The 106,306-nt window shown below is 40.0% G+C and overlaps 2 protein-coding genes, 1 non-coding gene and 1 pseudogene across 4 annotated transcripts; 2 read left to right on the top strand and 2 right to left on the bottom strand.

The window, feature by feature from the left end:
• The first annotated feature begins 5,026 nt into the window (after positions 1-5,026).
• HPS3 (HPS3 biogenesis of lysosomal organelles complex 2 subunit 1) lies at positions 5,027-45,965 on the top strand. 2 transcript variants are annotated; one of them, XR_008710716.1, is made up of 17 exons: positions 5,027-5,370; positions 13,822-14,313; positions 15,101-15,272; positions 15,374-15,459; positions 18,795-18,987; positions 22,103-22,184; positions 24,539-24,693; positions 26,346-26,454; positions 30,026-30,207; positions 31,264-31,444; positions 32,647-32,880; positions 33,863-34,048; positions 34,387-34,575; positions 35,939-36,046; positions 39,715-39,921; positions 40,471-40,565; positions 45,143-45,280. XR_008710716.1 is itself a non-coding variant. In XM_055569392.1 (17 exons), exons 1-17 carry the CDS (start codon positions 5,154-5,156, stop codon positions 45,268-45,270), a joined length of 3,012 nt encoding a protein of 1,003 aa, XP_055425367.1. In that variant the 5' UTR covers positions 5,030-5,153; the 3' UTR covers positions 45,271-45,965. The 2 variants fall into 2 exon arrangements, 1 of the variants encoding a protein (XP_055425367.1); XM_055569392.1 differs by having other exon boundaries at positions 5,030-5,370; positions 40,475-40,565; positions 45,143-45,965.
• LOC129642913 (40S ribosomal protein S6-like) lies at positions 26,913-28,238 on the bottom strand (annotated as a pseudogene).
• Positions 45,966-46,990: 1,025 nt separating the features above from the next.
• CP (ceruloplasmin) lies at positions 46,991-97,238 on the bottom strand. Its single transcript, XM_055570114.1, has 20 exons — positions 97,142-97,238; positions 94,386-94,482; positions 84,464-84,711; positions 82,094-82,306; positions 81,555-81,728; positions 79,275-79,529; positions 77,864-78,035; positions 74,104-74,243; positions 72,123-72,260; positions 70,642-70,856; positions 67,589-67,739; positions 65,009-65,221; positions 62,611-62,818; positions 60,899-61,038; positions 59,631-59,759; positions 56,144-56,250; positions 54,396-54,612; positions 53,599-53,738; positions 52,359-52,521; positions 46,991-47,511 (listed from the first exon to the last, which is right to left on the bottom strand). Exons 1-20 carry the CDS (start codon positions 97,236-97,238, stop codon positions 47,495-47,497), a joined length of 3,234 nt encoding a protein of 1,077 aa, XP_055426089.1. The 3' UTR covers positions 46,991-47,494.
• TRNAG-CCC (transfer RNA glycine (anticodon CCC)) lies at positions 92,799-92,870 on the top strand. The gene has a single exon. It is a non-coding gene; the product is annotated as a tRNA-Gly (tRNA).
• Positions 97,239-106,306: the final 9,068 nt, after the last annotated feature.

Raw genomic sequence — 106,306 nt, 5'->3', positions numbered from 1 at the left:
TGTTTAAGCTGGATTTAGAAAAGGGAGAGGAACCAGAGATCAAGTTGCCAACATCGTTGGATCATCAAAAAAAGCAAAAGAATTCCAGAAAAACATCTACTTCTGCTTCATTGACTATGCTAAAGCCTTTGTGTGGATCACAAAACTGGAAAATTCTTCAAGAGGTGGGAATACCAGACCACCTGACCTGACTCCTGAGAAATATGTATGCAGGTCAAGAAGCAACATTGAGAACTGGACATGGAACCACGGACTAGCTCCTTGTTGGGAAAGGAGTACATCAAGGCTACATATTGTCACCCTGCTTATTTAACTTATATGCGGAGTACATCATGCAAAATACTGGGCTGGATGAAGCACAAGCTGGAATCAAGATTGCTGGGAGAAATATCAATAACCTCAGTTATGCAGATGACACCATCCTTATGGCAGAAAGTGAAGAGGAACTAAAAAGCCTCTTGATGAAAGTAAAAGAGTACAGTGAAAAAGCTGGCTTAAAACTCAACGTTCAGAAAACTAAGATCATGGCATCTGGTCCCATCACTTCATGGCAAATAGATGGGGAAACAATGGAAACAGAACATGCTTTATTTTCTTGGCCTCCAAAATCACTGCAGATGGTGACTGCAGCCATGAAATTAAAAGATGCTTTTGCTCCTTGGAAGAAAAGTTATGACCAACCTAGACAGCATATTAAAAAGCAGAGACATTACTTTGCCGACAAAGGCCAATCTAGTCAAAGCTATGGTTTTTCCAGTAGTCATGTATGGATGTGAGAGTTGAACTATAAAGAAAGCTGAGCATTGAGGAATTGATGCTTTTGAACTGTGTTGTTGCAGAATACGATTGAGAGTCCCTTGGACAGCAAGGAAATCCAAGCAGTCCATCCTAAAGGAGATTAGTCTTGAATGTTCAGTAGGAGGACTGATGCTGACACTTAACTATGGCCACCTGATCCAATGAACTAACTCATTGGAAAAGCCTCTGATGCTGGGAAAGACTGAGGCAGGAGGAGAAGGGGACGACAGAGGATGAGACGATTGGATGGCATCATTTACTTGATGGACATGAGTTTGAACAAGCTTTAGGAGTTGGTGATGGACAGGGAAGCCTGGAGTGTTGCAGTGCATGGGGTCACAAAGAGTCAGACACGACTTAGCAACTGAAATGAACTGATTTATCTGAAGATGGATAATTGTTTTTTTTTCAGGTTTTTGCTATTACATATAATGTTAATATGTGTATGAAAATGTGTGTACAAGTGATTTTAAGGATATATGCCTTCAGTCCTTTTGGGTAAAAACCTAGGAGTAGAATGGTTGGATCATATGGTAGGTACACGTTTAGCTTTCTAAGAGACTGCCAAACTGTTTCAAAAGCTATTGTACCATTTGACACCCACACCAATTTTTCTATATCCTCATCAACGCTTATTGTGATGGATGTTTTTAGTCTATAGTAAATGTATCATGGTCTCTAATGGTGCTTTTGTTGTGTATTTCTCTAAAGATTAATGATGCTGAGCAACATACAGAAATCCTATTAGCTGTTAGTTGCTCAGTCTTGTCTGACTCTTTAGAACCCCACTGACTGTAGCCTGCCAGGCTCCTCTGTCCATGGAATTCTCCAGACAAGATTTATGGAGAGTGGGTTGCAGGTTCTGATTAGTGCTCTTACAAAAGAGATCCTACAGTGCTCCCTAGCCCTTTCCAGGTAGAGAGTACAGAGCAAGGAGTCAGCAGTCTGCAAACCAAAGAGGACTCTCACCCATTTATGCTGGTACCTTGATCTTGGACTTCAGGCCTCCAGAATTGTGAAAAAAATTTTTTGTTGTTTAAGCCATTCATTCTGTGGTTATTCTGTTATGACTGCCCTAGCAGACTAACCTAGCCATGATGGCATGCCCACTGTTATCTCTGCATTTGTTACAGGAGGGCAAATAGGCAGCTCTTGTTTAGAGCTATGGACAAATGTAGAACCCGGCACACTGCCACCTTCCCTTTGTTAGCATGTCTGATCTCTAAGAATCTTAGATGAACCAGACACAGGTGTAAGGGAGAAGTGGCTGTCTCTGGAAGGGACTGGAGTTCCAGACTTTGAGCAAATTACATTTATTTACCTCTAATAAACATTATTTAAATATTTATTTTTAACTGAAGGATAATTGCTTTACAATATCGTATTGGTTTCTGTCATACATCAGCATGAATTAGCCATAAGTATACATATGTCCCCTCCCCTAAGTAAACATTTTAATGTAGGTGAAATGACAATAAAATTGTAATTTTAGTCTCAAAATTTTAATTTAGCACTAAAATTATCATTTTCAGCCTTACAGGAGAAAATGAAAAGAGGATCATAAGACAAATATTTGTGAAGGAGTATGCATGAGTGTTGTATCTAAAAGAATGAGTTGTGGGCTGTGTTAGGCTGGTTATTTTCTAGAAGAGCCTTCCATGAGTTTTCAGCCCTAACTGGCTGACCAGAGCAAACCTCTTTGTTCACTTCCTGGTCTCACTGAGTTTGGTGAACTGTTATTTCACTGAGTTCCTAGTGGTTGGGTGAAGCAGAGTTTATTACTGAAGACAACTTTTTCATCAAGAGGGTTTAGAAAATGGAGGTAGGATTTAATTCATTTTAGTCCAATTGCCCCTAATTTGTAAATTCTTAGAAGAAAAAAGGTCATGAGGGTGACAAAAGGAAATTTTGCTTTTTCTTTTCAGTCCTGTACCTGCATGCCAAAAGTAAGACAACATCCCTCAATCCATACTTAGATTTTTTTTTCCCCCCGGATGAATTAGAAAGAGTAGCTCCAATACCTGCTTAATCTAAATCATGTTGTTTTTTTAATTTGCAACCACGAGCTCCACACTGAGATGTCAAGAATAGATACAGAATACGGATTAGATAGAATAAACAGAAGAACTATACAAAAAAGATCTTCACAACCCAGATAATCACAATGGTATGATCACTCACCTAGAGCCAGACATCTTGGAGTGCAAAGTCGAGTGGGCCTTAGGAAGCATCACAACAAACAAAGCTAGTGGAGGTGATGGAATTCCAGTTGAGCTATTTCAAATCCTAAAAGATGATGCTGTGAAAGTGCTGCACTCAATATGCCAACAAATTTGGAAAACTCAGTAGTGGCCACAGGACTGGAAAAGGTGAGTTTTCATTCCAATCCCAAAAAAAGGAAATGCCAAAGAATGTTCAAACTACCACACAATCGCACTCATCTCACATGCTAGTAAAGTAATGCTCAAAATTCTCCAAGCCAGGTTTCAACAGTTTGTGAACTGTGACCTTCCAGATGTTCAAGCTGGTTTTAGAAAAGGTAGAGAACCAGAGATCAAATTGCCAACATCTGTTGGATCATCGAAAAAGCAAGAGTTCCACAAAAACATCTACTTCTGCTTTATTGACTATGCCAAAGCCTTTGATTGCATGGATCACAACAAACTGTGGAAAATTCTTCAAAAGATGGGAATACCAGACCACCTGACCTGCCTCTTGAGAAATCTGTATGCAGGTCAGGAAACGACAGTTAGAACTGGACATGGAACAACAGACTGGTTCCAAATAGGGTAAGGAGTATATCAAGGCTGCATATTGTCACCCTGCTTATTTAACTTATATGCAGAGTACATCATGAGAAATGCTGGGCTGGATCAGCACAAGCCGGAATCAAGATTGCCAGGAGAAATATCAATAACCTCAGATATGCAGATGACACCACCCTTCTGGCAGAAAGCAAAGAACTAAAGAGCCTCTTGATGACAGTGAAAGAGGAGCGTGAAAAGGCTGGCTTAAAACCCAACATTTAGAAAATTAAGATTTGGCATCTGGTCCCATCAACTTCATGGCAAATAGATGGGGAAACAATGGAAACAGTGACACACTTTATTTTTGGGGGCTCCAAGATTACTGCAGATAGTGGCTGCAGCCATGAAATCAAAAGAAACTTTCTCCTTGGAAGAAAAGTTATGACCAACCTAGATAGCATATTGAAAAGCAGAGACATTACTTTGCCAACAAAGGTCCATCTAGTCAAAGCTATGGTTTTTCCAGTATTCATGTATGGATGTGAGAGTTGGACCATAAAGAAAGCTGAGCATTGAAGAATTGATGGTTTTGAACTGTGCTGTTGGAGAAGACTCTTGGACTGCAAAGAGATCCAACCAGTCCATCCTAAAGGAAATCAGTCCTGAATATTCATTGGAAGGACTGATGATGAAGCTGAAATGCCAATACTTCGGCCACCTGATGTGAAGAACTGATTCATTGGAAAAGACCCTGGTACTGGGAAGGATTGGAGGCGGGAGGAGAAGGGGACAACAGAGGATGAGATGGTTGTATGGCATCACCAACTCAATGGACATGAGTTTGAGTAAACTCCAGGACAGGGAGGCCTGGCATGGTGCAGTCCATGGGGTCGCAAAGGGTGAGACACGACTGAGTGACTGAACTGAACTGAGTCTTGGGCGCACTGGAGTGAGAACCAGTGGGTTCCATCCTTAGTCCTTCTATCCTTTGGGCTCAAACTAATCTTTTTCAAATATTTGGAGTTCATTAGATGATATCCACGCTTCTTCAGCAAATATTTATTTATTTTGCCAAGCACGTTCTAGGAATTCCTCTTTCCAACTAAACCATTCTGAAATGACCAGTGCTTCTGAGCAACTCTTCAGTTTAGCCCGAAGTTGAGCTGTGTGCCCTCCACTTCAGTTTTTGCAGCCCTGTTCTCCAGAAGCTCACAGGCTGCAGCAAGTAGAAAAGGGTAGAACAGATGATCAAGTGTTTAAACGGCTTCAAGGGCCTAAACATCTCGCCTGGCCCAAAGCAGTATCATGAAAACATGAAGGGAAAGACATACTGGTTCCCGTGCCCGCTAACTCTTGGGCGTGGAGGCGCGGTCCGAGGTCCAGCGAGCCGCGGCCGCGTCCTCACCTCCGACTCCACCCTCAAGGTGTAGCTGCCTCTTTAAAAATCGGCGCCGCAGGCTGGGCCGCCTGGTGCTCACGTGACTCGGCTCCGTGCAATCGCTCGCGGAAGTGGTTCAGTCTCCTCGGACCGCGCAGGGCCTCCCGGTGCCCGACGGGGCTGGTTGGCCGGAGCGGGCACCGCCGGGAGGCCCGCAGCCGGTCGCCAGGATGGTGCAGTTATACAACCTGCACCCGTTTGGCTCGCAGCAGGTGGTGCCGTGCAAGCTGGAGCCCGAGCGCTTCTGCGGCGGGGGACGCGATACGCTATTCGTGGCGGCTGGCTGCAAAGTGGAGGCGTTCACCGTGGTCGGCCAGGAGCTGTGCCAGCCGAGGTGCGTCTTCTCCACGCTGGGCAGGGTGCTGCGCCTGGCCTACAGTGAGGCCGGTAAGTAGTGGCGGGGGAAGGGGCGCCTCGGCCCCTCTTTGGGGCCTCTTTCTTAGAGGACCGAGTGACGCCAGCAGCTCTGGGTAGGGAAGGACTTCCTGCTTGTAGGATGGTCTCGCCCAATCCGGCGGCTAAAGGAAGGTGAGAGCTGTGCAGTTGTCCTGGCAACCACAGGTGAGAGCAGGCCTCTGGTGAGCCGGGGGAATGTTGGGTTTTTTTTGCTCTTCTGGTGTCCTCGCTGGAAAGGCCCTTGGTTGGGTGACTGGATTCCACTCAACTCAGACACTTGAAACCAAAACAAACCAAGTAAGATTCTTTTATTATAGAAAACAAGTACATACAAAAGTAGGGAGAATGGTATCCTGAACCCCCAGTTAATCCCATCTTCAACAATTATGCCAACTCATGGCCAGTCCTTTATCTGTTTCCTGTCGATTTTTGAAAGCGCGCATGACCTGCTGATTTTTAAATCTGTGTAAGTAGAACTCGGGTCTTAGGCCCCTTTCCCCCCAGAAAAGTAGCATCCACTACTCCTTTCCCACTAGAAATGTGAAGCAGTACCGAGGGGATACTTAGTGGGCATATCCCTATTTTAGAAATATCCAACATTTAAAAAGAGGTACTTTGGGACTTTCCTAGTGGTCCAGTGGTTAAGACTCTTCACTTCCACTGCAGGAGGCGTGGATTGATCCCTGGTGAGGAACTAAGATCCTGCATGCCAAGTGCAAGCCCCTCCACCCCCAGGAAAAGATGCAAATAGGTAGAAATAGGTACTTAAGTTTACAGAAGAATTCACCATAGGATTCTTTTAAATTCTGATAATACACTTAAAATTTGAATTCTGCTTTTCAATAGGGGTGTGAATTGCAGTATTTAAGATGGAAAAGCCTGTGACTGAGGTATTTACTAATAAAGTGAAGAGCATGAACCTGGAGGATAGTAGAGCTCTGTCTAAACTCTCTGTCCACAACTGACTATGTGTGAGTTTATAGAAACTTTCGGGTCTCCGTTTGTGTTTAAAAAAAAAAAAAAAAAAGAAAGTGGAAAACTAGATCAGTGGTTTCCAGACCTTGGAATTTTGTGGGTCAGCAATAAAACTGCGGGGCTACCATACGCGGTATCTGACTGTTCATTTTGTCGAGTAAAGCTACATGTTAGAAAAAATGAAAAGTCCTTTTATTTACTGTGATTATTTACATAAAAACAGCTAGCTCCAAAGTTTGGATGCCTTTGCTTTATGAGCAACTTATTATATTGTTACTAGTTTTTCTTTCTGAATAGTTTAGACATCAACAGGGGCCTTCGGGTCTACAGACCAGTTTGAAAAACACTTAATTAGATCTGTAAATTCTCTGTGAGCAGAAGGCTCTGATTTTGGTATTTTTAATGATATTGCTCTTCTAATCATTTCACAATATTAGTAGATTTCCCCACCTCCTTTTTAGACCTATGAATTCTTTACCTTCAGGAGCTCTATTGAGTGGCAAGCTCACGAGTTTCAACATTAGTATGTGTGTGTGTGTGTGCTCGTGGGGGACAGATAACCACTGTTTACATGATTGGCCCCATTCTTCCAAATGGACATTTAATGTAGAATTGTAAGTGACCAGCACTGTGTGAATCTCTAGCTTTCTTGCCTGTCAGTAGTGGTGATTCTGGGGAATCCTTTGATGCCTCTACTGGTGTTTAAGAATCACCTAGGGTAGCTTAAAAAGATTACTGGACCTCAGAGAAACGGTAATAATTTCCTGGGGTGTGGTTCAGCATTAGGTGAGTCTACTGTTTAGTCAGGATTGAGAATCACTGACATAGAGCCATATTGACTGCTGTAGGCAGTGAGTTGCATGGTGGTACTCATGCCTTGAAGTTAACAAAGATGTTTTTGTAATTCCGTTGACTGTCTTAAAAAAAATTTCGGGAGTCATGTGGTATGGTGTTAGCATAAGTCAGATAGCTCAAGGGTAACTTTCAGCTTGAACTTTATGCTTGGGTGCAGCTTCTTCCAAATCGTAGGTAGAGGGCTGCTAGATATGCTGATATCCAGATAACTCCTCTTACACATCTCAGCTTTTTCCTTTAGCTTGAACTTAATGCTTGGGTGCAGCTTCTTCCAAAATGTAGGTAGAGGACTGCTAGATATGCTGATATGCTGATAACTCCTCTTACACATCTCAGCTTTTTCCTTTTGACCTCTTTCCTCCCACTAACACTGGCTTGGACTTGGGGGTTCTTGCTCTAAGCCCAGTGTCTCCCCTACTCTCACCCCATCAAAAAGTAAGTGAATCTTAGATCAGCAATTTCTATTCACTATAAATGCTTTTCAGATTCTTGCACAAGAAGAAAACATTTTCAATTTCTTTTTGTCTCTAATTAGCAGGATGCCAGGCTCCGTTCATAAAGATTGGAGGTGGTAGAATGTAGGTTGAAATTTTGAAGGATGAGCCCCTAATATCATCATCAGTAATTGAAATTATTTTAGGTTTTGTGTGTGAAGGGAGAAAGAAGAGATTTGGGAAACTCATTGCTCTCAAGGAAAAAAGATCTCTGTGGCCAGAGTTGAGTGCTGTGTAGGGACTTCTGGTGCTGGACACTTGTTTATGGGATGTCTGGAGCTGTGGGGCAGAGAGAACAAGACCACATAGCACAAGTGCATGGAAGAGCCCCAAGAATGTCTATTATCTCCCCCTAGGCCCTACTATTGGAGAAGGAAATGGCAACCCACTCCAGTGTTCTTGCCTGGAGAATCCCAGGGACAGGGGAGCCTGGTGGGCTGCCGTCTGTGGGGTCACACAGAGTCGAACATGACTGAAGCGACTTAGCAGCAGCAGCAGCAGGCCCTACTGTGGATGGAGATAGTTAGATAGCATCACTGATTCCATGGACATGAGTTTGAGCAAACTCCGGAAGATACTGAAGGACAGGGAAGCTTGGCATGCTACAGTCCCTGGGATCGCAAAGGGTTGGACCAGACAGGACTTAGTGACTGAACAACAAAGCCCTACCCTCCCTCAACTTTTTAAGTCATAAAACATATTTTGATTCATCATATATTATTTCTGCCTTCTGATAATTGTTTTGTCATAAGAGTGCAGCCTTTTAGTTTACAGATTAGTGTTAACCAGGGTTATGATCTTGAAGCATAAAAGGAAAAGTTTACTTTTTTTTTTTTAATTATCACTCTCAGCTTGAGAATAAATAGAATACTGATTTTTAAATTTACTTAATAAAGACAGAAGCTGTCATAAAATAAGTAAAATAAAGCCCTGAGCACATAATGCTTTGAAAAGTTTAATTCCTTTCTCTTATGAAGGGCTAGAATCCTCTAGACTTATATCTCCTTTTTAACATTTTGAGAGATGCATGGAATGACCGTTGACTTTGGAACTAACCAGATCCAGATTTATGCCCAAGTGCCATCATTTGTTGGCTGTGTTGCCTAAGCAAGATACTTAGCTTATTTGAGGGCTTCCCCTGTGGCTCAGCTGGTAAAGAATCTGCCTGCAATGTAGGAGACCTGGGTTTCATCCCTGGGTTGGGAAGATCCCCTGGAGGAAGGGAAGGCTACCCATTCCAGTATTCTGGCCTGGAGAATTCCGTGGACTATATAGTCCATGGGGTCGCAAAGAGTCAGACACAACTGAGTGACTTTACTTCACTTAGCTTATTTGAGTCTCAGGTTCCTGATCTATAAAATGGAGAAGTGGATTTTGCCTTGAAGGATTGTGAGGATTAACTGAGAGAGCTCTAAAGGTCTGTTTATAAGGCTTATCAGGAAGACACACTTAGCAAGTTCTAGTTCATTGTTTATAAAACAAGTTATTAATTTGAAAACATAAGACAGCATAGGTACTATCTATAGTTTGCAAATTACATATAAACAGTTGATATATAGACTTTACCAGTAATTAGGCATATATTTGTAGATGTATGAAAAAACGCTTATATTTTTCTAAAATAAAATAAAATGTATAAAACCTTTTATTATAACTAAACAAGTATTTTAGTTTTAAAGTTCATTAAGTAACTAGTAACTTGAATATGACACCAAAGCACTGACAACAAAGAAAGAATGGAAAATTCAGCTGTCATCAAAATTAAAAAATTTTGTGCATCAAAGGACACTATCAACTGATTTGAAAAAGCAGTCAACAGAAAAGGGAGAAAATATTTTTAAAGCATATACCCAATAAGGGAGTAGTATTCAGAAGAACTCTCATAACTCAGCAAACAACAAACAACCCAATTTGAAAATTGGCAAAGAGTTTGAATAGATATTTATCTAAGTTGCCAACAAGCACGGGACAAGATGCTCAACATCACTCATCATCATGGAAACGCAAATCAAAACCACGAAGAGATACCATTTCATACCCATTACGATGGTCATTATCAAAACAAATAGAAATAGATAAGTGTTGATGAGCATGTGGAGAAATTGGAAACTTTGTGCATTCCTGATGGGAGAGTAAAGTGATAGAGCTGCTATAGAAAACAGTATGATGGTTCCTGAAAAAATTCATAGAATTTCCACACGTGAAAGTCGCTCAGTTGTGTCGGACTCTTGGCAACCGGACTATAGCCTGCCAGGCTCCTCGGTCCATGGAATTCTCAAGGCCAGAATACTGGTACTGTATACTTCTCCAGGAATTTCACTTTTGGGTATACACACAGATTAACTGAAAGCAGGGACTTGTGCACACATTTGTACACCAGTATACATACTATTTTTCAGAGCCAAGATGTGGAAGCAGCCCAAGTATTCATCGACAGATAAACAAAATGCAGTGTATCCATACAGCCTTAAAAAGGGATGAAATTCTGATATGTGTACAATACAAATGAACTTTGAAGACATTACACTAAGTGAAATAAACCTGACACAAAAGGACAAATATTGTATGATTCTACTTATGAGGTACCTTAGAATAGTCAAATTCATAGAGACAGAAGTGGAATGGTGGTTGCCCAAGTCTGTGTTCACCAGACACTACTTCTGATGTTCTGATGTTCAGTCCTGGTTTTCACTCTTACTCTACACACAATTAGTTTTGCTTTCAATTTTATGTACCTGAGTTCTGAGTTAGATCTGCAGATGTGTACAAATAGTTTATTTATGTATTTGCACATAATCCATGCTTTTCAGCATTGATGCTTTATTGTATTATGTAAATAGTAAAAGACATACATGTACAGAGGGTGGGAATGTAGAGTTATTGTTGGTGGATCAGAGTTTGGGAGAAGATGAAAAAGTTTTCAAGATGGTGGTAATGGCTGCATAACAATGTGAATGTATCTAATGCCATGAATTGTACACTTAAAAATAGTGAAAGTGGTAAATTTTATGTTATGTGTATTTTACCACAATAAAAAATTCTTTTGTTTAATGTATTTACTGGGAGAGTTTAAGGAAGATGGAGGCCACATGGTATCTTCTGCTCTCAACTCCATCAGACCTTCTCTGGAACAGAGTGAGCCAATGTATGGAACCCACAGGGTATAGTTAGGTATTCCACCTAGATTTCTTGACGAAGAAAATGGCAACCCACTCCAGTATTCTTGCCTGGAGAAATCCCATGGACAGAGGAGCGCAGTGGACTACCGTCCACGGGATCTTTGAAGGGTCAGACACGACTTAGTGACTAAACCACAACCAGGATCTCTGGGGAGAAAACAGATGCAGGATTCACGTCTGTGGCATCAAAGGAACCAGCATCAGGAGAAGGTTTGCCTGTCTTGAAGCCTGGCTCAGTCCAGAGGAGAGGGGCCTGGCCAGCCCACTGAGTGTCTTCAGAAAAGGGCTGCCCCCGCTTGCTTGCTGCATCTGTATGTGGGAAGCAATTGTGCTAACCACAGCATTTCAATGTCAGTTCATTGGAGAAGGGCTTGTTTACATAATAATGTCTAGCATTTAGTGAGTTCTCTATTTGAAAGAACCTTGACTTCTCCCCTCCAACCCAGAAAGTTCTAAAGATTAAAAATTTAATTTACCCACCCCCCAAATAGAATATGTAAGAGTGTGTTTATGTAATTTGACAGATGCAAGAGACTGTTTAAACAAGTCAGGAAACACAGAAGCCAAGATGGAAAAGATACATATCTGGTTCCATATGGTAAAAGATGTCAGACAGAGTCAAACCATAGCAGTCAAAAGTCAAACTACAGACTACCAAAAGTGATTTGCTTTTCATGGCCAGCAAAGGATTAATATCGTTTTTACCCAGAGAGCTGCTATTCCTTGATAAGAAAAACAATATAATTAAAAAAAAAAGTGGATAACTTGTAGAAGAGAAACTGTACATGGCTGTATAAACATATAACAGCTTTATGAGTGGTCCAGAAAATGTAAATGATATTTACATCCATGAGAGTCCCTGTTTCCTCCATCATATTGAGGCAGTGCTGGTGAGGATGTCGGGGAACAGGGCTGTTTAAGCAGCACTGGTGGAAATTTGAATCTGTAATACGTAATTGTGATTGTAATCTGGCAATATCTATTAAATTTTAAAATGTACTGACCCTTTGACTGATTGTCTTACTTTTGAAAATCTACACCATTGAAATTAACACTCCAGTATTCTTGGGCTTCCCTTGTGGCTCAGCTGGTAAAAAATCAGCCTGCAATGTGAGAGACCTGGATTTGATCCCTGGGTTGGGAAGATCCCCTGGAGAAGGGAAAGGCTACCCACGCCAGTATTCTGGCCTAGAGAATTCCATGGACTTTATAGTATAGTCCATGGGGTCACAAAGAGTCGGACATGACTGAGCAACTTTCACTTTTACTTTCAAGTAAATATGTAGGTATAGGCCTATTTATTACAGCATAAACTATAGTGGCAAAAACAAAAAAGCTGGAAATTTAGGGTTGGCCAAAAGGATCGTTCGGGTTTTCCTGTAAGACAATATAGAAAAACCCAAACAAAGTTTTTGGTCAACCCAGTACTTAAATGTAGGGGGACTGCTGAATAAATTATGACCCAGGTATATACAGGATATTTTGCAGATATTGAAAAGGATGTTAGGTATCCATGTATCTACCCTGGAGGGAAAAATACGGAAATCTTGGTAATAAATTTGTAATTAAAAAAAATCCTTTTATTATTTTTTATTTTATTTTAAAAATTTTTACAATGTTGTGTTGCTTTCTACCGTATAACAATGCGAATCAGCCATATTATACATGTATCCCCTCCCTCTTGAGGTAATTTTTTTAAGTTGCAGATTGTTAAATATGTTTAGTGTGATTCCATTTAGTTAAAAGCAAGAATGACAAACTACCACTCCGTGATCCTATGAAAGAAAGATTTAGAAGGACACATACCAAGCTGTGTGTATTAACACTGGCTCCTCATGGATTGGACTGCAGGGGAGAGATCATTCTGCTTTTCATTTTGTATCTCTTCATCACTTTGACTTCTCACAATAAACAACAATAACAAAATTACTCTGTAATTTAGAAAATCCAAGAAAATCAACAATTAAGGGAAAACTGGCTTGGATTGAAATTTTACTTGCTATGTGTGGCTTTATGCTATTTCTCAGAGTTGACATGAAAATATGACTTGTGGGGATGGAAATGGTAGCAGTATATATTCCACTGATTTATTCAGAGTTCCTTATACCTAATTTTAGCATCACTCTGATATCAAACTCTTCATGTCAGGAGAGCTTTGTTCGAGCTGTAAATTCAGAGCTACAATAACTTGTAGAGCTATCATAGAAATAAGTCATAGAATTTCTCTGTAAGCTACATGAATATTTAATAGGTCATCTTAAGATATTAACTGCTTCCCAGGTGGCTCAGTGGTAAAGAACCCCCTGCAATGCAGGAGACATAGATTCGATAGCTGGGTAGGGAAGATCCCCTGGAGAAGAAAATGGCAACCCACTCTAGTATTCTTGCCTGGGAAATCCCATGGACGGAGGAGCCTAGTGGGGTACAGTCTGTGGGGTTGCAAAGGAGTTGGGCACGACTTAGCAACTAAATAAGAAGACATTAAAATGGGGTGAGATTATATTTCAGAACCTAAATAAATGCATATTGTCAGTTAAAAATACACCCAAGATCCTGTTACTTAGAGTTCTGTTCTGTTGTTCAGTCACCAAGTTGTGTCTGACTCTGCAACTCCATGGCCTGCTGCACACCAGGCTTCCCTGTCCTTCACCATCTTCCGGAGTTTGCTTAAACTCATGTCCATTGAATTGATGATGCCATCCAACCATCTCATCCTCAGTCACCCCCTTCTCCTCCTGCCCTCAGTCTTTCCCAGCATCAGGGTCTTTTCCAGTGAGTCGGCTCTTCCCATCAAATGGGCAAAGTGTTGAGCTTTTTGTTCTGGTCAATCTTTAATTCAGCCATTCACATTAGGATTCTGTTTTAGTTCCTTTTCATGATGCAAGGTAAGTTGTGGTTTCTAATTAGAAATTCTAAGTGTAATCTTATTTCCTTCTCAGGAGATTATTTGGTAGCAATTGAAGAGAAGAACAAAGCTACATTCCTGCGTGCTTATGTGAACTGGAGAAATAAAAGGACTGAAAACTCCCGAGTGTGTATCCGGATGGTCGGACACGACATGGAGGCACCCTTCAGCGAAACCTTCAGAGACCAGATGTCTATTGTGGAAATGCCGCTTTCTGAGGCCCCCCTGTGCATTTCCTGCTGCCCTGTGAAAGGAGACCTTCTTGTTGGCTGCACCAATAATTTAGTCTTATTTAGTTTGAAGTATCAGATCATTAATGAAGAATTCTCAATTTTGGACTTTGAACGTTCTTTAGTTATCCACATAGATAACATCACCCCTGCTGAAATTTCTTTTTGTGTTGGATATGTCGCTGTCATGTCAGAGTTAGAAGTCTTAATCGTAAAACTGGAGTCAGACCCCAAAAACAGAAAGAGTGTTAACCACCATCCACATAAGACCACCAATCCCACGAAACAGGCAGAAGGTAAATAATGAATTTAGCTTACTTTCTTGTTTGGGGTATAGAGAAAAACCCTTATTTCTGGCAATCTCTGAAAGGCTCTAGTATGTATATTGACAAGCCACGTTATTTATGGTGTGGTTGCTTCCCTGATGGCTCAGATGGTTAAGAATCCACCTGCAATGCGGGTGACCTGGGTTCAATCCCTGGATTGGGAAGATCCCTGGAGAAGGAAATGGCAACCCAATCCAGTATTCTGGCCTGGAGAATTCCATGGACAGAGGAGCGTGGCAGGCTATATAGTCCATGGGGTCACAAAGAGTTGGACACGACTGAGCAACTTTCACACAAATTGATGTTCCTGATACATGGGACTTGGGTTTATGATCTGGCTGTCCGTATCTTCTCCTGTAGCATGTGATGTATTCTGTAACATGTGATGTATTCTGTAGCATATAAATGTATTTCAACATATATTTGTCATTAAAAATAATGAAACATCTATTGCTAGAGGAGCAGTTTCTAGTTCCAGTCCTGATATTTACTAGTCAAATGACCTTGGGTTAGGAATACCATCTCTGAGTTTCTGTTTCCTTATGTATAAAGTGGATATGATCATGTCCTGTTTTACTTGTCAGTTGTGAGGAAGGAATGAGCAAGTGCTAAGACATTTCAAAACCATAGCGCCTTATAAATACACGGGATGTGTGTGCATAAATACTATATTGGTGGGGGCATGTGGTGAAATCTAATTGGCATTCGAAAATTACTTGAAGTTACTACATAATTTTCTTCAATTTTATTTTTTAAGGCATCAGTAATGAAACTTCACAGCTTGAGTCAGATGATTTTGTTATCTGCCAAAAGCCCATGGAACTTCTTGGTGAAAAAAGCAAACAGTCAGGAATATCTGTTACACTGGAGTCAACGGGATTAGCTGATGAAAAAATAAAGTATTTCCACGTTCGGCACCTGCTCTATAGGTAGTAGATAGCTTTTTATTCACCAGAAGTTAATATATATTTACCTGCTTAATACAATGGAAATTAGATCTTCTCTCCTCTGTCTCTCTTTAAATTCACAGACGTTTTGCTCCTGATATTTCTTCCTGTCTCTTGTCTGATGACATCAGGTTGCATTCACTTCAGCTTCTACCCATTTACCAAACAGGTAAGTATGAGAGTGCTGCACTGCAGTGAGCTGGAAAGGCACTGGGCAGAGTGGGGAGTCTGATGTGAGTAATGGTTTTTCTGAGTTTCCCTGTGGCCTTAGATTCCTTAGCAAATAACAGTGAGTCCACAAAACGGAAATCATGTCTGCCAGGAGAAGCCATGGAGAGGAAATGACTGACAAAACCCATTTCTCTTTTTGAAATGGTCAGTAGGCCCCCAAAAGAAAATCAGGGCCCTGTTACAGCTGAGGTTCATCTGGGTTCCAGCTGGGTCATTTGGCAGAGCTGCTAATGATGGCTTTGTGAGCCAGATGGTAAAATGTGGGCTGGATGGAAATTCACTTAAGAGCAATGGTTTTCAGCCTCGCTGCACATTGGCCTTACTTGGATGCTTTTTAAAACACTGATGCCCAGTCTCAACATACTGGAGAGTCTTTTTTTTTAGACCATGCTTTGCAGCATATGGGAATCTTAGTTCCCCAATCAGAGATCAAACCCATGCCCCCTTCCCTAGGAGCACCGAGTCTTAACCACTGGATGGCCAGGGAACTCCCCATGCTGGAGATTCTGACTTAATTGGTCAACTGATGCCTGAGCATCAGTATATATATTTTTTTTTAACTTTTTAAAAGATAGTTTAATTTAAAATTAAAATTTAAATCCCACTGCATGGCATGTGGGATCCTAGTTCCCTGACTAGGGATGGAACCTGTGCCCCCTGCAGTGGAAGCACAGAGTCTTAACCATTGGACCACCAGGAAAGTCCCAGGGCATCAGTGTTTTTTAAAATCACCACAGAAATATAATGGGCAACCCAGATTAAGAATCATTATTGAATTCTGTACTTAGTGCTGGCCTGCTTCACATGTTTAGGTGATGGCTAGGGAAAGGTATAAATATTACTCTGATTAAACTTATACATTTATTTTTTTTTCTTTCTTGCAGTGAACATGTATTGAGTACCTACTATGTTGGGTCTTGTGCTGAATACTAGGGCTCCTGTAATGAGCAAAAGTAGGCAAAGTACTTGCACTCTTGGAGCTTATTGTCTTGTGGGGGGAAGCAGGCATGAATGGAATGAACATTAGAAGGAGTATACAATTACACACTGATGGGAGTGCTCTGTGAGAGAAGAATCCTGCCTTGAGCATGTATAACAAAGGATCCTGACCTCACTGGGGGTCAGGGAAGGCTTCCTGAGAAAGAGGATCTGTAGAATGAATGGGGCTGATTGGCGGACAGGTTTGGTTGTGGCCAATGGAGAGTCTTTGCTTGAGGAACTGAAAGAAGCCAGGGAGAGGGAGCTGTAACACAAGGCAGGAGACAAGGGCCCACAGCCACCATAGAGGGTTAGCTCTTATCCAGGGGTTTCCTGCAGCACCTGGAACAAAACCCCAAATCCTTTCCATGGGCTGCATTACCCTGACCCTGAGCTCTTTCTGTCCTGCTCACCCTCTTACATTTCTCCATCCATGTGGCTTTTGTCTGCTGCTAGGTTACACCAAGCTCACTCGTGTCTAAGATCTATGATTTACTCTTCCAGTGCTCAGAACATAGTACTTCCCTCATAGCTTGCAAGAGTAGTGTCTTCAGCTCACAGCTCAAGTATCACCTCGCCGCAGAGGACTTCCCACTTCTCAGTTTAAACTGTTCCCTCCCTGCACACTGCAGAGTTTATTCTCCACCCCAGACCCCTCACTAGAATGAATGCAGTTACTCTGTCTTACGCGCTGTGGTATCCCTGGAACCCAGAACAGTGGCATGTTGTAGGTGCCTATGGATGTTTACTTAGTGGACAGATGAGGGGTTGGGCAGTGCCCATGTCAGCTGGGCCCTGATGGATGAGTAAAACTTACAGAAGATAAAAAAAAAAATTTTTTTTTTAGAAGATGGAGATTCTGGTAAGATACTACCTCAGGGAAGCCAACATGTGCAAGGTGAAAGATCATGTATGTTTAGAGATAAGTGAGCAGCTCTCTGTATGATTAGAGCACAAATGTGTGTATGAAAGAAGAGGAAGTAGAAACTGGATCAGTTGTTTTAGGCCAATTGTGGAGAGTGTAGTAATTGGATTTTCTTCCTTTTTTTTTTTTTTGTAGATTCTCATTAGTTATCTCTTTTATACATTCTTCTATTATGAAAAGTTTCAGGCACACAGGTATAGAAAAACAGTACAGTGACCCCCAGGGTCCCCATCACACAGCTTCAACAGTGTTGCCTTGTACTCACCCCCTGCCCTGTGCCAGATTGTTTTGATGCAAATCCCAGAGTTTATACCTTTACATTTATAAACATTTTGGCATATGTTTCTAAAGGAAAGGAATTCTTTTATTTAAACAAAAACCCCAAATGTCATTTCACATTTTTAAGAAATGACTTGATATCATCCAATACCCATCAGTTACTCAAATTTCCCTGATTGTCTAAATATTTTTTTCTGCAGTTTATCAGATTCCAAGTAAGGTTCTATACCTGCAATTGGCTCCTATGTCTTTTATGTCTCTCTGCTATATAGGCTCTGCCTTTCTCTCTCATTTCTCTTTGCGAGTTAGTTATCAGGAAACTGGACTGTTAGTACAGAATTTCCCACAGTCTGAATTTTGCTGACTGACTCCCCACAGTGTCATTTAACATGCTCTTTGTATCTCCTATACTTCTCTGTGATCTAAAGCTGTACTGTTCAGTATGGTATCCATTTGTCAATGTTGCTGTTGAGCACCTTGAAGTGTGACTAGTCTAAATTAAGATATGCTTTAAGTGTAAAATTCACACTAGGTCTTAAAGACTTAGTACCACAAAAAAGAATGTAAACTTTCTTGTTAATTTTTTATTGATTATGCATCAAAATGATAATATTTTGGATATGTTGGATTAATCTGTTTTATAAATCTTGCCTGTTTTTATTTTTTAAAGAGCAATTACTAGAAAACTTTGCATCACATATATGGCTCACATTTTATTTCTATTGACAGTGCTGCTCTAAATCTTGATCAGATGATGGTGATGATCATTTTTTTTTTTTTTCTTGGTAATGCAAATAGTCTTGAGTTCTCTTGGACGTACGTTGTATCAGGCTGGCTCTTTTTTGTGATGTTAATGACTATCGATGATGATTACCTAGATCTGTTAATTTATTAGGGTTTTCAAAATGTTGATATTCTAATTATATCACTCTTTTTTCATTTTTTTATTGGCATTCTTATATAAGCACCTCAGCAACTCTTTGGTTATCTGTTTATAGATGTTTTTGCACAGAAAAGTAAAAATATTGATTCCTTTTATTTACTGGTTTCATGGTTTGTTTGTTTGTTTTGTTTTGTTTTTTTGCATGCAGGGTCTCTTACTTCTGATAGAAAAAATTCATCTCAGGAAAAAGTGTTGCTGAGCCTCTTTTGTTTTTTCTCATTACCTCATGTGGGCTACCTGTACATGATTGTCAAATCTGTTGAATTATTGTCGGTTTACCAATATCCCGAGAAATGTCAGCAAGCGGTGCTTACCCCGCAGTTTCTGCATGTCATCACAAGGTATGTTCCAGTCCCTTGCTGGCTTTTGAGTCACTTATTTCTCTGTGAATTCCTGAGGTGCTTTCTAAATCTTTAAATGAAAATTATGTGAACCAGTGGATAGCACTATAAATTAATGATATACACCTGGGGGTTATTTAATTTATTTATTTTTTAAATAATGGCTCATAACTGCCTTTTCAACATCAGAGATTTAAATTCTGGTTTTGCCTTTGTTTTGTTTTCTTAAACTGGATGGGGATCTTTCTAAGAATGGGTAAGGTTCTTCATGAGGGAAGATGTTCATAGGGAATTCTAATGAAAAGTCAGTGGGGGCTCTTGACAACAGTCAGGGCATCTCTTTAGTTTTAGATTTCCTAAATTTTTTTTTTCACTGCTGTCATATCTTTTCTATGTGAGTTGAGTTCATTGATATGGTTTAGGACTGTAAAGGGTCCAGAAAGCCTGCCTGATTCTACCCTCTGAGTAGTGTAGATGGGGAGAGAGTCCAGAGGTTGGGGTTGGTCAGGGTCATGTGGCTAATCAGTGGTGAGTGTCTTCTGAGTTGCCTTATCCTCCTAGTAAGCTGGCATGTAAACTGGGTTCCTAAATATAATCTCATTTCCTTTTATCTCAGCAGCTAGTAAGGCTTGTGGTTTGATTTCCTGTTTTTTTGAGTTCAGGTTCTAGGCAAGGCACTGCATTGAGCCCTGTGGCCAACCAACCATGAATAAGGCACAGCCTCTGCTTTATGCAAACAGCAACGTAAGAGAGGATGAAAGACACGTACAAGGGACACAAACACTAGGAGATTTGTGAAAAATGTCCTAAGACTACATGGAAGTGTTGTAGGCTATGGGAAGAGGGAAATTACTTCTGGCCAAGTCACACGGGCAAAGTTTCTGTGTTGAAAGTGAGGCCCGAAAGCTAGTTAGATTTGACAGATAGAGACTGAAAGTGAAGGGCATTCTAGATAGAGGGAAAGCTACAAGCAAAGCTATGTCCGGGTTTGTTGGAGTTTCTGATAAGTAATTGCATAGGACAGTGCTTTTTTTTGTTTTTCCCAATTGAGTGGTAATATCAGAATCTCCAGCAGGTGCTGTGGTGTATTTCACACAGCACAGGACCCAGCTGAAGATTCTGACACCCACTCCCCGTGGGCGTGCTCCCCTCTCTTCCTACTCTCTGGCATGGGGAACAGTGTAGAGGTCTCTGGTCTTTTCAGTTTCCAAAGGGTTGTGTAGTAATGTCCTATAAATGTAAAGTTGCTGAAACAAAGAAAAGTGGGGAAAATAGTGCCTAAGAGGGAACTTGGGGCTTTGGAAATTAAGGAATTTTTTTAGATTTTGATCAAAGAAAAGTATATGAATAGAGCATTACTTTAGGAAAATGGATGGTGGCCACAGTGGAGGATGGCTTGAACATACTAATGAGCTGTTGGGATAGTTCAGTGAGGATAGTGAGGGATTGTATTTGGGCAGAGCAGTAGCAGTGAAAAGAGAAGGAAGCACGGAGAGGAGAGAATTACAGGACTTGATGTCTGGTGGGATACTGGGGATGGAGGAGACATGAGAAAACCCATCTGTTTTGAACCTGCTTTCTTTTTTTTTTTTTTTTAGATTTTTTTTGCGGGGAGGGGGGATGTGTATCATTTTTAAAGTCTTTATTGAATTTGTTATAGTATTGCTTCTGTTTATGTTTTGGTTTTTTTTTTTGGCTATAAGGCTTGTGAGATCTTAGCTCCCTGACCAGAGATTGAACCTGCACCCCCTGCATTGAAAAGTGGAAGTCTTAATCATTGGCTTCCCAGGAGAGTCCCTAGCCTGCTTTTCTGAAAGAATGGAGGCTGGTGTGGTGTGGGGCAGAAGGAAAGTTTGGTTTAGATATTGGAGATCGAGGTGCTTAGGGAATATCAGAAGGAAACCTATCAAGGTTTTTGGACACAGGCACTTACTGTGAAGTGTCCAGGTTGCTTTGCTGTGCAGAATGTAGCCTGGAGTTGTGAAAAGAGGAGTATGAAGAATGAGGAGACCTGGGTCTGATTTGATTTCCATTCTCCAAAGAGGAATTGGACCAACCATGTACTTTGTAGGCTCTAGTCTTTAAAAACAAGCTTCTGGATTACATGATTCTGAAGATTGCTTCAGAGAGTTTGCATAATCTAAATGTGTTGCTCAGCACAACCCAAGCTCCATTTCATCCTGCTGCTGCTGCTGCTGCTAAGTCGCTTCAGTCGTGTCTGACTCTGTGTGACCCCATAGACGGCAGCCCACTAGGCTTCTCTGTCCCTGAGATTCTCCAGGCAAGAACACTGGAGTGGGTTGCCATTTCCTTCTCCAGTGCATGAAAGTGAAAAGTGAAAGTGAAGTCGCTCAGTCGTGCCCGACTCTTAGCAACCCCATGGACTGCAGCCTTCCAGGCTCCTCTGTCCATGGGATTTTCCAGGCAAGAGTACTGGAGTGGGTTGCCATTGCCTTCTCCAATTTCATCCTGATGTAATAATAAATCGGGAAACTTGGGTTCTAACCTTGGCTTTGATAGTCACCTGTCTGAACTTTGGGCAGGTTCCTGAGCCATCATTTTGTAAATAAAAAAGGGTATTGACCCAGATCCGTGGTTCTTAACTAGGAGTGTGTGTCACACCAGGAGCTTTGTAGAAATATACGTGTCTAGATTCAGCCCCCGTGGGCTTCCTTGGTGGCTCAGATGGAAAGGAATCTATTTACAGAGAGGGATACCCGGGTTGGAAAGATCCCTTGGAGGAGGGCATGGCAACCCACTCCAGTTTTCTTGGCTGGAGAATTCTATGGACAGAGAAGCCTAGTGGGCTACAGTCCATGGGGTCACAAAGAGTCTGTGTGACTGAGTGACTAAACACAACACAGATTCAACCCCCAGAGGTTGTGATTTGGTTAGGGGTGCAGTGGGGACCAGTTATGTGTTTAAAAAAAGCACTCCATAGGATTTCTGCGGTAATCTCCTTGTTCAGAAGCAGCCTAACTTGTCAGCGTTTGATGAGTACTGGGGTGTTCTGCCACCCCCCTCGTCACTCTGTGGTCCTGTGACATCCTCCCGCAGTGGGCGTGTTGGTCCCTGGCCTCCGCTTTGCTCAGTGGGCTTTCTCCTCTTTCCTCAGTAACAACCTGCAGTGTTACACAGTGCGGTGCAGCGCGGCGGTCGCGAGGGAGGAGGACCCGTATGTGGACACCACCCTGAAGGTCAGAGCTGGCTAATGACAGTGCAACCTAAAGATCAGACATGAGTGCTTGCAAATTTACGCTCTTTGCGTCTAAGCTGGGCGGACATTAAAGTCTTGTTTGTTCAGTTAGAGCTTTGGGATGTAAAATGGTAAGCATTTTGCAGTTTGTGGTTTAGATGGTAATTTTTAAGATTGCTTTGAAAACATCATTCAGAATTTAGATATAATGCATGTTTTTAAAATTTGGTAAAGAATATGTATAGTGTAACTTCAGAGAGGGCACATCACAACTATAGTATACTACAGTTTTATTCATTTTGATCAGAAGTATTGGTGGCAGTTGTATAGAGCTATTAAAACAGTTCAGAAATCTGTATATCTAAGAGCACAGAAGTGAATGCAGTGCATTCAGATGATTTATTTATACCATTATCGGATATACTGATCATTCTTTTGTCATTTTACAAAGCCTTCAACAAGTGTCCTGTATTTCCATAGTTTTGATCTAGTGTTAATTGATATTCTAGGTCAGTAACCTCGTTTTTAGTGAGAAGTAATCTGCTTAGTCTCTGAAAAGCTTTTGATCACCAAATAGACAATTTTATGATGAAATCCTCTATTTTCCGACCCTGAATTTCTGTTCTCAGAAATACACTGATGATTTGCACCATGTTCATCATGTGCAATTTCACCTCTGAGATGGGTATTTGTTGTGCATATCCATGCTTCAGGGAACCCCCAAATCATGATGGCCTCTGTTCACACATTATTGTCCATCTGGCACCCGGAACACCTTTTTCTGGAAAGATGAGTGTCCAGTGATGATGGCGTGTAGTGCTTAATGTGTCTGAGACACTTTCCCACTATCACTGTCACCCAAATTTTGTGCTGCCTTTTTCTGGAAATCACATCCAAGTTCTCTTTTCTTCTGTGGGCTGCCTGTCACTTTCTGCTGCTGACAGGCTTACTGCCTACCTTCAGCCTCTTGGGAAACCAGAATCACAGCTTTCCCATGCCCTTCTGTCTGTGTTTAAGAGACACACATAGCCTTTTCAAGAGATTATTTTAAAAATAATGGCTATGTCCCTAGTACCCATGGCAAGGTGACAGCCTCTTTGTCTCTTGCTTCCTCTCTCTCCACCCCATCTTGCCTTGTGTTTTGTTTTAAACGTCAGGAAGACCGAGGCTTGTGTAGGTAGTGATGGTGGATTGAGGGGTACATAACACATTGAGGCAGCATCAATCTGCATTTGAAAATAAATCTCAATTCCAGGCCTTCTCATAGTCTCATAAAACCAGAGGGAAGAAACACAGAGAAAGGGAGAAAAGAGGGGAGATGGGCAGCTAGTAGAAGACGCTGCCCCTGAGGCTAGTCCTTGAAGGTGACAGAGGGAAAGACAGGTCACACCTCCTGGCTCCCCCTTCCCTGCAGTTCCACCACCCTGAAATCCTAGATTCCCCTGAACGACCACGCCATCATTTTGCTCCCTTGCTGACTCGGGCTTTGGAAGCTGTGGTGTCTGAGAAAGGTTTCACAGCCTCAGAGAGAGGGCCATAAGGCATGCTATCTTTATTTCCCTTTCCCCTGGAGACTCTGGCTCAGCATCACCAAGGCCACCTTAACTATTCATGGGAATGACAAAAATAGATGGAAGGTTATCCCCGTGCACTTTGTACGAAAGGGACGAGGAAGATGACTTCGGAATCGAAACACCATTAAATGGAGGAGCCAGGGAGACCTGGCAGCCTCATTTTGTGAGTCCCAGAAAGAGCTCCTCAGTTAGCTTCTTATCCATTCTGCTTGGGTGAATGTTTCCTTACAAGGACAGGAGCCTGTCTGCTGGTCCAGGGTTTCCTTCAGTTGCCTGGCAAACCTCCAGCCTGTTAGCCATTCCAGGCAGTGTTCATACCTGCAGAGCTAACAGGGGCCATCTGAATGTGCCCGCATTTCTACACACACCCATCCACTAAGAAACCTTTTTATGTATTTTACGAGCAGTAGACTGCCCTTTTATAGTGTCTGATTTTGACTAAAAGCCCATTTGAAGGTACCACCTGAGCCAGCCCACTGTTAGTGGGGAATTCCCTGGGTGGCAGTAACCAGCTCAGGGCAGGGTTCCTGGAGGCTCTCTGCTTTCTTCAAGTCAGTGTCAACACATACTGTGGAGCTCTTTGGTGGACACATGAATGAGATAGTCAGTTATATGGTTTAGATAAGATAGCCTCTTGCTCTGATAAGAATAGGAATTTGGATTATTTGAGTAGCGGAGAGAGACAGGAAAGGAGAGATTGTATCCAATAGATTGATTTTAGAAGTTTTTGAAGTTCATGTACTTCATTCCTTGGCTAAATTTGTGAATTTTTCCTTATTAGGCTTGCCCACCTATCAGTATGAATGTCTGTGCTTTAAGAATACAGCTTTTCATAGGCTTGAAAGCCATCTGTCACTTTAAAAACCACGTTGTACTTCTGACCAAGGCAGACCCTGAAACCGTTCCGGAGAGAAGAGAGTCACCCAAGAGGCTTCTGTAAGCATGCCCTTCACCCCCAGACATCCTTGCCAAAATTTCTGGAATGAATTGTGTTACTGGTAAATTTTGTGTACATCTTCACTAATCTTTTTTTTAAATCAAAAATTTGAATGATCAGATGGGTTTTCTAGGTGTTCTTTTTCCAGAGTAAGAAGGTTTTAATGTTCTGTATAATATCCTTTGTAATTGACTGTGAGTTTTTAGAAGAAAATAAATTATAAAACTGTTTCAGTAAAAATCTGTGGTATTGTATAATAAGAATTTAAAGGACATGTTTTTCTGTGTAATTAATGAGCGAGATTGAGCCTCTTAGGCTAATCCAAACTACAAGGCTCTTTATTATTTTTCTTCCTTGACCTTTCAGTGGTGATATTTTTATCCAAAGTTTTTTTTTTTTTCTGGTATTTCAACTTGAAAAGAAATTAACTAATGCATTTCTTACCTGAAAGCACATTTGTGATGTATAAATTCTGTGTTAATCTACCTTAAAATTAAAGTGCATTCTTCTAATCTCAGGTTAATTCTAACTTCAGTTCTCTGCTTTCACATTGTTTGGGGTAAAATGGTTAACTCCAAAGTGGTTATGCTTCTAATCGGTGTTTCCTATACTGTGAACTTGGTGGTAGGAATGCAATCTAATTTGAACATTCCTCTATGGAAATTTTAAGTAGGAGAGAAATCTGTTGGGGGCAGGGGGCAAGGAACATAGAGTGTATTTCAAATCAAACACTGTAGTTTTTGCATTTTTGAATTATTTGTGTCTGTGCTTTGTTCCACCAGCAGAAATAACCAGGTTGCCATGGGTAACTGGTCACTTAGAGTGTGCGCAAAGTGGTCTAAAATTGACTGATCCTAAAAGCTTTCTGGCAAGAGGAAAAATAACTTGCAATCTTATACATTTGATGTCTTAAAAGTATTATATTTTTTTAAATGGTTTAAAAATTTTAATGTATTTGAAAATTCATTTGGCCAAAACTTTGCATTTTAAAAAAGACTGCATACTGCAGAAAATGCTTCATACAGTGAAAGCTGGAAATAAGATAGTGCTTTAAGTTGACTTACAGTTCTGTGTTTTACATTTTCCCAGCAGCCCTGGCTTCACGAAGGCCACGTGTTGGAGAGAGCCAGGTCGCAGGGATTTTCACAGCCAAGTCTGTGTTCTTTTTGAGAGGTCTTGCCTGTTCTTTGAGCTTATTGCCCATTTAAGAATACTTGTGGAATGAATTGGAAGCGGTTGGTTGACCAGTCCATGCGAATGTAGTACGTTAACTGCTGTTAGGCCTACATAGTGTTGTACACTAATGCTCTCTAAAAATCGACTGTGTAGTTAAATCACCAAAGTGAAAGTGAAGTCGCTTAGTCATGTCCAACTCTTTGCGACCCCATGGACTATATAGCCTACCAGGTTCCTCCGTCCGTGGGATTTTTCCAGGCAAGAATACTGGAGTGGGTTGCCATTTCTTTCTCCGGGAGATCTTCCCAAACCAGGGATTGAACCTGGGTCTCCCGCATAAATCACCAAAGAAAATACTAAATGAAAATGGTATCAGAGTTACAATATTTTAGGTATCTGGTATTTACCATTTTAAATTGCCTTTTATTAATAATATGTCTTGTCTTACAATTCTTGTCCTTTGTCTTGCTTTTAGTTCTAGAAAAAGGACCGGTGTTAATCCCAAGACACCTCCTGTAGCTGAAGCTGGGTGGAATTTGTATATTGTGAATACGGTCTCACCAGTGCAACTGTACAAAGAAATGGTATTCCTTTCAGACTTCTACTTTGTAGAAATTTAGAGTCTAATTGATCGTTAGAAATTGATTCTAAGTATCACACGTTCAGAATGCCACAACCAGCCAGCTTCAAGGCTCTTACAGAGGACTGTATATCTTCACCTTCTTGTTTTCACAGCTCATGACATTTGAGGATCTAAGAGAAATTCCCATCACTAAAATAAGACTCCCTTGTTCATACTCACTCTCCTATGGGAATTGATTAGCCAGTCTAAACATAAATAGCCTTCAACCTTTACTTTGAACCCTGGCAAGAGAATCATGCAATGGAGCGGCAAGAAATCTCAGATCATATGTCTGTGTCTCACACTTCTTTGAAATATTAACAGATGGCCCTAGCACACCACAGCACTTGTGGTATTGTCCTGTGGGTATCTTTATTCCTTTTCTAAGAGTGACAGCTGTCTACTTATCCCTGATGATTTTTATAAACTATTTTGAAATAATTTCAAATCTACAGAAAAGTTGCGAGAATAAGAATAGTACAAATAAAATCAGTATATTCCCCACATAGATTTACCCGTAGTCAACATAGTCAACATTATACCCCCTATGCTTCTGTCTCTCTCTCTCTCTTTTTTTGTTTTTGATGTCTGATCTTATTTATTTGTGACTCTTAGAACATCCCATTTTTGACTGGATTCAGACTCAGAAGTAAAAGTTCTCAGAGAGGACAGCCTCCATCTCTTTCTCTCTCTCTTTTCAAATATTTTTATTTATTTATTTTTGTTTTTGGCTGTGCTGGGTCTTTGAGCTGTGCGGGCTTTTCTGTAGTTGCGGCGAGCAGGGGCTGCTCTCTAGGTGGGGTGCAAGGGCTTCTCATTGCGGCAGCTTCTCTTGTTCTGGAGCGTGGGTTCTAGGGCATGCAGGCCTCAGTAGCTGGCGGCATGGAAGCTCAGTAGTTGCAGAACATGGGCTCAAGAGCACAGGCTCAGTAGTTGTGGTGCACAGGCTTGTCCTATAGCATGTGGGATCTTCCTGGATCAGGGATTGAACCCATGTCTCCTGTGCTGGCAAGTGGATTCTTTTCCACTGAGCCACCTGGGAAGCCCAGCCTCTGTCTCTTGACAGTCTGTTGCTGGTGTTTTTCTTTGGCTTTCTTCATTCTCTTGGCCAAAAGCTTAGGATATCTTGCAGCCTCTTCCTTATATTTCTTAGTACAGTTCCTTTGGAGCAGCACATCCACGTTTGTGCTGCAGAACACATGGAGTAACAGGACAATGAATCTTGAGTGCTCTGGTCCTAGGTTCCTTACCTTCTTTGTTCAGGGGCTTTCTTACAACATACTGGCGGACTTCATTTTCTTAGGAGAGATTGAAAAGTTTTCAAGTTCTAGCTCTTTTGGTCCCCAGGCGATGAGGCACAGTAGTATCAGGGAGTCCAAGACTATCCTTTCCCCCTTTTTTTTTTTAACAATGACCTAATTGAGAACACTCAGGTTAGCATCAACCATGCAACCCCATCAGACTTGCACTTTCTTTCTCCAGTCCTCCTTCGTCTGTAACAGAAATGCCCCTTACTCAGTAGCAGACAGACTCAGCCATGGGTCAAGACACCTTGCTTCATGGGGAAACCCTGTTTAACGTTCCCAGCACTGACTGGGACCACATAGCCCTTCCATTCTTCACCCAGAGCCTCAGCAGCAACTTCTGTGGCCATAAGCTTCTCATAGAAGGTACGAAATTTTTGTTCATCATCCGCTTCAATGAGCTTCTGGAAACCAGTGACAAGAAAGAGATGTTCAACTTCATTCTGAAGCCTCTCTCTCCCTTTTTGCACTCTTGTACTTTCTAAATGCACAGTCATGCCTGCATATTTTCTTCTGATCCATTGGAACGTATATTGCATACATCCTCTCCCAATGCCCCTAAATATTTCAATGCATGTTTCCTATGAATTTAGATACTTGCTTATACAGTTATAGCACACACATGTCTTTCAGTAAATTTAACAATGACACAACACTTTATCTAGTCTATGGTTCATATTTCATTTTTGTCAATTGATCCAATAATGGCCTAGTAGCATTTCCCCCATCCTCTGGTCCAGGATCCAGTCTAGGAATCAAGTAATGTATTTAACTGTCATGTCTCTTTAGCCTCCTTTCATCCAAAATATGTTCATAGCCTTTGTTTTATTAAGCAAAACTTTTCTTGTTTTCTTTTTGTTGTTGTTGAAGTATAGTTAATGTCCAATATTGTAAGTTACAGGTATAAACATAGTGAGTCACAATTTTAAAGGTTATAGCCTATTTATAATTATTATAAAATGTTGGCTATATTCCCTGTGTAGTCCAGAATATTCTTGTAGCTTATTTATTTTATATGTAGTAGTTTGTACCTCTTATTCTTACTCCTTTATCTTTTCCTTCCCCCACTGGTAACCACCAGTTTGTTCCCTGTATCTGTAAGACTGTTTCTTTTGTTTTTTCACTATATTGTTGCATTTTTAGATTTCACTCTTTGTTTTATAACAGATAGTTTTGAAAAATATTTCTCCTCCTCCACCTTTTAAACATTAATTTTTTCATTTCATTTCATTTTTTTTCTTTTCTCATGATTAGGTTGAGGTTATGTGTTCTTGGCCGGGTTCCCTGGTGACTCAGACAGTAAAGAATCTGCCTGCCATGCAGGAGACCCAAGTTTGATTCTTGGGTCGGGGGCATCCCTGGAGAAGGGAATGGTTACCTCCTCCAATATTCTTGCCTGGAGAATTCCACGGATAGAGGAGCCAGGCGGGCTGCAGTCCATGGGTCACAAAGATTTGGGCCAGAACTCTATGTAGATGATGTTGTATCTTTCTCAGAGTTTCACATGGGGAGGTGCAGAATATTCATTTGTCCTTCAGTGGTAATGTTCATTTTGGTCATCAGGTGAAGGCTTTGCCAGATTTGTCCCTGGCATTTTAATGCTGATAATTTTATCAGCTTTGTCCTGGGTTTTCAGTCTTATTTAATTGAAAGTCTTAGACATCATCCAGATGATTTGCCTGTTGGAGTCTAAAAATACTGATTGACTCAGATTAGCTAGTGAAAATTTTTATAAGCCCACTGAGTTATAGAATTAGATGCAGCAGAATCTAAATTCACCAACTGAAACTAAGATAAAGGAAGGATGCTCAATCTAAATTTGAGAAAGATTTAAATCATAGAACTTTAAAAATAGTTAAGTCTTTCAGATATGTTCATTAGTTGTATCAAATTGTGATCAAATTATTGCTGAGTTAACAGTATCATTAGTATTATAGTACTAATTGTGCTTTCTCTGATGGTTAGCATTGTGTAACAGAGTATTTACAATCATGTATGTGATAAACTGGCTCATACTGTTGTATGTTTATAAACTGGCTCATACCATAAACTGGTTGTGGGGGAAAAGAAACCACTTTAGCTAAGCCTTATCAGAATGATAAATAACCACTTTTTATTTCTTAAGATTTAATGTGTCCAGATAGTAACTTTATAAACAACTTATAGACCTGGGAAACTTTGGGGCGATGTCTTCAGAATCATGAACTGCTTGCCTTCTTTGTGTGTTAGGTAGACTACAGTAACGCCTACAAGACTGCAAAAACCCAGAGTTGCATCCACCTTCTCAGTGAGGCTCACCTATTAGTGAGAGCAGCCCTGATGGATGCCAGTCAGTTGGAACCTGGAGAAAAGGCAGAGCTTTTAGAAGCATTTAAAGAAAGCTGTGGGCACCTTGGCGACTGCTACAGCAGGTTGGTGATGCTGCTTGGAAGCTCGCTAAAGAAGCCACCTGAGCTTCAGGTGTAACTTACCAACTTTTCCACTTCCGGCAGTTACCTGACAAATGGGAGGACACATGAGGGGCTGTGATTTATTTATTCATTTATTCCTCAGCACTTGTTGAGCACATCCTGTGTGCCAGGTACTGTGCTAAGCTTAGAGAGGTAAACATGACCTGTTCCTACTCAAGGGCTTACAGTTTATTAGATGAGCAGTGTTTGTGTCTCCCATCAGTTAATTTAGAAATTTGAAGTTTCTTTTCAGGCCTTTGGAAGGTGGTAGGGCATGACCAGTTAAAATACCTGAGACAACTGTATTACTCATCTGTTGCCTATTAGCTTTGAGGGAGAGATCCTAGTTGGACAGTCTGTGGTTTTAATATTAGTAATCAATGGTTTTATAATGTCAGAAAAGGACACTAGGAAGAATAATGATTTCTATTTTTGAGAATGATCTTTACAATTTTTTTTTTAATATAATTGTTTTAAAGGCTTACTTGAACCACGGGAGTCATTATAAATTAATGAAAGGCTTTTCCTACTTATGGTCTTCCCCTGGTGGCTCAGATGGTAAAGAATCTGCCTATAGTGTAGGAGACCCAGGTTCAGTCCCTGGGTCAGGAAGATGCCCTGGAGAAGGGAATGGCTACCCACTCCAGTATTCTTGCCTGGAGAATTTCATGGACAGAGGAGCCTGGAGGGCTATAGTCCATGAGGTCACACAGAGTTGGACATGACTGAGCAACTAACACTTTCCTGCTTATAAACACCATTATTGTAGAGCCGCATTATGAATATTAAAATTCACTTGTTTCTCTGATTTTATTATGAGTAAGCAAAAAGAAGCTACATTAATTAGAATGACTTTGCAGAACAAAACTTAGGAATTTGTTCCAGCTCTTATTGGCCACAGAAAAGTATTTATGTCTTCTGGAAAGCATGGTCTGGTTTATTATCAAATGTGTTAGACATCCAAACTTAGAATTGACAAATCTGAGGGTTTTCTTTTTCCCACTTCCTTCCCTTTAGGCTTGAAACCCAGCATTCCCACCTTGCCTTGCCATACTATAAGATGTCTGGTTTGTCTATGGCGGAAGTTTTGAACCGAGTGGACTGGGCAGTAGAGGATGGATCACAGAAATACGAGCGGGGATTAATCTTCTACATTAATCATTCACTTTATGAAAACCTGGATGAAGAATTAAGTGAAGTGAATACAACTTCCTGCTTAGTTAGATCTAGTATTTTTAACTTTTCACTGTAGCTTTTTATGCAATTCTGTTTTAAAAAATTAAGTTCCAAGTATTTTCATTGGTAGTATAGTCTTTTTTTTCTAAAAAAGGTAACTAGGGTGCACTTTTTCTTCATTAATAATACTCATAGAATTACAGCTTGAAAAAGAACTTAGAATCATCTTCTCATACTTTCTCATTACATAGACAGGGAGATGCGGTCCACTGTGGTTGAGTGACCTGCCCATGTGACAGTGGCATGTCTTTAGAAGAATGGCAGAGAACCTGGGCCTTGCCTGCCCTCTTCTCATCCACAGCCCTTTTCAAAACCCTAGTTGCCCCTCTCTCCAAGTGTCTAAAACTTTTTTATAAATCCTGGCCCAGCAACCTTCAGACATTTTTAAGGATTGTTTTTAGCCCCTTATGTATTTTTTTATTTTTCGATTGTTCTGGATCTTCATTCCTGTGCAGGCTTTCTCTCGTTGCACTGTGCAGAGGCTACCCTTTGTTGTGGTACATGGCCTTCTCATTATGGTGATTTCTCTCGTGGAGCACAGGCTCTTGGGTGCCTGGGCTTCAGTCGCAGCTCTTGGTCTCCAGAGCATGGGCTTTAGTAGTTGTGGTTCATGAGCTTTTAGTTGCTCCACAGCATGTGGGATCTTCCCAGACCGGGGATTGAACCTGTATCCCCTGAGTTGGCAGGTGGATTCTTATCTGCTGTACCACCAGGGACGTCCTCCCTTTCGTGTATTTTTAAATAGTTGAATACAAATATGCAGAATTGGGTATTGTGATTCCAAATATTTTAAGGTTTTAAGAGAAATGAAATTTTCTTCTATAAATATTATTTTTGTATATTAAATATATTTTGTACTAAGTAGTAATTTTGTATAACGGACTTTTGAGTGGAATTTAATCCAGTATTTGTTTTCTTCTGAACACCTGTTAGTATTAGAAATACTGACCACAACTTGGTACAAAGAGATCATGTTAGGTCACCTCAGCTCTCCCATGCTATCATCATCAACTCTCTTTTTAAATCAAAACATAGTGCAAAATTTTATATTAATTGGAATGTTGTATCTTGCTTTTTTATCCCCCCGCTTTTTTTTTTTTTTTGCAGATTTTGTTGCTTTCTATTGGCTGACTGACCTTTTATTTCTCATTTTGCTCACCAAAGGAATTGTCAGCAAAAGTAGTTCAGATGTTTTATGCGGCTGAGCCAAAGCAACTGCCACATATTCTCTGTAGTCCTTCTATGAAGAATATTGATCCTTTAACTGCCATAAAGTATTTAAGGAAGCTGGATACTTCTGGATTTTCATCAGTTTTAGTGACATTGGCCAAGGCAGCAATGGCTTTGAAAATGGGAGATCTTGACATGCACAGGAATGAAATGAAAAGCCATTCAGAGGTATGGTGCCGTACCTAGTATTAATAGCCAGCTAACGTAGGACCCAGTGGTCCTGAGGTGTTTATCTTTTTTCTGGCTTCTGTGTAGCTCATTTTTCCTTAGTGGTAAAGAAAAATAGACTTAATATTATATTAAAAGGAAGTGACCCAAAGTGGGAGTGCTTGGGCTTTGGATTTGGAAATGAGAAAGAATAATAAATGATAAATGGTAGCTAGGGGTATCCAAAGACTTTTCATCTTAGTGTCAGATTTATTCAGAGTACAGTGCTTGGTACTGAAGAGCATATAGGCTCTGCCCTAAGCTGACAGTGTGACCTGGCTTGAGGAGGTGTGGGGTGTGTCCCTAAAACAGAACAGTGGTGTATATTCAAGTACAGCAAGTGGGATGTTAACCTTGAGCCTTAGGTGTCCAGCAGTTGCAGAAATAGCCTGCCCTTGGGAAGATCACAAATGACTGTGAAAGATTGGGCATTTGAATGGGGTATCAAAGAAAAGGTGGCTTCCCCCTGGAAGAGTGGCCATGTAGGGACATGAGCCAAAGAAGTTAATCAGTCGAGGAAGAAATGAAGAAGTGACATTAGTTGAATGCTTATCTCTCAGGTGTAACCAAGAAGAGCAGGAGTTCTTTATTACTGTACAAACGGCACATTTTGTTATGGTGAGGAGAGCAAGTCAACACGGAGATGTCCTCTACTTTGAAGAGTAGAATTCTAGGAAGATGAATTTTCATAATTTTGAAGAATCCTAGGTAGACCTAAATTTAAAGCTGTCTCTAATATTTGACACTTTGATGCTTAACTATGTAATAATAACTTCTAGGAAGACAGTTATTAATGATGTCTTTAGAATTGTCTTTGTAATCAAAAACAGATTACAATAAATTGTTAATGGCTTATTAGTGATTCTTGAATGCAGTAGCATGTATTTCCAAGATGAATGCAATATATATTCTGTTCCTAAATTTTGTTTTTTTTAATCTGAAGATGAAGTTGGTATGTGGCTTCGTTCTGGAACCTCGGCTATTGATTCAGCAGAGGAAAGGACAGATTGTTCCAACTGAGTTTGCTGTTCACTTGAAGGAGACTCAGCCTGGATTGCTTGTGGCTTCAGTCCTGGCCTTACAGAAGAACAACAAAATTGGAATTGAAGAAGCAGATTCCTTCTTTAAGGTTTGTCCCTTTGAACATGTTATTTTGGATGGCCTGATGAAGTTGGTGGGAAGTGAGGAGTAGAAGAAGACAAGCAGATTTTCATTTGTTTATTGAAATACCAGACTTACACATAACCACTTAAAAAAGTACAGGTTAAAAAAATGTTTCTTGAAAAATTCTGTTCATGCAACCTGGAGTATGTTGAAATGTTTAAATTGGCTTTTTCCATGTCACTAATGCTAGTGGATAAATTGTTGAACACATGGCCCGCGTGATGGAGTGCTTTTCAGACCAGCTGTAACTTGATCCGTGCTATATTTATCTGAGCCATAGGGGCTTGTTTCACTGTTCTCAAGGTGCTTTGTGGTAAAGATGGAGACACGATCCCTCAGCTCTTAGTGGACTTTTGGGAGGCTCAGCTGGTAGCCTGTCTCCCAGATGTGGTGCTTCAGGAACTATTTTTCAAGCTCACATCACAGTACATCTGGAGATTATCGAAGAGGCAGCCTCCAGACACCACACCATTGAGAACATCAGAGGACCTGGTAAGATAATGGAATACTACAGTGAATCAAACTTGATACACATTATGATAATGACACTTATTTTTAACAGTATAACATCAAACGTAATATTACCAGACTCTTAAATTTGGTTATTTATTTAATTCTATTTTTGGTCGCACTGGATCGTCATTGCTGTGTGCCTATTTGCTCTAATTGCGGAAAGCACGGGCTGCTCTCTTGTGGCACTATAGGGGATTCTCACTGCAGTGGCAGCTCTTGTTGTGGAGCACGTGCTCTAGAGCACAGGCTCGATAGTTGTGGTGCATGGACTTTGTTGCTCCATGATATGTGGAATCTTCCTGGACCAGAGATCAAACCCATGTCCGCTGCATTGCAGGCTGATCCGTATCCATTATAGCACCAGGGAAGTTCTACCAGATTCTTTCTTTAAGCAGGAGTTAAAAACACACCTATAATTTGCCTGTGAGTGGCATGCACATTTGAAATTTTATATTCTAAGGAGCACCTCCTACCACTCCTTTATTACTTCCTTGTAGTGGTGCCTCAGTAGCCAAAGTGTAGGGAATAGGGCTTTCCCCCAAACCCATCTGCACTCCCTTAGGTGATGGTCATGAAGCAGAACATGAGAGAAGAGACACCTGCCGACCTCCCTGCTGGGAGAGGAACTGCAGAAGGCCTGTGGGACAGACACTTCCTCCCTAGACTTCCACTTCCTGTCCGCTGCACAGTCTAGAGCTCTTTTGCAGTCTGAGCTACTCTGACAACTCTGCTCTTACGCTTCCTATTCTCCTCACCCCAGGGAGCCCTTTACCCCTTATGGATGCAAGGCTAATGTGGATTTTCTTGAAAAAGGGAGTCTTGATGGGAATTCTCTTCAAAACTTATGGACGAGGTTTTGCCTCCCAAGGAAAGTAGTAGAAATAAAAATCATTTTCAATGTTACTGTTAACTTTTTGGGTTTTTTTGGCCACACTGCATGGCCTGCAGAACTTGCCTGATCATGGATTGAACCCGTGCTCCCTGCAGTGGAAGCATGGAGTCTTAACCACTGGACCACCATGGCAGGCCCTTATTAACTTTTTTTTAATGTAATTAGCTTAAAAGAAGTATTACCATTTTTGTTAGAAACTGTCTCTTTGCACCCTTTTGAAAGTTAAAATGTTAGGAAATATTTAGTAAAGATTTGTTCAGTAAGAAGCAGCAAGGCTGAAACATTTCCCAGGGGAATACATTCTAAGACTTTCTTCCCAATTCCCAAGAAAATGTATAACTAATTTTGAGACACAGCAGAAAGTTGGAGAGTGCTTGCTTTTTGTGGGATAGATGAAGAAAACCTTGTTTTATTGTACTTTGTTTATAATAAATTTCTTTTACATTTTAGATAAACACCTGTAGTCATTATGGCTTAATCAATCCATGGGTTAATGTCTTAATCTCATCCGAATCCTTAGTCGACAAAAATTATATGGAAGACCTTTCAAAATTACAGGTAAATAAAGATGCCTCTTTTTCTTATCAATTTGTATATTATAATATAGTATAGGAGTTAAATTTGGTACGCCCCCAGTTGTCCTGTTAACTGAGAGGGTATAGTTTGGGCGACAGAATCTACAGTGAGGCATCCTCAGCAGCTCTGCAGGGAATTCCTGCTGCTTCTGCCTGAAACTGAAACTGCTGACAGGAAGGCTGGTTTTGTTGCTGGTGGGTGGGCGAGGAGCTTCACCGAGTCCTGTGACAGTCTTGCCTCAATTTCAGGATGTGCTTGAAAATGCTTTGTGAAATGAAAGTATGGCAAATGCTTCATGGTGTTTTCATTGTGATTCACTTTTTTTTTTGATTGAATTAATTTTTTAAATTTTAGCATTCACTCATACAGTTTAGGCCTCTAGCCCAAGCCAAGCACTCCTATCTATCTTATAGGAAATAGATTAAAGTGGCCAGCTTATCTGGTTCCTTAAAGGATTTTTTCCCCCAAATATTTATTAATTTACATATTGGGCTACATGGATCTTAGTTGCAGCACATGGTATCTTCAGTCTTCCTTGTGGCATGTGGGATCTAGTTCCCTAACCAGGGTTCGAACTCAGGCTCCTGCACTGGGAGCTTGGAGCTTAGCCACTGGACCACCAGGGAAGTCCCAGATTTTTTTTTTTAATTAATTAATTTATTTTAATTAGAGGACAGTCGCTTCACAACCCTGTGGCAGCCCCTGCCACACATTGACACAGATCAGCCATGGGCACACATGTGCCCCAGATTTTTTTTAAAGTAAGAAATGTGATCAAGAGAATGTAGCCCATGCTACAAGAATTCTTACCTTGACAGTGTTTTGACTGAAAGTGAGAAATGAAGTCCACATTTGACTTGGTGGGTGGGGCTGGGCTGCAAGTCTACGTGATCTTATTTGATGGAGTCAGTGGCCTGAGGACTGAATATAATGCTCACATCTGTTGTGTTTGGTCTGCCCAGTGTAACTGCTAACATGTCAAAGTTGAGATTTCAAATGAAGAAGTGTTGAGTTTCAAGTTTCTCTTTGAAAAACTCAGCAGCACTTTCATTCAGCTGTAATCCTGGGCCCTCACTGCCTGAGACCTGAGGGCTGGAGCCCCTAGTGGTTTCCCTCCTTACGCAGGGCTCACACAGTCCTGGCTGCCACGCTCGTCTCCAGTCTCCCTGGTCCAGAGGCAGAGTGTCTGGCGTCCATTTTCCTTATACCCAGCTGCCTCTGTACATTTTGGTCATCTGGTTTGGCCTCGTTAGGCTTTTTGCAACCCCTGATTTATGCTGGGAACTTGGTGTAAATGTAGTTACTGCTTTTAGAAACCAAAATGTCGAATTGGGAGTGGAGGTCAGGAAGGGAAACTCAAGAGACCATATTGCTTAGTCTTAGCCTCTAGACAGCCTATGATGTCTCCAGATAGAGAATTACTTACGCTTTTAAAAAAATTACCAAAGAAGATTCTTGCAGATTCTTATCTCTAGTACCCTTATGATACAGAGGCTACTGAGGGCTAAATCTCAGATGTGTTCATTCCACAAATATTCCTAGATCATAAACGTGATTGATGTATAGCATTGAATGAGGCAGGCAAGACCTTGCCCTCCTAGAATATATGTGTTAATTATATATTTAAAGTCATAATATGTGCTATTAAGTATCCCCTATAAAGCTTCAAAGCATACTTAAAAATCTCTACTTGAAAAAGTATAATTCATTGACCTTTAGAATCCATTTTAAAGTATTTAAAAGGGAGTCTTTACTGATACAGGATAGAAGGTTCAGTTAGCCTAAATTTTTCTAAATCCTTTTCCTAACTCTAACTCTTTTCTAAATTATCTGGGGTCAATCAATCAATCTTGTCATTTAGAAAAAAAGAACTATCAAGAAACAAAAAGATCTCGTCTCTTCTTACCTTGGAGTGAGGAGGTTCAGAATCACCTAAAGAGCTTTTTCAAAATTGTCTGACTTCCCTCTACCCACCAGCTCACCACCACCACGCAGATTTAATATGTCTCTGTCTCTTGTCCTCAAAAAACATTGTAATAGTATATTTGTGCAAAAATTAATATAAAAACAATCTATAAATCTATCAAAAAAAAAAAAAAAAGCACTACTGTGTTTAGAACACAGTAGCTAGTAAATGCCTGCCTTTTACCAGAATTGTCCTGGTCCCCTCCCCTCCCCTTTTTGCCATTTCCCTCCTCTTGGAGCCACAGGTGTGATTGTGTAGAGAATTCTGTAAATTCCAGTCCCAAGGAGATCAGAAAAGGGAATAAATAGTGCCTGTGTTGAGGGTGGAGAGTCCATTTCCAGTATTGGGGGGTGGGAAAGAAACACACTGGTGAGGAGCAGACATTGAGTAATTTAAAGAGTCGTAGTAACCTGTGGGCCATTTTTTATCCAGTGATGCATGTCTGGTTGTCTGGTGGTTTTTTGTTTTTTGGCCACATCTTGCAGTTGCAGGATCTTAATTCCCCAACCAGGAATCAAACCTGTGTCCCCTGCAGTGGATGCACCACTAGACCTCCAGGGAATTCTCTGTCTGGTGTTTCTTATTTTTAAACTTCTTGATAATATGGATTCAACTATCTTGACTCATTTCACTTTAATCATCTTATTTCATATTTGCTACGTTACTGTCAGAAAATTATTGAGATGAAAGTGAATATTGCAGGAAGGAAACAGACCAACCTTATTCTCCTAGCCATTCTTTGATAGATATTTGGAGTAAAATCATAATGCTGACTGTAAATGGATAGTTCATGTTCCACATTCTCCTGTGAGTCTGAGAAGATGCTGTAGTAAAAAGGATAAAGAAGGAGAAAATCAGGATATGACCATTTCATTTTTATCCAGAATAAAGGGGAAGCAGAGATTATTTTGGTGGTATAATCAAAAGTAGTATTAATATTAGTAGTTTAAATGCTTAAAAGTAAAATGTTGGTCACATTCTGAATACTGAAATAACAGCTGCTCTAAGTCATTTAGCTTGCAGCAAATGGTATTGATACAAATTATTAGTTCTTAGTTTGCTTAGGTTTCTTAAGTGTTAAATTTTATTTTTGGTTTTTATATGGTGCACGCGTATTATAGAAACCTTGGAAAGTGTGAAAAAGAAAGCAAAAGTGGGCTTTATCCTTCTATGCAGTGAACTGGTTTCTATTTCAAATTTTGATGCTCTTCCAAAGGCATGTACCTATGTAGATTTTACAAAATTGATCATCCTTTGAATATAATTTTGTATTTTTTTTAACTGATTTGATCATGAGCAGCATTTTGTCCTTAACTGCCTTTGAAAACAATTTTGATAGCTACAAAATATTCCATCATTTGAATGTACCATAATTTATTTACTCATCACTTCTTGATGAACATTTAGATTTCTTCTAGTTTTTCAGTATTATGGATATTCTTGAGTTAAACATCATTGGACATAAATCTTGACCACCATGTTGATTATGTCCTTGGGATAAAGTCTTAAAGCTTTCCCATTCGTTTAAGTACGCGGTCCATTCAAAGCAAGCATGTGCTCTAAAATTGCATGTTTTTTTCTTTTTTTGACTAGTGAGATTTTTTTTTTTAAATTGTGTTCTGGTATGTTGTGCTTTAGTTTTTTGGGTGCCTCATTCCATAACATTTCACTTTTCTGTTCATAGTCTCTTATATGTGGTCCTTCATTTGACATAGCTTCCATCGTTCCATTCTTGGAGCCACTCTCAGAAGATACTGTTGCTGGCCTCAGTGTCCATGTTCTGTGTCATACGCGTTTGAAAGAGTATGACCAGTGCATAGACAGGCTGTTAGAGAGATGCCCGGAGGCAGTCATCCCGTATGCTAATCACGAGCTGAAAGAAGAGAATCGGGTATGCTTTTCAGATTATGTTTTTTAGTCTTTATCTCTGATAATCAAATGATAATTTTGTTGCCTTCTCTGCAAAATGGGGACAGATTATGCCAGTCCAACCTCACAGGACTATGTGGGTCAAAAGAACATGTATGTTTAATAGGTTACATGTTTTGAGTACTATTAGAGGCTGTTAACATGTATTGTGCTGGTATGTTATCTTCACTAAAAATCTGTTGTTTGGAGACGAAGTCCGCTATTATCTGAAGATTTTGAAAACATAATGAATGATGAGAAAATCCTTTGTGGGTTATCTGGTCTTTAAGATTAGAAGAGTTTTTGATTTTATAGTGATGTACATGTATATGTACAGTGTACATATTGTTAAGATTTTCAAGGTAAAAATCTGACTTATGTTATAGTTTAAGCAGAAAACTTTGAACAAAGTCTTTGCCTTAACCAAGTTGATGTATTTTTGCCCTGTGCTTCCTTGCACAATCTTTTTCTTCCTGTTAGAAATCTGAGTATAAAATGCATCAAACTTTAAAAGTACTCATTTTTTCCCAAGATAGACTTTGTGGTGGAAAAAACTGCTGCCTGAACTTTGTCAGAGAATAAAATGTGGTGGAGAGAAATATCAACTTTACTTATCATCACTAAAAGGTAAAATAATCTTTTTTGCTTGATTATAAATTTGAGAGTCTTCATTTCCATAATTTGCTGAAACCTTGCTTTCTCGTGTATTATATGTGATTCTCAACTATGGTGAAGAGGGTCTGAGCTTGAGGGTCTGAGAATTACCTGGAGAGCTTACCTTTAACGTTCATATGCTCCCTCTCACCACATTTGATATTCATTTATCTTTTTTAGCTCTTCCCTGGGCTTCCCTAGTGGCTTAGACGGTAAGCGTCTGCCTGCAGTGCGTGAGACCCGGGTGTGATCCCTGGGTCGGGAAGATACCCTGGAGAAGGAAATAGCAACCCACTCCAGTACTCTTGCGTGGAAAATTTCCATGGACTAAGGAGCCTGGTAGGCTACAGTCCACGCGGTTCGCAAAGACTTGGACACGACTGAGAGACTTCACTTCACTTCACTTTTAGCTCTAGAGCTGATTCCTCTAAGTTAATTTTTTCAAACACTTAACAGTTTATCATAGAGAAACTCACAGCCTCAGTATTTTAAAAATTGGAATAGCCATTAAGACAAGTCCATTTTGTTTTAATGATCTGGGTGCTTAATTTACTTCATGTAGGAAATTAAGATTATTTATTATTATTAGTTGTAATTATAAGCAAGTACTGAGGAATGACAAGTTTCTCAAAGATTTAGAAGCTTAGTATCTCTAAATTACACAGTATTTTATAGCAAAGGTAGTTACTGTTTGAATTTTTATAATTTATAGTCATTTATAAATATTGATAGCTATATGGTCTTGTTTCTCTTCTCTTATGTGTTAATATCACTTGTTAATGGTTGGCTTGATGACAAAGGTATGGTTTTATTGATACCAATGTGCCTAAAATATTAGAAGTTGACAGTGTGGGAACTGTGTTTTCCAGCTGAGGTCACTGACTTTGAGTGTTAGGCAAAGCTAGTGGCCATTGGATGGTGGTTTCTGGAGATCCTCATTTAAGTAAAGGTGTATGTTTGTGACTGGGAAGATGAGGAATGTTTATACTACTTGTCCTACCCATCTGTCTGTATGATATTTTCATTTTTGGAAGGTAGCAGTGTCAGGTGTTTGATTGCCCAGTCCCATCTGCATCAGATTTATCACATAATTTTGAGCTGATTATTCTTGTTGGTGGATCTCTTTCTGGAGCAGATACCTCACATCTTCATCCCCCAGTAGTGTCATTATCTTAGGCAAGACTCTTCCTTCTTCCTTTTCTGATCCACATTCACAAACTCTCTAACCGTAACTTACCCATAATCATTCCTCCCCATGTTCATTTTTCTGTATCTTTAATATGTGTGTGTTCACACACATGTGCATATAGTGTGTGTGTGGCTCACAGAACTAACTGCTGTGTGCAATTTACCTTTATCAGATTGTAATACCTTCAGAGCTGGAATCATGTTTTAACATTTTTCATGTTACACTTTCCTTGCCAGCAATGTGCTTCTCCATAGGAAGAGTCTATAACTAGTTACTTATTTGAAGGGGAGACACCTGAATAACCTCAAGTCCATTTTTATTGGGGAGGGTGGGGTTGTCTTTATGTTGGCACCTGTGGTATATCTAGAAGAGACCAGGATTGGAGTTAGAATTGGAGGTGAGTTCCAAGCCTTCTACTTACTGAGTAAGCCTGAAGCAAACCAGTTTTTTAAGTGCCTGGGACTAATGAGAAGTTCAAGACTGACTATGGAGTAAAATGCTAGGCAAAAATTGCAAGATGGTATGGTTGAGATGGAGATCATAGATTTATATATTAATAATATACCATTATTAATATAATATAATAAACATTTAATATAAATATAATAATATAGGTATATAAAGTTTAGTATAATAAACCACCACCAATATACTTAGGAGCTTGGATTTCTTACTTTCTAATGCAGCATTTCTCAGCCTTGTCAGTACTGACATCTTGGACCAGATAATTTGTGTGTAGGTATCTCCTGTGCATTTTAGGATGTTACCAGCATCCCTGGCCTCTACCCACTAAATACCAGTAACACTTGCCCAGGTGAAATAGAAATGTCTCCAGCCATTACCAGATGTCCCTGGGGGTGGGCGTGGGGCAAAACTGTAGTTGTTGCGAACCATTGCACTAAAACAGAGCCACTAAAACTGGGGTTAGTGATTGGCTTAATTTGTTTCAAGGAAATACTTATTACTATTTTTGAGTCAGTGAACTGTACTTCTTAGTAAAAGTTCTAGCACTGTAGTAAACTATGAAGTTTAAAAAGTCATTTTAAATTCTACTAGCCAGAGATAACCATTTTCAACATTCAACACATATTTTCTAGACACACTGAAGGATTTAAAGTACTGTACGGATTTATGATATTGACCTTGTTCTTGCAACCTGTATAAGTGAAGTGAAAAGTGAAGTCGTTCAGTCGTGTCTGACTCTTTGTGACCCCATGGACTGTGTAGCCTACCAGGCTTATCAGTCCATGGGATTTTCCAGGCAAGAGTACTTGGAGTGGGTTGCCATTTCCTTCTACAGGGGATCTTCCCGACCCAGGGATCAAACCTGGGTCTCTCGCATTGTAGGCAGATGCTTTACCCTCTGAGCCACCAGCTGCTGCTACTGCTGCTAAGTCACTTTAGTCGTGTCCGACTCTGTGTGACCCCATAGACGGCAGCCCACCAGGCTCCCCCGTTCCTGGGATTCTCCAGGCAAAGAACCCTGGAGTGGGTTGCCATTGCCTTCTCCAGTGCATGAAAGTGAACAGTCAAAGTGAAGTCGCTCAGTCGTGTCCGACTCCTAGCGACCCCATGGACTGCAGCCTACCAGGCTCTTCTGTCCATGGGACAGGGAAGCCCCCCCAAAAATACTGGAGTAGGTTGCCATGCCATCCTCCAGGGGAATCTTCCCAACCGAGGGATCGAACCCAGGTCTCCCGTACTGCAGGCAGATTCTTTACCATCTGAGCCACCAGAGAAGTCCTAACCTGCATAAGCCCCTCACTAATTGGCAGAAGAGAATAGGGCAGTGCCAAGATTTTTGTTGGCTCTATAATTACAGTGGTTTCCAAATCAGTTTTTTTGTATGTAGGTTATTCTTACAGGTTCCACATTTAGACCAAATAAACTAGTTTAATAGGAAAGTGTTGATAATTCATGAGTTTTGCAAGTTAGTTAGTAGTTATTGTTTATTAAGATTCTGGTTTATGTCAGTATGTCAGATTGCATCATTGTCTTTTAAATAATTCTCCAAGGACTCTGGAAGCTAGTGGGTGGTACCACTGCATGATAGATGAGGAATCTGAGACTCAGGAGTTTGACCTCAAAGTCACCCAGGGCGTAAGTCGAAGAGTGATCCTTGCGCAAGTCTGTCTTGATTCCAGAGCCAGGGATCTTTTTCATATGTTCCTGTCATACCATTCACTAACTTTTTAGCAACAAGAGCATGTCATTCCTTTGTGTAAGGGGTGATTTAGCTTGTGTATATTGGACAGCTGGCTTTGGATGGACCCACACATACCTGAGCAGAAATTTTAATATTTCAGTTACTCTGCAAATAGGGTAAGTGGTAGGCATATAAGAATCAGAGAATGGCACTGCAGAAGGTTTAGAAACATTGTTCTTAAATGTCATTCCCTTTTCTTCCCAGCAGAGGGCGTGTATCAAGAAAAATAGAGTCATAAAATTAGTTATCTTTGTAAAAATGTTTACCAATTTCCTTAATATTTAATATTCATTATAACACATTTTGCAGTTTGAGAAAAAAGTAAATAGTCTTGAAAACAGATTTATGCTTATTAACATGAAAATTCCAATAGAGAGGAAAAGATTTAGGAAAATGGCATCTAACAGTTAGGGCTTCCCACGTAGTTCAGATGGTAAAGCGCCTACCCACAATGCGGGAGACCTGGGTTCGATCCCTGGTTGGGGACAATCCCCTGGAGAAGGAAATGGCAACCCACTCCAGTACTCTTGCCTGGAAAATCCCATGGACGGAGGAGCCTGGTAGGCTACAGTCCATGAGGTCACAAAGAGTGGGACACAACTGAGCAACTTGATTTTCACTTTCACTTTCATCTAACAGTTAATGCCCTCTGTGTATGTGTGTGTGTATGTGTGTGTGCATGCGCGTGCGCTTGTGTGCATGCATGCATGCTCAGTCATGTCTGACTCTTTGCGACCCCATGGACTGTAGCCTGCCAGGCTCCTCTGTCCATGGAATTTCCCAGGCAAGAATACTGTGGTGGGTTGCCATTTCCTACTCCAGCGGATCTTCCCAACCCAGGCATCGAACCCGTGTCTCTTGAGTCTCCTGCACTGGCGCCACGCAGACAGTCTATAAAGGAGCTGCAATATAGTCTTAACATTAAAAACAGTGTTCAGTTGATTGTATTTTCCTACAAATGATTCTAGAGAGAATAAATAAGTTGTTAGAACTGTAAAGCATTTTTAGATTTAAAAGACTGTTTTTTTTCCCTCTCTCTTAACCATAGTTATAATGTTTTGTCACCTGAATTAGCTTCTCACTGGTTGAGTGATAAGAGAATTGGGTGAAAGGCAGAATCTCAGTTCTAACTCAGATATTCTTTCTTACAAACAGAAACACTGTCAGTTGTTGCTGTGGAACTAGAACTAAGGGATTTCTTAAACGTCCTCCCAGAAGATGGCACTGCAGCGTTTTTCTTGCCGTATCTTCTTTACTGCAGTCGAAAGAAATCATTGACTTGAAAGTATCATTTGAAATGTACCACAATGGCACGTGACACTGAATCTTGAAAAGCTGAATGCCATATAAACTATATATATAAAGGATTTTTATATTGAATATGTACATATACTGCAAATGCTTTCAGTCTACTTACCTCAGTGTTATTACTAATTTCATAATTTATGACCTGAGTCCATTTAATTGTCCAGAATGTAAAAAAAGCTACAAGACATTGGAATTCCCTCAAGGAAAGCATATATTTTTAAAGGTAGAGGCTGACTTTTATACCAAGAAACATCAGTTTACTGTTGTTGGAGCCACGGCAGTCTTTTTCGTCCCAGGAACACAAAACAGTTTGTAAGTGTATTCAAAAGAATGTCATTCCAAGTAGTCCAGAACTCAACCTTCTTGATTTTTCCAGATTTTTCTACTGTGTCACTTTTAAAAAACAATAATTTTCCTTGAGAAAGATTTTATTGTTTTCCCACGGTAAAAGATATCAAACTTTTATTTTCTTGTTACTTTCAAAGCTCATGCTGAGTTTCTCTGAATCAAATGAAATAAAAGTTTACAAAGCTGACTTTCTTCTTGTCTGGCTACTTATGTAATTTGTTGAATGCATGTCTTTCAGTCAAAGTTTTGTTTCCATTTTTTGTTGATGTGTACTCTTGCTCTTTTAGCTAGAGTGTATGTGAAAAATAAAGAAATATAAAGACCTGTGTCTTCTTTTTTTAGCTTCTTATTAGACAATTTTGAGTCCAAGTTCAGCTCACTGATTGTGTGCTTGACTTTAGTTAAGACTGGGGGAAAATGCTACTCACTTGGTGTTTCTACAACTGTATTATAAAAACTTTTCTCATAATGGCAGTGTTTGTTTTTACCAGAATTTAATTTATAGATTATTTTTCAACTCTGTCTTTTTCCAGTTCCAGATTAACATCCTTTTGACTTCAGGGGTTCACAAAATTCAGATAGGGAACATTTTATTTTTAAATGTTTAAATAAATATTTTATTTTTAAGATATTTTAAATCTTGTTTTATTTTATTTAAAAAAATTTTTAACTAAAAAAAATAAAAAATTTTAACAGCTTTGAAAGTGTTAGTTGTTCATTTGTGTCCAACTTTTGCGACTCCGTGGACTGTAACCCCCCAGGTTCCTCTGTCCATGGAATTCTCCAGTCCAGAATACTGCAGTGGGTAGCCATTCCCTTCTCCAGGGGATCTTCCTGACTCAGGGATCTACCCCAACTCTTCTATATTGCAGGCATATTCTTTAACTTCTGAGCCACCAGGGAAACTCCTTTAACAGCTTTATTTAGGTATAATTGATACATAATAGCTTCCCAGATGGCACTAGTGGTAAAGAACCCACTTGCCAATGCAAGAGACCTAAGAGATGCTGGTTCAATCCCTGGGTTGAGAAGATCCTCTGGAGAAGGAAATGGCAATCCACTCCAGTATTCTTGCCTGGGGAAACCCCATGGACAGAGCAGCCTGATGGGCTACGGTCCACAGGGTCACAAAGAGTTCGACACAACTAAAGCAATTTAGCATGCATGACCTAAAATAAATGGCACATCTTAGAAGAGTATCCTATCGATTTTTTATGGCTGCTGTAACAAATCATCACAAGCTTAGTGGCTTAAAACAACACAAAATTATCTTACAGTTCTATAGATTAGAAGTTCAATGTTGGTCTCACTGTTTTGAAATTTTATTATTATTTTATTTTGTCTTGTTTGATTTTTTATTTTACTTCCTTTACCTCTATGCCCCTTTGTCCACTGGTCCATTAGGAATGAAGTCAACAGTACATTAGAAGGATTGATGAGAAGCCAAATTTTGGAAACATTTCATTGAATCTTACTTATTTATTTTTATTGAAATCATTGAGTCTTTAATAGTGATCCTTTAAGAACTGTCCAGGACAACATCTAGTCATAGATTTTTTTTGTAATACAGTTTTGTAAAGCCCTACCTAATGGTGGTGATATGAATCACCTATATTAATCAGTTATATTACTAGATGTATTTGAGTCAGTTGTGTCAAAATACAGTCTATGGATCTTTAGATATGAAACAATGTGACAGTTTTCTGCACAAATGTACAACGTGTATTTTCAGTCTTTTTTTTTTTATGCTTATAGCCATTCCAAAGTAAGCCTTCTATTCAACACTTTCACATACATTGTTACAAATCATTGTTTTTTCTTTTTTTTCCACTTATCACCAATTTATTTCTTTCATCCAGACTTGATCTCTATAGAAAAAGAAATTTTAAGACCATTATTAAGAATAGCGTATATCATGCAGTTAAAAAGATTAGCATATGGTGCTTTAAATGTATTCTAATTTTTAAAGGTTATGTTGTTTAATTATTCTTGATTCATTTATATTTTTCTGCTCTTTATATGTTTAAAACACACCTCATTCTGCTGCTGCTGCTGCTGCTGCTGCTGCTAAGTCACTTCAGTCATGTCCGACTGTGCGACCCCATAGACAGAAGCCCACCAGGCTCCCCCGTCCCTGGGATTCTCCAGGCAAGAATACTGGAGTGGGTTGCCATTTCCTTCTCCAATGCGTGAAAGTGAAATCGCTCAGTCGTGTCTGACTCCTAGCAACCCCATGGACTGCAGCCCACCAGGCTCCTCCTTCCATGGGATTTTCCAGGCAAGAGTACTGGAGTGGGGTGCCGTTGCCTTTTCTGCCTCTCATTCTAGTGCTGCTTTATTGAAAAATCAACTTTCCTTCCCATAAGAACCTTATTAATTATAAAGGGAAAAATAGTCACTTTATAGTAGAGAAACCTGGCAGACATGTCCTTAATCAAATGCTCAAAATGAACACAACCAGTAACTGAGCAAATCAGCATCTTATGTCTCATGACGTGCTGAGAAAAACACAATGAATAACCTGAATCTGATCATGAGAAAACCTTGTTTAGTTGCTGAGTCTTGCCTGACCCTTTGCGACCCCATGGACTGTAGCCCGCCAACCTCCTCTGTCCATGGGATTCTCCAGGCAGGAATACTGGAGTGGGTTGCCATGTCCTTCTCTAGGGGATCTTCCCAATGCAGGGATTGAACCTGCATCTCCTGCATGGCAGGTGTATTCTTTACCACCGAGCCACATGGGAAGTCTGAGAAAACCTTAGACAAACCAAAACTGAAGGACATTCTACAAAGTGACTGCCCTGTATTCTTTAAAAATGTCAAAGTGGTAAAAGACAAAGACCAAGGAACTGCTCTAGACCAAGGAAACAAGAAGACATGTCAGCCAAACACAGCGTATGAATAGGAGTTTCTTTTTCTATGAGGAACATGAGTAGAATAATTGAGAAAATGCGAAAAGGGTCCTGATTTTGGTAGGCATACTGTGTTGATAAGAACAGTCTTGTTTTCAGCAAATAGGAGTATATGTATGTATAGTATCTGTAGTCTTTGTGGTTAGGGAGATAGGAGAAAGGATGAGAAAATAGATGATGCTGAGCAAACTTAACATTTGGGGAATCTGGGTTAAAAATATACAGGGATTTTTTTTGTACTGCCCTTGCAGCTTTTCTGTAAGTCTGACATGGTGTCCAAAAAAGTTAAAAATTCCTTTTTATTGAGTTAGTATGTGGTTAGATATTTGCCAAGCAGAGCACTGAACTGGATTTGGGCATCTCCTAGAAGTACAGAATATACATTCCCTGTGTATCAGGAACTTAAAACCAAATAAGCTTTTCTCAGACAGCTTCGAGAGGTTATCTGGCTGTTGGGGCAGTGTCAGTTTAAACAAAGTACTGTTTGTATTTATTAGGGGAGGTCTTTGTTATGTTTCTTTGGGTAGAGGAAATGAGGCATTACTTTAAGCATGACAGGATATCCACAGTTCTTTTCCAGTGATATTTTTTCCTTGTGGAGGAAACTGTCTCCCTGTGCCTATTACTGAAAATTTTCACTCTAACTTGATTTTCTCCCTTGTCTGTGTCATGGGAGGCTGAAATTCTAAGATTTAGAATCAAGGTAGACTTGGCCAAAGCTTTACCAGACTTTCATTTAAAGATAATTCAGACTGACAAATGTGGCTCCCCATTTTTCTGTGAATAATTCAAACTATCTTTTTTGTTCATAATTGCTTCTTTCAGTCTGTGAAAAGCCAAATTTCTCTTTAATCTTTTTTTCCAACTTGTGTTTTGCCTTCACATTTGCTGTTTGTTCCACAGTTTTTAGCAGGACTTTTTAAAACAGTTTCCCTTTTCCTAACCAAGCAAAGTCACCTCCCTCGTCTCCTGGGCTTATCCTACAAGAGGACTCTCTTCCTTGTCTCTGTTGTGTAGACTTAGCCTATAGCAGCTTTCTCTGTGTATCAGGCATTTGCATACTTGAATTTCCAGAATGCCTGCCTCGGTATTCCTTCACTCTGGATTATTTCCCTAAGCAGGGTCATCCTTTCCTGTGGTTTCCATGTGTGCTAATTTTCTTTAAACCGTCTAAAGAAAGGTTTTCTTTCTCATCTCTGACTCTGCCCTGTTCAGCAGTTACTGGCATTACATGCAGTGTTTGTCTGGATCTTTGGTGTTCTGATGCTCTCAGTACCACACTTTGTAATAAAGGGTTTTAATGGAAATAGTTTTTCATATAATGAGGTCTTTGTATAGGAACAGGAACAGAAACCTTCATTTGTACCAGTGAGTAATCTTTCAGTGATTTTTAGTATTTGAAATATATTTACTTCTATATTTTCTTTCATTTATGTGTTCACTTTTATGCCAGTTTGATGGGGAAGTACAAGGAGTTGTTTTCTCTACATCATTTCCCCTCATTGGATTTGCTGTTGCCAATTCCAACAGTTCTGAACTCAGAAGACTCAGGAAACACCAAAGCCTGCAACCATAAAGCAGGAATTTTCTTTTTTTCTAATCTCAACTTTTAAAATGGAAAAATATTTAATTTACAATGTTGTGTTAATTTTAGGTGAGTAGCAAAGTGATTCAGATATATATATATATATATACATTTTTTTTTCAGATTCTTTTCCATGATAGGTTTTTATATTAAGTACAGTATAGGACCTCTGCTATATAATAGGTCCTTGTTTACATATTTTGTATATAGTATTGTGTATATGTTAATCCCAAACTCCTAATTTATCTCCTGCCCCCTCACTTCCCCTTTGGTATCCATAAATTTGTTTTCTATGTCTATGGGTCTGTTTCTGTTTTTTAAGTTCATTTGTATCATTTTTTTTTTATATTCCACACATAAGTGATATCATGATATTTGTCTTTCTCTGACTTAATATGATTATCTCTAGGTCCATCCATGTTGCTTTAAATGAGATTATTTCTTTTTCATGGCTGAGTAATATTCCTCTGTGTGTGTGTGTGTGTGTGTGTGTGTGTGTGTGTGTGTGGATGTACATCTTCTTTATCCATTCCTCTGTCAATGGGCATTTAGGTTGCTTCCATATTGTAAACAGTGCTACAGTGAACACTGGGTGCATGTAACCTTCTGGATCATGGTTTTCTATGGATATATGCCCAGGAGTGGAATTACAGGGTCATGCAGTAGCTCTATTTTTAGTTTTTCAAGGAATCTCCATACTGTTCTCCATAGCACCTGCACCAATTTACATTCCCATAAAAAATGTAGGATAGTTCCTTGTTATCCACACCCTCTCCAGCATTTATTATTTGTGGATTTTTTTGATGATGGCCATTCTGACTGGTATGAGGTGATGTCTCATTATAGTTTTGTTTTGCATTTCTCTAATAATTAGTGATATCGAGCATCTTTTCATGTGCTTGTTAGCTATATGTATATCTTCTTTGGAGAAATGTCTATTTAGATCTTCTGCCCATTTTTTGGATTGGGTTGTTTGGTTTTTGATATTAAGCTGTATGAACTATTTATATATTTTGGACATTGATCCCTTGTCGGTAGCAGGAATTTACTCTTTATGTAACACATTTCTTTGGTATTTAGTGTTTATCCGTCAAAGGGCTATTTGTTTTTCTGTGATTTTATTGTATGCATGTGCTTACACAGGAGGGAGTGTTCTTGCTGGGATGGGCAGAGCAGGGAATTTAGATTTTTTTTTTTCCTGGATCATTGCTATGGTCTAATATTTGTGTATCCTCCCCCCACCCATTCATATGTTGAGAGCCTAATGCCCAAGGTGATAAAGTCTTTGGGAAGTGGTTAGGTCATGAGGTTGGAGCCCTGGTGAATGGGAATAGTGCCCTTATAAAAGATGCCCTTAGAGAGCTAGCTTGTCCCTTCTGCCATTGGAAGATGTAGTGAATCTTTAACCCAGAAAAGGACCCTCACACAACTGTGTTGACACCCTGATCTCAGGTTAACAGACTCCAGAATGGTGAAAATAAATTTTTGTAACATGAACTTGGGCAAACTTGGGCAAACTCTGGGAGATGCTGAGGGACAGGGAGGTTTGGCGTGCTGCAGTCCATGGGATTGCAGAGTCGGACACAACTGGGCGACTGAACAACAATGTATAAGCTACCCAGTCTGGTATTTTGTTACAACAAAATGGACTAGTTTTATTAACCAGTTTTTGTTACAACAAAACTTAGCCTGAATGGACTAATACAGTCATTGTCAAACAATAATCAGTAATGCCTCCCCTCCCCACAGAAGCACAGAAAGACTCTGTTCTGCCTGATTGACTATTTGAAACTATATTTGTTATATGAGGTTGGTGGGGGCCTTTTTCCTGTACCAGTTACTACCTAGAAAAAAATGTGAACGTTTTCTATTTAAAAAGACATTAAATTTTAAATGTGCCTTTTGTTAAATCACAACTACTCTCTTACACATGTCAGTTTTAGGACTATGGATTACACTGCATCAAATTGGTGTCAATTTGTATTACTAAAAAAACTATTGGTGCTGTATCAGTACTGGCTATCAGAAGATAAGCAGTGTCCCACAGCATTTAACAGTAAAAAAAAAAAAAAAAGAATCCTGCTTGGAAGTAGAGAAAGAAGAAATCAGGGTAGCAAATTCACAAATGCTTCATTTGGGAGCAAGTATATAGACAAAATTGTGCATCTTAATTATATTCATGATATATGCCTTCTAGAATCACTAAGTGAATATTCACCTTTGTTTGGTAGAACGGTGTAAGTAGTTTCCATTCCGGCATGAATGTGGTCAGTCACATGGCAGTGGAGTAACCAGATTCCAGGTGTTTTTGGAGTCATTTCTAAGGTTTGGTATGTCCCAGGGAAGAGGTCAAATACATCAGAAGTATAAACGCCCCTGTGCTTAATTAGAAAAACAACCAATATTGTATATAATCTTTATTATACGAGAAAGTTCATTCAAATAATCTTTCATTGGCCATCTCAGGGATATTAGAAAAATGACTAAGTTCATTAAAAAAAGAAAGAGACCCTGCGTATTTCTGTGTGTAATATAAAGATATGTGATCTTTGCTAAATCCTTGGCACAATGGACCAATAAATAGATGTGAAGGAAAAGATGAGATAAAAGTGAATTCAGCAGTCAGTAACACCTGACTGTTCTGTCTTTTTATCAGAGCACTGGAGTTACACAAGGGAATCTAGCCATGACCTCATTTCAGTCTTAATATCACTCTTGCTAAACCTATCCTAGATGAGCTGACTGTCTGTGAAACTTTAAGACTGGTGGGTAGTGAGGGAGTAGGAAAGGAGGCCAGTGGAGAAGCCAAGACTGGGAGCAGTTCAGGTAGAGTCTTGACAGAGTACTTGGGATTTCTACAGGGATGGAACTGAAAGTCTGCTAAGGAATAATACAAAAAGTGGTAATAAAATGTTTCTGTACTGTGCTTTGTGGTAGCTTCTGAATTTTCTACATTAACTCAAAGGTAAGACAAAAGCATTTCCAAAAGGATTGTATATTCCTGCTGAAACCAGCACTGGGTGAGAAGTCAAAGTGGGATTGAGACCTGGGAACCAATCAATTGTTGGACACCAAACTGCTGATCTTGTTCATTTCAGGCTATTTACAATCCAGAACTTAGAACAGGCAAAGGTTATAATAAAGTCTGTTGTTTCTACTCTCTAAACCATCATTACGTGAACATTCCTACCCGCTCTGCTAATGATTCTATTCAAATACCTTGTCCATAGATATGTGAGCAGAACTCTAAGAAAAGCCAGTAAAAACTAAATCCAAGGGAAAGCCCAAGGTGTAACAAAGGTTGGGAATGCCAGTTGAAATAGCTATGTGCTACACTCTTTGAAAATAATTTGTCTGTTGAAACCTTAAACTTTTCTTAAGTCTGAGGAAATATTTCCTTCATTTGCATTAAAGCATTTTCAAATAGAGCAGGAATAATGACTGTGGTTGGCCCTTACCTGGTATTGGAAGCTGTGGCCATGGAAATGTACCGAGTGCAAGTCTACTTCATTGCCCATTCCCATCAGATACCAGTTGACTTCATCTCCCACATGCATCGTGAGGCCTTGCAGGTTCCCAAACATTCTTCCATTAATAGCTGGGGGAAAATACACATTTTTATTGCCTTCCAGGATATTTTAAACCAACAGCTATTTCACAGAAAAGGGGTTTTTGAGGTTAATGTGCTGTGCTGTGCTAAGTTGCTTCAGTCATGTCCAATTCTTTACAACCCTATGGACCATAGCCTGCCAGGTTCCTCTGTCCATAGGATTCTCCAGGCGGGAATACTGAAGTGGGTTGCCATGCCCTCCTCCAGGGGATCTTCATGACCCAGGGATCAAACCCAAGTCTCTTATGTCTTCTACATTGGCAGGTGGATTATTTACCGCTAGTGCCACTTGGGAAACCCCATTAGGTTAATATATGGGATCTTTTTTTAGGTAATAGAACTTATTTCACTACAGATAAGGGAAATGGGTACTTTAAGATCAATAACACCACACTGCTTTTCTAGTCACTTAGCACCAAAAGTCTTCTTAGGTTTGAGTTTAAGAAGGAATGAGACTTTGGAGTTGCGAGAGAAGTTGATTGATGATTTTGAATATAGCCCCCTTTTTGCTTTGAATAGAATTCTTTCACATGCAAGTGTGGCAGAAGTAGTTTATTATAAAACAAAACAAATGAATAGTTTCCCAAGTAATTTTATTTGAAAGAAGAAAAGCGAAAAAGTAGGTTTTAGAGTAATGTACCATACCATGCATTTTATTGCTTTCCATGAATTCCTCATTGGCTTTGTCTACTTTCTCAGGGTGATCAGAGTATGTTTTGATATTGTCATCTAAGTACCAAGATTCATTCTCATCAAAAACAAGAAACAGAAGGGAAAATTCCAGTTTCTTTATGGGATTGAATACTTTCAAATAGTGCTTCCGACAAACAATCAGTGGGCCAATTAATCCACTAAAGAGATCCTGAAACCAAGCAAAAACTTAGTTGTCTTTGTGATACAGGTTGGGATTTCAGAGAACTGGGACCTTATCCCCCATGACCTCAGGATTTTAAGTAGCACTTAAAGTAAGTACTACTTGAAGTAGTAAATCTACTGTTTAAGTCAGAGACTGATATAACTAGTAGACTTTGCCTAATGTGGTTCAGTCAAGTCAGTAACTTTCCACTTGGAGTAAATTGGAACAAGGGTGAGTCATAGGTAGGTTGTGTGGTTGATGGTGCAAGTAACAGAAATGTGTTGCAAAGGCCAAATATTGGCTCAAGTAATGAGCAGCAGTTGAATACAACCCCAAATGAACAGTGCTGGCTTGCCTATTCCATAACCTAGGCACTATGCCAGTCATTAAAAACCAGACAGGAAACAAATCCCCTGCCTTCAGGAACTCAATCTAGTAGGGAAAATAGATGAATAGAAGAAATGACCCACTTTCTGCCATGGAGGTACATAAAATGATAATGAACATGGGGAAGATTGTAATGGACTTAAACTACAAGAAGTTTGGTTTGACTGGGCTTCGGTAATGCAGATTTGATCTTAAATGGCCTTTGAGCTGTACTATGTTAGGCATTTTAGATTTTGTCTTGTGGGTCATAAGTAGCCATTGAAAACTTGAACATGGAGTGGCAGTATATTTACATTTTAAACCAGTGATCCTAGTGGTAGAGTGAAGGAAGGCTTGGATGGGGAAAAGACCGGAGACCAGGAGGCCACTGCAGTAGTTGAGGAAAATTAATAGCACCTGATCTGTGCAGACAAGAAGGAATGGACAGAGCTCTGTGTTGGTGAGCAAATTGCTCAGGTGAGCCAAGGGTAAGAGGTGGATATTCTATATCCAGGTTTCTAGCTTGAACAAATGACTAGGTTTGTTTCTTGTGCTATTTATCACAACTGGGAATACAGGAAGAAAGAGCTAGATGAAGACCTCAGGTTCTGTTGTAGAGTTGCCGAGTTTCTGTGCCTGTGGAACATGCTGGTAGAGGTGTTCAATAGGCAGGTATATAGACAGGTCTGGAACTCAGAAGAGAGATTTGGACTAGAGGCTTAATTCAACAAAAGAGTCTTGGTACATGTTCTGATTTTTAGTTGTTGAGGGCTTTTGGCTGTGAAATATTTAATCAAACAGCAGCTTTAGCTGTGCTGTGATTGAATGTTGACATCAGCACTTTTATTACCATGTAATAATAGAACTCTGAAATCATATACCTCAGTTCTTTGAGTTTAATATATTTTCATATCAAAAGGGAAATAAGATACTGTATTAATATTTAATTCTGTGATATCCTTAATCAGCAGTTATAAGGTTAATACATTTATAACTGTAAATGTATAACCTTAAACCATAAAAAAGAAAAGCCAAAATGAATTGCAGAGCAGCTTACTTTCCTGTGATTTTTAACATAGAATTGGACCACAGGAAAACCCTAACCTCATCTTCCTTCAATTGTGTGTCTATTTTGGGAGTCTGCACAAAACACAAATGATTTAAAGTTTACCTTAACCCGATCCACAGTTGAATAGTAAACCCATGGAATACAAGGAGAATCATCCCTTCCAGCTCCAGATCTTTCTGGGATTTTCCATATGTAAGTGCGAGTTTCACCTAAATTAATCAAGAGTTAACATATCTGGTTACATTTGATATGTGCTTGATATATGTATTTCAAATTGTTATCAAAGCCTTGAAAAACAGTGACCCAGAAACTGGGAATGTCACAAAGTAATTCATTTAAAAAAGTAGAAGTATTCAAAGTTGTTTACAAGAATTTAGTTTTACTAGAAGGAAACATAATAACCTTCGTTATCTCAAAGATGATGAAAGTCAGGAGCACACAAGATATTTGCTCTAAGATATAGAGCTAATAAATAACAAAAAGTACAACTTAGATCACAGGCATCCCGATGCCAAGACCTGTGACTCTCTGTTACTATTTTCTCAGAAAATAGGCAGAAGTTTCAATGTCTCCAATGATGAGAAGAATATTAAAAAGGAAATTGTTACACCTCTGACCTAAAGGATAATGAAACTAACAATTAAAAAATAATTTTTCTAAATAAATTCTGTTTGAATTTGAAAAATAAAGAATTTAGTTTTAAAAACACCTGTAAGACACACTTTAATATCATCTTTGTTGGTTGTGAATTAACTAGCCTTGACACAGAAGCCACATCACAAAACTAGGAGATGAGAATTTCAATTTCAAAATTTGCAAAAACTGCAACAGAACTTTCCTTAATTTGGAATCTGTTTTTTAAATTTATTTATTTTCTTATTGAAGGATAATTGCTTTACAGAATTCTGCTGCTTTCTGTCAAACCTCAACATGAATCAGCCATAGGTATACATATATCCCCTCCCTTTTGAAAATCCCTCCCATCTCCCTCCCCATCCCACCCCTCTAGGTTGATGTAGAGCCCCTGTTTCAGTTTCCTGAGCCATACAGCAAATTCCCGTTGGCTATCTATTTTACATATGGTAATGTAAGTTTCCACGTTACTGTGTTTTTCTAATACACTTTTTTCTTTTCAGCTCTCAATTAAGAGTGCTAACCTCTTCCCTACCATCTTCTCTGTGTCTGTGTTTCTGGACTGCCCTTGTGTAATTCCTTCAGTTTCACCACCACCTGCCTTTTCTCTTTTATCACCATTATCTTAAGTGATTTCAGTTTCTGGCAAGTCATCAGACCTCTTGATCTCATGAGTCACTGACCTGGCAGTGACCTCTCTTGTATGCCCCCTTCTGTCATACCATACACTGTTCCGTTCCAACTGTGCCACACACAGGACATGACCACACCCTGGACCTTCACACTTGGAAGACAGCCAGTTGCTCCAGCCTCCTGTCTTACCAACATCTTTACCATCTTCCATTTGCTCTGGGCCCCTCTCCAACCTGATCTTTGCTGCCAGTCACTGTAGGGCTTCCTGCACAACTGCTCACAAGACCCTGACTTGCAGCCATGGCCACTTACTGTCCACTCTATTTATGTAGATCTCACCATTATATATTCCTGCTGTCAGAGTTTAATTAACTGGAATCTGACAAACCTTTACTAGGGAATCAAGCAGGACATGAGGGACAATGTCAGAGGATATGGCAGACTTTTTTTTTCCTTTTTACTCAAGTCCTCCATTTTACCCGCTCTTGTGTCCTCACCCTTTTGTAAGCAGAACATTTCACTGAGAATATAAAGCATAGATTCATTACCTGAACATACTGTCTTTTCATTAAACTCCTATTCTCATAAGCCAGAAAAGAGCATTTTGTTCTCTTCTTCCTTCCCTGCCCCAACCTGCTCTGCCATAAATGGTCAATGCTCAAACCTTGGGCTTTCCTGGACTCCACCTTTCCTAACATTCCCTAATGACCACTCTTTCAGCAGGTCCTTTTAACACCACCTTTAAAATATTGGGTTAGCCAGGCATTCTGTAAGATATTACAGAAAAACCTGAATGAAATTTTTGGCCAACCGGATAGACCCAGAATACAACTAACCACTTCAACAGCTTCTACCTGGGTCCAACTAATTTTTTACCCAAATTATTGGGATGGTCCCCTGTTCCTACTGCTAAGTCACTTCAGTCGTGTCTGACTCTGTGTGACCCCATAGACGGCAGCCCACCAGGCTCCCCCGTCCCTGGGATTCTCCAGGCAAGAACACTGGAGTGGGTTGCCATTTCCTTCTCCAATGCATGAAAGTGAAAAGTGCAAGTGAATTCGCTCAGTCGTGTCCGACTCTTAGCAACCCCATGGACTGCAGCCTATCAGGCTCCTCCGTCCATAGGATTTTCCAGGCAAGAGTACTGGAGTGGGGTGCCATTGCCTTCTCTGGGATGGTCCCCTAACCAACCCTTGATTTCTACCCTTATCCCCTACAGTCACTTATTCACATACCAGCCAGACCAGTCCTTTAAAAACTATTCATCAGATCATCACTCTTCAACCTAAACCCTCACATGGGATTTCAGAATGAAATACAACATTGTAACCATGGCCTCTGAGGTCCCCCTCCCTCCTCCTACACCTGGCTCCCTGCCCTGTCTGGATCCCATCTCCTCACATTCTGCCCCTGTTTACTCTGCCCTGGCCTCTGGCCTCCGGCCTCCACGCTGTTCCTCAGACACACCAAGTCTACTTCCATCTCAGGACCTAGAATGCTCTCCATCTCCAACTCCCTGTGACTCATTACTTCTCATCATTTAGGTGTCTTACCAGTGGCATCTCCTCAAAGACCTCTTGACCAACCCCCCTGTCCCCCCCCACCTAAAATAGCACCCTTGTTATTTACTGTCTCTCATCCATCTTAATCTTTTTCATAGCACTTTCTACGACTTGATATTATATTTATTTGCTGTTTATCTTGGAAGAATATGAGGATCATGTGGGCAGAGCTTTTTATTTCCATTTCCTTGTATTGACAAGACCAACTCTAGAGAGTATTTTTTCTCACTTGATAAATTTGAGAACTGCTAAGTTACTGAGAAATGATCCTTTCCTTGAAGCCAACTTTCCAATGAATAGAAGAAAGTTATAGTTCTTATTAAAGAAAATGCATATTTATATATTTAATCAATTACAGTTGTCAACTCTGAATTAAAGAGACATTTAGTAAGCCAGATATTGGACTAGGATTTAAAGTTCCAAATGGCAGCCTCTGCCCTTAGGACCCTGTCTTTGGATAGAGGCATGGAAATAGTCAGCCACGTGGTAGGTGCTGTCCAGGATGTATTCTAGCTGAGCCTGCGGAGATCATCTCTGCTGATACAACCTTGACTATGTGTTCAGAACCATCAGATTCTTTTCCTTACAATTCTGTGGATTTTTAAACGTTTGGTATGTGTATACATTCACACAGATGCAACTGCCTTTGTGCCCTCTTAGCCACCTCCTTCACTCCCTCAAGACGCACTCATCTGGATAGCAGTTGTTTGTGGAAAGCTGTAAAGTCTACTAAAACATATCCCTCCCCCTACCATGAATACCTGGTGCAGTGGGAGTCACTGTAGAACTTTCTGTTTTCACCCCATGGGCATGTATTGAATAGGGCCTTGTGGCCATGTTTTTAAAGATAATATTAACTTTGTCTCCAACATCCGCATGAAGTTGTGGACCTGGGAAAAGTGAAAAGGAAGACTGGCTTATATACCCATCAGATTGGAAGCTCTAACTCAGGTAACTTTTTTTAAATCATTAAGGATGTTGTTTTTGTTTTTCCCCTCTGGCTTCATGCGGTAGTAGCTCTGGTCCTGGACGATTCAGGATAAAAACACTAGTTATGGCTGTCTCTAAAGATAGAGACTAAGGGTATATCTCTAATCAAGAGTCCTAGGGGAGGTTTTAGCCTGAAATTTCCTGCAGGATAGTGGCCTAATCATAGCCATCAGCCATGACCCTACCCTGGCCCGGAGTCATTTCTCATCATCAGAACTTCTAGACCTTCCTATGACTTAAGGACAGTACTGCCTTTGAAAGGATGGGTGGGGTACCCATCCCATTCCTGCCTTCTAGCCAATTTTAGCTTCTCTCCTGACAAAAAATTTCTGTGACCCAACAACAGTGCCACTCTTCCTTGGGTGTCTTACTCCTGGGACTGAGGATAAGAAAGCCCAGGGGATTCTGTTAGTGTAAAAACACAGTGGGTTTCGGAGTAGCTTCCCCTGCAGTTGACAGTTTTCAAGAATATTCCCAAGACCAGTGTTGGAAAGTTCTTAGACATTCGGTCTTAAAGTGATTCCTGAAAACTTGAAGGCAACTTTCCCCTGGCTGTGTGCACCATAACACTCTTTTCCTTTTCCTTATTTGCTTGTTTATATGTATATTTCTTCTTGAGGTTAATCATTTACTTCTTAAAAGTAAATAGCTATGATTTATTTTTTGTGGACTAGAAAAATGGAGAATTTGGTTAAGAATCTCGGTAGAAAGGGATCTCTAGCAATTTCATCAAAACTACAGGCATCAATTTGATAAACACCAAATATATATAATTTTATTAGTAAATGGGATATAATACCATTGTTTCTGACAGAAATAAGTAATATTTTCTTATGCAATATTTTTAGTAAATATAGGCTTCTCATTGTACTAAGTAGCTTCTGTTTTTTATTTTTATAAATGAATGAATAAAAAATTCATTTTATGAATGACATTAATATATGAACTAAGAACATTAAGCCCATAGACATGGACTGACTCACCACACAGAGCACCATATCACCAACCCACACCTGATAAACTGGAGCTGGGACAGTACCTAGAATTCCCAGGTGTTCTTCTTCACCTTTTCTCTCCACAGGAACTTGAAATGTGCTGTCAGTGAATTGCCGATACACAACTTTCTTGTACTTGGAGCCTATGTAAAATTCTTCCTTATCTAAAAATGCATTTGAAAGACTAAACACACACACACACAATTAAGATTAGTATTTGTCTTAAGAAAAGTGAAAGTTGAGTTCTAAATTTTGAATACAAATAGTTTTCATTATGCTAGTTTTTAATATCACTGTTCCATTTGAACAAGAAAGAAGAAGACTAACAATAAACAAGTGTCTCCAATAAAAAACAATAGTAAAATAAAAAACAAAATAGCCCCACAATAAACAGGTGTGGTAGAAAGTCTAGCTAGTCTTTACACCTAGCTAGCAGTGGAGCCCTAGGAGTCCTGGCCCCGACTGTCACAGCTAAAATGACCTCCAGCTACTCATTGCCTGTTGGAGCCTCCATTTCTTCACCTCTAAAATGAGGTATTCAGTGAGATTGTCTCTAAGGTGTCTCTTATGGCTCTGAAATGTTATGAGTCCAGATTTCATCAGTGAAGTGTTCTCTGGTTACTGTAGTATTTTTAGACTATAGGAACTGAGTGGCCCTTTTATCCAGCCATTCCCTTTATCTAAAGCTTTCACTGACTCTGTATATTTTGACAGTTCTACCTTAATCACTGAAATAGCTATCTACTCCCTTACATCACAAATCATACTCATAGGACTTCCCTGGTGGTCCAGTGGCTAAGGCTCCATGCTTCCAATGTAGGGAGCCCAGGTTCAATCCCTGTCCAGGGAACTAGATCCCATATGCCACAACTGAAAGATCTTACATGCCGCAGCTAAGACCCAGGGCAGACAAATAAAAACAAACAACAAAAATCCCCCAAGAAATCATACTTCTCATGGCAGTCAAACTAACCAGCTAGGCATCATTTAGCTACAGGTTACCGGTCATGTTGTACACCTCAGCTCTGAACACGTTCCACCCCAATCTCTCAAATCATATCCCCCAAGGGTTAGTGCCTGATGAGAGATGGTAAAGGGGAGAGTATTTGGCAAAGTATAGAAGAGCTATACGTAGAAGTGTCAGGTGATGTGTCTCTAAATGTATTGTTTCTGAAGCTCCAATAACTACCCTTTATTTACACTTATTCACTGAACTCACTTTTACATTTCCATAGTGTACATGGTATTGGTAGTTTTGAACCATATTTTCCTGTAAGTTCGGGTAGGGCAAAGACCATATCTGCTCTAGTGCCCTCAAAAATTTAAAATATGCTTCCATATATAATACTTTCAAAAATATGAAGTAACTGATTACTAGACTCATAATGAAATCTTTGGAAGAAACATAAGCAACAAATGGTTAGTAAAGAAAATTATTTTAGCTCTGAATGTAGGCATTTATTTTGGTTTAAGTTTGAAAACAATGACAGGAGTATGCAGGTATGAGAAGACAGTCTAACAGAAAAGAGAGTAAGATGAGTGACTACAAAGCATCAAAGGAGATCAATGGAAATTTTTCTGAGAGATAGTTGAGAGAAGCAGAAATGAAGGAGGAAGGGCCCCTGGAAAGCATTTTGTTGCTGTTTTGTTGTTATTGTGTAATGCAATTGTTCATTGCTTCTTAACTTAGCATAATTCTTACTTCTCTGAAAGAAAAAGCTAAAAAATAATTGGGAGTCAGAGTCTAGAGAATTACTTTTGTTCCTGTAAATGATGCAGCTCCTTTTCCCATTTCCTACTTGGGGAATAGTCCCATTCCACCTCCACCGCTGCGATGTAGTAGGTCCTTTCTCCCAGGTAGAGATATAAATCTTCAGACCTCTGGCTGCACTGGTTCACAGTGTACTTTTGTTTCATGCCACCTGTGTAGTGATCAGTTGTGAGGCATTCCACATCAAAAGTCCCTGGAATGGTAAATAAAAAGGCAGGTCACCTCCTGTGAGGATTTGACCACTTTCCCTCATCTGTCATCAGCTCCTTCCCCTGCCCTATTTTTCTTCTTAGTACTTATAACCGCTTGATATATATGTGTGTGTGTGTGTGTGTGTGTGTTAATATACTTGATTATTGTCTGTCTCCCTGCATTAGAATTTCAGCTCAATGAAAGCAGACACCATTATCTCTTTTGTTAAATGTTGTATTTACATTTGTCTAATAAAGGAAAAGGTGACATAGGACCTGTCTTGCCTTTTAGTGGCATTTGATGAACCAAATAAAGCCTGAGGCAAGTTGGCATATTTTCATGTTTGGGTAAAATTCTCTTTTGTTTTAGTTTTTTATTTTATTCATTCAGAGACACTTCTATCCGTATCTCTGAATTTGCATATCTATAGTTCTAATATAGGATATTCCATTGTAGACGACTAATAAGCCAACAAGGCTGATCATACAACGTTCTTAGTAGAAGAGTCTTCTACTAAGATTAATGGGCTTTCTGCAACCTGTTTGCTACTAACAATACCCCATCTTTTCACAAACACACCTAAATCTGCTCTCAGTAGGCTGAGGGCGAGGGCCTAATGACTGACTCCAGGATATCAGTGCTTCGAGTAACATTTTTCAATAATTCCAAGGAGAAATTTTCCAGAAATATTTAAAATAGAAAATTTGTTATAAGCTGTATCATCTTGCAGCACAAGTTTGAGGAGACTTTGTCATTTTAAGATAGAAATGGGAAGGGACATAACACAAACCCATGAGTCAAGAAAGCAAAAATCCAACTTCACATCCCAATTTCCTTGCATATTTTGATATTTGGCCAAAAGAGGGATGAAGGAATAGAACATCTGGTCTTTCAAATCCAGTTGTCTTGAATGAATGGCCTCACCAAGACTCGCTCAACCTGCCCTCTACGTTTAAGACCCATTGCCGCATCAACAAGAATTAGGAATTAGTCACATTTCAGGACATAGACTACATATGCCAGATTGTATGGAAAGGAGCATACCTAATTTCCTTTCTATACTTTTCCTTCTTGAGGCTTATCCTTTCAGTTTCTTAGTTATCCCCCCTAACCCCATAAAAACAAAACACTCCCAGCTTCTCTCTGACTCCATAGTCTCCAACTTCTTATTTGAAAGAATAACATTTCTTATGAATCTGACCCTTCACCCCTGTGTTTTCCTTTTGGCTCTCCCTAGAGCAACTTCACTTTCACTTTTCACTTTCATGCATTGGAGAAGGAAATGGCAACCCACTCCCGTGTTCTTGCCTGGAGAATCCCAGGGACAGGGGAGCCTGGTGGGCTGCCGTCTATGGGGTCATACAGAATCAGACATGACTGAAGCGACTTAGCAGCAGCAGCAGCAGCAGCAATAAGCCAACACAACATCTAGGATGGCCTTTCCTCTCCAATGCAGAAGAGGCAGGTTTGATCCTGGGCTGGGAAGATTCCCTGAAGAAGGAAATGGTGACCCACTCCAATATTCTTGCCTGTGAAATCCCATGGACAGAGGAGCCTTACACGCTACAGTCCATGGGGTTTCAAAGAGCTGGACACGACTGAGCACACACACACGTAGGATACAGAAACATGACACAAAGTTTGGTTGCAGAGCCTTTATGGGAGACATTTCTTTTCTAGTCTGATTTGCCAGCTACCTTTAAAGGCACATAATTGAAAAGGAGACCATCTTGAGGGTTTGACTAGGTGGAAATAGGCTTCCCAGGTGTTGCTAGTGGTAAAGAACCTGCCTGCCAATGCAGGTTAGACACAAGATACACCGGTTCGACCCCTGGGTGGGGAAGATCCCCTGGAGAAGTGAATGTCTGTCCACTCCCGCATTCTTACTTGGAGACTCCCATGGACAGAGGAGCCTGATGGGCTCCAGCTCATGGGGTCACAGAGTCAGATACGACTGAGTGACTGAGCACCAATGGGAGAAACCTCAGTCCACTTTTGTCACCCCTTCTCTCCCCACCACAAAAACAGAAAATGGACCTACCTGGCAAATACTTAGTTGACAGTAACCAAGGAAAGAAAGGGTAGTTAGGAGGCTTGGGGAAAGGATGAGCTAACATCCAACACAGCATTTTGAACCAAAACCACACAAGTAGACCCAACAGAAATTTGCCTTGACATTAACAGAATTCACCTGCAATATCTGGCTTCATGAAGAGACTCAAACTTGTTTGAGGGAAGAGGTTTGCTGTGTCTCTCCTTTCTCCTCTTGACAGGAAAGTGTTTCCTGAGAAGTATATCCCATGTATATCGACCTCATTTCCAGCACTGAATAAGTACCACATGACCGAATCTCCTTGGCACATACTGAGACCAGGCTGATTCCCGTACATGAATCCATTCATGGCTATAAAAGTTGGAAAATGATATTTTGAAACTGGTTTAATCATATGTCCTACTTCATGACAACCTCTCAGACTTTCCAGAGCCAACTGGGTTTATCTAATTTTTAAAAGACCCATTTGGGCCTGCCTACCCCTTTACATGTCAGTAATGTCTCTAGAACTTCCTGCTGAACTCAACACTTCCAGGCAAGCCCTGGGTGGAAGACATAGAGCTGAATGCATGGTTCTTCTTCTTTTCTTAAATATTTATTTGGCTGTGTAGGGTCTTAGTTACAGACTGTTCATTGTGTCATGCAGGATTTTTCGATGCAGCCCACAGACTCTCTAGCTGTGGCACATGGGCTGTCTAGCTGAGGTGCATGGGCTCAGCAATTGTACTGCGAGAGTTTAGTTGCTCTGCAGCATGTGGGATCTTAGTTTTGCAATCAGGCTTAGAACCCATGTCCTCTGCATTGCAAGGAGGATTCTTAACCACTGGACTACCAGGGAAGTCTCATGAATGCTGGGTTCTTAAAGTTCTGGGCCCTGGGAATCTCACTGTTCTCAGTGAGTCATTTTTCAGTTTTCCCAAGGGCCATATTTGTGAGCACCCAAATGGATGAGTAATAACAGTTCTTCCTAGGTGCTGTAGACTGCGAATGTGTTTGTTGCCCTGGATGGAAAATTCTCTGATTCATCTTGAATAACAGGGAAGAGTATGTGCAGGAAGTTTCCTCTCATTGCTCTTTTTAATAGATAATATTCTTGACTCCTCCAAAATGCAAAATAAAGATTGTTATGGGTAGTGTGACTATTATCAATCCAATTTGGAAAACAACATCAGTTTGTATTGGGCTTCCCAGGTGGCAGAGTGGCAAAGAATCCACCTCCCAGTGCAGATGTAGGAGACACAGATTCGATCCCTGGGTTAGGAAGATCTCCTGGAGGAGGAAATGGCAACCCACACCAGTATTCTTGCCTGGGAAATCCCAGGGATAGAGGAGCCTGGCTGGCTACAGTCCATGGGGTCCCAAAGAGTTGGACATGACTTACCATAAAAAGGAGTTCAAAGAGGAGGAGTTCAATTTGTAATACAAATTTACTTTTTTTTCCTTCTAGTTACAATGATTTTCACATGTTGTGCATTAGTGGTGTGGACATTTTAAACAATAGAGATAGAGTTCACTATCTCTAAACTTTAACTGCATTTTAGAATTACACTGGGAGCTAAAAAGTAAATCTGATGCTGTTTCAGTGAAATAAAAATATCTGTAGATTGTGCTGAGCATTTAAAAAACAGTTTTAATAGTTTCTGGGTTTGTTTTTTTTTTAAACTCTCAGGGGATTTTTATGGGTAGTCAAAGATGAGAATCATTTAAGTTTATTCAGAGTAGAAACCATAAAAGAAGCCTGTCTTTATTAAGCCACAGGTAAGAAAAGTATCTAATCCAGTAACTCTCAAATTTAAGCATACATCAGAATAACAGAGAGGATTTGTTAAACACAGGTTTCAAGCCCTACACCTAAAGTTTCTGATTCAGTAGGTTGGGGTTGGAGTCCAAGAATCTGGATTTCTAACAAGTCCTGGGTGATGCTGAAACATCTGACCTAGGGACTACATTTTAAGGACTATGAATCTTATTGGAAGAAAAGTTATGACCAACCTAGACAGCACTTTAAAAAGCAGAGACATTACTTTGCCAACAAAGGTCCATCTAGTCAAAGCTGTGGTTTTTCCAGTAGTCAGGTATGGATGTGAGAGTTGGACTGTAAACAAAGCTGAGCGCCAAAGAATTGATGCTTTTGAACTGTGGTATTGGAGAAGACTCTTGAGAGTCCCTTGGACTGCAAGGAGATCCAACCAGTCCATCCTAAAGGAAATCAGTCCTGGGTGTTCATTGGAAGGACTGATGCTGAAGCTGAAACTCCAATACTTTGGCCCTCTGATGCAAAGAGCGGACTCATTTGAGAAAACCCTGATGCTGGGAAAGATTGAAGGCAGGAGGAGAAGGGGACGACAGAGGATGAGACGGTTGCATAGCATCACCGACTCAATGGACATGAGTTTGGGTAAACTCTGGGAGTTGGTGATGGACAGGGAGGCCTCACATGGTGCAGTCCATGGGGTTGCAAAGAGTCGGACACAACTGAGCGACTGAACTGAACTGATGTAATTGGCATATATTATGTTTTATTATTCTGAGTTTAGTGAAACTAAGATTCAGTTGACCGATATATCAAATAATTAACAGTATTACCCTTAGAGCACTATGGTATTTAATCATTTATTAAAGCAGTCAGTGGGCAAAGCTATTAGTATCAGCTTAATTAAAAGCATTACATGTGCAGTGCTGAAATAGCCTGATATTGGTGGATAATGCAGTACTTACAGTGCATCTTATTAGATTCCTGAAAATCTTCATTTTCCTTGTCCACCTGATCAGGTGCTGTTGTAAACATTTTAATATTATCATCCAGGAGTAAACTCTCATTCTCATCAAACACTGTAGGAAACAAATAGAACTCCTTGTCTACATCTTTCTGAAAATCAAAATAAAGAACAATGAGGTGAAGACAGAATGAGTAAAGCAGAAACACTTCCACATACACAATACTATTTATGGATAAACCTGCTAAAAGAAGGACCAGAACTGAAGTTTCCATTCCACTTTGTAAATGGAACTCACAAAATACTCCTGTTGACCACCAGAGTTTTTTTATTTGTATTGGAGTATAGTTGCTTTACAGTGTTGTGTTACTTTCTGCTGAACAGCAAAGTAAACAAGCCATACAGATACATATATCACCCCCTTTTTGTGAGTTCCTTCCCGTTTAAGTCACCACAGAGCATTGAATAGAGTTCCCTGTGCTATATAGTCATTGGTTATCTATTTTATACATAGTAACGTATATATGTCAATCCCTGTCTCCCAGTTCATCCCATCTCCCTTCCCCGCTTTAATGTCCGTACATCTGTGTCTTTCTTTCTCCTTTTCAAATAGTTCATCTGTACCATTTTTCTAGGTTACACATATATGCTTAATATATGATATTTGTTTTTCTCTTTCTGACTTGCATCACTCTGTATGACAGTCTCTATTTAGGTCCATCCACATTGCTGACTGATACCTGTGTAGTGGATTTTTAGTTCAACACAATAATCTAAGCCTCTTTCTGCACCTAGAAGTTCTGACACTCTTCATTCACTTGAACTTGCCTCTCAAAATTGTTAAAAAGGGGAGGGGTGATATGTACTTGTGCTATAAATTAGAGAAAGTGTTATCCATAGTCATGAAAACTTGAAAAATTCCTGTAAGACAAAGCAGGTGGAAGCAGATACATCTTAAGAGAAGAAGTAGCCTGCAAGTGATTTGGAGCAAGAATTCACACATTCTAGACATTCTACCCTCCCCTCCCTGTCCCTGGTGAAAAATAAGGAAGTGGAAATGCTATCTGTAATAATTCAGTAGTTGATCAGAAGGCAATTGGACTGGGGAATCAAAGCATATGAGTCCCCAAGAACAAGTACTCCCTTAAAGAAGAGAAAACTTGAGGGATTATGGCATATCTTTTCCCTGAGATCATTTTTGCAGATGAAAAAAACATGATTATTAAACTTTAAAAATCTAAGAAGATTAGACCCTGTAAAAAAACTGAATTATTAATAGTGATGCAGATGGTCTTAAGAAAGCTCCCGTAAGTCAGAAGAAAAGATTTAAAGATGAAAAATATGCACATAGTAATTATTTGAGAGAAGTTATTACCTAATAGTAATAAATAATAGTGGAAATGTTTACCCCTATAAAAGGGAAAGACTACTCAGATTCAAAAACTTCACTGAAAGCAAGACAAAATTAGTAATATAGACCTATACCTAAAAATATCCTGCTAAATTTTTTGGATTTCAGAGATAGACAAATTTCTAGAATAATCCATTTTAAAAGTTATGAACATCAGACTTCTCTAGAACAATAAATGTCAGAGTAAGATGGAGTAGCAAGTACTGTTTTGAGGGGAAAAGATTATGACAGAAAAACTTAGATAGACACCAAGCAAAGCACAACAAAGTGACATTTTCAGATGTGTCAGGATTCCAGAAGGGAGCTGCTATAATCTTACATGCTGACCTACAGAGAAAACTTCTCTGTAGTTTCTTCAGAGAAGAAAACTTCTCTGAAAACAGAGAAAAGTTTACAAGTCATATTTCCTAATTATAAGGCAATAAAACTGAAAATTACTCATAAAAGGACAAAAAGTTTAAAAAGTAAAAGATCATATTTGGTTCAAGTAACTCTTAGATCAAAGAAGAAACAAAAATGAATTTCTAAGAATTTAATAAGTAATGTCTATGAGAATACTATAAGTCATAATGTATGGAATATAATTAAACATAAACTGAGAGTCTGAAATGTTTTATTTTAAGCAAAACCAAATAAAAATGTATGTTTTTTGATGCTTTAAGGTGTGGTAATTGTATTGAATTCATTTTCAAAGGAATCTTTCTCTTTCAAAGATTTATATTGCCATATTTATTTTAGAGATAAAAACAATGGTTAGATTAAGTATTTCTATTTCTAGATCAGAGGGTCATTTTCCCATTTCTAAAAAATATTTATGGATGTGTGAGCAGTGTTATTTCTTACATGTTATACAAATAATTGAAGGTTAATTAGCAGTATAACTAAATAGTAATATGCCAGTCTCCTTCAGACAAATATAAAAAATATTTAAAGCAATATTTTCCTCAGTGAATCTTAACTGACTTATTATCATTAGTCTTAGTGAAGTCGCTCAGTCATGTCCGACTCTTTGCGACCCCATGGACTGTAGCCAACCAGGCTCCTCTGTACATGGGATTTTCCAGGCAATAGTCCTGGAGGGGATTGCCATTTCCTTCTCCAGGGGATCTTCCCAACCCAGGAATCAAACCCAGGTCTCCCTCATTGTAGACAGACGCTTAGGTGATTTTTTAAAATGTGTGTGTTTAATTGTATCATAAAAGACTTTGGATTCCAAGGAAAATCTTGTTTCCAACTCATTTTGAAGCAATCCTGTTAGTCAGAGAGTATCCACACAATACAGATAAAAGCCTAAGAAAAAATTGTAACAAGTATTATGTGTGGAACCCTTGGGCTTCCCTGGAGGCTCAGTGGTAAAGAATCTGCTGCCAATGCAGGAGATGTGGGTTTGATCCCTGGGTAGGGAAGAACCCCTGGAGAGTATGGCAACCCACTCCAGTATTCTTGCCTGGAGAATCCCATGGACAGAGGAGCCTGGTGAGCTACAGTCCTTGGGGTCACAAAAAGCTGGACACGACTAAAGCTACTGAGCATGCATGCATGCACGTGGAGCCCTCACTGCCTCAAACCGCAGAATCTTCCTTATAATAATGATAATTCAAAGGGATTTGAAAATCATTTTCATTTTCCCTCATTGGACTTACCAGTCTCCCATTTGCAAGTAAAGTTCCATTCCGGCATATTTTCATTGGCCCGATAAGCCCAGTAAATATATCTTTGGTGGGATCCACAGCAGAATAATACATCTTAGCTAGACAGACAGGATCCTTGTAGGTGGGTCCCACTTCCCTGGGGACAGTCCACTTATAGGTGAATGTTCCTTTGGGTGCCACCTGGGAGCCTGAAGGAGGAGGCCCACCTGTAAGAAATGTCACATGGGGGAGGTTAAGTTTGCTTTCTGATGTGGTCATTTGAGCCATGGAGTAGACTGGGTTTAGTCTAGGACAACCCACTTTTGTGCTCCTTTATAAATTAGACTAGAATCCTACTTGTTCACTGGTGTCAGGTCACAAATAAGTATGATTTCCCCCAGGAAGTCTTCTCTACACCTCTGTCTGAGATTGGTGCTTGCTATGGTCTGAATGTTTATGTTTCTCCAAAATTCATATATGGGAATCCTAATGTCCAATATGATAGTATTTGAGGTGAGAGGTGATTAGGTTATGAGAGTAGAGCCTTTCTGAATGGGGTTATTGCCCTTACAAAAGAGATCCCACAAAACTCCCTAGCCCCTTCCTACATGTGAGGATACAAGAAATCAAAGACCCAGAAGAGTGTCTTCATTGGCTAGCCTTGACCTACAAAAATACCTAAATGCTTCCATATAGTGGAATATTTTGTATCATTAAAATTATACCCATAAAATATTTATAATGTTAAGAAACCAAACTCTGGGTACAAAATTATAGCCATAAATATATTTATATACTAGGGCTTCCCTGCTGGCTCAGACTATAGACACTCCACCTGCAAAGCAGGAGACATGGGTTTAATCCCTGGGACAGGAAGACCCCCTGGAGAAGGGAATGGCTTCCCACTCCATTATTCTTGCCTTGAAAACCCCATGGACAGAGGAGCTTGGGTCAGGGAGGGCTACAGTCCATGGGGTCACAGAGTCAGACATGACTGAGTGACTAACACTTTCACTTTTTCATATTTAAATACTATGATATCAAAATATTATGTGCACAGATGGAAGAGTGAAGGACTTATACAAAAATATAATAGTGGTTGGCTATAGAACTATGGATATTATGTTTGGCTACAAATTTTATATTTTTAAAACATTCTAAAATGTACATCTAATCTTATAACTACAAGAATATTTTTTCAAATTTAGCAGTTACCCAAATAGAACTCTGGAAATGTGTAATTGATACAATCCAAGTAAGTTACTTTCAGTATTGTCAATAATCACCCAATTAAGATAGGACAGAATTCCACAAACCAACTGCAAAGGGTAGGAGAAGAGATTGACTTGCTTCCTGGCATGATGCCTGAGGATGGTATATGAGAAGATTCCTCAGAAGTTCCTGCCTTTGGTTTTTTTCAGGGCCGTTTTCCTGGGGTGACCAGCACAGTGGGTTATAAACATTATAGCTTGATTACCAAATGTTGTACTCACTTCCACTTGGTGAATAGTATGTGCCCTCGTTTTTCTTATCGACTCTCACTCCAATGGGCTCAATACTGAGGGGATGTGCTGCTTTGTTATGGAAGGTGACTCTGATGGTGTCTCCCACCTCTGCAGAAATGACGGGACCTGGGGATAAAGAGAGAATTATTATCCTCCCTGATATCTAACCTACAGAATACATAAGACAGTTGATTTCTCTGTCTTGTACTCTAAAAAGAACCTCTGGAAGCAACATGCTTATTGTGGCAAATGGAAAGCTTGGTTTTTTTAAAGTCCATTATCAATTTGACATGGGGAGTCTGGAAAGAGATGAGAAGGGTTTTTTGAGTTAACTTCAAGTAATGAAATGTGTTACCATGTTTAACCAAGTCAGTTCACAAGCTTCACACATCTATAAAACTACTCAGTACCTGCATCTCCTCATCCTAGTTTACTGTGGACCAGACGTGTGCTATTTGGTCCCAAGAGCCAAGTTCAGTTCAGTTCAGTTCAGTCGCTCAGTCGTGTCCAACTCTTGGAGACCCCATAAACTGCAGCATGCCAGGCCTCCCTTCCATCAACCAACTCCCGGAGTTCACTCAAACTCATGTCCATAGAATCAGTGATGCCATCCAGCCATCTCATCCTCTGTCGTTCCCTTCTCCTCCTGCCCCCAATCCCTCCCAGCATCAGAGTCTTTTCCAATGAGTCAACTCTTTGCATCAGGTGGCCAAAGTACTGGAGTTTCAGCTTTAGCATCAGTCCTTCCAAAGAACACCCAGGACTAATCTCCTTCAGAATGGACTGGTTGGATCTCCTTGCAGTCCAAGGGACTCTAAAAAGTCTTCTCCAACACCACAGTTCAAAAGCATCAATTCTTTGGCACTCAGCTTTCTTCACAGTCTAACTTTCACACCCATACATGACCACTGGAAAAACCATAGCCTTGACTAGACGGACCTCTAAGAGAATGCCATAAACATTGACCACCCAAAGGGGGTAAGTTAAATTTGTCTTGGCTGCGAAAAGCAACACTGTTGTGTATTTTCCATCACCAAAATTAATATTATTACTAAATAAAGAATAAAAACAGATACATAGTACTCAAGTATTTTATGTAATATATAAAATGATATTTATTGAGAGTTTCCTATATGTTCTCCTGAGTATTTATGTGAATTAACTCATTTAATCCTTATGACTGCTTTATGAGGTAGGGATTATTGTTGTTACTATCATTCTCGTTTTATAGAAAGGGGGCAGGCACAGAGAGTTGAGTATTTCAAAGGTCACATGGCTAATAGGTGAGGACAGACAGTGAGAACAGACTGAATCCACGCGCTTGCTATTCTGCCCATGTGCCTTCACAAGAAAAGATCTCTGGGTTCTGCCTGGGGAGAAGGAGGTTCTAAAACAAACCCACCTGTCTCATTAGTAGCAGCTGGATTTTATTTCTAAGGGAATGTACCTTTAACTAAAAGCAGAAGCTAATAGCTTCACTGTCTATTAAAACAAAGTCACCCCTTACCTCTTTGAAGAAAGAAAAAAGACACTCAATTGAAGTCAGCCTGGCTTTTCATGTTGAAGATTTACTGTGGGTAAATTTACATTGGGAAAATAATTGGCTACTGCATTTTATTGATGTTTGCTCCTCCATGAATAGTTTGTATGTAGAAATCATGCTTCAGGTTCTGAAGCTTCTGTTCTTAAGTTGGTTGTAGTTTAGAGGACAAGTACATTGTTGTCATTTAGTTGCTAAGTTGTGTCTGACTCTTTTGTGGCCCCATGCACTGTAGCCCCCCAGGCTCCCCTGTTCATGGGATTCCCCAAGCAAGAATACTGGAGTGGGTTGCCACTTCCTTCACCAGAGGGTCTTCCCAACCCAGAGATAGAACCTGCATCTCCTGCATTGGCAGGCAGATTCTTTACCGCTGAGCCACCGGGAAAGCCCAAGGGAACGCTAGTATTTATGTATTCTGTGCAGACTTACCCAGGATGCCAAGATGTTCCTCTTCAGGGCCTCTCTCTTTTTGATTAGAGAAGGAGGCATCTGTGTACTCACGATAAACCAGCTTTTTATATGACCCTCCAATTCTTGTAGGACCCTGTTCAAAAAATGCCTCTGAAGCACTGCCAAAAGAGAAAGGGTTTAATTCTGGAGCTGAGAGCAGAACAGAGCCCAGTAGTCACACGGGATACTAACTGAAAAGTTCTGACCAAGGCTTAGAATTATTACCCATGATTTGCCAAATACTCAAACAAGCAGATAGTACTAGGCATTCTGTAGAAAGATGTTAAGACTGCAGGTAGAGATTCATGGCACAGAGATTTAATTTTTTTTTCAAGTGAAGTGAAAAAAATTTCAAGAGGACCCATGTCGACCCCTAACAGATAATAACTTGTCCTACAATAGAATCTTTTAAATAAATTATGAACTGTCTAAAAATAGAGTAACTACTGTTTATTGCATGTTAGCACTCAGAAACGTTCATTTATTGTCTGAAACTCACATGACGATGCAACAAAATTGGTATTATTCTCCCCATATTACAGTACTCTGCATTTCTGTTGATAGTCTTTCTTAATTTCTTCAGTATTTTCATGATATCCTTTCTTTTTTTTTAATCTATTTTTGATTAGAGGATAATTGCTTTACAATGTGGTGTTTCTTTCTGCCATACATCAACATGGATCAGCCATAAGTATACATGTGTTCCCTTCCTCATGAATCTCCCTCCCACTTCCCATCCCATCCCACCCCTCTAGGTTGTCGCAGACCACCAGGTTGAGCTCCTCGTGTCATACAGCAACTTTCCATTAGCTATCCATTTTACATATGGCAATGCACATATTTCGATGCTACTCTCTCAATTCATCCCACCCTCTCCTTCCCCTGCTGTGTCCAGAAGTCTGTTCTCTATATCTGAGTCTCTATTCCTGCCCTGCAAATAGGTTAATCAGTACCATTTTTTCTAGATTCCATAAGTATGTGTTAATATACAATATTTGTCTGACTTACAGGCCGTACGTTCATCCTCACTAGAACTGACTCAAATCCGTTCCTTTTCATGGCTGCATGACCACGTTTTTGAACTTGGTGTCTGTTACACTGAAGTGGTCTGTTTTATTCCTTCAGGTGATTTCTCTTGGTCTTTTAATTGGAAGTGGTTCCTCTACTTCTTCATTGTACTTACGTTTCCCTCACTCTGAGTTTAGGAGAAACAGTCATCTACCGTAGTCATGGAAGGCTGTACACATGTGGAAGTGCTCCTGCATAGCTTGTGTGGGTTTAATATTTTTTGGCCCAAGGGCTGCTTTGAGTTTGGATGCCTTCCACCTCTTTCCTCAGGGCGTGCCCCCATTATCCCCTTGAGGAAGGTGTGCAGATGCAGTGGCCTGCCAGCACTCCTGGGATCCTGTGATGTGTCCCATTGCCTGATAGCATGCAAGGAAAGATGCTCCTCTGGGGGTCCCACCCCTCCCCTCTCACAGCCCCCAACAATGGCGCTCTACACTCTCAGTCACTCACACTCCAGCCCCTTCAGGCTGTCTCCGGCGCATCCCCACCTAGTTCTCTCCCTGAGTCTGACCTCTGAAGCCTGAGCTTCAGCACCCAGCCCCCGTCTGCATCAGGCATCTCAGGCTGGGGAGCTCAGGGTCTTGGTATTGACTCTCTGTGCAGGCAGGCCTCTCTCCATTTTTCCTTCTGCAAACTGGTTGTTGTGCTCTCCTCTGAGGTGAAGCTCCCCCTCTATCCCGCCAGTGAGGGGATTTCCAGGGTGCAGGAACCTTTCTTCTCTCACAGCTCCCTCTAAGGGCACAGATCCTGCCCCAATTCCTTTCTCTCACTCTCTCTTTTCTTCATTTGTCCTACCCAGTCATGTGGAGATTTTCTTGCCATTTCAGAAGTCTGAGGTCCTCTGCCAACATTCAGTAGATGTTCTGTGAGAATCGTTCCACATCTTGACATAGTTTGGATGTATTTGTGGGAGGAGGTGAGCTCCAGGTCCTACTCTTCTGCCATCTTAATCACTCCCTCCCCAGTCTCTTCATTTTACAGATGAAGAAATTAAATCTCAGAAAGGCATTTGACCTGACAAAGCTGCCCTGTTTATCTCTTCTCCTGTACAGACAAATGTACTGAACACCTGCTCTTTGCCAGGAACCCCGCCATATGATGACGACATACCCATAAGCAAATGGACCCATCGTTGTCCACATGGACTTTGCATCTGTCCCAGAAGATAGACTACAGACCGTTCAATATAACAACATGTAACAAGCACTGGGTGTTATGAAACATTTCTCCTGGAGTTAAGTAGAGCGGGAAGAGGCCTCAAAGGCTTTCCAAAGGAAGAGATTTTAAGAACTAGCTAGAGGAGAAGTGGCATTAAAAAGATGGAATACGTGTGGTGGGGAGAATGGGGCAGGTGTTTACAAAGAGGGAACAGCCTGCGGGAAGGCTCAGAGAAGAGTGAGCATAGCATGTCTTATAAAATAGGGCAGGACCATAGCATGCAGGGTAAGACAGAGGATTGGAGACGGAGGCTTAGAGAAATGGGGGATGGGTGGGAGGACCTAGTTAAAGTTTCAGTACATCTCAAGGCTTTGAAACATGTAAGCATTAAGGATTAGTGTTTTACAGGATGTCCCTGGTGGTCCATTGCTTAAGACTCTGTGCTTCCAATGCAGGGTGTGTGGGTTTGATCCCTGGTAAGGAAACTATAAGATCTCATGTGCCACACGGCATGGCTAATATATATATATATATATATATATATATATATATATATGTATATATGTATATATATATATATATATATATATATGTAATATATATGTGTAAATTTTTTTAAAGGATTAGTGTTTTAGGAGGATTCCTTAAGTGGTTGGAAGACCGTGGTAGGGAGCCAAGTCAGTAGGCTTCTCTTAAATCTCAATGAGGGTAATGATGACTTCAGAGGTACTAGCAAAGAGGTTAGAGAGATGCAAACAAATTTCCCGAAATATTTAGGATATAATGAGGCAGCATTTGATGAGAGAAGGAGGGATTGGTGAAGGAGGGAAGGAGTCAAGGATAATGCTCAGGCATTGGGATTTGAGTGATGGATGAATGGCAGTACCATTTGTGTAGAGGAGAAAGCTCAGAATTGTGGGGAAGACAGAGGGTTCAGGCTTGGACATGTTGATTTGGAGAGGGCCTCATCCAAGTGAGGCGTCCACTAAGAAGTTCAGAATGAAAAGCTGCCATTTATAAGAGCCTTCTGGGCTGGAGATACCGTTTAGGGAGTCATTATATCTGGCTGTCAGTGTAGCAGGGACTTAAACCTCTGCTTCAGAAGTCACAAGCTTGGGTAGAGCTCAGCTATTGACCTGTTGAACATAATTTCTACTTGAAATGATGAAAAAGCTCTGGGAGTCACAGTGCTGATAATTATACAGCCTTGTGAATATACCCAATGCTGCTAGATTATACAAGGCTGGTTTCAGGAATGGAAAGCTAATGAATCAATCTTGTTTTCAACATTTTCTGAGGATTTTCTTGAGCATCTGACAACATTTCTATTCTTTTTGATGGACTCAGAAGTCCTATTTCTCCAACTTGGACTCACTACCAAACACCTCAATAATTACTTAGAAGTCTAGTTAATTTCAAGTATCAGTTAAAATTTTAATTGCTGAATAGCCTTTTATGATTTTTTGAGGAGGAGTCATATTTTGAAAAAATATCATTTTTTTTTCTGAATTACCTTCCCGGTGTTCTTAAATTTTCTTTGGTGAAGGCATCTATACCGGAGGGTGCATAGTTCCAGACGACTTCTTCAGCAGCGATGTAGTAGTGTCTAACATTTTTGCCATGGATATTGTCCTCAGATGAAGACTTCTTACAGTCTTGTACCCGGAAAAAGGCCTGCAAACCAGCTGAAAACCACACAGAGGCGCCACTGTTTAATGAAGCCATTGTTCTCTCTCCTATTGCCTTATCAATGCTGCCGGTGACAGCTAGAAACAATACTATGAACGAGTAAACAGCTGCAAATGAATCAGTCATGGAAAATTCAAGCAGTGGAAAAAAGCCTATATGCCACAGAGAAGTGGTATTACTTGTGTTTTCAAAAATGTGGAATGAACTTCGGTAGGATTTCACTATGATCGTCTTTTGATGAAAAAAAAAAATAGGACACATTAATAGATAAGTGGTGTGGGGAGAAATGCACTTTCACTATTTTATTTCACTGGGGTTTCTTTGGCTATGTCATGTAGCTTGTGGGATCTTAATTCCCTGGCCAGGGATTGCAGCCTTGCCCTCTGTTGTGAAACGGCAGAGTCCTAATCACTGGGCTGCCAGGAATCCCTCCCTCTTTTATGTTATCAGTGAGTCAGCATTGAAATAGACAGTGCTTTAATGAGAAAAAGTAAGTGGTGAAGAGAAGCTTTGCCATATTTTAAGGGATGTGATGAAATAGAGGAGGAGGAATAGAGTGATCATGTATTGTATCACTCCCTTGGATAAAATGGTTATGCACCTGCTGTGCTGGGCCTGCTGCAGCCAAGGTCACCTTTGATGAATGAGATTATATTTGAAGTTCAAAGTAACCTACTCAAAGACCCACATTAGACCTAGTTTCTTCAGGAAACCAATATTACAAACTAATATTTTCCAAGAACTGGGGATATTTCTTTTCCTTATATTAAAGAGATGGAAAAGAGATTTAGCATGTAAAAACAAGGAATAGCTGGACTCATAAAGAACAAAGTTGGTTGTATTTAACAGAATCAAGTCAAAACACAAGTTACTTTTCAGCACCAATATACACATCTTCTGGTGTTTAAAATATTGTATATTTTACAAATCTGAGTAGCTATAAGCAGTATTATACTTTTACGGTAAGACTATACTTCAGGACCAATTTTTGTTTTCCAAAAATTAACATATTTTCAGCTTTAATTACTTTATAATTGCTCCAGTCTTTGTCTTTTTAAAAAAATTACATTATGATCCATACTTTCAGAGGAATAAAATTAACAGTTCAAAGTTCAGATCATTCCAAAGATATTTAGCTTTTAGATTCTAATTTCCAATAGTCACCCCATTAATATTGTAACTGAGACATGTCTCTTTTCTCAACTGACAGTTAATTTCAGGTATAGATGCCTTACCTTTCAGATGGTTTAGATTCTGACAGCTAAGCATCCATTGTCCAGGGTTCTGAGCCACCATAAGAGCATCAAAGAGGGTAGCGGGAAAGAGATTGATTGTATCAACACGGTAGTTCTTGCTAGTCAACACTTGACCATGGAAGAAAGCTGCATGCACATCAATTTCATTACCCATACCAAAAAGATACCATTTCACTCGGTCCTTAGCACACATGGAGAGTCCTGGGAGACTTCCAAAAGCATATCCATTCACAGCTGTAAGTCAAGAGGAGAGACTGTGACTAACATATATTGGTGCCTGGAATATTGATAGTTACAGCTACAAAAATAAAATCAATTTGAGATGGAAAATACCTGGCACACATGTCACTATTCTTCCCTTCTGTACCCACATCAGACATTATTAACCAATCACAGCACTCTTCATTTTGGACCTGAATTCAGCCTCAGGTTTTTTGTCAACACAGTATTAGCACATGAACACTGAAGATGAAACCTATTCGCTGTCCTTGTTATAAACTATACACCTTGGTATGTTCAAGTGTATATTTGCAAATACAAATGTGTGCACTCATACATACATATAAATGCACACACATATATAGTAAATAGAAAAAAGACATGCTTAAAAAGAATACATTTGAATCAGTTCTAATGAGGTGGATGAAACTGGAGCCTATTATACAGAGTGAAGTAAGTCAGAAAGAAAAACACCAATACAGTATACTAACGCATATATATGGAATTTAGAAAGATGGCAACAATAACCCTGTGTACGAGACAGCAAAAGAGACACTGATGTATAGAACAGTCTTATGGACTCTGTGAGAGAGGGAGAGGGTGGGAAGATTTGGGAGAATGGCATTGAAACATGTAAAATATCATGTATGAAACGAGTTGCCAGTCCAGGTTCGATGCACGATACTGGATGCTTGGGGCTGGTGCACTGGGACGACCCAGAGGGATGGAATGGGCAGGGAGGAGGGAGGAGGGTTCAGGATGGGGAACACATGTATACCTGTGGTGGATTCATTTTGATATTTGGCAAAACTAATACAGTTATGTAAAGTTTAAAAATAAAATTAAATTAAAAAAAAAAAAGACATGCTTATTTATGAATCAACCATATGCATCATGTTGGTAGTGGCAGTATGGATGATGTCAAAGTTTTCTTGCTTATTTATCAGAACTTTTCCAATTTTCTACAGTGATGTGAATTGCTCTTTCAATAAGAGCACAAAGGAAGCTTTTTTTTTTTTTTAACTTGAAAGACAAAATTGGAAGAAATGTGAAGGAGGAAAAGATCTAAAAGGTCAAAAGCAGGATGGCCCAAGATTCTTCTAAAAAACTGAGAGTCACTGTTCAAACTGGGAGGTCTTAGAGTTTAAGCAGAAATCAGTTCTGGGAAGTACTGTGAGTGAACCAAATGCAACAGGGATACCAAACCAGGCTTAGCCAGGCTGGATGTTTGAGTCTCTAACATCTACTTTGCTTAGCACAGAACAGAGGCTGGATTAAAGTATGGAAAGAGGATCTTCTAGCCAGAAATAAGCAGAAGTTGGAAACAAAAATCTGTCCTGTGTTTAATTTGTTTATTTTTCTGCTTTGATAGTACAGTTATTATTGCATTCTCAGTTTCTGCCTAAGAGCTATTTTTGAGAAGCTAAACACAAACAAAAATCTACACTTATTGGTCTAGTAGGTATTAAGGGATTTGAAATTTTATGCAAATTCTAAGTGATAGATTATCTTACTAAACCCATTATTTTCTGTCTGAGAATTAAGGAGAAGCCTAGGCAATAAAGAAAGCATTTTTAGAAGAAATAAAGTGAGCTAAAATGTAGGGGAAAATGATGCAAAGTTGGGGGTGGTAGTGAAGGATAATATGTATGTAAAAGAAATCTTTTAGAATTAGTGGTTTGAACTATTTTCTTAACTATAGTGCAATGCTTTAAAATATAATTTAATAATTTTAGGCTGCTTTAATTTTTAGGAGTCGGGAGAATAAAAAATATGTAGATATAACACACATATATATTTAACCATAACTGATATTGATTTATCCTTATTAGTTTTGAAATGGTTTGATGTATCTGGCTTTACCTGGCTTAGAGTTCTGATTGGACCTGTTTAGCTGAATATCTATTTGCATACCCAATATGCTTTGTTACCAAGGGCATAGATTAGAATACACTACTTATTCATATAAGGGAATAAGGTTAGCATAATTCATGGACTGAGAAAAATAAGATAAAGTTAACAGATCCTGTGTAATCTTACAATACATTCTGTTACTCTCCTGGAAGTCTTCATTATCTTTTTCAACCTTCTCTGGTTCAGAGCAGTAGGTTTTAATGTTTTCTTCTAGGTACCAGCTGAGATTTTCATCCACCACAGAAAACATTACCACAAATTCTTTGTCAATATTTTTTTCTTTTTCTTCATCCAGAGAATCTGAAGTGAAAATTACTATTTCAGTAGAACTTAATTTTTAGCATGAATTTTAGCATGTGATTCATATAGCTTTAAACAATTTTAGTATTTATTTTCCGAACAGACCAGAAATCTGGACTAGTCATTCCTGTTTTATAGACTTGGAAATATTTAGGGAATTTATGTTCAGTAACCTAAATGTTGCTTCATGCACCCTTTTTTCTCCTTACCCTTGCCTACCCTTCCCTTCCTTTTTTTCTAGACTCACCACCCCTCTACCTTCCCTACTCAGTCATAACACAGAAGACTTAATGTATATTTAAAGAATAAACCTCCCTGTGTACTGTCTTTGGTAATTTATTGAGACTAATAATGAGGAAACGTACCTTTTTTGCAGTGTATTAAAGGCCCAATGAGTCCTGAGGCGATGTCTTTTGGAGCATCAATGTGGGAATGGTAAATCCGGGTCACACAGTTGCTGTCTTCCTGACCAGGACCTTGTTCTGGGTTGGCATGCAGTATGTACATACACTGTTCACCGGGCTGCACTTTGTCATCTGCCTTTTGAAAACCTGTGGTGTTATCAGGATAAATGGCCCCTAGGAAACGACATGCAATGAAATGACAGGTTGAATTCGAATGTGTTTGAACTTAAAAGAAAAAAATAGATGGTCTGTTAATTCATTCAGCAAACATTTATTCAATATCTAGTATGTATCCCCTTGGGAATGCAGTGATGTTCTACTTGAGCACAGAAGAATAAGAAGCTAATGGCAACAAGGTCTGGAAGTTTCATAGAAAATGTCATTTTTTTATACTTGACTGAGTGGAGAAGACTCTTGAGAGTCCCTTGGACTGTAAGGAGATCCAACCAGTCCATTCTGAAGGAGATCAGTCCTGGGTGTTCTTTGGAAGAAATGATGCTAAAGCTGAAACTCCAATACCTTGGCCACCTCATGCAAAGAGTTGACTCATTGGAAAAGACTCTGATGCTGGGAGGGATTGGGGGCAGGAGTAGAAGGGGACGACAGAGGATGAGATGGCTGGATGGCATCACCGACTCAATGGACGTGAGTCTGAGTAAACTCCGGGAGTTGGTGATGGACAGGGAGGCTGGCGTGCTGCAGTCCATGGGGTCGCAAAGAGTCGGACACGACTGAGCGACTGAACTGAACTGAACTGAGTCTTCAAGAAGCAGTAATAGATGAATTAGGAGCGTTGTGACTTTGGGTGCTCAGTCATGTCTGACTCTTTGAGACCCCATGGACTGTATAGCCTGCCTGCCAGGCTCCTCTGTCCATGGAATTCTCCAGGCAAGAATACTGGAGCGGGTTGCCATTACCTTCTCCAGAGAATCTTCTCATCTCCTTCATTGGCAAGTAGCTTCTTTACCACTGCGCCTCCTGGGAAGCCCCATAGTGACTATGGGTTTGCAATTAAAAAAAAAACACTTTTTCTTAGAGTTCAGAATTAGGGTCATGTTAAAATGCCATACAACTGTATTTAAAAAACAAAAACAAAAAAATGTTTTTGCCCTGGGGTTATGGTATGGAAGTAAGAGCAAAATGGCTACCCTCTGCTATAATTTGAAGTTTCTTGTATGATATCAGATTTTTGCCTATGAAATAACCATGCAATTGTTTTAATTTTTACTTTAATTTTGTATTTTTCCAAACATATGCAAAAATTAAGAGAATAATATACTAAAGTTCCATGTGCCCAAAATCTCAGCTTTACCAGTGATCAACTCAAGGCCAATCTTGTTTCATCTATACTCTCACCCACTCTAATCCCCATCATCAGTAAATTATTCTAAAGTGAGCCCCTGACTCATGTCATTTCATTTATAAATAACTGAGTATGTGTCTCTGAAAGATAAGTACTCTTTTTTCTTCTAACATGCCACAATACAATGATCATCTGTAAAAATTATTTATATCCTAATATAACATGATATTGTAAAAAATAAGATGGCAGTAAACTTTTATGCTATGAATATAATTATTTTGTTTACAAAAACACATAAATATATAAAAGATCAAAACATTCACCTTGTAAAGCAATCCCTCTTTTAAATACAAAGCCAATAATTAGTTAAGGTGAATTTTAGCCTAATTTCCAAGCTTGATCCTTATAATTCCCATGAACTGTAGCATGGCCTCAGCATTTTTTTTTATAACGGACATTTATGGAATTCTTATTATATACTCTCACTGTTCCTATTTTATAGATGAGAAAACTGAAGCATAGAGAATTTAAGTAACTTGTCCAAGGTCATTCAGCCAAGTAAAAGCCAATCTGCACTCAAACACGGGTCCGTTAATTTTGAGGCGATAATTGTTACAGTAAGTTCACATGTAGGAACTTTAGAGAGAAGACAATCCCCGTATCTTGAGTCCTGTTTCTTCCTTCAGGATTTTTGTCTTTTCCAGGCTTTAATGCTCACTATTTCTCTTCGTTTGACTATTTATCTGGAAAGGTGTAGGGCACTGGGAAGGAAGTCCAGCTCTCTTTGACTCTCACTATGTGAGTTCACCCAGAAATCCTATCACATTCACACTCCACGTAAGCAAGCATAACCAAGAGAAGCACAGCATTATTAGGATGAACCAAAACACTTATTCATAAATTAGTTCAGAGCTAAAGAACATTGTTACAGGTCTTATCCAGGAGGAAAGTCCATAATCTTGGAAGTTAAAAAATGCCGCTCCTGAAAAGGAAGAGAGGATACCAGCAAGATTTTGAGTTGAACTGACCTTCATGCTCCTTATAGTAAGTCATTCCATGTGCATGAAATGTATAAGGCCTAGAAGCAAAGTTTTTCAGATGTACATAAACTTTATCTCCAGTTTCAGCTTTGATAATAGGGCCTAAAAACCCTAACCAGACAGGTTTTTCTATAACAGTCCTGAAGTTTTCATCTGTGTACTGAAGATACACAGCCTTCTTGTAAACGCTTCCAATTCTATTGGGGCCATTTTGAAGATAGATATTGGAATGTTCCCTGCAAAGGAAAAGAAGACAACCTTAGTAGAAGCCATCATTTCCAGGGATAACATTATAATGAAAGAGAAATGAATAACCATATGATATTAAATGTTTGCTGTTGTTGTAAGGATGCTTCCAAAAAATGAAGAGAAGAGCTGGCATTTAGCCATGTTATTTTAATAATGTGAGGTGTCCTACATTAGCTGTATGGCAGACAACCATGTGTGAATGCTCCATAAAAATATAATACATCTTACCAGAGTATTTCTTACAAGATTTTAATGTTAAAGCACAGAGACCTTATGAATATATATAAATATATAAATTTATTAAAATAGAGCTAAGACATTTCTCACTTCTTGTGCACCTCTTTCAGTCATGAAGAAAACTTGAGTTTACAAGCAATCAATCTGGATGTGTGAGATGTCAAATTGTGTGTATATATTTGTTTTCCTAAAGCAAAACTAATAATGCTAAGGTAATGCTATTGTTTTAATTTCTTTTAGCAAAACTAAATCAAAGTTGGAATTGATACATATAATGTATATGGGTTTTTTAATTACCTTTGATTTCAAATTACCCCTGTGGTTTTTTTAATCCCTTGCTAGCACAAGTACTTGAACATTGAAAGTTTATATTCTGGTTAGTGGCTGATTAATAGTTGCTTAAAACTTTCCTGAAAATATCAGCAAAGTGAATAGTAGCCAGGAAAAAAAAAAAAAAGAGAAGAAAAGAAAGGAAAAGAAAGAAATTGAGCTTGATATTCAAACTTTTGAACTGATTCTTAAGTTATTATCTTTGACGGAAGCCGGGATAGGTCAGTGGAATCTACCTGTGGGCAGTGGCTTCTAGTCGTTCAGGAGAACCCACTTAAAACCTGGACTTTGGCAGCCCTTCCACCCTTGAGGTCTCCTCCACTAGAATAAAAAATGCTAACATCTGGCTAATGATCTAGGGTTTATGTGTGTGTGTGTGTGTGTGTGTGTGTTGCCTACTTTGATCTCAGTGACTTTTGGTGCCTTACTATTTTCCACTCAACCCTTGTGAGGCTGTATAACCTGACTAAGGAATAAATTTAGGCTTGTTTTCTCAGGGGTAAGCTCATCGGAAAGAGTGAAGAATATTTTTCCTTTTTATTTTTTTTTCAAGATGAGAGCAGAGCTTGTGTGGGAATGCTGATCTTTGTCTGTTGCAGAGTTTAAAGGCCTGTTTTTATTTTTTAAATCTAAGGCTCTGGCCCAATGTTTCTTAATTTTCACATGCATAGGAATCTACTGAGGACCTTGATAAATGCAAGTTCCTAGGCTCCAGCCCCATTGATTCTGCTTCTGTGCTGCTGGGGTGGAGTTTAGGCATCTGCATTTACTAACAAATAACCCCCGTGTGTTCTGATGCCTCTCTGTGCTCATGGGCAACCCGAGTAGGGGAGGCTCCAGATGCAGGGGGAGAAAGCTGCCCAATCCCAGAGACAGTGGGATTCCTGGATGCCTTGAGACAGAAAGGTGGCTGGTTCCGGTCGTGGCCAAATCTCTCCTGGCACGGTGGCATGGAGATACCAGATTGAGCTTGAGTGAGGGGACCAGTAAGAAGGGTCTCTGAGCTGCATTTGGGCAGCAGGAACAGATGTTGAAAATAGCAGAGTCCCGTGCTCTGGATTGACCAGAGAGCTTTCACAATGAGCACCTTAAGTTGTCATGCTGGATTGTTTAAGCCCTGGGATTCTCAACTTGTTCACTGAAAAAATGAGTGAGATGGGAGTCTCTTTCCCCTATCGTGGTGGGAGAAGGGCCAAACTGGAAGTTAGAAAAATAAAGTTACATCTTTTATAACCAATACAGCAAATCCATGCTTAAGCCGTTATTCGTCATATTTGTTTTCATTTTCTAATTGTTGCAATTTCCATTTTGTTAAAACAAACCAAAAAAAAAAAAAAATTGAGAAAAGCTCTGAGAGACTTTAAGCACATTAAAATACATGAAAAAACAATGAGAAGGGGTGTGACTTCTTCCCCCTAAACTGCCACATTAGTACAGACAGGAGTAATCTTAATGAATAGATGTTGTAACAGCAGCAAAATTCCAAAGCACTGAAGGCCACTGAGATTAAAGACAGATTCATCCAGTCCACTTTGCTGAGAGGAGGTCAGGAAGAGGGCAGTTCAGTCAAGCACACAATGGCAGCTGGAAAGCTTATAGCTCAAAGATGGAATTCCTCTCGGGTCACATCAGAACCTGGGCCACTCAGTCTCACACAGACCTGTCTAAGCCTAGCGGAAAGTTTTCACCAGTGTCTATGAATCTAAGAGATTCACCTTCAGTGATATTTAAATAGAGATTCTAATCTGTGTTTCACCATGCGCTGTTGATTCCCATCTTGCTGTTTTATTTACCAAGTCATGTCCAACTCTTCTGTGATCCCACAGACTGTAGCCTGCCAGGCTCCTCTGTCCATGGGTTTCTCCAGGCAAGAATACTGGAGTGGGTTGCCATTTCCTTCTTCAAGGGATCTTCCTGACCAAGGGATCGAACCTTCATCTCCAGGATTGGCATGTGGATTCTTGACCACTGAGCCACCAGGGAAGCCTGATTCACATTTTAAATAAAGCCAAAGTTTAAAAATAGCCCTCAAATTCTTGAGGCTTCCTTTAGATACAATGTGTATTTATATTTCCTGAATGTGTGTCTGAAACTAATTAAGGAATATGTCACATTTCATTGCAATAAACTGCAGCAGACTTTGTCAAAATGCTTTCATTGCACTGAAATTCTCCTGTATTCATTATTTCCTGAAATAGGGGGAGTATTGCCTAAGCTTTGGGATTCTTTTTGTGTATACAAAGATTTTTTTGGAGGTGGGGGGAGGTGGTGAAAAATACTTTAAAAATAACTGATCTGAATTTATAATCTATTCAGAAATTTTAACATTTGGATTTCTTGTATACACATAGCAATGTGCAAAATGTGTTTCCCATCTTGTCTTTTTTTCTGAAACAAAATTAAGTCTTAAGCAAATTGGTAAATATTTCACATAATGCGATAACTTAGGGGAGGTCTGTTTGTTTATGCTGTGTCTCCAAAGACACATCAAAGGGTCATTAGGGACTGTCTATTTAACATCAAGAGCACAGCTTTGGGGACAAAGGGTCAGTTACTGGAAGCTTGCAGGAAGTTTGCCAGTCAGACATCCAGTCAAAGGAATCTATTAAGGTTGTTCTTTGACGGGAACAAATGATTCACATTAATTGTTGTTCTTTCTGTTGGAAATTGTGATATGTTGTTTTACTTCTTTTCAATAGATATGTCTCCCTCTCAGTAATCACATTCTACTTTTTTAGCTTCCCCAGTTCTTACAATTCTACAGTGAAAGTGAAAGTGTTAGTCGCTCATTCATGTCTGACTCTTTGTGACCCCGTGGACTATAGACTTCCAGGCTCCTCTGACCGTGGGATTTCCCAGGAAAAGAATACTGGAATGGGTAGCCATTTCCTTCTCCAGGGGACCGAACTTGGGTCTCCTGCATTGCAGGCAAATTCTTTACCATCTGAGCCAGCAGGGAAGCCCTATAATCCTATAGCAATTCCTCTAATTTCTGGTAAGCTCAGACCCAGAAGTGAGTTTTTAATGGTAGGGTAATTAAAACAATTTTTACACTGCCTTAGTAAAACAGAAATAATGCTATTCCCTCCCATAAATTCAGAATGCACTCAAGGAGGTCTTGGTTTATGTTTAGACATGATTACTAAAGTGTGGGTAATGTATGTGAAAAGTCTCTGGATTCTTGGCTTCACTAATTGAGACATAGTATATTAGTTTTCTATTGCTGCATAACAAATGATCACAAAGCAGCTTTAAACAGCACCTATTTATTAATTTCACGGTTCCATGGATCAGCAGTCTGGCATGGCATGACTGGATTCTTTCCTCAGGTTATCACAGCTGACATCAAGGTGTTGGCTTGTACGAGTACTTGTCTGGAGGCTCTGTGGAGAAGTCCACTGCCAAGCTCACTCAGGTTATTGGCAGAATTCAGTTCATTGTGGTTATAGGACTGAAATTCCTGCTTCTTTGCTAGCTCACAGCTGAAGACTTCTCCCAGTTCTTTAAGGCCACTTGTATTCCTTCCAAAATGACTTCTTCCATCTCCAAGTCAGCAACAGTTTGTTGAATCCCCCCAAACCTCTTTGAATCTCTCTGACTTCCTCCTCTTCTGCTAGAGAATTCTCTGCTTTAGACTAGGCCCACCCAGATCATGTCTCTAAAGTCAACTGTATCCTTGAATATAACATAAACCATGGGAGTGATAGATCATCATATTCACTGGTTCTAGAATTTTAGGTTTAGGATGTCTTTGGGGGCAATTAAAAAAAACTCTGCCTACTACACACTGGAATCACAAAGAAAAGTCCAAAAGTAGGCAAAGACTACTTTGGTAGGCAAAGACTCAACCTGGGTTTATACAACACACACCTGAGTGAGCTATAGGTTCTAACTAGCCTGGCTTCACTAGCACAGCATGAAAATTCTATCTAGGTATTAGCCCTCTTTTGGATATGTTCTTGGGGAAAAATAGCAACTGTGATAATAAATTGTAGAGCTTAAAAAGTGTGAAATGGTATAGTTACTTCATTAGCTTCTGCACATGGACGGTCTTATGTGAAATGTTTATACCACACCAGATTTTGCTTACTATTTTTTATTTGGCAGCCTCAGAGTATAAGGCATCATAAATGACTTCCAGATGACTTTAGCTCATAATTTTACCTCTTTAAGAATCATTTAAAATTTAAGACCATTTTGGAAGGGGTAAAATGAATGCCTTTGTGCAAGTTTTTTTTCTTTAAAATGTTTTCTTTGCATCCTTGTTTTTTTAAACATCATGTACTGGGAAAAATTCAACTTCTGTTATGATGATAATAGGAAATATAAACATTTACTGAAAGGTTATGGTACCCCAATCACTCAATATCATAATACTTATGATTATATCATAGAGTGCAAGTTGTTAGTTTGTTCTCTATTTGGTCAAAATTTGGGCTTTCATTTTTTTATTGGTCATTGAGTTTGCTTATGTATACTACTTCACTGTAGTATTTCTTATTTATTTCTCAAACCTACAATGGGCTGGAAAACTAGGTTTAACAATGTTTGCAAGAACTGTATTTAAAATCACCAAGCCTGAGTAAGAGCCAATGAAGTTAGTATAAAAGGGTTTTGTGATAGTTCTTCTGTTTAAGGAAATTTTCACTTACTTCTAGCTTCCTGTAGGTCACCAGGAGAAAGAAGCAACCTGAAGAAAACTGGACCATTGTTACTTATTGCTACTATGTAGCTAACAAAATCAATACACATTTAATTAATGTCTACCATGGGCCCAGATCACAGTATTGCATTTGCTAATTGTTTTTGTATGTATGTCTTTTATTCTTGGTGGTGGTGGTAGTTTAGTCGCTAAGCTGTGTCTCACTCTTAGGACCCCATGGACTGTAGCCCGCCAGGCTCCTCTGTCCATGAGATTTCCCAGGCAAGAATACTGGAGTGGGTTGCCATTTCCTTCCTCAGGGGATCTTTCTGACCCAGAAATTGAACCTGGGTCTCCTGCACTGCAGTCTCCTGCATTGCAAGCAGATTCCTTACCAACTGAGCCACCAGGGAAGCCCTTTTTATTCTTGTGCTTAGTTGCTTAGTCATGTCTGGCTCTTTGTGACCCCATGGACCATAGCCTGCCAGGCTCCTCTGCCCACGGGGATTCTTCAGGCAAGAATATTGGAGTGGCTTGCCATGCCCCAACCCGGAAATCGAACCCAGGTCTCCCCCATTGCAGGTGGATTCTTTACTGTCTTAGCCACCAGAGAAGCCCTTAAATACAAATAACTTATTCTGTGGACAGAGGAGGCTGGCAGGCTATAATAGTCCATAGGGTCACAGAGTCGGGCACTACTAAAGCAATTAACACTTTAACTTTCACTTCAACTTAGGAGCAGAAAATATATTTCACAGATCTTTAACAGTTTATTGGTGTGTTAAAGTGACAGATAAGACACTGATAAATATAAGGAAATTACTTTCTACCTTACCCCATAGAAAAGCTATGACCAACCTAGATAGTGTATTAAAAAGCAGAGACATTATTTTGCCAACAAAGGTCCATCTAGTCAAAGCTATGGTTTTTCCAGTAGTTATGTATGGATGTGAGAGTTGGACTATAAAGAAAGCTGAGTGCCAAAGAATTGATGCTTTTGAACTGTGGTATTGGAGAAGACTGTTGAGAGTCCCTTGGATTTCAAGGAGATCCAGCCAGTCTATCCCAAACGGAATCAATCCTGAACATTCACTAGAAGGACTGATGCTGAAGCTGAAACTCCAATCCTTTGGCCACCTGAGGCAAAGAGCTGACTCATTTGAAAAGACTCTGATGCTAGGAAAGATTGAAGGCAGGAGGAGAAGGGGATGACAGAGGATGAGATGGTTGGATGGTGGATGGCATCACGGACTTGATGGACATGAGTTTGAGTAAACTCCAGGAGTGGTGATGTATAGAGAAACCTAGAATGCTGCAGTCCATGGGGTTGCAAAGAGTCAGACACAACTGAGCGATCGAACTGAACTTACCCCACTAGAAAGAAATACTTCTGATGGAATAAAAAGAAGTGAACTCTTATTTTCCTAGTTAAAAGAATCTACACATTTTTTCCTTTCTATCTGCCAATGTTTCCTGTTCTACTAGTTGATGTATAACTCCATAAACTGACTTTTCTTATTTCATTCTATTTTCTGATTTATTCTATGGTGTATATCTCTCTACATTAGAAGCAAGGGGAAATTTTGACAACACAGCCTATAATTTTGTCTAGCTTCCTACACACCTTTTATTCATTCATTTTCATTAATTAAAAAATATTTTAGTGTTTCCAAATTCTAGGTACTAGTGATCACCAGTGAATTTAGCAGATGGAGTTTCTACCATCTCCATATATACTTTCCGCTTCCTTGTTCCGGAGCTTCAAGGTCAACAGCAGCTTAAACCTAATTCTCTGCCTAACAACCATCTTGACCTCTTTCAACCTGTTTCTCAGCCTATTTATCTGCACTCCTTTTTAGCCTTCACACGATGAGTGTCAATAATTGTATCTGGTTATATTACATCATCCTTTGGCATATTTATGTCCTATCCCCCACTATATGTTGAAATCCTAATCCCTAATGTGATGGTATTAGGAGATGAGGTCTTTAGAGGTGGTTAGGTCATGAGGGTGAGGCTCTCATAAATGGAGTAAGAGGCTCCAAAGACATTCTTAGTCTCTTTCACCAAGTGAGGACACAGTGAAAAGGCTATGAACCCAGAAGAGAGATCTTACTAGAACATGACCATGTTGGCACCTTGAACTTCCTGGCCTCTTGAGCTGTGAGAAAGGGATTTCTGTTGTTGCTAAGCTATCCTGTCTGGTGTATTTTGTTATAGAAGGCTGAATGTATTAGCAGCTGGACATTCTGCAAATCTGATGCAAACGGTAGCATAGTATTGGCAAAATTGCTGAAGGTCTAGTCAATATTTGCTGTTCAGATATATTAAAAAATATCACAGACAGAGTGAGCAGTGCCATCTATAGTTAGCACAACTGTAGGCTGTTGTTGAAGCAGGAGATGTTTGAGCCAATGTTGTATAACCTCCCCAGCATACGCAGGACGCTAGGCTGTTTAAAAATAAAAAAAATTCTCTTCCCTCCCTGAAAAAAAATTCTTACCAAAGCCCTTTTCTTTTCTAAATGTCTAGAATTAGAGACTTTGTTGAAGTATGGTCAGGGCAATGTCTAGCACTTGGTTGATGCACAATAAAACTGATTGGATTTTTGACCATGAATAATGGCAGCAGGATGGGTGAGGGCATGGAGTAGGACTGTATGACAGTATTTTTTTTCCTAATGTATCTGACCTTTTCAAAAAATGTATCTAGATTTCCTATTAAAAAAACGTGTATAATTGTTTAGTTAGGGAAAATGCTGAAGTCATACAAAATAATGGTTCTTGTGAAGCCTAAGAATATGTCATCTCCAAAAGAAGAGAACACTAGCTCAAAACCAAGCTTAAAAAAATAATTGCAGGGACCTCCCTGGTGGTCCAGTGGTTAAGACTCTGTGATCCCAATGCAGGGTCCCAGGTTCGATCCCTGGTTAGGGAACTAGATCCCACATGCTGCAACTAAGACCCAGCAAAGTCAAATAAATGAATATTTTAAAAATATAATTGCAAAATATACTAGTTTTATTTACAAACAGTTATTTTTAGGTCAGAAACATTCCTCACTGATTATTACTAAATTAATAACTTAACAATTAGGTATTATCATCTATGCATTTATTTTTTTTTTACTTTGAAAAACTTTAAACATACATAAAATTAATAATGTATACCCATCAACAGAGTCAACATTATGAAATTTGGCATACCTTTTAAGCTATTTTTTAGACACAGTGTTAGCAGCAAATGGTCATTGGGTTCATTTGTCACCATTAACATGCATTTTTAAGTATCAGTATTAAAACACATTTATCACCATTAAAATACACTTTCACCATTAAAATACATCTTTGCTGCTGCTGCTGCTAAGTCGCTTCAGTCGTGTCCGACTCTGTGCGACCCCATAGACGGCAGTCCACCAGGCCCCGCTGTCCCTGGGATTCCCAGGCAAGAACACTGGAGTGGGTTGCCATTTCCTCCTCCAATGCATGAAAGTGAAAAGTGAAAGTGAAGTCGCTCAGTCGTGTCCGACTCTTAGCGACCCCGTGGACTGCAGCCTACCAGGCTCCTCCGTCCATGGGATTTTCCAGGCAAGAGTACTGGAGTGGGGTGCCATTGCCTTCTCCGAAAATACATCTTTAAATATAATGAATATGGGTTTGAGTAACAAATTTTAATTTGGTGTTAAATGTTTAATTAACATTATTAAAAGTGATGACCTTCATATAGATAATCTTTCATTACAAAAATCTTCAAGGAGAACCTGTTTTTTTGTGTGATGAACTTTGCTTGAAATAAGGGGCTTTTCAACTGAAACAAAGAAAACCTTTAAGAAAGAAAACCGTAAGTTACATAGAGCTTTTTTGCACATGAATGATGTGCCAAGCACTGTAAGAGCTTTCCAGGCACCCACTCGTTAAACAGCCCTATGAAGTATTCTTATTGTCTTTGTCAACAGATTAGGATGCTGAGTCTGAGAAAGATGAATGTAATTATCTGTCCAGAGTCATCCAACAAGTATTAGGTGGAGTCATATTAAGATTGTATTTGATATATAAAATAAATGTGTTTTTGAAGGATTAAAAAAGCCTTTAATTTTTACCTCTAGTAATCAGAAATGGAATAGTAAACAGAAAATTTTATGCAGTCATTCTTTGGATGAAAGAACTTCTGCATAAACAGACAAAAAGACTGAACCATGATGGGAGATGTAATGACCAGAAGGGGTTAAAAGAAACCCACACAGTTCCTCAGGACCAAGTGGGAAGGAATAAGGCAGCATCCCAAAAAACAAACAAAATCCCAGGAATTAGAGATTTATTAGTGTCCAGAGTTTCAAGTCCATATTTTCCAGTTTTTGTATATAACAAATTAAAGAAATATTTCATCTTATTGGCTTTATTTTTTAATTGATAATTTAGGTTTGGTCTACAAAGAAGAAAAAGCAATGACTTACGTGTCAACCGAAATAAGTTTCTTTTCCCCGTGGCCAGAGGCATAGTTCCAAGCTGTTTCAATAATTCCAATGTAATAATGCTTATCTTTCGCCCAGGCTGAGGTACCACATAAAATTAGAAAAATACAGAGCAAGAAAATCTTCATTTTTTTTTCCCCTCTTGGAGCCCAAGAAGCAATGGAATGAAATCAGAAGCAGGCAACTTTATAAATAAGGCTTTCTTTCTTTATTTGCTTGATTGACAGAATGTTATGTTGCATAAGACGGAATTATTTCGTTAAAGCAAATAACATTTTCCACTTTGGTTCAGTTCTCGTAAACCCAGGAAAAACCTAGTTTTCCACTGCCTGGGTTCTCTAATTACAAATAAAAAGTCAACAGTTATTGTTGGAGGCACTGGAGTGTGCATAAGTCTGTGTTTCTACAATTCATTGTGTAAATTCCAGGAAGGCAGAGATCATGTCTTAATGTTCCCTTTGTTCTTCTAACAATATGCTACAATACAATGCCCTGCACACAGTGAACTTTTAATACATCAGGATGAAAATTATGCAAAATGAATCAAAATAAGCAGCTCTTTACTTTGGAAAAGTCTAACAATAACCTAGTTACATATTCAAGATACAAAACATGATATTTAGCATGCCAAATTTAAGTACTCCCAAATAAGAATTTATTTTGAAAGTTTTACTTATTTTATAAGCTCTAAACACATCTGCATAGAGAGTTAATCAGATTATTGTGTATCACTATGTAAAAATAATTAGCAGAGGATAATGGGAGTCGAAGACACTGTTTTGGTTATTGAAAAATCAGAAACAAATAAACCTGTCTTTATTTTTTTTTAATTTTTTTTATTTTATTTTATTTTTAAACTTTACAATATTGTATTAGTTTTGCCAAATATCAAAATGAATCCGCCACAGGTATATCTGTGTTCCCCATCCCGAACCCTCCTCCCTCCTCCCTCCCCATACCCTCCCTCTGGGTCGTCCCAGTGCACCAGCCTCAAGCATCCAGTATCGTGCATCGAACCTGGACTGGCGACTCGTTTCATACATGATATTAAAGAAAAACACCAATACAGTATACTAACGCATATATATGGAATTTAGAAAGATGGTAACAATAACCCTGTGTACCAGACAGCAAAAATAAATAAATAAATAAACCTGTCCTTAAAGGCAAAAGTTGGCCTTAGTAAATGGACAGAGCCCTCGTTTATTTTATTTATTTATATATTTTTGGCTGTGCTTGGTCTTCGTTGCTGCATGGGCTTTTCTCTAGTTGCGGTGAGCAGGGGCTACTCTAGTTATGGTGTGTGGGCGTCTCATTGCAGTGGCTTTTCTCCTTGTGGAGCAGAGGCTTTAGGGCGGGTGGGCTTCAGTAGTTGCGGCTCCCAGGCTCTAGAACTTAGGCTCAGTAGTTCTGGCACATGGACTTAGTTGCTCCACAGTATGTGGGATCTTCCCAGACCAGAGATGGAGCCCATGCCTCCTGCATTGGTAGGTGGATTCTTTACCCCTGAGCCAACAGGGAAGCCCAAGACCTAGTTTATTAACCTGGAATTTCCCTCTTTGATGTGGACATGAATTTTGGCGTGAAAGACTTTTTGTTTTTTAGGTGAAGAAAATCCTGATGACAGTGAACATTTTATGTTGATGGGAGCTTTTTCTCTAGAATACTTCAATGCATTACATAAGTATTTACTGAATGGGGTTTATAGAAATAGTTGGTACAGGAGGAAGCACCCCAATGTTCAAACAATGCATTCATTTAGTAAGTATTGCTGAATGAACCCCCTGTGTGCCAGACACTGTTCTAAGCACTGTGGGGATATAGCAGGGAATAAAACAGACACAAATCCCTATGCTTGTCAACTTATATTCTACTGGGGAGAGACCAACGATATACAAATGAAGGGTGAAATATCTAGTACATATTAGCAGCAATGAATGAGGCTAATAAATGCCGAGGAAAATAGCAGTATGAAGATAAAAATCTGATTTCACCATGTGACCCCAGGCAAGATACGTACTTGACCTCAGCCTCATTTTCCTCATCTTTAAATCAGTCTCAGAGGGCTGTTGTTCATATTACTTGAAATGACCCATGTTAGGTCATGGAGTGGAGATGTTCCTTTCACCTAGCAATAATGTTCTAGCAATAATCTTAACTAATTGTCCTGATTCAGAAAATTGGGTCACCATGCCCAGAATGTCCTAAGACCTCCTTCTAGAGCCACCTTAAACAATTGTGCCCTCATGCCTGCTGAGGGGACCTGAATGGGGCTAACATCTTGCCCAGACTCCACTGGCCAAACCCTGTGTCTTGCAAGATGCTGTTCTTTTTAAAATTTGGTGCCCAGAAATGCTCCTTTTTTCCAATGGTCCACACAGAGGGAACTTCTTTTAGCAGTTCATTCTCCTAGAGAGGGTGCTTTTTAATTGGTATGAAGCCCCTGTATGAGCCAGTGTATGGCTGATGGTGTAAATGATGCCCTTTGGGAACTGTACAGTTCCTGTTATCCATCCACTGACCCTATTCAGGACTGTACTATGTGGGAAATCACATATCTGTCATCACAGGCTTTGTAGTTAATAGGTGTTTAATGATTATTAGGTCCAGGTGGCATCTATGCTCTATTAGCTTCCAAACAGTGATGAAGACCATGATGTATTCCCAGTGTCCATGAGACTAGTTACACGTTCATAACTCTTGACTTAGGACGGTGCCTTCTGTCTCCAAGCACTTACCCTGATGCCCTAGGTTAACTGTAGAATTGTCCCAATAGTCCCTGGGTGGTGCAGAAAGCAGCTGTGAATTCTGGATCTCTCTATCTTTGTCCTCCATCCTACCCTCTGAGTAAGTTACCCTATAATAAATGAATCCAGTGATTATGTGGAGCTGCCTGCCTCATTTTCTGGTGTCAAGATACCTTCTCAGTTCATGGGCACTTTTTGTCCCCTCCATGCCCCAACAATTGGTGAGCCAGCCAGGAGACTGAAAATGAGACAGGAATGGGCCATGCTGGGGGAAAGCCAGGTGCAGTGGGGTAAACCCAGGCTGGCCATCTCTTCTGTGTGGGGTGACCTAGCTACGTTCATGGGACCCTTTGGGCTACTGTGTGAGTTCAGGACACCTGGAAAATGTCAAAGCGCTTCCTAGATATATTAACTGAAATGGTGGGAAAGGGAAAGTGGATAAAAAAAGAAAGTGAGCAAACTATTTTAGCTATTGCATGGCCTTTGTTATATCCTATAAGGATTAGCACAGAAAAGGAATTACAGTTCAGCAGGAAACTAGAGAAAACTAAAGAGATTTTGGTGTTAGAGGGGGATGACTAGAGGGCATGTTCTGCCACTTCTTTTTTTAAAAAATAATTTTATTGATTTATTTGTTTTTGACTGTGCTGAGTCTCTGTGTGCTGCATGTGGACTCTCTCTAGTTGTGGCAAGCAGGGGCTACCCTCTTGTTGTGGAGTGCAGGCTCTAGGGCATGTGGGCTTTACTGGTTGCAGTGCATGGGCTCAGAAGTTGCAGCTCCTGGGCTCTAGAGCACAGGCTCAACAGTTGTGGCATCCAGCTTAGCTGCTTCATGGCATAAGGTCTCTTCCCAGACCAGGAATCAAACCCATGTCTCCTGCATCAGCGGGCAGATTCTTTACCACTGAGCCACCAGGGAAACCCATGTTCTGCCACTTCTGACTTCATATCAAAGAAAATACAACAGGAAGAGCATACTGAAGTGATAGCAGGTAAGATAGCTAAAATGCAGGGCAGTAGGCTCAAAGGTGGGGACTCTTATTTCACAGCGAACTGGGACCTAGAGGTGTGATCTTTGGGATAAAGACTTGTCAGAAGATGAGGACATAATTATAGAGGAGGAAGAAGAAGCACGGCCTCTGATGCAAGCTGAAACACAGGCCACTAGGGAACCAGGAGACAATTGAAAGGAGACCCTCACAAACTCCAAAACAACAGTACCAGAATATTCCTCTCCTGAGTTAAAAGAATTACTGTCAGGTTTAACCAAAATAGTAGAGAAGGAGTGGCAGCCTGGGGGCTCCATTTTGGGATACTTGGGGAGATGGCCTCATGTTAAATGGGTCAGAAATGTCTGAGATGTCTAAAATTACCACAGTTATAGCGTAGCCTCTGGCAATGTTTGTATGTGGCCAAGGTGGCCTAGCTAACTTGATTGAATTGGTACATGCAAGCATTTGTCTGTCTTAGCCAAATGAGTGAAGCATGCTGTCCCCACCCTTAGGATGGCATCTTTGCAAGATTTACAAGAAACAGTGAGGGAATCAGCAATGAAGCATGCTGTCTATGCTCCTAATTTCCAAGACCTGTTGAGGAGTTATTTGTAGCAGGTATGAAGAATAATATCCTGCAGTCCACTCCAGGAGCTTGGTTGCTGACCTGAGATAGGGACCTTAGTTTCAGTTTTGACTGGGATGGTTAATCAACCCATTCAGACTATGGTGGCTTATGACAGCTGAATTAAGTGAGACTGAAAAGATCTGGCACAAGGGGAATAAACAGGTGCCATGCTTAGTCGCTTCAGTCATGTTCAACTCTTTGTGACGCCATGGACCTCAGCCCACCAGGCTCCTCTGTCCAGGGGATTCTCCAGGCAAGAATACTGGAGTGGGTTGCATGCCCTCCTCCAGGGGATCTTCTTAACCCAGGGATTGAGTCCCCATCTCCTGCATTGCAGGTGGATTCTTTACTGTTGAGCCACCAGGGAAGCCCAAATAAACAGGTAGATAAAGCCAAAGAGAAAAAAAAAAAAAAAAAGTGAGGAAATTAAAGGGGGCTCGACTAGAATTTCCTATGAACAGTTATGACAAGACCTTGTATTAATCAGGACCCCTGAAGAGAATATAAACAACCTTATTGGGTCCTTTTAACCTTATGGAAAGTATTATCCAAAGAAAAACAGTTTATTCTACTGACAGCAAGAGGAAGAGGCACAAGCCTGCACTCTGTCACTTTGGGAAGATGAAGAATAGGGGTTGATACTCCCGATTCTGGGGATCAGGGCTGGGGTAAAAGCTGCTCCTTGGTGTGGGCCATAGGGCCACAGATACATTTACTGTGAAGGCCCCATGTTGAACTATTTATCAGTCTCGCACCACTAGGAAGACCACTCTGGCTTTAGAGATATCTGTGCCCAGTGCACCCAGATTTATGGGAATCCATCCAAGTTCCAAGGGGCAATATGACCCACTGATGGATATGTGGCCGAACGGTATGGATGAAACATATGAACTTGTATTTACAAATTGGAAGATTGCCTCCCCCTCCCTTTCTGGTTTATATTTCACTCATCAGTTCAGTTCAGTTGCTCAGTCATGTCCAACTCTTTGTGACCCCATGGACTGCAGCATGCCAAGCTTCCCTGTCCATCACCAACTCTTGGAGCTTGCTCAAACTTATGTTCATTGAGTCAGTGATGCCATCCAACCATCTCATCCTCTGTTGTCCCCTTCTCCTCATGCCTTCAATCTTTCCCAGCATCAGGGTCTTTTCCAATGAGTCAGTTCTTTGCATCAAGTGGCCAAAGTATTGGAGCTTCAGCTTCAGCATCAGTCCTTCCAATGAATATTCAGGGCTGATTTCCTTTAGGATTGACTGGTTTGATGTCCTTGCAGTCCAAGGTACTCTCAAGAGTCCTCTCCAACACCACAGTTCAAAAGCATCAATTCTTTGGTGCTCAGCTTTCTTTATGGTCCAACTCTCACATCTGTAATACCCATACCTGGATATATTATTGGGTATAGATGTCCTATAAGACCTGGACTTCACAATCCCCACCAGCAAGTTCTGCTTATGAATCCATGCTGTCAAGTGTGTAGTGGTGGATAACACTAAATGGAACCCTGTAGAGTTGTCCATCCCTAGGAGAGTGGTAACAATAAAATAGTATCACCTACCAGGGGGACAGGATGGAATATGGGCTACCATCATAGTATTAGAGAAGGTAAGGGTTATAAGACTGCACAAAGCCTATGTTGCCAGTGGAAAAAAAACAAATGGCACCTGGCTCATGACAGTAGACTGTGGAGAATTGAACACAATAACACCCCGTATCTATGCAGCAGTTCCAAATACAGCTGAACTCTTGGACACAAATCTCCTTTTCTCTCAAGACAAATCATTGAGTCTACAATTGTGTGTTAGTTGCTCAGTCGTGTCCAGCTCTTTGCGACCCCACAGACTGTAGCCCGCCAGGCTTCTCTGTCCATGGATTCTCTAAGAATACTGGAGTGGATTGTCATGTCATTCTCCAGAGGATCTTCCCAACCCAGGGTGTGAGCCCTGGTCTCCTGCATTGCAGGCAGATTCTTTACCATTTGAGCTATAGGGAAGTCCCATAGTCTAATGCCCTTTTCAGTATTCTCTTTGATAAGGGGTATCAGGACCAGTTAGTCTTCATGTGGGAAGGGAGGCAATGCACTTCTACTGTCTTAGCCCAAGGTTATCTGCACAGCCCTTTTATATGTCATGGGATTTGGCTTGGGAGTTGGAGAAATGGGCTCTCCCTCCCTCTTTCTCTCTCTGTCATTACATTGATGACATCATGTTGACCCATGAAGACTTGCTGTCTCTTCTCAAGCTGCTGCATCACCTCAGGGATATTTAAAAGCAAGGGGATGGGAGGCAAATGCTGACAAGGTGCAAGGACCAGGAGAGTCACTAAAGTTCTTGGGAATGGTGTGTTCTGCTAAGACTAAAGTGATGCCTGAGGTTGTTTTTGATAAAATACAAATGTAGTAAGTCTCCTACATAGGAACCTTCAAGTTGCAAACTTTCAAAGATGCAAACATGCATCTGGTTCCAGCAAGGAACCGAAACATGTGCCGTCAGTCAGTTCTCTTTGCTGATGCTTTTATTGCTGGCTTACTTCTCTCTAGGTAAATGCGGAAGCATAGTTCTTAGTATTCTTTTATCATTAGTAGGAATTCTTTGTTCTTGCTGCTGCTCATATTGTTGCTGTGGGTTTGGGGCACAAGCCACCTCTGGTATCTGACCCTAGGGTCTCTCAAGAAGAATGATAAGATTATTGACCCATCACAATATTGAGGGTGGAGTGTATGGCTGCTGGCATAACTGATGCCATCTTGGTCTCATACAGTTCCTCCTGTCCTTCCACTGACCCTACCCAGGACTGTAGTACATGGGAAATCACTTCTCTATCATCAAGGGCTTTGTAGTTAATAGATATTGTTTAATGACTGTTAGGTCCAGGTGGCCTCTGTACTCTGTTAGCCTCCAATGATGAAGACCTTTTCTGACATATTCCTGGTGAACCATGAGACCAGTTGCATGCATGCGGGCATGCTTAGCCACTCAGTCATGTCTGACCCTTTGCGACCCCATGGACTGTAGCCCACCAGGCTCTTCTGTCCATGGATTTCCCAGGCAAGAATACTGGAGAGGTAACCATTCCCTTCTGCAGGGGATTTTCCCAACCCAAGGATTGAACCTGGGTCTCCTGAATTGTAGGCAGATTCTTTACCATGTGAGACACCAAGGAAGCCCTTCCATATTCTAGGTTAACTATAAAATTGCCTCAATGGCCCCTCAGTGGTGTAGAGTGCAGCTATAAATGCTCTGGGTCATTGTCCACCTAATCCTACTCAGTGAGTAAATTATCCTGTAGCAGATGGATTCACTGATTATTTGGAGCTGCCTGTCTCATTTTTTAGTTTCAAGATATCTTCCAGTTTAGGTGAGCCCATTTCATTCCCTGTCATCTGAGTTTCCGGGCATTTTCTTCTTACTCATTTTCTACTCTATGTACAAACTCAGCCTTGTAGGATGGAAGGATGGTGCTCAGAGCACCACAACAAGTCCTGAAGTCACTTCTTCCAGAAACTTCTACCCTCCCCCTCCACTCATGCTCAGATAGTTACTGAGCTGAAGGCTCCAGAATATATCCTGATAGCACTCATCAAGTGTTAGTCGCTCAGCCATGTCTGACTCTGTGAACCCATGGACTATAACCCGACAGGCTCTCCTCTGTCCAAGGGATTCTCCAGGCAAGAATACTGGAGTGGGTAGCCATTCTCTTCTCCAGGGGATCTTCCCAACCCAGAGATCAAACCCAGGTCTCCTGCATGGCAGGCAGATTCCTTACCATCTGAGCCCCTCAGGGAAGCCCATAGCACTCATATCTGTGGTGAAAGGAAACAGTTAAACAGTTAAACAGTAACACCCCTGACCAGAGCAAGTAAACATTTTATGGTGTAATACAGGAAGGGTCAGGAAGTCATATTTCTGTCCTGTTTTGAGACAGTTGACCTTCCAGTTAAAATGCAAGTAGCTGCTTTCAGGAAGTGGGGAGATGGCTGTGAACCTCAGGGCTGTCTCAGTAAGAGGCGAGGTCACTGGGCCCTAGTAAGTAGCCAGCTGTGGGCAGTTAACCCTAAAAAACCTCCTTACAGTGATTCCAGAGTTGGTACTCAAGGGTGAACTTTGAATAATGTTGCAATTGAGAATTTCTGCGCTCTGCGTAGACTAGGATGATGCAAGAAGGCAGAGGAGCCAACAGGAGAGACTTAGCTGACCTAGGGCATTTTTGAAAAAGAGAAGAGAGAACTCTAAACTGGATCAAACAGCCATTCTCTTAGCTGTGTATGTCAGAAGGTTTTTTTTTTTTAGATTTTTTTTTTTATGTCTTTGTTGAATTTGTTATAATATTGTTTCTGTTTTATGTTTTCCCACAACCCCTGTATTGGAAGGCCAAGTATTAACCATTGGACTGCCAGGGAAGTCCCTGTCAGATTTTTACCTCAGAACCCCAAGGTATAACTTTGTAGCTTGTTATAATTAATTACTGTATTCCCGAGTTGACCATTTAGTAACCCAAGTAGAGTTATATATAAATTTTGGGGGTGTTTTGTGAGTAGGGGGAGCGAAGGCCTCAGCTTGTGGGATCTTAGTTCCCCAACCAGGGATTGAATCTAAGCCTTCAACAGTGAAAGTCCAGGGTCCTAACCACTTGAACACCAGGGAATCCCCACATATCACAAGTTTTCATTATTTTCCACAATTTCTTTTCTTGTCAACAGAAAGACTTCTGGACTGGGTGGTTCTTCTCTGCATTTAGCAATCAAAATTCTGAATGGCTACAGAATATCGCTCCAGCTGTATCTGGCTGGCAAGACACAGTCTTTTTGTTACCTCCACTATTCATTCAGTTCAGTGGCTCATTTGTGTCCAACTCTTTGCGACTCCATGGGCTGCAGCATGCCAGGCTTCCCTGTCCATCACCAGCTCTCAGAGCTTGCTCAAACTCATGTCCATCGGGTCGGTGATGACATCCAACCATCTTTGTGCTTATACTCTAATTTGTTTCTTTTTAAAAAAATAGTTAATTATTTTTGGCTGTGCTGGGTCTTTGTTGCTGTGCACTGGCTTTCTCTAGTTGCAGGGAACAGGGGCTCCTCTCTAGATGCAGTGTGCAGGCTTCCCATTGATGGGGCTTCTCTTGGGGAACACAGGCTCCAGGGAGTGCAGGCTCAGTAGCTGTGGTTCTTGGGCTCTACCACAGTTTCAATAGTTGTGGTGTGTGGGTTTAGCTGCCCCTCGGCATGTAGAATCTTCCTGAACCAGAGATTGAACCCATGTCCACGCCCCCTGCATTGGCAGGCAGTTATTAACCACTGGACCATAGGGAAGTCCTCTAATTTGTTTCTTGCTGACTCGTGAGAACTGGCTCTTAACCTCTACTCTATGTCTCCAGAATTATTAACAAAGCAACCACTGCTGTGATAGCAGGAGACAGTGAATATAAATAGCAGGTCATTCTGGCCTTGACCAGTCAGACTCCCCACAGTGTTGTCTTTTTCACAGGAAATTGCATGACTCTGGAATTTCATCAGTGAGTGGGTCACACGCAGAACTTTGATAATGAGTCCCTGACTGACTCAGTGCAGGGTGAGCACGGCCTAGCCTCTTCTCTGCCACGGATCAATTCAGGACTGCTTAGGGAATGACTGGCAGATAGGTCCTTGATGACTTCATCTCCTTTGGCTGCCCATTAGTGGGTCAAGGTCTCACTCATCACCTTCTGTCAGGTTAAGGGGTCAGAGGCAGGGGAAGAGAGAAAGCCAAAACTCTAATCTAGCAAAAACTCTAATCTATGGTATTGATGTCTACAGCATTAAGAGAAAGGGGATTTTTTTTTTTTAATGGCATAAGGTTTTCAATTGTTCTTTCATCCTTGTTCTTTCACTCCCTTGACTAATATAGAAATCAAAGGATTTCATTTATTAACAATGAAAGAGAACCACAAGCAGGCAACTAGGAATATGGACTTGGGATTGAGGGGTTTTTGTATATAAAAGTCTGGCTCACAACAAGTTTTTACAATTTCGAGGAAATAACTAGCTCTGGAAGCAGCAGTCCCTCCCCAGCTAGCAAGTTCCCCCGAAGATGTCACACATCATAAAATATTAAAATTTAAAAATATAATTTGTACATGTTTTATATCAGAATGGTCTGTTTATGTGACTGTCTCCTCAGATGGCCTCCTTGGTACAAATAACTATGCTCTGTTTTATATTGAATCTCAAGAACCTAGCATAGTGCTTGATACATAGCTTAATAAATATTGAAAGAATGAATGAATGTTAACTCTAATAATGCTGTTGTTGTTTAGTCACTAAGTCATGTCTGACTCTTCCGCGAACCCATGGACTGTAAACCGACAGGCTTTTTGTCCATGGGATTTTCCAAGCAAGAATGCTGGAGTGGGTTGCCATTTCCTTCTCCAGGGAATCTTCCTGACCCAGGGATTGAACCCCATCTCCTGTATGAAGGTGGATTCTTTACCACTGAGCCACCCGGGAAGCCTATAGTCCACTCATAATTATTGGATGGTTACTGTATGCCAACACAGTGTAAAAAAGCCTTACACATTTTATCTCATTTAGTTTTCATAGCAACCAATTAGATAGATGTGTAAAAGTCTTTTATTGCTGCTGTCACAAATGACCATAAACTTAGTGACTTTAAACAACATACATTTATTATCTTACAGTTCTGTATGCTGAAAATCTGACATATGTGTCACTGGACTAAAATCAAGGTGTCAGTGGGCCTGTTTCTTTTAGGAAGTTCTAGGGGAGAAGCTATTTTCAGTCTGTTCCAGTTTCTAGAGGCTTGCAACCATGAGGCAACAGTTTTTTTCTAACTGAGCTGGACTTTTATTTGCACCTACTCTTTTTGTCCCGCTTGTCCACTTCCACTGCTATTTATTGAAAGCCTTGTTACAGCCCTACAGATGCTATTCCATGGACAGAAAGATGAAGCAGCTCATACACAAAATTTACCAAGAAAACTTTTATTTTTAGCTAGTTTTCCTGGCACATTGCCATGAACATCTTTAGCCAGCCCCTCCTATACTCCTTCATTCCTAAAGTTTTTCTTATTCATTAACTTTAACTCTGCTCCTGGACTTGTCAACATTTATAGCAGGCAGATATTTGTGCTATAGAAAAGAAAGTTTCATACAGTTTCAGGTTGGAATATTAAACTAAAATGGTTACATAAATTTAAGGAAAAAATATTAAGTTTGAATAAGTCTTAAGAACATCCTTAAAATGACTACCAGTGCTTTTGCAAGAAAAGTTTACTTACTAAATCAATAGCAACATCACTGTCACTCTGCCATGTGGACAGAAAGACCTGAAGACCCAACCAAGTTTTGCTTTAGAGTATTTGTAACACAAAAACCTAGTTTCCCAGAGAAACCATGTTAAAAGTGGGGGGTTTGTTTCTTGGACAGCACACCAAAATATCATTTATTAAGGATGAATATGTTGGGAGTTTGGAATTAACATATATACACTACTATACATAAAATACATCACTGGGACTTCCCTGGTGGTCCAGTGTTTAAGACTC

Source organism: Bubalus kerabau, chromosome 2 (genome assembly GCF_029407905.1).
Source record: "Bubalus kerabau isolate K-KA32 ecotype Philippines breed swamp buffalo chromosome 2, PCC_UOA_SB_1v2, whole genome shotgun sequence".
Taxonomy (NCBI): domain Eukaryota; kingdom Metazoa; phylum Chordata; class Mammalia; order Artiodactyla; family Bovidae; genus Bubalus; species Bubalus kerabau.
The sequence above is the reverse complement of the archived record's forward strand: the minus strand, read 5'-3'. Positions and strand labels throughout refer to the sequence as shown.

Bases quoted from the DNA above. Each gene is read 5' to 3' on its own strand.
- HPS3 (XM_055569392.1), top strand. From the start codon at position 5,154: ATGGTGCAGTTATACAACCTGCACCCGTTTGGCTCGCAGCAGGTGGTG. The intron at 5,371-13,821 runs GTAAGTAGTGGC...TTTCCTTCTCAG, and splicing joins CCTGGCCTACAGTGAGGCCG to GAGATTATTTGGTAGCAATT. The intron at 14,314-15,100 runs GTAAATAATGAA...TTATTTTTTAAG, and splicing joins TCCCACGAAACAGGCAGAAG to GCATCAGTAATGAAACTTCA.
- CP (XM_055570114.1), bottom strand. From the start codon at position 97,238: ATGGAGGACAAAGATAGAGAGATCCAGAATTCACAGCTGCTTTCTGCA. The intron at 84,712-94,385 runs GTAAGTCATTGC...TTTCCTTTGCAG, and splicing joins AAACTTATTTCGGTTGACAC to GGAACATTCCAATATCTATC. The intron at 81,729-82,093 runs GTACGTTTCCTC...TTTTCACTTCAG, and splicing joins TTTAATACACTGCAAAAAAG to ATTCTCTGGATGAAGAAAAA.